Source organism: Macaca nemestrina, chromosome 5, assembly GCF_043159975.1.
Source record: "Macaca nemestrina isolate mMacNem1 chromosome 5, mMacNem.hap1, whole genome shotgun sequence".
NCBI lineage: Eukaryota > Metazoa > Chordata > Mammalia > Primates > Cercopithecidae > Macaca > Macaca nemestrina.
Window position 1 is genome coordinate 135,373,022 of NC_092129.1, and position 135,848 is coordinate 135,508,869.

General features: G+C 41.6%; 1 protein-coding gene across 1 annotated transcript; it reads left to right on the forward strand.

The window, feature by feature from the left end:
* Positions 1-10,319: 10,319 nt before the first annotated feature.
* Positions 10,320-84,126, forward strand: LOC105490913 (TNF receptor superfamily member 21). The gene is made up of 6 exons (XM_011756890.2): positions 10,320-10,840; positions 32,533-33,184; positions 34,686-35,180; positions 61,288-61,553; positions 80,357-80,585; positions 82,705-84,126. Exons 1-6 carry the CDS (start codon positions 10,745-10,747, stop codon positions 82,932-82,934), a joined length of 1,968 nt encoding a protein of 655 aa, XP_011755192.1. The 5' UTR covers positions 10,320-10,744; the 3' UTR covers positions 82,935-84,126.
* Positions 84,127-135,848: the final 51,722 nt, after the last annotated feature.

The following is a 135,848-nucleotide window of genomic DNA, read 5'->3' on the forward strand; positions in this document are numbered from 1 at the left end:
AATGTTTCATATATATGTGGTGATTAGTAGTACTTCAAACTATACTACCCTAAAGCTTTTCCTAGCTCTCATCATAAATGGAGTCAGATTTCTTCATTTGGAGTTAGCAAAAGAGAAAACTACTCCTTTGTTTTGCAAAATGTCTAATTGAAAGGCACGCTTCATGGTATCAAGACAAAGGAAGTCAAGGAACTCTGTATAACAAAGTAAAACTTTCTTTTCTAGTATATAAAGGTTTTCCTATACAAAATAATTTGGAATTTTCTTGGGACACATCCCAGAAAGGTTTGGGGAAGTCCTGGATGCTGGGAAGAAGAAAGATGTAAGGTAGAATTCTATAGAGAGGGCAGGCTGGAGAAACACTGTGAGAATCTTCTGGAGAGAGAAGGTTGTTTCTTCCAGGCTCTCTTTATCAGGCAGATGGTTTTCAGAACAACAGCATCTAATTTAACTTTCTGTCAAGCCTGTGGTCTTATCTACTAGACTGCAGAGCCTCCCTCCGCTGGAAATCCAACTTCTTCTTTAGGCTTTCCCAGGTGGTGTCTCAGTTGAATGAATCCTTACTTCATGTATGCTGGTATTGCACTATTTGCATCTCATAAAATGCTTAATTATTCAATCATTCTATAAATCTGTACGGCATAATCTCTGTGGCAGGCTCTATGCTAGACATTCATTACAGAACATGAAAATATGAAGATATTTATATATATGGCTGTCTTCCCAATATTGTTCCCTGTGCTCAAAGGTATGAGCACACCTCTGTATGGCACGCATTGCATAGAAAGTCCTTAATCAATGTTTGCTGAATTGAATGGAATCAATGATAGAGAACTATTAAAGAGAGAAATATTAAAATGAGTTTTGCTTGATAATGTTAACTGGTAGAGATTCCACACAGAGAAAATGGACTAAACAAAATCACTTAGTAGGAAAATGCAAGGTATTCTCTGGGGACAGTGAGATATTCATGTTTTCTGTAGCTGAGAGTGGTGGATAATGAGTTTGAAGCTATATTGTGAAGAGCCCTGAATGCTACCTTGACAATTTCATACACAGTTTTCAATCAATAGGGAGCTATTGAGGGTTCTTGAACAACTGTGAGAAATAATCAAGTCTGTTACTTAGGAAGATTAATTTAGCCATGGTGTTTAAGTGTCTTAGAGGAGAGGGACTAGTGAGGAGTAGCCCAGGTATAAAGCTAATGAATTTAACTGAGCAACGTTGTTCAAAACTTCAATGAGTTTGTTGCTAGAAAGAAATGGAAAGGCATATAAAGATATAAGAGTCTTTGTTAAAGTACAGGTCTTAGCAGCAGAGTAGAGGTAGGAGGTATGAGAAAGCAAAGAAAACGAGGACTCAGAGACAATTCTGGGAACCAGGCCTATGAGTGGGGAAGAAATGTGTTGTCACTAAAAACAAACAAACCAATGAAAAAACAAAACAAAACAGAAACAGTGATCGCAAAAAGAGCTGTTGGTTTATTTAGAGCTGTGACCTTGTTAACAGGAGAATGGCTTCAGAGATGTTGAGTTTTTTTGTTTTTTTGTTTTTTTTTTTGACGGAGTTTCACTCTTCTTGACAGGCTGGAGTGCAATGGTACAATCTTGGCTCACTGCAACCTCCGCCTCCCAGGTAGGTTCAAGTGATTCTCCTGCCTCAGCCTCCTGAGTAGCTGGGATTACAGGCATGCACCACCATGCCTGGTTAGATTTGTACTTTTTAGTAGAGATGGGGTTTCTCCATGTTGGTCAGGCTGGTCTCGAACTCCCGACCTCAGGTGATCCACCAGCCTCCGCCTCCCAAAGTGCTGGGATTACAGGTGAGAACCACTGCGCCCGGCTGAGATGTTGAGTTTGAGGGCCATTTCCATATTGCAGAAGTGGCATTGAGCAAACTGCTAGAAATGAAAATGGGTCTTGACTGAATGATAGAGCCAGAGGTGAAGAGTTGAGAGTTAAAGGAATAGAAACAGCTGAAACTGTGATAATAAATACATAACCAAGGAGAAGGCATGGAGAGAAAAGAAAGGGCTGAAAAAAGAACATCGGGGGATGTCTATATTTTTAGGGAGAAAGAAAACTGAAACAAATAATAAGGCAGAAACAAAGAGAGAAAATTAGACACCTCAAGGTAATGCTAGAACAGCAAAAGCCAATAGATGGCAATGCATACTCAGGAGGAAGATGGATTCAGCAGCACAAATGCTGAAGGATCTGTGGAGCAGGAGTACCGGGGACATGACAGGGGGTGGGGGGTGGGGACTGTGGTTTGATGAAAGGAAATCTCAAGAGAGATTAAAAAAACCGACTTGGAAGAAAAGAGTTACTTTTCCAAAATGTTGATTCCTAAAAAGAAGAGGAAAGACCAAGGAGTAACTTGAAGAGGTTGCAGGGTAAAGTGTAAGGGATCTTACAGTTTTATTTGTTTACATGCTTGTTTGTTTATTTATTTATTTATTTATTTATGATGGAGTTTTGCTCTGTCACCCAGGCTGGAGTGCAGTGGTGCAATCTTGGCTTACTGCAACCTCTGCCTCCCGGGTTCAAGCGATTCTCCTGCCTCAGCCTCCTGAGTAGCTGGGATACCAGGTGTGTGCCACCGTGCCCAGCTAATTTTTTTGTATTTGTAGTAGAGATGGGGTTTCACCATGTTAGCTGGGATGGTCTCGATCTCCCCTCCTCCTGATACACCTGCCTTGGCCTCCCAAAGTGCTGGGATTACAGGCATGAGCCACCATTCCAGGCCTACTTAGACTTGTAAAGAAGGAAGTGGAGGGAGCTTACATTACAGAATCATGATCATCAAGATTACCTGATGAGAGTGAAAGGGCAAAGGAGGGTGGGCAGAGGAGTTGAGAAAAACAGAAAGAAGTTGGGGCAATCAACATAAGACAAAAGCTTGATTGTGGCTGGATGCAGTGGTTCATGCCTATAATCCCAGCACTTTGGGAGGCTGAGGTGGGTGGATCACTTGAGGTCAGGAGTTGGAGATCGGCCTGGCCAACATGGTGAAACCCTGTTGCCAAGACCAGCTTGGTCAGGGAGACCCTAACCCAGCGGCACTAGAGGAATTAAAGACACACACAGAAATACAGAAGTGTGAAGTGGGAAATCAGGGGTCTCACAGACTTCAGAGCTGAGAGCCCTGAACAAAGATTTGCCCACATATTTATTAATAGCAAGCCAGCCATTAGCATTGTTTCTATAGACATTAAATTAACTAAAAGTATCCCTTACGGGAAATGAAAGGATGGGCTGAATTAAAGGAATAGGTTGGGCTGGTTAACTGCAGCAGGAACACGCCCTTAAAGATGCAGATCACTCATGCTTTTGTTTGTGGCTTAAGAATGCCTTTAAGCGGTTTTCCACCCTGGTAGGCCAGGTGTTCCTTGCCCTCATTCCTATAAACCCACAACCTTCCAGCTTGGGCTGGAAGGCCATTATGAACATACCAGAGTGCTGCAGAGGTTTTGTTTATGGCCAGTTTTGGAGCCAGTTTATGACCGGATTTTGGGGGGCTTGCTCCCAACACCCTGTCTCTACTAAAAATACAAAAATTAGCCAGGTGTGGTGGTGTGCACCTATAATCCCAGTTACTCTGGAGGCTGAAGCAGGAGAATTGCTTGAACCCAGGAGGCAGAGATTGCAGTGAGCTGAGATTGTGCCATTGCACTCCAGCCTGGGTGACACAGCAAGACTCTGTCTAAAAAGAAAAAAAAAAAACACTTGATTTTCACAGAGCAGTGAGGACCAAGTTCAGTTAAATAGCATGGAGTTCTGTTAGTGTAGACAAGATTTCTTTAACAAGCCTGAATGTTCACAGGGTAAGATCTGAGAAAATAAAGGCAGGGCTATGCCAACCGGGATGAACCTTGTAAGATAGGAATGGTAGGCCACAGGGAGAGGACTTGTAGCATGGCTCTGGGGCAAGTGACTTGACAATAGGAGAAGGGATAACTAACAGGGAAAGCAGAGAGGTAGATAGATCAGAAACCATGATGAGAATACATGTCAGGCTCAGCAGGGCTGAAGCACAGAGAAAAGGGCGCAGTGTTTGGTTAGATAGGAAACAGCTTAGAGTGTCAAATGGCAATGTCGTGTCTTCCTTGTTTCTGCACCTTTGCTTATTTTGCTTCATTGGCTCAGAAACCCAACTGATTTCTTCCAATACAAAATTTCCCCATATTCAAGAATAACTATTCTGCCTTGCCTAAGTACTCCAACCCTCAATAATCTTTTTTTTTTTTTTTAATCCTTCTCTATGCGTATAACTTGGGTCACATATCTCGGTACTAAATTATGAGTCTGTACCACATGCTTTCATGTATGTTAATCTCATCAATCTGGTTTTGTTGAAAGCTTCTGGAAGGCAGAGACCTTGCCTGATATTCTGCTTGCAACTCTGCCTCTTAGCACAGCACTCGGCCAAAGCGAGCCCTCAGTAACTACTTGGTGATTGCGCAGATGAAAGGAGATCAGAGAGAGATAACAAAAAGTTTGGAGATGACAATGACTTGATAACTCCTAAACTGGACAAACAGCTCCTGAACAGAAGCTAATTATGTTCCATGATCCCTCTACACTTCAAAGCATCTGCTTGGACCTCCCACTCCCCAAATAATTCCTTCTTCAATCTACTCTTTTCATACTTCAAACAGCCCACAATTCTCATAATCAAGAGAAATATACCACATGATCCAATTAGTATCCTAGCACTTCAGTGACAGAAAAGGATCATAAAAGATCATTTAGTCCACTTTTATCATTTTTCACATGAGGAAGCTTAAAAATCCAAGCAGATACAGTGAAGTACAGTGACTTGTCCAAAATCACACTACTGGTTAATGCCAGAGCCAAGACCAGAAGTGAGATCTCCTGGCTATTACACCTTTTATGACATCACATTGCATCAATATCGAAGTAAGCAATTTTTCTATTTATCATAACCCTAAATTCTAATGTGTCTGAAGAAATTTCTAAGTTTCCAACCCAATGTTTCTTCTTTAATCTGAGTAGTTTATAAAAGACTATACTTTCAAAAAGGGATTTCAGAAAGGAAGGTTAATTTATTGAGTAAATACTAAGGGACAAGTCCTGTGCTGGAAATTTTATAGATTTTGTCTCATTTATTCCTCGTATCTCCACTATGAGATAGTTTTTGACTGCCTTACGAGTGAAGAGATGCAAAAAGATTAAGATACTTGCTGAAATTTACACAGTTAATAAGTAGTATAATGGAGATTTGATCCAATACCTGGTGGCTCCCCAAGCCCACTGCCTTTTGAGTAAACTGTTAAAATTTCTTTTAGCTAGAGCAGGGAAGGGTGAAGAACAAGGTCTATTTTCATACCAACTCTTGCAGTAAGGGACAAATGATTTAGGATTGCGAGAAAAGCTTATGGCAAAATGAAAACATTACACATACAGACTCCAAAGCAGATGGGGAATGGGCAATTCCAGATGAGCTCCCTTTTCCACAGTGCTTTGTATTTTGCAGCTTCTTTCCTAAGAGAAGGGAAATAAATGGCCCCACTGTTCTTGGGAGTGGGATAGAAGTATCTTATCCTCAAGGGACTGGCCAGCTTAGTTTTCAAATTATTCCTTTCTTATCATCCAAGAGAGAAGGAAGCTTCTGGAACTGTGCCTGCTTTGCAATTCTGTCCCCATTTTATCTTATCCAAGAGTGCCATCTTTGTAGCATGTCACCATGGAGACTTGATCAAACGCATGCTCATGCACTTAATCTTGCAATCTGTTGCTCACTGACTGATGTTCCTTCTTAGGCCAAAGAACAGCAGGTTCTTAAATGAATTCTTCTAAAGAACCAGACTGCTGACAAATGTTTAACCCAAGTCTGGTACATAGCACTTTAGTAATACACAATATTAAATCTGTTATTGTTTGGATAGCACAACTCAGGATGTTTGAATTAAGACTTGGAAAAAGAAAAGGCACATCATGTGTGTTAACTCTTATGCTGCTTGTCAAACTTTCCAAGTTTGTTTCATTCAGCAAATATTTATTGAGCTAGGTAACTATCTCAAATCTCGAGTATGGAGATATGAAGATAACTAAGACATGAACTTTGACCCCAAAGAGCTCAAAGTCTGGCTGGGGACACACAGAAATAAAGTAACTATAGTATAATATCACATATACTATAACAGACACACATGGAACTCACGAGAGGAACAGCTAGTTCCAAATGGAGGTAGAATAGGTGAAGAGAGAGCATTAGGAACAGCTTCTCAGGTGAGGTGCCATTTGAGTTTGATCTTAAAGGGTTGATTCATGCGAAGGGAAATGAAAAGAAAAAAACTCCAACAAAGGCTTGGAAGCACAACAGGAAAAACGTAGTTAAGGAACAGAATAATCATATCGGATTAGTGTGTAGAATTTGGGGTAGGGATCCCCAGAGATTGGCAGGCAGTGGGGATGGAAAACTAAACTGGATATAGTAAGTAAAGGCTCTATGTGCCATATTGTAGCAATGTGGAGGGTTGAATCATAAGCAGTGATCAGAATATGGGTAGTTTTATTAGGACTTTGAACTTCAAATTGAGAATAATGAGGACTCTGCTGGATTTTTGGTGAGAGAAGAATATGATCAGTTTTGGATTCTGAAAAGCTCATTTTCCTTAGCATATGAAGAAGAGATTTTTGCAGGACTAAGAGGTCCAGACAACACTAGAGGCAGGGAAAACAATCATGAGGTTTGTGTACTCATCTAGGAAAAAGACCTAGGGCAGAAGGGTATTGTGAAGGGGCAGGGGACACAAGTGGTAGAGATATAATTAAATTAGAATCGATTGAGATAAAATTATCAGGTCTCGGTGACACATGGAATGAGAGGGATAATGGATAATTAAGTCTTAGCCAATGAGAAGGCTTCCCAGAAGGCACATATGACAATTCAGCTTGACCAGAACTTCAGTCACATGGCCATGCATAGCACAATTGGAAGCTGGGAAATGTAGTCTTTTTTTCTGGGGAGTCATGGGATCAGCTGAAAATAGGTATACACTTATCAAGTGGGATAAGGGCAATCTCTGCCACCCGTATCTGTATTATAGCTGCAGTATTTGAATCATCCTTTTATTTTCTCTCCTCTGGAGACGTTGAAGATGAGACTCTTCAAGGGGAGATATTGTATCTGCAGTAGCCAATAGTGCCGGGCACACAGCAGATACATAGATACTTAGTATGCATTGCAATGAAACAATCTTGCCACTGCCTAGATACATATCTTTTTCTTTTCTCTTTTCTTTTCTTTTTTCTTTTCTCTCTCTCTCTCTCTCTCTCTCTCTTTCTTTGACAGAGTTTCACTTTTGTCACCAGGCTGGAGTGCAATGGCACAATCTCGGCTCACTGCAACTTCTGCCTCCTGGGTTCAAGCGATTCTCCTGTCTCAACCTCCTGAGCAACTGGGATTATAGCTGCTTGCGAGGATGCCTGGCTAATTTTTGTATTTTTAGTAGAGATGGGGTTTCACCATGTTGGCCAGGCTGGTCTCGAACTCCTGACCTTCCAAAGTGCTGGGATTACAGGTGTGAGCCACCATATCCAGCCTTGCTTAGACATATTTCAAGTTCTTCCCTTTGAGCTTAAATTCAGCTAATTCATGCACCTTTTCTATACTCACACCTTTTCCCATCAACTTTCTGTCATTCCTTCATAGATCGGCTCAGGATGTTTGTCATGCAGCAGTCACTTCTCAAAATGTGGACAATTGTTATTTTCATTATAAAGAATGAGTACTTAGATTTTTTAAAAATGAAATTTTACTAGAACTTCTGAAAGTGTGCAGGATAAGTTAAAAAAAAAAAAAAAGATAAGATGGTACATCTGGTGATTTCTTCAGTATCCAGATGTATATATCAGGTTTTTAACAACAAAGACAGATAAAATACAAAAAAATGAAAGGTTAGAAGAGCATTAATTGGAATGCACTAAGGAAGAGGAAAGAATTAGCAATGATTTTTGAGGCTGGAAAACTAGGAAAATTGTACAACATTGGCAGAAAGACAGAAAGTCCACAGTTAGGATGGAGGGTGGAGACAGAGTAATTTTTATGGCAAAGATGACATTGGATTAACTCACTTAGGCCTTACTTTAAAATTTAGCTATAATTATGATTTATCAACACATATCTCCTCCTTCCTTGGAACTTGGGAAGGAACTTCCTTATGTATCACTGAATTTTTATCTTTTCCCAGAAAACAGACATGTTGAGTTACCATATTGAAAATGTGGTAGTGAGTTATTCAATGGTTGCAGCATTGTTACTTCAAAATGGAAGGCATTTATACATTTCAATTCAAAATAATAAAATTTCACACTGCATCTAGATTCAAATTATCTATAATCTGTCACTCTATAGAGGGACATGTATTTAAATGTTAGTAGTAAACAGAATTGAGTAAGTTGTTTCATCTCTCAAAATGTATATTAAATTTCAACTTGATGTGATCAATGGAACACCAGGAATTCATGAAGTTTCAAAGTGGTCCAAGCACAAGTAAACCATTTTTTTTTTTTTTTTTTTTTTTTTTTTTTTTTAGTTTTAGGAAGATAAATAGTTGAGAACTTCTTTTACCTGCATAGTAACCCAGACACTAAACTCTAAACTTGCCTAACTTTTTAGAGCAAATCCATCAGATATTACCATGAAAAATGTGAGTTTGGATGCAAGGAGTAAAATGGACTAAATAAAAACGTATTTGAAGCGCCTCCTCCTCTTTAATACCTATGTAACTTCTTAAAAAAAAAAACAGCCTTATAATAGTATTGGCCAGTCATTTGAATTTTTGAAGAAAAAATTGATACTGTTATGCATGAAAACACAGCACCTATCCCTCACTCTTTCAACTTCTGAAAATAGCTAGAGAGTGGCAAGTGCAACCATCATCCTCTCCCCAAAACTCCATATTTAGTGGCAATATTTTCTAAAACTTCTTTGAATTTCACTAGAGGTTATATATTGTAGCTTTTTACCCACTCGAACATTTATAGACAATACTGACACATGTTTGAAATAATAGATTGGAATTAACCCTCATATTAATTTTAGTTTCTTCCAAAGTGTGCATAGAACAAAGAACCAAAGGACAACATGTTAACTAATAAAGTAAATCATTGGTACTTATGACTTAGCAAGTTACCTTCAGAAGCATTGGGTGTTGGATCTTGAAGCTGATAGTTTAAAGAGTGTGATTCTTTTGAAATGGGACCAAAGAAGGCTAAGATAAGCCCAGCACCATAGGGCTCCCAACTTAGGGGTGTTGACTGGATGGCTGAAGAGGTAATATCAATACAGTGTGCCGTGTGCTGTCAGTACCTAGATGATGGTAACATGATACTAGAAATGGTGGCCACAGTCAGGAGACTCGGCCTTCCTGCAGGTGAAACAAAGAAAGGGATAATAGGTGCTCTCTCACATTCAGAAGTGTGTGAGATGCCAGCATCCACGAGAATATTTCATTTCTCCTTCTGAAGCAGAGTGCTACCTCTTCTACCATCCACATCCTGACAAGGCCTTTGGAAATCAACTCAAAATTTTTTAGCATTATTTTTTGGGGAAAGTTTGATTTAAAAAAATCTCAGTGATAATCCGATTCTAAATTCTTGATTTTTAAATTAGGAAAATGCATCTTTGACACATTTCAAGGAGTCTCTCCAAGACCATCTATGGACCCAAAATCACTGACTCTGGGTTTTAAATCCTGTTAGTTTGGATTTCCTTAATTGCATTCATAAGCCCAGAGGTTCTCAAACTTTGCCCCATATTAAAATCACCTTGAAAACTTAAAAAACAAACCAACAACAGCAACAAACCTCAATGCCCAGGCCAGGTCCTGTTCCAATTAAATCAGAGTCTCTAGAGGTGGGGCCCAGGAATAAATATATACGTTTTAAACTCTCCAGGTGATTCCACAGCGCAGCAAAGTTGGGGAAGCAACTCACAGGTCTCCTTTTTTGTCACGCAGTTGATCTAAGTGCTCTGTGGTCTATTCACCACCGCTGTCTGATTTAGTCATCGTGTCCGAAACAATGGAAAGGCGTCTGCAGCTGAAATAATTTAGTTGGAATTATCTTGGAAAAAAGAAGTAAAGTTAGACTAGGGGTGTAATGCTTTCTCAGCGCTTTCCCTGGGCCAACAGGAGAGTGCAATTCCCTCAGCGAACGCCAAGGGGCACCCTCTCCCTCCCCGCTGTACCTGGAACGCCTTCCTCTTTCCAACAGCACAAAGAGCCCGGCCTCCTCCCGGGTGACATCACAAAGGGCCGCTCCCCCGCCCCTTCGGCGCCACCACGTGTGTCCCTGCGCCCGGTGGCCACCGACTCAGTCCTCGCCGGCCAGTCTGGGCAGCGGAGGAGGGTGGTTGGCAGTGGCTGGAAGCTTCGCTATGGGAAGTTGTTTCTTTGATCTCTCGCGCCCAGCCCTCCTCCCTGGTTCTCCGCAGCCGCTGTCGGAGGAGAGCACCCGGAGGCGCGGGCTGCAGTCGCGGCGGCTTCTCCCCGCCTGGGCGGCCGCGCCGCTGGGCAGGTGCTGAGCGCCCCTAGAGCCTCCCTTGCCGCCTCCCTCCTCTGCCCGGCTGCAGCAGTGCACATGGGGTGTTGGAGGTAGATGGGCTCCCGGCCCGGGAGGCGGCGGTGGATGCGGCGCTGGGCAGAAGCAGCCGCCGATTCCAGCTGCCGTGGGGCCGCGCGCCCCGGGCGCCCCTGCGAGTCCCCGGCTCAGCCATGGGGACCTCTGCGAGCAGCAGCACCGCCCTCGCCTCCTGCAGCCGCATCGCCCGCCGAGCCAGAGCCACGATGATCGCGGGCTCCCTTCTGCTGGTGAGCGCTTGCGGGGACCGGGGGTGGCGGCGGCGCCGGAGCAGAAGGAACCGCTCTCCGGGAGCCGGGCGGATCTCCGAGCCGGGGCTTCGGGAGGCGCGGGGCCCGGCCGACTGGGTTACGGGCACTGAGGGGTTTGCAAGGGAAGGCAACACACCGGAGGGCCTCGACTAGGTTATTTAGGGGAATCACAGGGCTCAGCCGGGGCTGGGGAATGAAGACGAATTGTTTTCCTTGCAGTCTGGCTTTGCTGGAGGAGGCGCTAGAGGTGGCCGCCCGGCTTCTGCGCATTTGAGGGCTTTTCCCCCTACTCGGCCTACCTCGAGCTCCCCACGCCCGCAGCCACAGCCCTCCACCCATTGGCCACTGCCCCTCTGCGTGGTGTGGGGCCGGGGCCGCGGTGTGGGGCTCCGAGGGCCGGCCGAGCCCGGCGCTTTGTTACAGCTGCAATGTCATGTCGGGATGCTACGGCAGTGGAAGAGAGTGGTACCGGTGCGCGCCGGACACCGGAGACCTCCGGGTGCTGCCTCGCAGTGCATTCCCGAGCAGAGCGCAAGCAGCCCCCGCCTCCATCCCTTTACCCTCTCTCTTCCCTCTTGGCTTGGGTGGGGTCTCAGGTTCTGCCTGCCGAAATATCACCCTTAGACCCACTCTCCGGCGCCTCCAAAGCGCCGGCTTCCAGCCAGCCAGCGCGCTGGCACTCGAATGGGGGGAGGGGGAAGGAGATGTGTGTAAAGGAAGATGAATTTTCTGCGGTCTTTCCGATCCCTCGTTTACCTGTGGCTAGGCAGGTGACCCTGCAGGGTGGTGCAGCCTTCCTCATCGCCCAAGCTGCATCCACATCTCGGGTCAATCATCTTGACCAAAAACTTACCCTCAACTTCCCCCAAATTCCCTCCCTTTATTTCCAACTACTGGGGTGAAGGGGCAAGTTAGATGGAAGAAAATTTGAGATCAAACCCTTGAGCTTCCCTTGCCTATCTTTTATCCCTGCAGGAAGGATGGAGATTCTTAGCTAAAAACCAAACAAAAACAAAAAACAAGAGCTTGTTTTCATGGCAGCGCTGTGTAAGGGAAAAGCAGGCTTGCTGTCTCCTTCCCCAAAAGGGCTTAACGCCTGGCCAGCCAAGAACTGCTTAGATCTCAGGGCATTGCAGTTGCTATGGCCTGGGAATTCATCCTACAGACACTCTGGTTCCTTGTGTGTGTGTTTTAAGAGGAAGAGAGAGACTAAAGAAAAGTTTGTTACTGTTAGCATTTATAATGAAGCAAGTCACAGTCTCCCTTCAGAAACTCTTTTCTGCCCATTTATTAATGGCATGGCCAAGGTTTATATCTTTGAAACAAGGGTGGTGGATGGTAAGCAGTAGTGGGGGAGTCTCTTGGGACAATGAACCTGAATTGACAGTCTTGGTGTGGAGAGAAACACATCTAGGTCCATGGGAACACTGATCCTAGTTCAGTGGAGTGAGAATTATCATCGGTTCCTTTTTCACGGCTGTACATCCGCTACTATCCACTACTATGTTTCAGGTGCTTCCAACACATCTGATTATTATATGCCTCATAGAGTCCATTCCCAGATTAAATCTTAAGTCATTGTGCAATACTCCATTTATTTTACCTTTTAGCATGAGGTAGGTAATTAAACAAAGATCTTGATGTAATCAAACGGTAGGTTGCTTTAACTGAGAAAGGGTCCAGCTCCTTTTTTTGAATCATCAGGCTAGGCGCCCTGGCTCATGCCTGTAACCCCAGCATTTTGGGAGGCCAAGGTGGGAGGATTGCTTGAGTTCAGGAGTTCGAGATTTGCCTGGGCAACATAGTGAGACCCCATCTCTACAAGAAGTCAGGTGGGTGTGGTAGTGGTGTACCCCTGTATGCCCAGCTTCTCAGGAGGCTGAGGTGGGAGGATGGCTTGAACCCAGGATGTTGAGGCTGCAGTGAGCTGCGATCATGCCATGGCACTCCAGCCTGAGTGACAAAGTGAGACCCTGTCTCAAAAACCAAAATAAAAAATAAGTCATCAAACTCAACCTATCCTAAAAATTGTGCACTAGATTTGCAACTGAAGACCTGACAATTTAAGTTTGGCTGCTTTGAAAAAAATAAAATTTCTAACAGGGATTAGGAGCAGTCTCAAGATGATAACCAATACAGGATTCCTTATTCTTCTGCTAGCTATGCTAAAAAGACTTCAGTTAAATTCATAGAATGGCATGAGGTTGAGCCCTTCATCCTGAAGGGTGACTGGAGGGTGTGCCAGGAATCAGCAGAGACTATGTTATAATCCCCATCCAGGGTGGGGAGGAAATGCCTTTTGTCTTTCACATTCTTACTCTGCATGCCCAAGTCCACAGGACAGGCTTTGTTAATGTGTAAAATGGTGATCTCATGATACTGTTCCAAGGAGTATTTATCCCATTGGGATCATTGGCCATGTGAACATGATGGACACCAGGTACTGGAGCTTGGGTACACGTGGCAGGGTACTCAGAACACTACTGGGGGAGGTGGGCAAGTTAGTGGCATGCCCACATATTGCAGTTAGATTAAAAAAGTAATAATCCAAATAAAGTGTTCTGTTTATTATGTCTTCTAACGCTCTTCTTTCAAATATCTCCCTTTTTGTGTGACAATATTTATTGTCGTCATTTTTGTGTTGCGACTTTTTGTTTGTCATGACTGGCTAACCGCATGAAAGATAGCTTACTATAAGCTTATAAAAATACAAATATATATGCACACAATATGACATAATATATAAAGCACACATATATAGCAATTGTATATGTATAGAGAGAGCAATTGCTACATGCCAGGTGCTTTGTATATGATATCTCACTTATTCATAGCATCTTTGTGAAGCAGGTGATATTATCTCTATTTTATAGTTGAGAAAATGGAAGCTCCCGAAATTTCATTGGTTTGTCCCAGGCCACACAGCTTGCACGTGATATTGCTGGGGCCAGAACTCAGGACTGCCCGGCTCTTCAGCTCATGTCCTCTTTTAGCCCTGTGCTACACTGCGTGTTTCACAAGTCCAAATTGCTTGGTAATAAAATGTAACAACAGAGAAGTTGTTGTTGGGGAACAGTTAAGATGGCGGTTTGGTTCATTACAGAACGTGAATGAGAATTACAGGAATGCTTTTGGAAGGAAGTATTCTTGCTGCTTGCACTTCTACTTCTGATGAGTGTCTGCATGATAATAGGAAGTAAAACATACACTGAAAGACAAGAGCTGGGTTCAAAAGTCTGGGGCTCAGGTGGACAAAGCATTCTTGTTGCTCAACACCCAGTAAGTCTAATGTGCATGGATGTGCTTTGTGTTCAGAATCTAAGATTACCTTCCACCATCTTGACTTTACCAATTGTACTTTCCTGCGTGAGACACTCACCCTTGCTATATCATATCTCTGTAAGGCAGAGACAAGACCTTTAGGTTTGTTCCACTGATAAGGAATGCTCTAAAATGGCTTGCCCAGCATGACAATACATAGTCTGAGACGCCTCTTGCCCTCAGGGAGCTCACTTTAACTGCGTAGATAGGATGTTGAGGGAATGCTCTAGAATGGCTTGCCCAGCATGACAATACATAGTCTGAGACGCCTCTTGCCCTCAGGGAGCTCACTTTAACTGCGTAGATAGGATGTTCGCAGTGAGGCAGTCAGAAGAGAAGGGAGCCATAACTGGTAAGGGTATCAGGTGTGAAGCTTTAGAAAACACTCTTTTGCAAGCATTATGAATTCCAGATAGAGGGCTATTTGCTGTTATAGCCTGTCCAGCTGTGCGTTTGCCTACCAAGTGCCAAGTAATAGTGTTTTTCTGTTACTGAAACTAGACATGTAGCTTAGTGCTACTTCCTGATCTTTATTTATCAAAGTACATTACCTGGCACATTGGCAATTCACTTTGGCTGTTTGGCCAGGCGTGGAGTGGTCTGGTGGGGGCTGAAGTTTTGAATCACGTCAAGACTTGGTGGCAAATTCAAGCAGAACTTTAAATTAGAGCTGATATTATATCCAAAAGATGTTCTCCCTCCTATATATCTTAGCTCTACAATCCTAGAATGAGAAAGCTGGAAGGGAGCATAAAAATACTGATTTAACACCCTATATTTTTTGGTTGAGAGAAAAAAAAATACTCTATTGGGAAAGTGACTCATTTTTCATGTTTACAAATGAACCCGCATGGAGCACCCTTTCTAAGCGAGGCACTATCCTGGGCAGTGGGAACCCAGGGATGAACTGGGGTTTGGATCTTGCCATGAAGGTACAATATATATGGTATATAAAATGAACATGGCCATCACCAGTGTTGGTTGGGTTTTACTCGCTCATATGGAATCAGTGGATGAAGGTACTATACTTACCGTAATACACAAAATATGATTGATGTTAAAATCTTTAAAATACCTGAAGTAACTTTGGCTGTTGGTCTGAGAATCAGAGAAAAAAAAAAAAAAAAAAAAACACTTTCAAATCTGAGAGTGACATACATTAGCCTCGGTAGAGAAAGCAACTTCTAATCAGAGGAATGGGGAGTGCAAAACCTGTCCTGGAATGCAGGAGTCCTGACCGACCCCATGGGTTATCATCATATTCAAAATGTGTATAATGGAGTTGAGCTCTCTCATCTGAACTGTTTCCGAAGACATGTGTTTGAATCTTCTTCAAGTCTAGTCCAAAACAAGCAAACCTCTAGTGTAAATAAACTACACAAGTAAATCAAATCAGCAATAAAAAAAGTTCCCTGTAAATGGGATTTAAGGACTACCTTAAGGTGGGAAGGAAAAAAAAGGGAGACTTGAAAAGGCATATATCCACCTAATGCCTGTTTGACATGTTTTAGTGTGGCTAAATGTTGACAAAGTCTATCAAGCAGGATATGGTAAGCACAGTTAATGCTCTATTTTCTGGGGCAGTTTGCAGACAGTCCTTTTCTTCAGGTATGCTCTCATCGGGTCGGAACAAATAGGTGTGAGCTTCTGGGCTGGCACTGGCAGATGGTCTTTGTTCTTTCTGCATTATAGACCAGAATGTGGAGACATCACACTTTAGCTTTTCAGGCAACTATATCCACGAAGATGAGAGGTGAAGCCTCTTTGGAGGCTGCATAGACAGTTTACAAATTTTGTGCTCAGCTGGTCCTTCATAAAGCATGTAAACTCTAATTGCCTTAAATAAACATCTATTTTTTTTTTTTTTTTGGTTTGGTTTTTGGTGACACAAAATGGTCAGGTGCATTATCAGACCATTACTATTCAGGGGCTGGTATGAATTGAGTGACTTTTCCTCATGCTTATTTTCCAGTAAGCAATAATATTCTGTTGGCTTTCTTTCCCCAAGCAGGCCTGGCAAATTCCGGTGATACCAGGTCATCAGCAACTTCTTGGCAAACTCAGGTGCTTCTCTTCTGTGACAGGAAGAGCCCAGGTTATCTCCGAGCTTTGGACTTGTGTCCAGTGATCACTTGGAGCTGACTCAGTGTGGACCATTAGACAAAGATATGTCTGTTTGACAGAATGACAATAGGAGCCATAATAGGAATCAATTTGGTCCCCAAAGTTGGATCCTCATTTAGCATTAGCAGAAGGCTGGGTTTTGTGGCTGTAGCAGCAACAGCTGCTGAGCTTTGATTATTTAGGATAGGGGCGAGATCATGAATAAATACTGGCCTTGCCCCAGTGTTTGTGTTTGTCAAATACCAAAAAATAAAATAGGAATCCTAAATTGGCTTGCACGCTGCCACCTGGCTTTCTTACCACCTTCATTTTTAGCCTGAATCCAAGAGGGGAGGAGCTTGGGCAGAGGTTATAACCTGGGAGGAACCTGGCAGATATCAGTGAGTACAGGCAGGACTGAGGACTATCCAGAGGTGGGGTTCACTGATATTTAGGCTGCTGACTCAAAGCAATAGTGAGCAATAGTGATCTCAGTGAGATCAGTGGGCAATAGCAATCTCAGTGTTCTTGAGAGGTGTTAAAAGCCACCAGAAGATTTATCCTGGCTTCGAGATGACAGATGTGTGTGGTGGTGGGAAAGTTGCGCTCAGAGAGATCTCAGGCAGGTGTGGGGCTGAGCAGGGTGTGGGTGGGGATCAGGACGTTGCCCTGTGGCTTCATATTTAAAAATTATACCTAAGACTTTGTGCTAAACAAAAATAAAAACAAGAAAAGTAAGGGGGGGCACTTAGTAAGCTAAGTCATAGCAAGGCTCATTATCTAATCTTTGTATACTTTTCTATTTGTTCTGCTGCTCTCAGTACTGCTGTGTGGCTCTGTTGCTTGGCTCCTTTGCAAATCTATCCGTTTTGGGAAAAGGAGCATGAGCTTAATGGATTTAGGAGAGAGGAGAGGAGTGAGTCCATGAGTCCTGGAATCAAATGAGAGCAGCTGTGGATTCAATAGGGCTTCAGCTCTGAGAGCCCAGAGGGGGAGGAATAAGCAAGTGGGTGTTAATATTAATCATTGATATTGCTATCACTTATTTATTGAGTACTTATCTTTGACATTGTGTTGAATACTTTCTACAAATGATCTCAATACATCTGACAAGTCTATGAGGTAGCAGCATTAGCCCCATTTTATAGATAAGTGAATGGAGTTTGAAAAATCTTATGGTCCTGCAGTTGGCAACTGCTGGAGACAGGATTTAAATCTAGGTCAATGTACACTGCTTTTTCTGAAAGTTGTTGGCAGGAGAGAGAGGTCACCTTAATTTACCAGGATTTTGTTTTCTGTAAAGAGAATGACTTTACCCTAGAGTTGAACATTCTCTTTCCAGAAATTCAATGAGCAATTCTGCTCCGTGATGGTACTTGGAAGTTTAACTAAAACTGCTGGTCATAAAGTGAGAGCAACGATTGAAAGGGGAGGGTATGCAGTCATTGGTAAGCTTTTTCCAGCATTTTCCTATGGTGTGACTCTGACGGGCAATGGTGCCATGGCTAAGATGGAAAGACACTCCTGTAAATTGAAATGTTATAAATAGGGAATGAATGCTTTACTTTCCTGCTACTTGGGTCATTTTGAAAAATATTTGTTTAGTGAGTAACAGTGTGACATGGGTTCTGCTTAGCAATGTAGTTTTATCTCACTTATCCTGAGAACTTGAGGACCTTTTAGGGTTTTCTTTGCTGCCAGCCTAGTTATTTGTATAGGATAAGTGCACGGGCTTGTACCATCTGTTATTAGTATTTCCTTTTTTCACTTTTCATTTCAGGTCTCTTGGAAACCGGTTTAACTCCATGGTTTGAGGGGTGTCAGAGGTCATGTGTTTGTGTGTGGCTTATCATACTGACTGGTAGCACTCGCTTAAGTAAGCTTTTAAACATCGCTTTGTAGGTTGTAGAGACTGTGTAAACTAGGAAAAGGCAAAGGGTGGGAGGAAATCATTTAATCATTTGTCCTGGAAAACAGGTTGGAATTCTGGTCTCCCAAATAACCTTTGGGACAAGACCATTGTTTGATTTCATCCTATATACGGCCAGGTCAGCTTACCCAGGATGAGGAGAGGTGGGAGTGTTGGGAAGGAAGAAAGAGATTCCAAGGCAAATGGCAACAGGTCCCCAGAATAATTTAGCTGGATATTTTTGTTAATCCGTTTTGTGATGCTATAAAGGAATACACAAGACTGGGTCATTTATAAAGAAAAGAGGTTTATTTCACTCGTGGTTCTGCAGGCTGTACAAGAAGCATGGAGTTAGCATCTGGTTGGCTTCTGGTAAGACCTCAGGAAGCTTTTAGTCATGGCAGAAGGGAAGGGCGGCTGGTGTGTCACATGGTGAAAGAGGGAGCAGGAGAGAGGGAAGGAAGTACAGGCTCTTTAAACAACCAGGTCTGGTAGGAATTAAGAGGACTCAGTTATCACCAATGGGACAATGCTAAGCCATTCATGACAGATCCACCTCATGACCCAAACATCTGCCGTAAGACTCCCTCCAACATTGGGGATCACATGTCAACATGAGATTTGGAGAGGACGTACATCCTAACTATATCATGATTCAATCTTTGCTGTTCCTTTATGTGTAGAAGTCCATGACTCCACTCTCCTCTTGGGTTTAAACCTTGCTGACCTGGTCAAGGAAAAATAACAAAATAGACAAGGTTCGTGTGTGTTTCCTCATTTGAAAAGCTCAGGGCTAGTACTGTTTTTCAGCTTCTCAAAGACAATATGCTCTTCATCTTTGTGTTTCTGGCTCAATGTCCTGACACATAGCAGTTAAGCAATAAATGATTAATGAATTTCAGAAGGATTTTGATTTAAACTAACTGTTCATTCATTCTAGACAAGTTAGAGGTTAGTTGGAGCTAGAGTTACATCTCAGTCCTTTGAACAACAACTGAAGAATAGTTGACTTATTAAGAAAGAACAATTTAAACTTATGTAAGCTGGCAGACTAGAAGAACCTACTGGGTGTAGAATTCTCTTTATGTGTCATTTCAATTCAATTCCCTTTGTTTACAGTATTTATGTATAGTTAAAACTAATGTGTATGTACCTGCTTGTGTTCTACTTTTCTTAGTGTAGATATTTTCTGTTATCTTAGAGAGAGATATTTATATTTTATCCATTTAATAAAATTTATGGGGCATCTATTAAATGTCAGGCATTGCTAGACTTTGGGTATATGATAGTGAAAGGCTATTCATGGGCTTTCTTCTTGGATGCCATAAAAGCGGTGATGCTTAATAAGAACCAGCCATTTAAAGAACAGAAGGAAGAATATGCCAGGAGGAAGGATGGTATGTGGGGTGGCCCAGAGGGAGGAAAGAGCCTACATGTTCAGAGAATAGAAAGAAGATTTACGGTGGTTGGTGCTCAGTGAATGGGGACAATGGATCGAGCTTGAAAAGGCAGGCAGAGGCAAAATCATACAAGATCCTTTAAGGGATCAGGACATCACTCAGTGCAGTGGGAAGCAGGGTAATAATATGACTTGAATGCAATTAAAAAAAAAAAACTCACTGGCAACTCTGTGGAGAATTAATTAGAGAAGGGGAGCATAGAAGCTGGAGGCCAGTTAGCACCTTTTACAGTAATTCAGGGCAGAGATGATGGTGCTGGGGCAGTGACAATGAAGATGGGGATTACTAGATAGAAATTTTGGAGAGATTTGCTGATGGCGAGATAGGAAGGAGCAGGTGATATTGAAACAAAGCAGTGATCAAGGCTGATTCCTAGGTTCCCACATTGAGCAGTCTATGGTGGTCTGATTACTTTGAAAGGGAAGGCTTGGGGAGCAGTGGGTGAAACTGAGAGGCCTTAAGTTTGGATGCATATTGAATAAGTTTGAGGTGCCTGTGATTCACTCTTTTCAAGCCTTTATGGCTGCCACTTTTTAATAGCTCTATCCCCTCCAGTTGGCACTGTGTTGAGCCATTCTACGGTTGTTGGATGCTTGGCTTGCTGTCTCTTTGGTCTTCCATTGCAAGCAGCACTAATGAAGTTGTCTCTGTATAAACCAATGGCTCTTTTTCCTTTTTGGTTTTTCCCCAAAGTGCGTTCCTCAAAGTGGAATTGCTGGGTCAAAGGAAATGAATGAACAGTTTTATGGCTTTTGCTGCACATTGCCAGACTGTAGTCCAGAAGAACTGAATTAATTTAGAATGCCACCAGCCACCTATAAATGTGCTTTCTAGCCCACAAGACTGCCAGTATTGGAGTTTATAACTATAATTTATTTATGCTGCTTTAATTATAGATATGTGAGGGTCCTTGGTTGTGCAAATTTGAATTTCAATAGCTCCTAGGGATATCAGACATTTATCCATAGGATGATCACCTTTGTAATTATGTACTCATGTAGCCCTCTGTCGTAACTGTTGAGTAGGAGTTATGTTAGCCACATTTGCATGAATTCTTTATATACATTTTTAGTTTTATAAGCTTTTATTAGCAGTGTATGTCTTTTTTACATTCTACTTTTAATATTATTATATTTAATAACATAAAAGTTGAGATTTATGTTTTTATTTTTGAGACAGAGTCTTATTCTGTCCCCCAGGCTGGAGTGCAGGTGGCACGATCTCGGCTCACTGCAACCTCTTCCTCCCGGGTTCAAGCGATTTTCCTGCCTCAGCCTCCTGAGTAGCTGAGATTACAGCGTGCACCGCCCTGCCTGACTAATTTTTGTATTTTTGGTAGAGGCGGTGTTTCAGCATGTTGACCATGTTGGCTGGTCTCAAACTCCTGACCTCAAGTGATCCTCCTGCCTCAGCCTCCCAAAGTGCTGGGATTACAGGTGTGAGCCACCGCTGAGATTTCTCACCAGCTGAGATTTATATTTTTAAACCTTTTTCTTTGTTTGTGTCTGAAAATATTTTGTGTCTGAGAATATTTTCATTTTGTTGGTGCTGTTCATTTTAACAGAAATTGATCTCTTTGCAGGTGCAATGAACTATTCTGATAACTTTGAATTTTCTATGTGATGTTTTAAACGTTGGGTTTGTTGACTTTTCGGACTTTAGTGTCATATTTGTGGTAAGAACTACATTAGTATGTTCTGCAAGACAGTAATACTCATTGTATGAGGAAAGGGTTTTGTGGTCAAATATGTTTAGGGAGTGCTAGGTTCAACTAAGTCACCATTTCTGGCAGCTCTCCTGCAGGGCCTGCTGGAGCCGTCAATAGGTTAATATTAATTGTGCCTTTCTGAGAGAAGGCTCTAATCAGGAGCACCTTCTAAAGTTTTAGGCCAGGGGCTGGTAAACTTTGTCTGTGAAGGACCAGATACTATATATGTGCAGCTTTATGGGCCATGTGATTTCTGCTCTAACTACTTAATTCTGTGTTTGAATGCTGAGAGCAGCCCTAGGCAATACCTAAGAGATTGGGTGTGGCTGTGTTCCAATATAGCTTTATTTGTGGACACTACAATTTGATTGTCATATCATTGTTATATGTCACAAAATATGATTATTTGTTTGATTTTTAAAGAAACTATTTAAAATGTAAAAACCAATCTTAGCTTGTGAGCAGAAACAGGCAGGTACTGGAGCTTACTCACTCTTTTAAAATGTTTATTTATTTATTTTAATTTGGGACAGGGTCTTGCTCTGTCACCCAGGCTGGAGTTTAGTGGTGTGATCACAGCTCACTGTAGCCTCAACCTCCTGGGCTCAAGTGATCTTCCTACCTCACTCAGCTTCCTGAGTAGCTGGGACACCACCATACCTGGCTTTTTTTTTTTTTTTTTTTTAAATTTTTTGTAGTGATGGGGTCTCCCTGTGTTGCCAGACTGGTCTCAAGCTCCTGGGTTAAAGCGATCCTCTCCCCTTGCCCTCCCATGCTTACTCTTTTTAAAGACTGTAGAATCATTAATATATCATGGGACTAGGTCAGGGAAACTCACTGTGGGACATGCTTACTTAAATTCTGCTCCAGTTATCTAAAGTACTTATTAACAGTAAATCCTTTCTGCTCTCTTGTGTTTTCTCATTTGCTGTATACCAAGTTTTTATTGTAAATGTTTTGAAAATGCTAGTGGACCCATGTTTCTCTTTTAACTCTTTGCTGTGCAGTCCGTATTTTTTGTTTCGTTATTTGCTCTTAGTCCGGGATGGTTTGTTTCAGGATTATAGCTTTTAAAAATCTGAAGTCTTTGATACACTTCTCAGGAATTGAATACTCGCATTTTAATTGGGGTGTTTTAAAAGATTGTCTTGGCCAGGTGCAGTGGCTTACATCTGTGATCCAGCACTTTGGGAGACCGAGGCAGGAAGATCACTTGAGGTCAGGAGTTCAAGACCAGCCTGGTCAATATGGTGAAGTTCCACCTCTACTAAAAATGCAAACATTAGCTGGGCATGATGGCACACACCTGTAATCCCAGCTACTGGGGAGGCTGAGGCAGGAGAATTGCGTGAACCCAGGAGGGAGACGTTGCAGTGAGCCCAGATCGTGCCATTGCTATCCAGCCTGAGTGACAGAGCGAGACTCCGTCTCAAAAAACTCAAAAAAAAAAAAGAAAAAAAAAGAAAAGTAAAAAGAGAAAGGATTTTCCATCACTGGTTAGAAAATTTGAAAAATAAAAGTAAAAAACTAAAAGATTGTTAAAATATAGTACATCGTTAAGTTGGCGGGATGGATAATTAAAATAACATTTATGGAATGCTTACTATGTGTCAGACACGTTTTGCCTGCTTTATCTGTATTAACAATTAATTCTCAAGACAGTCTTTGAAGAGTAGGTATTGCTAATTAACTCCTTTACACTAATGAGGAAGCAGAGACACAGAAGTGAGTCATTTGCCAAGGCCACCCAGTATTAAGGATAAAAAAAATCCAACGTGTTTTTCTACTCGCACACAAGGCTCAACACAACACCTTTGACACCAAATTCTCCAGCAGACACCAACTGAGTGCCCTCTAATTCAATTGAGTTCTGACCTGTCTACCTGGAGGTAGGGTCGGATCCCACAGTTTAAAGACACAGTCCCGGGGGACTGCCCCCAACATCTGATGTCAAGCACCAGCCGCAGATTATTTTGCCTGTGCTTTGGCCTGACCAGCTGTAAATCAAGGTTCCCACAAACCCTTCCTCAGGTTTGATTAATTTGCTAGAGCGGCTCACAGAACTCAGGGAAACACTTTACTTACTCAGCCTCCTGAGTAGCTGGGATCACAGGCGTGTACTTCCACGCCCAACTCCAGTTTCTTAATAAAGGATATAATAAAGGATACAAATGAACAGCCAGATGGAGGAAATGCATAGGGCAAGGTGTGTGGGAAGGGGCATGGAGCTTCCATGCCCTCTCTGGGTGTGCCATCCTCCGGGAATCTCCAGGTGTTCAGCTGTCCAGAAGCTCTCCAAACCCCAGTCCTTTTGGGCTTTTACGGAGACTTCATTACTTAGACATGACTGATTATATCACTAGCCTTTGGTGATCAGCTCAACCTTCAGTCCTTCTCCCCTTCCCTGAGGTTGGAGGTGGGGTTGAAAGTCCCAACCCTTCAATCATACCTTGGTCTTTCTTAGGACCAGCCCCTATCCTGAAGCTACTTAGCAGCCCCCAGCCACCAATCATCTCATTAGCATACAAAAGACACTATTATGACTGGAGATTTTAAGGTTTTAGGAGTTGTGCACCAGAAACCAGGGACAGAGACCAAATATATATTTATTAGATCACACTATCACACCTAGCTAGTACCTGGTAGATCTGGGCTGCTCAGCACGCTATAGGCTAAAATATTAATAGGTTTTGTTTATGTGTGCTTTTATACTGGAGTTGCTGCACTGGCTGGAGTCATTGGTTTTGCCTTGGTTTATAGGCTTTTCTTTAAATCCTTAGTGAGCACAGAGTAACATTCCTTCTGCATCTTTCCTCCTGTCTTGCATGGAATGCCAATTCATTTACTACTTAGTGACTAAATAAATGGGTAGCCTACTCTTGGCTTCTTAACGTATGCAGAAGTCTTAGAAATAGTTATTTCTAAGGACACGGAAGGAGATGAGGTTCTGTGGCCCCAGGACTGAGTGCTGCTGAGTGTACACTCTCCTGCATTGCAGGTTCCAGGGAAAACAGCCCCTGGGTTAAGTCTCACATGGCTTTTCCTTTTTCCAGTGTCCCCTGAGCTTGCCTCCTTCCAGTACTGCAGTCAGCACATTCTAGCCTTGGCATCCTCTATATTCGCCAGTTTTAAAAATGGTCTCTGCTTTTGTCTTAGCAACAGAAGACTTTTTTTTTTAAATCAGAGAGGATAGTAGCAAATGCGAGAGTTGACCAAATGTATATAACATAACTGGGAACAGTTCTGTCTGTGATTTGTGGAAGCTCTGTCCTTGAAGCCTTCCTCTTTGAGCGTTCCTTTTCCCCCACTTCAAATCTACAGAATTCTAAGCAGCCAGTGTCTTGATATGACACATTTAATGTGATGCTCAAAATAAAATGATCAGAAATTCTGAAAGGTCTAGCTCTGCCTGGCTTTTGCCTTTTGATCATCTGTTATCATGTTTTAGATTCACCATCTCAGGAATAACTTGGTTGCATTATCATCTCTACAGTAACAGGTTTCCTCTCCAAATATTAGTTTTATGCAGCATTAAAAAAATTCTACAACAAACTCATAGGCAGTGTCTCTGCCTGCCCTTTATGAATAGAAAAAAAGTGTATCGCTGCCTTGACTTTGCTCATTTTCCACTAAAAATTATTAGAGTTTGATAGGGAACAAGAATGACAAAAATATATTGTAACCATCAGCTGTGAGGAATCTTTTGTTTGTTTGAAGGATGAGGTCATGGAGTAAGAATTGTTAAATAAATAGGCATCAACATTCTGACATGTCTTTGCAGATCTGGGTGCTTCCTGTCCTTAGTCAGGCACATCTCTGTGTCCTAGAATAGAAGTGACAACAGGAGAGGTGTGATGTGGCTCACCAGGGTGAATGCTGAGACCCAGGGAGTCTTTAGAGTTGGTTATTTAGAGCTACCTCCTCCCTCTTTTGAAATTTGTGTTGTTCTGGGTTTACCTTTTAATCAGTCATTCAGTAGGCATTTTATAGTGCTCATAAATCCTGTATAGTTTGGAATGGCACACTGATATTTACCTCATGTATCCATTGTTGGTGAAATAAATGTCTTGGATAAATGAAATTTTCCAAATAACTAAAGTTTAAACTAGGACAGAGCATAGATAACTTCCAGAGGATAATCTTATTATGCTGCTTATAATTCTAATCACCAAGTTAGTATCATCTTTTTTGAAGAAATAAGAGGGGAGGCTGGGTCCAGTGGCTCATGCCTGTAATTCCAGCACTTTCGGGGACTGAGGTGGCAGGAATGCTTGAGGCCAGGAGTTTGAGATCAGCCTGAGCAACATAGTGAGACCCCTTGGCCCCCCTCAAAAAAAAAAAGAAAGAAACGAGGAGGGAATGTTTTAACTCTTTGATACATTTGCTTGTCACCTTAAGTACCCTGCAGAGTGTAATTCTTGTAAGCCATTTGTCATTCTGTTAAAACAGAGTGATGTCCTCAGGGTCTTTGGAGATGAAATGAAGTATCTGCCCTTGTACTGAAGGGTATAAGGCCAGACTGCTTTATCTCTTGAGTTATTGTGGCTACATCGTGGAGGCTTTGGGTTTTCTCCTGCTTGCTTTTAAACCTGCGCTCAGCTGGGCATGTTGGCTCACACCTGTAATCCCAGCCCTTCGGGAGGCCGAGGCAGGCGGATCACGAGGTCAGGAGATGGAGACCATCCTAGCCAACATGGGGAAACCCCGTCTCTACTAAAATAAAAAAAATTAGCTGGGCGTGGTGGCAGGCGCCTATAGTCCCAGCTACTCGGGGGTCTGAGGCAGGGGAATAGCTTGAACCCAGGAGGCAGAGGTTGCAGACAGCCTGGCGACAGAGCAAGACTCTGTCTCAAAAAAAAAAAAAAAAAAAAAAAAAACCTGCACTCATCTGTAGCAACTTCCTCTACCACCACTTCTAATATGCTGGTTCTAATTATGTATGGTCTGTAAGTCCATTCATTCATTTATTCAACTAACACTTGTCAGACGTTACCATGAGTCGGGTCCTTGAGGGCATGGATAGCACCAGTAAATGAAATAGACCTGATCCTTGTCCACATGGAGCTTGTGATCCATAGGGGAAGACATGCTAAACTGAAAAATGGGTAAGTACAAAATTGTGGTGGCCATACTGGGGGAAAAAATGGGAATGAGGGGATCTTGTGAAACTTGTTTTTATTAGTGGAGAGGTGGTCAGGGATGGCATTCCAGAGAAAGCCCTATCTTTGTTAAAGACTTTGCCTTTCATCCTGAGTCATGTGGGAAGTGATTGAGAGTTTTAAGCAGGGGATGAAAGGATGAGATTTGGTGTGTGAGTTGGAGTGGGTGTCAAGAAAGGAAGCCAAGATCTCAGTACTCATTGCTAAACTCTCAGAGGTCTGACGATTTCTGTGAGTGAGCTTCTGCTCTCTGTATTTTTTGACATTTCTTTTGACTGCCCTGTGCAGGCGTTGACAGACTTTCTCTATAAAGGGCTGGATAGTATATTATCCAGCATATAGTATATATAGTGTATTCTGTAAAGGGCTGGCTAATATTTTAAGTTTGCAGGACATAAGGTATCTTTTGGAACTATCCAACTCTGCCACTGTAGCATGAAAGCAGCCACAGTCAATACCCACATAAATGGCTGAATTCCAATAAACGTGTTTATAGGAACAATTGGCACGTGGGATTTAGTTTGCTGACCCCTGGCTTGGAGAATGCTTTGCTTCTTATTCCCATGATCTTCATTATTGAGGTAGTTGTGCAAGGGAGGAAATGCAATCTATGTGGTCGTTCCTGGCCTTGAGCTGCTTGTAATCATTATGGGAAGATAAGTATATACACTTAAGTGGCCATCAGCAAACATCACAAGACAATATATAATTAGGCACCAATAAGATGAACAGAAACAGGAAATGTGATGAAGAGTTCACTCATCTGCTTGGAATCTGGGTGTCTAGGAATAATTTTAAAGGCTTTACGGGGAAGGTGGAACTTGACAGAAATAATTGTAAACACTTAGAGGGTTAGAGGTGAATACAACCTAGTCCGACTTGCAGATTTTAGTGATGCAGTGTTAGAAGATGAACAAAAGCAAATCACAGAACACTATGTATCCACAGTCCCCTTGAATGTGTAAGGCAAAACAAAACAAAAATCAATGGGAACAGCCAATTTAAGGTATGCATGCATGTACGTATGTATTATGTGTAAATGCTCAGAAAAGGGTCTGGAAAGATGTGCACCAAAATTAACAGAGTCTCTCTGGAAATGAGTGCATTTGAGCAGAGACTTAAATGTTTTACTTTTTAGTTCCTAATTATTAGAATTATTACATGAATGTTTATTTTCATCATAAAAATATTAATTAATACAGGGCAATATTAAAACAATTAAAAGTGCCAGATTGATTAAGAGGCTGAGAGAGTGGTACGGAGAGTGCGATTGGGCTGTCTCCAAAATGTGTCTCAGAACCAGAGATTAGAGCCCTTAGTTCAGGGTGTGTCCACAACTTGGATGGGCATCAGAATCACTTGGAAAGCTTAAAAAGAAAATGAACCAAAGCTAAAACCAAATAAATTCCTGGCCCCATTGCAGACCCACAGTGATCTCAGATGATGGGGCTGGGATGTGATTTTTTTTTAAAAAGCTTTCCAGGTAATTTTGATGCTGCCTTTGAGACCCGAAGCTTTGGTGAGCCTCCGATCTAGTTTATCCAACTCTGTACAAATGAAGGAATTAAGGATCTTGACCAGGTAGGACTCAGCCTCAGATCTTTTGGCTCCCACTCTCTTGCACTTTTCAATGACTGCGTCCCCTAATTCAGGTGTTTTCCTAGCATTAGCTTTGGGTGGCATCTCAACTTGTTGTCATATTATATGGAAAACATTCTTAAATGCCACTTTTGAATGGGGTCCACCTCATCCCCATTTCCCATTGCTTCACTCCCAGATCATCATTGGGAATAATTTCTACAGTGTTTTAATTTTCTTAGAAATCAGAGGGTTGCCACCAGGCTAGTGGGAAAAGCCCTAGTTTTAGATCATAAGTTGACTAAAAGGCCTTAGGAAAATGGCTTTTCTCAGGTGCCATCTGAGTCTCTATAAAGAGAAAGCGATATTGCCAAGTCTTCCTCTCAGCAGGGTTTCACTCAGGCAAAAGAGCCCATGGAGCGGTCCCTCCAGCTTTGCAGCACAGATTGGGTTAACTGTTTACTTCAGAATTGGAAGAGGCCTTCGAGGTCCCTCTAGTTCAGTGATTTTCAGTTGTTTCAGGAATAAACCCCTTGCAAATAAATTCTTACTTGGAAAGCCACATTAGCAAATTGATAAAGTGGAGATGCTTGGTTTAGGCAGAGATGGGGGGCTTGGAGCTTACCTCCCCTGCTCCCTGGTCTAAGGGGCATCCTGAGAGCTGTATTCTGTCCAGTGCTCACTTAAGTCCTGTTTGAAAACCACTGATTTCTTCCTCTTTCCCCTTCCATAGGTAATCATTCACCAACTTCAGCTAACCTGAGCCCTCAAATCTGTCACCTTCTCTCCATTTCCACATCCACCACCCTAGTCCGAGTCACCACCACCTTCCATGTTGGTTTTCACCCTCTAACTGAGTTTTCTCGTCTACTCTCCCATATACCCCTTTCACCCTCTGCTCTGAAGCAGATAGCTTTTTTATTCACAGGTGCAATTATATGCCTCCTCCCCCCACCTATCATGTAAACATTTAATGACTTCTCATTGCATTTTGAATTAAGATCAGCACGTGGAGGCTCTTCAGATGTAACTGTGGCCCCTCTGTTCCATCTTGAGATAAAGCCACAAGATTTTTAGTTCCTGTACTGAGCTTCCTTCTGCTTCACACTTTTGCTTTGGTGCTCCCTCTGTCTAACCCCCTTTCACTGCTTCTGACCTGGAGTTAATTTCTGCCTCTCCATCCTTAAGAGCTATATCAAAATGTTTCTTTAACTTCCCTGAGCTATGAAGCCCCTGTTAAATTCCCTATCATAGGATTCTATATTTCTCTTTCTCAGCAGTGATCTCAATTCTAATTGAGTAATTACTTTTTCTTGAGGTCAGGAGTTGAGAATTGAGTATATTCTTTTTCTATTCATCCCAGCCTAGAATGTGAACTTCATAAGGGCTGGAATAGAGTTCTCAAGGTTCTATCCTCAGCCCATGGCATGGTGTCTTACACACACCTATTAGATCGTCAGTAAGCATTTGTCCAATGAATTCATAGTGTCTAGTTTTTGCCATATCTCATTTCTAGCGTTCAGCCCGCACATGACTGTGGAAGGATCATTGTTTGTGGGCTCTGCTTGTGGGAACTGGAATTGTCTCTTGTTGTGTGAGGTAATTTAAAGGTTCTTTTTTAGAGACACATTGTCTAAAGTGGGTTACCCAGTATGATACAGTTTAAACAGGGCCAAGTTTTGCTTTAATTAGAAACTTGATCTATTATTCCAAATGAACAAAGAGCTCTAAAATCCACATAAAGTCTGAGAAAGAGTGTGGAGGCTGTGGCGTTTGGAGGTGGGTTTTATGTATAGCTGGGAAAACCTCTTTGGTGACTCAGTAATCAGGTTTCCTTACTTTAGATTTAGAAGTGCATATCTGGGGGGAAATATAGAAAGCTGTAGGAAGCCTACCCCAACTCCATACCCAAATCCACACATGCTTGCTATTCATGACCTCCTGTGCTCGTTCTGCAGAGCCACCCTGGTGAGTGTGTGTGGGTGTGTCTGACCGCCCATCCTCCCACACAGGTAGGGAGGCTGACTTAGATCGCACAGCACAGCAGACTGATATTCATCGTGGACCACCACTCCCTGCCCAGATCTTGGGTTCAGTTCTCTTCTTTCATTAACTGAAGAGTAATAAGCTGCCATTTGGGTTACTAATACAGCTTTCAAACTTTCAGAACACCGCAGCTATCTAAAACTACTTTTGGATGTAGACAACGCCAGGAAGTACAGAGCAGAGCCACTTTTGCAACCTCTTGGGTTGGGTCTTTAGTGGGGAGATAGGGTCTAATCCCGTCGTTGGTATTCTTTTCTTCTTCTTCTTCTTTTTTTTTTTTTTGAGATGGAGTCTGAGTCTGTCGCCCAGGGTGGAGTAATGTGTCGGAGTCTGGGCTCACTGCAACCTCTGCCTCCTAGACTCAAGCAATTATCCCTCCTCAGCCTCCTGAGTAGCTGGGATTACAGGAATGCGCCACCATATCTGGCTAATGTTTGCATTTTTAGTAGACACAGGGTTTTACCATGTTGATCAGGCTGGTCTCGAACTCCTGTCCTCAAATGATCTGCCCACCTTGGCCTCCCAAAGTGCTGGGATTACAGGCGTGAGCCACTGTGCCCAGCTGGTATTCTTGACAAATGTAACTTGGGCTCCGCAGGATGGTTCCTTTTATCCAGTGCATCTGCTGTGCTCGGAAAAAGGTGGCTGGGGCTTATTTTGCAAATAGAAGGAACAAGAAAACAAAAGGTAAAGTCAGAAGGGAAAAGGGAAGACATTACAGATTTTATCATCAAGCAGGAGATTTTTTCCAGGCTCTAAGATGAGGTTAAGCTTCTTCACAAGAGAATCAACAACTGTCCTTTTTTTTGGCGGGGGGGAGGGTCTCGACAGAAAAAATGAATATACCGTCATAAGCTGAAAATTAGTTTTCAATATTGTCATTTAACTAGATGGGCAGCTCTGGGATAGGGGAAGGGACTTCAGGGAAATACTTTTGATTCAAATAGTTAAATTTTGGGGTGGGAGAGAATTGAACCTTGAATTAAGTGTCAAGGTGCTAAAAAGACAGAAACTGATCACTATGAAAAAATTTTTTGATATATTCTCTTAGTCACTGCTATAGCAGCCAATTTAGAGGGAATTTGCCCTGCTGGGTAGCTGGTAGTTTGAGGCAGCCATTATTGCCCTGACACATAAACTTTGTGCGTTTCATAAAGGATAGTGAAAACTGTTGGAACTTCTCAATATTGATTAATGCAGAAAACCTTTCTCTTAATATTCTTATTCTCCCCCACTGTCTTTTCAGAAGGACCTCAGGATTTAGTCCCACAAATATAATTTCCTTTCCCCTAAGCACCTGTTGACTCCCTCTTGCTGGGTCTAGCTTTGTGCTTCCTCTCCTGGGTGGCTGCAGGCCCATGCTTTCGTAGCTATGGTCTTCAAAGGCTGAACAAACAGGGTGTGAATGTGAATCTAAAAGCATCAACTCTGTTGATTAAAGCACATTACAAAAATGCCAAAGGCCCGCCTCTGTTTTGACAAATAAATAAAAGTTTAGCTTCACATATGCAAACTGTATGAAAAAATCATGCCGTGACTGTCAGGTAATGCCAAGCAGGCAATCTGGTGCTGTGGAAGTGGCAGCTTGAATGCATGCCTTCCTGGTTCTCAGCTGCCCTGTCCTCCCACCATGAAATGGCAGCTTAACATTGGGGTTGGGGAGAGGAAGAGAACTATTTAGCAAGTTATTTTCCTATTGCATTTGGATTTTGTCTAGTATATAACTTTTTTTTTTTTTTTTTTTTTTTTGAGACAGAGTTTCTTGTCACCCAGGCTGGAGTGCAATGGCGAGATCTCGGCTCATTGCAACCTCCGCCTCCCAGGTTCAAGCGATTCTCATGCCTCAGCCTCCCGAGTAGCTGGGATTACAGGCATGTGCCACCATGCCTGGTTAATTTCGTACTTTTAGTAGAGACGGGGTTTCACCATGTCAGCCAGGCTGGTCTCGAACTCGTGACCTCAGGTGATCCGCGTGCCTTGGCCTTCCAAAATGCTGGGATTGTGAGCCACTGCACCCAGCCGTATATAACATTTTAAATCTCAGCTATGAAGTGTTTTCACATCCATATTCTCAAGTGATTTTTATAATCAATTTGAGATACATTGTCAGTTTCATTTTACAAATGGAAAAAAAGGAAGCTGAGGCAAAGGTCAGGCAATGAAACCAAAGCATCACAGCCAGTAGATCAAGCTGTAGGATGGGATCCACGTCTTCGTTTCTGTAGTTCTACTGTGTTGCAGCACGCTGTCAAGAGGATGCAGTCCTGGTCGGATCTTTAACAGGAATGATGATGGTGGTGCTGGAATTGTTGACCCTTTTTCTCCCCTGCTCCTATGTAACATCTTCTTGGTTTTTGTTCCTTTCCCTCCCCTTCTGTTTCTTTCAGCTTGGATTGCTTAGCACCACCACAGCTCAGCCAGAACAGAAGGCCTCGAATCTCATTGGCACATACCGCCATGTTGACCGTGCCACCGGCCAGGTGCTAACCTGTGACAAGTGTCCAGCAGGAACCTATGTCTCTGAGCATTGTACCAACACAAGCCTGCGCGTCTGCAGCAGTTGCCCTGTGGGGACCTTTACCAGGCATGAGAATGGCATAGAGAAATGCCATGACTGTAGTCAGCCATGCCCATGGCCAATGATTGAGAAATTACCTTGTGCTGCCTTGACTGACCGAGAATGCACTTGCCCACCTGGCATGTTCCAGTCTAACGCAACCTGTGCCCCCCATACGGTGTGTCCTGTGGGTTGGGGTGTGCGGAAGAAAGGGACAGAGACTGAGGATGTGCGGTGTAAGCAGTGTGCTCGGGGTACCTTCTCAGATGTGCCTTCTAGTGTGATGAAATGCAAAGCATACACAGACTGTCTGAGTCAGAACCTGGTGGTGATCAAGCCGGGGACCAAGGAGGCAGACAACGTCTGTGGCACACTTCCGTCCTTCTCCAGCTCCACTTCACCTTCCCCTGGCACAGCCATCTTTTCACGCCCAGAGCACATGGATTCCCATGAAGTCCCTTCCTCCACTTATGTTCCCAAAGGTAACTTAACCTCATGAATTATTTATTTGAGGAAGGCTTTGAGCCCAGTGGCGGTACCAAGAGTGGGCTTATACCAAAGATGTTTTCTCCACTTTGTTATTCCAAAGTCACCCCTTGGAGAAGAGGCCTTCAAATGGTGGCTAATTAAATCTGGCTTCTTTGGACTTAGTAGAAACATGTAGACTCAGAAGTTTTCTATTAGGGGAGATCAAATATCTAAAAACTAGGTCACATTAAGCTATAAAATATGGACCAAGAGAAACAAGGACAGCGTGTGACCTTATGTAAGTCACTTAACCTCTTCAGGCCTCGGTTTCAAACTTGTCAAACAAATGAATGATTTAGATGTTTCAGGTTCCTTCCAGATTAAAAGTTTTCCAACATGGAGTCAGTCCCAGGCAGACACAGGCAGGAGCAGAGAAAGAGGGAGAAAGGGAGAAAATACCATTCCATCTGGGAGCGAGGGACGAATTTTGAATCCAGGTGGGGCAAAGAATGGGTAGGAAAGTTAGAAGCATCAGGAAATAGGCAAATTTGTATCAGATTGAAGGTAACTAGCACTCATGTCTGGAAAATAATAACTTTAGTTTTTCCCAATGATTTTAACTTTACTCCTTGTATCAATTATTCAAGTTTTCCATCAGAACCTCCAGCAGAATATAAAATTTATGCTTTATTTTCAAATCCTTTTTGATTGAATGTAATTTTCATGAGATGATGACCCACTTGAGTTGTTCCTCCTAGTGTCCTCTCATGCATGATTACATTTAGCCTTCATGATAACCCTGTGGAGAGAGCCATCTTACAAATGCCAATTGAAATGAAGAAACAGCCTCCAAGAGTTCAGATGGCCACTCCAGCTTTTCTTAGGCTAAGTCCTGTCTCTTGGGACTCAAGATTCCCATCTCTCATACTTCTTAATGAAGATTACTTGTGGAGACTTCTCTGAGAGAAGTCCGCTGAGCTGCCAGCCCAAATTTTGTTTAATCTCTTGTTAACAGATGCTCTTAATCACTGACCTGTCCCACCAAGTCTTTCACTAGTCAAATTTGCATTTGATTTCTTTTCTTTATCTTAGTCATAGTCTCAGTTTTACCACTGCATCATAAAATAGTCAAAAGGTGGGAGAAGGAGGATGGACAAAAGAATTAAATTTGAACTGGTTCTCTGAAAACTGAAAATAAGAATTGATTAGATCTCTGCACATGTTTGTGCCTGCTCAGTATATGAAGTACAGGAGAAGCTGCTGTCAAGCTCAGCTGTCAGATCCTTAAGGATGCCCTTGGTTTTGGTGTAAGAAAGTGAGTTTAGTGGTTCAGTTCCATTTTTGCCTTCCACATAGGGTCTTTATGAAAATGTGCAACATAATTTATTCTTAAGCCCCAAAGGTCATCTCATCTTTGATTATCTGGCCTAGCTTGGAGATGACCTGGGAAAGGAGGGAATGTATAGATCCCCAAATATGGAAAAGCTCTTCCCCCCTCCTTACTCTTTTTTCTAGGCATGAACTCAACAGAATCCAACTCTTCTGCCTCTGTTAGACCAAAGGTACTGAGTAGCATCCAGGAAGGGACAGTCCCTGACAACACAAGCTCAGCAAGGGGGAAGGAAGACGTGAACAAGACCCTCCCAAACCTTCAGGTAGTCAACCACCAGCAAGGCCCCCACCACAGACACATCCTGAAGCTGCTGCCGTCCATGGAGGCCACTGGGGGCGAGAAGTCCAGCACGCCCATCAAGGGCCCCAAGAGGGGACATCCTAGACAGAACCTACACAAGCATTTTGACATCAATGAGCATTTGCCCTGGATGATTGTGCTTTTCCTGCTGCTGGTGCTTGTGGTGATTGTGGTGTGCAGTATCCGGAAAAGCTCGAGGACTCTGAAAAAGGGGCCCCGGCAGGATCCCAGTGCCATTGTGGAAAAGGCAGGGCTGAAGAAATCCATGACTCCAACCCAGAACCGGGAGAAATGGATCTACTACTGCAATGGCCATGGTGAGCCTTCTCTCTTTTCTCCTTGCTCACAGATCTCTCTGCTGCTTTTTCCCTGGTCCCTGTTTTCTGAAGGAATGGGAATGCATAGTTTGTGGAATCTCTTTCGTAGACCAAACACTACTTGATCCAGTCGTGTTATAGAAAAAGAGATTGACTGTCTTTTTAGAAGTAATACATTCAGAGAGAGTAATCTCTCTTCCTCCTTTTCCCCTGGTGCCTTTAAAACAGAAGAATGTTGCAGAATCAGAGACCTGGGTGACCCCTAGGAACTTTGTTTGACCTTGTCATTTAACAAATGAGGAATTTGGCAACATTGATCCAAACAAGAGGCTAGTTGTTTTTGAGGACAGATAGGACGAGACTCCTGACTGTTGGAGCACTTGCTTTTTCTATACGATTAGGCTGTGAAGCAAGTAAAGGGGACAAAACCCAACTTGTCATAAGTTTGCCTTCTTCTTGCTTTTAGATTCCTAACAATTTCCTCACATATATATTTTCCCCACTTAACTTTTTAGGATCCCATGTCTGTCAGGAGGGTAGGATGGTCTTTTGGATTGTAGACCCCAGAAGCCTAATAGGTTGGTCATCATCTGAGGCTCAATGTTACTTTCCTGGTAGTCAGCATGTGTTGCATATGGGCTGGAATATTTTGGCCTTTCCTCTTTTGAGGGCAAAAAAAAATAGCTTACAGAACTTGTCTCAGAGCTCAGTTTGATCTGAAGACTGCAGTTTTCAGACTGTGCAGTAACTTCCCTTTCTTTAAATCCTAAATGAAACTTCAGTCCAGTTTTGATAACCCCATTCAGGTGTGTCCTCTCCCTTCAAAGAGAAAGGGGTGTATCTACTTTTCTAAACAGCAGTTTGGCTTTTTGTAGTCTTACAAATATTGATACCATTTGGCATGGCAATTCCATTCTTGTGACTCTATCATAAAGGTATAATCAGAAATATTGAAACAAAGTTATAAGCACAAAGATCTTAAACTTTTAAACTAACATCATGTCTCACAGAAATTGAAAACAACAGAAGGACAGTTTTAGGGAAATAACTAAGTAAATTATGGTGTATTCATAGAATGGAATATTATGTTGACATTCAAGATTTTATGAAGTTTTTGATTTTAGCCAGGAAAGTGTTTATACTAGGTTAAAGGAAAAAAACAAACACCAAACCACATACTTTATAGAATATAATCCCAACTCTCATAAAACTTGAGAATAAGACTGAATGGAAATATGCTAAAGTGACATTTCTTTTTCCCCAGTGTGGTGGGATTTATGCATGGTTTTCTTTTTTCTTTATTAGTTTTCTGTACTTTCCCCAAGTTGTCTGTACTAAGTACATGCTACTTCTATAATGAAAAATTTAGGAAAAGTTAAAGTCTTGCAACTCATTTTGCTTCCCCTTGTTGATTTGTGTAAATTAAGTTTGTCCAACCCCTGACCCAGGACAGCTTTAAGTTTTAGCTTTGAATGTGGCCTGACACAGATTCATAAACTTCCTGAAAACATTATGAGGGTTTTTTTGTTTGTTTGTTTTGTTTTTTGACAGAATTTAGCTCTTGTTGCCCAGGCTGGAGTGCAATGGCACGATCTCGGCTCACTGCAACCTCCGCCTCCCAGGTTCAAGCAATTCTTCTGTCTCAGCCTCCCGAGTAGCTGGGATGACAGGCATGTGCTACCATGCCCAGCTAATTTTGTATTTTTAGTAGAGATGGGGTTTCTGTGTGTTGGTCAGGCTGGTCTCGAATTCCCAACCTCAGGTGATCTGCCTGCCTCGGCCTCCCAAAGTGCTGGGATTACAGGCATGAGCCACCTCCCCCAGCATTTTTTTTTAAAGCTTATCAGTTATTGTTGGTGTATTTTATGTGGCCCAAGACTATTCTTCTTCCAGTGTGGCTCAGGGAAGCCAAAAGATTGGACACCTATGATGTAAATGGTCAAAAGTCAAGTGAAAGTCGGACAGAAGCAAACATCCTAGTTGGGTCTTAGCAGTCTAATCCTGCATTAACTTGAATAAGACAACTATTTACTGGAAGCCTGTCTGGGGAAAGCTTCAATTGCCCCCTTCTTTTTAATTAAAAAAAAAAATCTTATTTGTACATATTTCCAAACTTTTGAAAAGTTGCAACAACAGTACAAAGAATACCTATATACCTGTGCCAACGTTTACCTATTATTAACATGTTGCTCTTTTGCTTTATCGTTTGCTCTCTCTACATAAAAAATACACCTATAGGGCCAGGTGCGGTGGCTCATGCCTGTAATCCCAGCACTTTGGGAGGCTGAGGCACACAGATCACCTGAGGTCAGGAGTTTGCGACTAGCCTGGCCAGCATGCCGAAACTCCGTATCTACTAAAAATACAATGATTAGCCAGGTGTGGTGGCACATGCCTATAGTACCAGCTCTTCAGGAGGCTGGGGCAGAAGAATTACTTAAACCTTGGAGGCAGAGGTTGCAGTGAGCCAAGATCATGCCATACACTCCAGCTGGGCCACAGAGTGAGACTTCATCTCAAAAAAAAAATAAATAAATAAAACACACACACACACATAGATTTTATATTATAAAATATGCATTATAGAATAGCTTATTATACATTATATAACATGTAATATATAATACATAATTATGTACATATATACACATACATACATGGAAAAAATATTTTTTCTTAATTATTTTATGGCCTTTTATCCCCTGATACTTTAGCATGTATTTCCTGACAATAAGACTATTCTCTGCAGAAAACATACTACAGTTTTCAACCTTAATAAATTTAGCAGGGTTACAATCCTTTGCCTTTCATTTGCCAATATTGTATGTTGACGCAATAAGGCCCTTGGTAGATAATATACTTTTTTTTCTCTAGCGTAGGATCCAGTCTAGGATCAGAATTGCATTAAACTGCCCTGTAAGTGGCTAGTCAGGATATTTGTTCTGTTGCAGATTTACCCAATTAGTAGAAAACAATGTGAACATCCTGGTAGATAATTAAATATCTGGAACTGTCCTCTCATTATTCACTTTATTACAAAAGCAACTCCATTCCTTTAGTAGTTGCTTTTATAGATTAGATTATGATCAGCTACATTTTAAAACTCTCTTTTGCAGTCTGGTTTTTAAAATTCTTGAGAACACAGCAAGTGGTAGAGTAAAAACTGGTCCAGCAGCAGAAAGCAATTTAATATAATGATCTTAGATGTTCTTATGACCATAGTAACCTTATAAACTACTATGCCTGTGTCCTTAAAACAATATCCTACTTTGTAAAAATAATGGAAGTGCCAAATCAAACAAAGCCCGATCCTACCCTTCTGTGAAAGCAGTACCTCAGCAATGTGCTTTTCAAACTAAATTACAGTAGTTTCATTGAGGCATAACTGTCTCTTCCAATAGTTTAGGCTTGTTCCTCAGATTTTTGCATTGGGATATTTATATTTAAGATGCTTTTCTAAGGAAAGTCTTTTCTTTCCAAATTGCTAGTCTCAAACATGCAACCGGGTAAAATCCTATTACAAAGAGAGGTTCTGTTTAGTAAAGCCATTGCAGGTGCTCAGAGTGGCTTCTAGAAATAGGGCTTTGTTGGTCTGATTGCACTGAGTTCTGGCCAGCAGATAATCCTGTATAATAAGATCTTTTCCTGGTCCTTGTCTATTTCACACTGAATTGTTCATGAGGATAAGGTGGGAAGGAAATGGCTTAGCCTTGGGTTGTTTTCTATCAGGTCTTACTTATCCCTGCCTACCCTCAGTAGAACAAGTCATGCTCCTGGATGCCATATAGATCCTCCGAACTCTGAAGCTAGGCCATTGGTTTCCGTCTTTCTTGCGAACAGAAACCTCTTTTATTATTCAGCTCTACTCATCCATCTTCATCTACCATGGACTTACAGTTTTTAAAGGTGAAAAACTTTAAAAGCTACAATCGTACTTTCATGGAGTCCTAGTATTGGAAACATAAGATGAGGCCTTACATGGCTAGGAGATGGAAGAATGAGGGTGCTGTGGTATTTTGTACGCTTTCTTCCTTTCTGAAGTCAGAGCAATTTTATGTTTGGTAGATGTTGGTATGTGTTTGGGGACTGGACTGTGGTTTCATGTAGTATATCTACTTCAGCAACAGGAATTGGAAGTACTTCAGAATGTTTATATACAAAATTATAGTTAAGAGGTTGAAGTGTCAGCAAGATAAGAATATTGTTGGCCGGGCGCGGTGGCTCAAGCCTGTAATCCCAGCACTTTGGGAGGCCGAGGCGGGTGGATCACGAGGTCAGGAGATCGAGACCATCCTGGCTAACATGGTGAAACCCTGTCTCTACTAAAAATACAAAAAACTAGCCGGGCGCGGTGGCGGGCGCCTGTAGTCCCAGCTACTCGGAGGCTGAGGCGGGAGAATGGCGTGAACCCGGGAGGCGGAGCTTGCAGTGAGCCGAGATCGCGCCACTGCACTCCAGCCTGGGTGACAGAGTAAGACTCCGTCTCAAAAAAAAAAAAAAAAAAAAAAAAAAGAATATTGTTAATACTCAATTTGTCATGCTTTTATCATTTTTAAAAGATGTATTTCTTTATGTTGTATAACCTCAACATAATGGGGTAAGTGGCGGGGGAGTGTCCAAAAAGTTCAATTTAATTAAAAATTAAGGATATATGTGGATTCACATTAACCACTAGGTTACATGGAAAACATTTTTTATTTGATCTGTTTTGTCACAAAAGAACAAAAGTAAAGATAGTAGAACTTAATCCCTATACAATTGGCCATACATGGCACTAAGAAAAGTCACCAATGAGCTGAAAACACTTTGTTCATTTCCTTATAGCTATGGAGGCTACAAAAGTGTATTCCAGTCCCAACTGAAAAACAGTGTAGCTGAGAACAGAACCCAATTGCTGTTCGCTCATTGCTGTTTTTAATTTGTGCCGTTACTATTTCCCTTTTCCTTCTTTCTTCCTCTCCTTCCTCCCTTCCCTCCCCATTCTTCCTCCCTCTTTAACCATTTGAAAAAAGTAGGAAGTCTTGTTCTCAGCAACGAGTTGGCCTAGAAATTTAGAGGGGAAGTTTGACAAGCAGGTGAGGAGTAAGAATTGCCCTGAAAGTACTTATGGACAAAGAAGCTCTGCAAAGTGACTAAAGGAACAAAACATCGGCAGTTTCTGGCTTGGATCATATTTCCTTTTTCCTTCAGACTGTGAAGAAAAGTGAGGGGAAAAAGGTGGGAGACAAAGGAATCGGATATAGTTTAAACCTGCTCAGTTTCTGATTAGCACATTCTTCAGTGCTCTGCCTTGAGGAGACACTGCAGTAAGCATTTGTTAGAGACAGTGATCCCTCTCCACGTAGTTACATGAGGCACATGCTGTAGATAGGCAGCATCTCCTTTAAATCAGCTGCAACAGGGATTATGAAATCAGTCGGGGCAGGCACTGTTTCTCAAGCAGATTGTTTTGTACCCACTACAGCAAAAGGGCAAAGGTCTTATCCTGTAGAACTGGATTCTAAGATGCAATTTCTTCATTCCTTTAGCTCTCGCCATCTGTCACTGTTTAACTCTTTGTGGCTATGTGGTTTGTCTCCCCACATAGCTTCTAAGTTCTTAGAGAGAAGACATTGGGTCTTACTGTGTGTTTCCCTATGCCTGGAATAGGGCTCGAGGAGGGGTGGTCCAGAGCTAAGCTGGCACATATGGTAACCACTAGCGTCATGAGCTATTTAATTTAAAACTAAAATTAACTAAAGTTAAAAATTCAGCTCCTCAGTTGCACCAGCCACATCTTAAGTACTCAGTAGCCAGACATAGCTTGTGGTTACCATATTGGATAGGACAGATAGAGAACACTGCCATCATCATATAAAGTTCTCTTGGATAGCACTGGTGTACAGCACCCATAAATTAACTAATCTACATATACTTTTTAAGACCGTATTGTTTTAAAGACATTGCATTGGTTTTTTTCTTGTTGACATACTGATGTTGGTGTTAGGGATTTAAACATAGAGACCTTCAGGTGGGTTCTTTATACTAAATTGCCATAGATGATAAGAATTATTTTTCAGAGCTAAAGGAGACTTCTATAACAGCACTGCTTTAATATACGCAAAAACTGACTAGGAAAAGATTGCTGACATCCCTTATCTGATTTGCTTATTTCAAAGTGAAACACATCAGCCAATGAACACTGGAGAGCAGGGTGATGCCAGGAGAGAGAACCCTGCTAATTCAAAGGCCAAGGCAGCTTTGTAAATGCTTGGGTGCTTATGTTTAACTAGTGTGGAAATGGATTGACCTTCAGTGACTTTAGACTTGGATGTAAATATATGCTGTCCAAAACAATATTTTCCCTAAGCTATCTATACCACGGGTCAGCAAGTTACGAAGTATTTTAAGAGAATCTAGGAGATTTTTAGGATTACAGGTTGCAACTACTCCACTCTGTTTGAAAGTCAGTAGTATGAAGTGGCCAGAGACACCATGTAAATGATGGGTGTGGCTGTGTTCCAGCAAAGCTTTATTTGCAAGAACAGGTGGTTTGTCCTGCAGGCTGTCGTGTACCAGCATCTGGTCTACACCATAGACTGGTCATCTTTTAGCAGCTTCTTTTTCACCTTCTGCTGGCTTGCACAGCTTGGATAAACAGTCTGATTCTTGGAGACTTTCTCGAATTTCAACAGTTCGAGCTCAGTTTTTCCTCTAGCAGTAACTGTTTCTAAGTCTGCTGAAGGGTTAAGTAACAAAGGAGAACCATCAGCTATGAGTGGGAGCAAGGAAAAGGTGGCAGCTGTCCTTGTATTTTCCTTTAAAAATTGTTCTATGCTTCCTCCATCTCCTAACAGATGTCAGTTTTCACCGGGAGAGCTCCATCTTATGTATGGGTCCACCTCACAGGTGTACATGCCATGTACCTGCTACAATTCATCTCTTTGCCAAACTGGAGCCATAGAGAAGAGAGGAGGGGGTCTGGGAAAGCTGAGGTTCAGATCTATTCTGCTACTAAAAGACTGGATGATCTCAGGCAAGGCACTTCCTCTCTTTTCATCTCGTCTTTCTTTGCAAAATCAGGAGACTTGAACCCATCACAGAAGGGCCACCAGATTTTGATCAGTGTGACAGTTTATTTGTGCCTTACCTGAGTGTGCCTACTGTCTTGCTGGTTTCTATCAGGAAAAACATTGGCCTGAGGGGTCCTGCAATGTGCTGTAGGGTGGAGAACACTGCGCTGCTAGTCAGAGGGAAGAGACCACGCTCAATGCCAACCTGAAGCCACAGAAGGATTGTGTGCTCACTGCAACATGAAAGCACTTTCCCCCAGGTTTATGAGAGTGTGAGGGCAGGTTAGTGAAAATTTCTATTTAAATTAGGTCACAAGGTCCTCCTTTGGAGGAGAAGAGGTGCTCTGATTTTTATAATTTTCAGCTTTTCTGCTCTCGTTTCTCCCCATCTTTGTGGTTTTATCTACCTTTTGCCTTTGATGTTGGTGACCAACAGATGGGGTTTTGGTGCAAATGACCTTTTGTTGGTATTCATTTCTGTTTGTTAGTTTTCCTTCTAACAGTCAGGTCCCTCAGCTGCAGGTCTGTTGGAGTTTGCTGGAGGTTCCCTCCAGACCCTGTTTGCCTGGGTATCACCAGCGGAAGTTGCAGAACAGCAAATATTGCAGAACAGCAAATATTGCTGCCTGATCCTTCCTCTGGAAGCTTTATCCTAGGGGGCAGCTGCCTTTATGAGGTGTCTGTTGGCCCCTACTGGGAGGTGACTCCCAGTTAGGCTACATGGGGGTCAGGGACCCTCTTGAGAAGGCAGTCTGTCCCTTCTCAGAGCTCATATGCCATGCTAGGAGAACCACTTCTCTCTTCAGAGCTGTCAGACAGGGACGTTTAAGTCTGTAGAAGTTGTCTGTGGCCTTTTGTTCAGCTATGCCCTGCCCACAGAGGTGGAGTCTAGAGGAAGCAGGCTTTTTGAGCTGTGGTGGGGTCTGCCCAGTTCAAGCTTACTGGCTGCTTTGTTTACCTACTCAAGCCTCAGCAATGGCAGATGTCCCTCCCCCAGCCAGGCTGCCACCTCGCAGTTCGATCTTAGATTGCTGCAGTAGCAGTGAGCAAAGCTCTGTGGGTGTGGCACCCGCTGAGCCAGGCACGGGAGAGAATCTCGTCTGCCGGTTGCTAAGACCTTGGGAAAAGTGCAGTATTTGGGCAGAAGTGTCCTGTTTTTCCCGGTTGTCTGTCAGGGCCTTCTATTGGTTAGGAAAGGGAAATCCCCTGACCCCTTGTGCTTCCCAGGCGAGGCAACGCCCCGCCCTGCTTCAGCTTGCCCTCCATGGGCTGCACCCACTGTCCAACCAGTCCCTGTGAGATGAACCAGGTACCTCAGTTGGAAATGTAGAGATCACCCATCTTCTGCATCGATCACGCTGGGAACCGCAGACCAGAGCTGTTCCTATTCGGCCATCTTGATCCTACTTCCGAATGTGAGATATTTTTGTAGTAATTGAAATTGAGCAGTTATTATAGAACTAGTAATGTCTTGAGTCTTTCATTCCCTTCAAGTGTGTAACCAAAAATTATAATATTCTAGCATGCAGCCTGATTGTAAAGGAATGGAAAAGTCCTATCCAAAGGTTTCATCCATCTCTGAATATTTATGATGAGGGACACTTTGGTTTCATATGAGCCAAGGAGCCCCAGCCATAAACAGAACTCCTGAGAACAACCTTGCATTGGTCACAAGGTGGGTCACGAGGTATTTACATACCTAGTAAATGCTTTACTTGCTTTGGAAAAGTTGCTCAATTCTTGTATGGGCTGGTAAGAGGTCAATAGGTCATATCCACCTGTAGAGAGTAGCCAGCTTCTGGGATACACATGTCCTGGAAGTAAAACCCTCCCAGTCTCTTAAGTATTAATAAATAGGTGCAGGTTTTGGCTATACTGGAAATCCTTCTTAACTTTAGTATTTCTGATCATGGCTTATTAGTGTGAACATGACTCTCCCCAGTAAAAACTTCCTTAAATTACATGTTTACCACAGATCAGTGAATCCTTGTAATTTGTTGGGACTACGTGCTTAAATTTTACAAGATAACATAAAAGTGATTCTTGCAAATGGAGAAAACTGTCACTCATATATGGGTGGAGGCCGGGGTTATAGAAATAATTTATTTCACTTCTAGAAAGGCAATGTCCACGTCTGGTTTCACATGCAGGTTACAGGCTAAGTGCTCTGCTGGGAAGAAGGTGGCTTTCCAGGGGCCCAGGTAGACCTCTTGTCCACAGGGTATATTTTTAGCTATGACAACCAAATTTCTTCCTGGAAAAATGAGAGATATTAAATTAGAGAGGAATTATTCGCTGTCTTAGATGATATTTCTCCCTCTTTGTTCTGCTTTTTGGTGTATTATCTCTTGGTTGAGAGTTATTGTTATCTATAGGTTGCATTATTTGCCTAAATAGAAGCTAAATGTCTGCCCAATTCTGAATTAGTTGGAATTTGGCTAAAGCAGGGAAATACATTATATGAAGTAAACATGTATCCTACTCTGAAATGATGGAGGGAAGTTTGGGATAAGTTTGTAACCAGGTTCACTCTTAAGGGATCTCAGGGGAAAGGAAAAACTAGAAAATAATCTTTAAAAAGACTTGTTATTCGACTGCTTAACTTGTGATGTTTTTATTTAATTATATATATTTGAACACCATGTTCAAGGCACTGTTCCAGGACTAGGGCTTACTAGGCTTTAGTAACATAGTGCTTGTTTTCATTTTATTTTTTGGAAAATTTACAAGTTGGAGAGCAATGAAGATCATGGGGAATGTGTGTGTGTGTGTGTGTGTGTGTGTGTCTGTGTGTGTGTTTGTATGTAAGTCAGGGTTAGAAGAGATTCACTTAGTCCATTCCTCTCATTATACTGAGGATGAAGCTGAGGCACAGGAAGGAAGGGTGACTTGCCCGAAGTCACATGGCCAGTAGGGTTAGAGGGAAGCCAAGGCCTGGCTCTCTAATTCCCGAGACAGTGCTCTTTATATTTGACATGTTGCTTTCCTGGTCAAAGGACTGCAGGGTTCTTCTGCTCAGTGCAGAGGACATTCTGGTTTGTAAACAATTACTCAAGTTTCTTGAATGAGAAAACACACAGGCGATGCAAAAACCTAGAAGATAAATGAGGATACTGGAGACTGAGGTTAGGGAAGCAAAGGAATGAAGGAACATAGCCCTTTGGCCCTTATCAGGGGCATAGGGTAGATGAGGAGGCAGGGATGGAAGGCGTGTCTCAGAGCTTGACCTGCTATCTCCCCCTGGATAACCTGGGTGACACTGGTAATGGTCCCCAGATGATAATCAAGCCAGAAGGGGAAGTGGTATGTGTCTACCTTTGATGAGCATCTTTTACCTGGATGATTTCAGGCTGCGGGAGGTGAAAGAACTGGTGGCTGTGAGATAAATTAGGTGATCTTGGCTCCAGGTGAAAGCAACTTAAAGGAATTCTTAAACTCTTTCAACATGCATGAAACCTTCCCACCTTTCTCTTGAAGAGACAAAGGTATTCTTCATGTCTCCTTTCCTTGAACCCTCTTAGAGACTTGAGCACCTTTCTGGCTGCTTTTGACATTCTCTGACTTTAACTCAGTTTTACTTGAAAATATTCTCGTCCAGGGTAAATCTATAAGAAAGTTCCTCTAGGAGAGCCTTATTATTGGTGAGGGAAGGGAGAGAATAATACTTCCTGTTTGCTGAATGCTTATGATGTGCCAGGCACTGTTCTGTGGGATTTATATATATTTTCTTGTTGAATTCTCAGAATAATCTTATGATGTCAGGATCATGCCAATTTTACACGAGGAGCAGTGGCATAGGAAGATAAAGTAAGTTGACTAAGGCCACACCACGAGTCAGTGGTGAGCCGGGACTGGCTCTCAGGCATATGGTTTTGGATCCGGAGCTGGGAACTAGTGCATACACTGCATCTCACTCTTACCCTTCCATCCTTTGGTGAAGGAGGAGTGGAGGTGTGGACAGACGCTTGAAACCTAGACCATCACAAATACACTGTTGCAACATATTTCTCCTCAATTTCTACTTGTTTCCCTTTCTAGGACCCCATGATGAGGAGTGGGGGTTGATGGAGAGACATATTCAAGAGATTTATATTCAAAGAAGCAACCAAGATTCAGAAAGATGGGGTTGATAATTGTTTACTTCACCCTGGGAGGCAGCATAGTGCAGTGAAAGGTGAGGGCTCATGCGTCAGATATACTTGGGTTTTGAATATCAGTCCTGTCTATGCCATGGTACCAAGCCTGTGTCTCACCTGTAATGTGGGCGTGACTCCTATCTCATGGGATGTCTATGCAGATTGATTGATATAATATGTAACATTGATAAAATTGCCAGGTTGGTTGCCCCTTTTTCTTCCCCACAAGGTCAGGGAGATGAGCCATACTGAAGCATTCATGGAGAGCTGAGGTCAGGCGGAGGGACATTATATCTGATTTTCAACCCAAGTAGAAATCTGTCTAGGGTCAAAATTTATAATGAGTCACATAGGCCAGAAGTGGTTGCAGAGGCAACAACTGCACTAGGAACTTTGACTATAAAATGCCTTAAAGATTGACCAGTACAAGAAGAGTGGAAAAGAAAATCAGAGTGTGAGGCCAAGTATGGTGACTCATGCCTATAATCCCAGCACTTTAGGAGGCTGGGGCCTGATCACTTGAGGTCAGGAGTTCGAGAACAGCCTGGCCAACGTGGTGAAACCCCATCTCTACTAAAAAATACAAAAATTAGCTGGGCGTGATGGTGTGTGCCTCTAGTCTCAGCTACTCAGGAGGCTGAGGCAGGAGAACCACTGGAACTTGGGAGGCAGAGGTTACAGTGAGCCGAGATCTCACTACTGCACTCCAGCCTGGGTGACAGAATGAGACTTCATCTCAACAAAAAAAAGAAAAAAAAGAAAAAAGAAAATCAGACTGTGGCATGGGTAGTCTGACTAACAATATTAGAGGCTGGAAGGAAGGAAATTTACTCACACGGGTCTGCTTTTGCAGGATGGGTGGCACCTGCTAAGTTGATGGGTGCAGCCTTGGGAGGCGAAAGAAGGGAATATTCTGTGTACCAGTGAAAAAGCAAACCTGCTCATTGGGAGATGTGTGGAGTGGGGCAGCATTGGCTCGGGAGGGAAGCTGTGCAGAGAGAAGGACCCCGTGGGCCTGATTTTGCTCACCTTAATGATAAAGGTCTTGGATTCAAATATTTGTAATGTCTCTTTTCATCTTAAAATCCTTCTCTTCGGAGATGCAAAAACTGAAACTTGCAGTTGGAAACAACCTACAACCAACCCCTTCTGTATTTTAGGATTGAAATTCAAATACTAAGTTAAAGTACAGACCAGCTGGCTTGGTGGTCGAACCTCTTATTAGCATAACTTTGATGTCTCAATTTGAATGTAAAGACTGTTCTTTGGGGAAATAACGCTGCTTAACAACCAAGACATAATTTGCTTAGCGTACTTATTTATATATTGAATTAAGTTATATTTTAGGACTTGAGTTTCTGGTGATAACATTTCTTATTTCTTCCATTCTATCCCTTATCCACAGTGTACTACTCAAGCAAAGCAAATCATAACATCCCTCTTTCCCTAGCAAACCAGCAAAAATGGTTTACTCAATAACAGCCCAGTTCAGAGTTCTAAGTTCCTATGAATCCCAACCACAGGCTTAGAAAAAAATGTTTCCTTCCTTCCCCAAGTGTGATTCCTCTTTTAGGATTGGTCAGATGTGGGAGAATTTGTCTTTATTGGGGGTTGTGAACAAAACCCATCTCCCAGACTCAAAACCCTGCAGACTTCTCCCTCTTTCTAGGGTAAGTAGTAAGGGCCAGTCCAATAGTGGGAGTACATTTGCAACGCAGTGCAGTTGTAGGAGTGGAATTGCATATTTCTTATACAAAGATTTCCTAGAGGTTTCAGTGGTTAGGTGACAGAAGTTGATCAACTGTAAACTGTGCTGTGGATATATTTGAACAATATTAATAAACTCTTCAATCAAGTATCAGGAATAGCTTAAGAAAACTTTCATCTGAATCATTAAAACCATCATATGCAGTGTTTGGAAATGAACAAATCAAGTGTGTTAGAGATGATATGTTAGCACTTTGCCACTTTGGTTTTGCTTAAAATGAAGTTATGGGGTGTTTGTTACTACCAGCATAGGCAAGATCAGGAGGTGATTTGGAATGCAAAGATGACATAAAATGTGATTACTGTGATATACATTTTTAACCTTCATAGGAAAGGCTCCTTCTGCTACATTGTTTTCACATTCTACTTTTCTTTAACAAAGATTGATATGCTTCCTGAGTGCCATGTCCTGTTCTAAGTTTTTATAAATATCAACTCCATTTTCATAACCCTATAAGGAAGGCCACTACTATTCCTATTTTACAGATGGGGAAACTGAGGTTTGAAGAGTAACTTCCCCAAGGTCACATAGCTAGGAAGTAGCAGTGCCAGGTTTTAAAGTCAGGCACTGATCTGACGCTAGACACTGTCCCTTAATGATCAGAATCTGGATTTTCCCATAAATTACTTGGTGCTAGAAAGGTCTAACCTTTTGTGGTTGATTTAAAAAACAAAACAAAACAAAAAAACCCAAAACTGCTCAATCAAGAAAAAAATTATTTACCTTAGCAAAGCCCAGCTTGTTCTGAAATAAAACGCCTACAAAATTGTCATCAGCAGTAAATTTTCCTCTGTAGAAATCACTCAGATTTCCTACTTGTTCATAAATTACTGGAAATAGAAAAATTCTAAAGCCAGACACCCAATGGCTGAAGGCTCTACAAGGCTGTTTTAAGAAATAGAGGCTGTTTCAAGTCAGAGGTAATGGAGTCTTTCTAATCTGAACTCACTTCTGTTGAACTTGATGTTTTTCTCAGCACCAGACAGCAGTGGCAACAGCAGCAGCAGTTGCTGCAACCAAAGCAGCTTTCCCTCCTTTGCCAGGTAGACTTTTTGACTAAAAATTCCAGACAGTCATCCTGTCTGTCAGCCCGAATTTCCTATGGGAAGTAGGCTTGAAGTGTAAACAGCAGGAAGCCAGGCTGAAAGGAGCAGGTTATTCCCTTTAAGAGGCTGCTGTGTCCTAGTGTTCCAGCTCCGGGCTGATGGCCGCAGTCATTTTCCAGCGGCGGGGTTGGACTGTTCTCACCCCCACCCCCATCCCACTGCCTTTTCCACCTCTGAGTCCAGGAACGCCATTTCCAGTAGACAGCACCATTCTCTTTAACCTCTTAGGGTGTTTGAGGATTATAAAGCACACAAAACTGTTGGCAGGAAAAAAGCCTCTCATGGTTGTAGCCTAAAAAGCATTATCTTATGCACAAGGTGGCCAGAGGCATGGCCTTTGACTTTGGAAGTCGGAGACTGTTATTCTCCTCAGACCCGCCCTCTAGTGACTTTGTTCTCTAGCCTTTAGGGTGAAGCTATTAATTAATTTATTTATTATTTTTTGAGACAGAGTCTTGCTCTGTTGGCCAGGCTGGAGTGCAGTGGCGTGATCTCGGCTCACTGCAACCTCTGCCTCCCAGGTTCAAGTGATTCTTCTGCCTCAGCCTCCTGAGTATCTGGGACCACCATGCCCAGCTAATTTTTGTATTTTTAGTAGAGACAGGGTTTTGCCATGTTAGCCAGACTGGTCTCAAACTCCTGATCTCTTGGTCTCCCAAAGTGCTGGGATTACAGGTGTGAACCACTGTGCCCGACCTAAGGTATTTATTTTTAAAATGTATATGTCACTCTCTGTTTTAACTAACAGCTTTTAAATTTAAGCTGTTTCGGATATTGAAAAGCAAATCAGCATTTCCCCCACATAGGACTCAAATACAAATAGAAAAAATACATCTAAAAATGTATGTCCTTGAGTCAACCTGGTCAGGTATTACATAAGCAGATTTTGCAGAAGAGGAGGAATTTCTGGAATTCTGCTGATGTTCTTCACGAGTAATTGATGGCTAACATTGCAATGTATGTATAGAATTTGACATATTAGGCTTATTGATGATGTGTCAAATTTTAACGAATAGGTGAATTCAAATGTATAAGTAAAAAAAACCTCTTACTATATTTCACCAAATCTGAGACACAGTTAACTGTGAGACATACCACTCTTTTATACACCACTAAGGGGAAAAAGGAAACACTACAAACAAACTATGAAAAGGCATTGATTAAAATATACATTCAGGGCCGGGCGCGGTGGCTCAAGCCTGTAATCCCAGCACTTTGGGAGGCCGAGACGGGTGGATCATGAGGTCAGGAGATCGAGACCATCCTGGCTAACATGGTGAAACCCCGTCTCTACTAAAAAAAAAATACAAAAAAACTAGCCGGGCGATGTGGCGGACGCCTGTAGTCCCAGCTACTCGGGAGGCTGAGGCAGGAGAATGGCGTGAACCCGGGAGGCGAAGCTTGCAGTGAGCTGAGATCCGGCCACTGCACTCCAGCCTGGGCGACAGAGTGAGACTCCGTCTCAAAAAAAAAAAAAAAAAAAAAAAAATATATATATATATATATATATATATATATACACACACATTCAGGTGTCTTAGAATTAGTAAATATGGTGATCTTTCAGCTGCAGTCTCACCTTTTTTCCATAGAGTCTGACAACATGATTCTAACGCCACTTTTCAGTTCTCAGTTTTCCTCTGCTTGGCCTATTGGGCAGCAGTTGACACTCTTACCTCCCTTTTCCTTGAAACACCTTCTTCCCTTTGCCTCCAAAACACCACGTTGTCCTGGTTTTCCTCCTCCATCTTGGGCTGTTTCTTCTCTGTCTCCATGGCGGGTTCCTCCTCATTTTCCTGACCTCTAAACAGTGGAGAGCTTCAGAACTCAGTGCTTGCACCTCTTTTCAATGTACACACTCTCTCCCTTGGTGACCCACAACTTTAAATACCATCTATCTGCTGGTAATTCCCAAGTGCGTATTCCAGCCTGGATCTTTCACCTGAACTCACTATAGAAATATGCTCCTGCCTGCTTGACAGACCCGGATGTTTAACAGGCACCTCCTGCTTAAGATGTCTAACACCAAATTCCAAACCATACCTCCACATCAATTGCCCATCACAGAAAGTGGTCCCCTGCCTTCCACTTGCTCAGGCCGAAACCTTAGCATCCTTGATTCCTTTATTACATTCTTGCCCCATATTTGACTCATTAGCCAATCCTGTCTGTCAGCTCTACCTTCAAAATACATGCAGAAGTCCACCATCTCCCATCACCTCCACGGACACCACTTTGGCCTAGACCATTATTACCTCTGCTGGATTACTGCTGTGGCCTCTAACTGGTTGCTCCATTTTTATCTGTGCCCCCTTCAGTGTATTCTTGACCTAACACCTGGAATGATATCATTTAAATGTAAAGTCAGACTGTGTCATTTCTCTCCCCAAGGTCTCCAGTGGCTTTCTGTTGAATGCAGAGTAGCAACTTAAAGGCCAGATGTGATTTGCACTCTCCCAACTCCAATTTTTTCTCTCTCTGTGACTCCTACTGGTCCCTCTGCCTGGCCCACTTGCTCCAGCCATGCCAGCCTTCCTGCTCCATCTTGTCCATGCCAATACCCTTCCTGCCATTGCACCTGCTGCTCCCTTTGCCCAGAACCCTCTTTCTGCAGATAATCTGCACAGCTTTCTCCATTAAGGGCTTGATGCTACCTCTGTGAGGCTTCTCTTAGATGTGGCAACCCCATCACCTTCTACCCTATCCTCTTTCCCTGCTTTGCTTTTCTCCTTAGCTCTCCTCCCTATCTAACACCACTTATGTTTTATTACTTCCCCACAATGGAACGTAGCCTTCACAAAGAAAGGGATTTTGTTTCACTTGGCATTTGTTCACTGCCATGAAAAGTGCCTGTACCTAGAAAAGTGTCTGGCACAAAGTAGATGCTCAATAAATTTTTGTTGAATGAATAAGTTAACAGCTTCAGGTATTTGGGATAGCTTCAAAAACAGACTGAGATAAAGAGGAAGGAGGGATGTTTTTGTTTTGTTTTTTGCCCAGTGGAATGAAATAAAAGATTATTCGTTTTCCTCGCAGTATCAGTGATATTTCTTCCATTTGGAAAATTGTCTACTGTTTTGATAGTCTATCATGGGAAAACATGTTGTCCATTTACTTCAAGAGATCTTTGCACACTGTTTTTTGTTTTTTCATTTTCTTTTTCTTTCTTAATAGTCCCCAGGGTTCATCTGAGCTTACGGTTATTGTCTATTAAACCTTCAACCAGATAGTGATAAATTCTGCTTCAGAAATAATTTTTTTGCAGCTAAAGTAAAATCTAAACAGATCTTCTAACTTTTACACCTCAATTAGGAAAGGACTATTTTTAACCTGGGGCATACATAGTTCCCAGCACTAATAAAGCAGTTTCCTCTGTAGTGGACGTACTGGAAGTTACTGCTGTTGGTACACAAATTTTTAACCACGCTATGGTATACTGGTTACTATGAATCACAGGTACATGTGGGTATGTTGCTTTTAGGAACACTTACTCTGTTATTAGGCCGGAGAGACCGCAGCTTGGACAGCTGATCCCAGCAGAAGGATTCTGCTGCAGTGGGAGAATCTGGGAGAACTTCCCCGCTTGTGAGCTTTGACCACTAAAGTGGACGCAGTGGATTACTCTCAATGGGAAGAGGCCACTGGCAGAGGGAGAGGCCCTTGTACAAGAACGGGGTTCCTGGGAGCCCAGGTTTCACCCATTGGTGAGCACAGAACACCATAGAACCGTTGTTCTTTCGTCTCATTATTGTAGAGGCTGGAGATCTGGCAGGGCCACAAGGCTAGGGTGTGTGTGGGCCTGGGGCCACTCAGGTTCTCAGTGGCTTAGGTTACAGAAGCTGAGGAGATGACAGATGGTGAGGAGACTCAGTTAAGAGGATAGAGATGACAAAAAAAAAAAAAAAAAAAAAAAGGCTCTCATCCATTCATCCAAAGATATTTGTGGTATTCCTCTGATAAGTTCTGGGGATACTGCTAGTCAAAGCAGTGTGGACTTGGGCTTGGCCTCAAAGGCACCTTTGAGGACGTGACCATTGTATGTGGAACATCGATTCCAGTAATGTTAAAGCCAGGCTTTTATTCCAATTTCTGACTTTGACATATGTTGCTTTATATATTTGCTGTATGTGCTGTGGCCATCTTTGTCCCTGTATCTGCAGCTTGTAAGGTTATGGACACAGTGCTTGCCTACTAGGAGCATGTCTTTTGAGGAGGTTTGGGGGGGTGTTAGAAGGGAGGTTGTCTTGAGTTCATGTCTCCCATCTTCCATGTGTACATCTCAGGAGACTGCTGTGTGTGTGTTGAGAAACTGGCACAGGGATAACTGTGGAGTCATCTGTCCTGGGAGGAGGTTGTGTATTAATTGCCTCCCTGGGAATTTTCTCATTATTTATCCCTTTACAACTCTCTTTCTAGAAGAATAATGAGAACTGACATTACGTGTAACAAAATGTATTGGGGGTGCTTGAATCTTTTTATAGGATGAGTTTGATACCATCAAAAAGTTTATAAACCTATCTCTTAGATGCACCCATTCTGCATGAAGCGTGGTTGTGCAGCATGAAACTGAGTGCTATGTTGTGTAGTTCCGGGTAGCCTTTGCTTCCTCCGACTTTGTCTTCACTGTCTTTTATACTTCTTCCAAGGAAGGCTTTGATATGGTTTCTCAGTGATGACATTCATTTCAGATATTTATCTCCACGAGGAAAACAGCCTTCATATTTTCTCTTTTTTTTTTTTTTTTTGAGACGGAGTCTCACTCTGTCACCCAGGCTGGAGTGCAGTGGCCAGATCTCAGCTCACTGCAAGCTCCGCCTCCCGGGTTCCCGCCATTCTCCTGCCTCAGCCTCCCGAGTAGCTGGGACCACAGGCGCCGCCACCTCGCCCGGCTAATTTTTTGTGTGTGTGTTTTTAGTAGAGACGGGGTTTCGCCGTGTTAGCCAGGGTGGTCTCGATCTCCTGACCTCGTGATCCACCCGTCTTGGCCTCCCAAAGTGCTGGGATTACAGGCTTGAGCCACCGCGCCCGGCCCATATTTTCTCTAGTTACAAAGGTCAATATGGGTTTTTATTAAAAGAGAAGGAACCCCTTTTTGCATCCCGAAGCTGATATTCAGCTTTTAAAAAATGAGCTTCAAATTAGGATTGTCCCCCAGATAATATGTAATTCAAGATTTTCTACTGCACTGGAAATTGCCATTTCTTCCATAATAACCAGTTTATCAGCTCATACCTCAGTTCTTGAGCTCTCTGGCTGGGGATCAGGTCAGTACCAGCTCGCTTGGAAGAAGCCATTGAGTATGGCTGTGATGGCCTGCATGTGGCAGACGTGGTGGCAGCGGCATTTTTCCTTCCACATTTCCCCTCCTGTGGATGACTTCAGCGATCTCCTAACATGTACGTGTGAGGTTCCAAGAAACACAGGAAGCCGGGAGTCTGGTGCTTGGCTCCATTGTTTAGCACCAGTAATCCCGATGCTAAAACCTGTGTTTGTATAGAACTCTTCCCATCTTTTAGGTTCATTGACCCGATGACACTTGTCCAGGCAAAAATGGAGGGGCAGGGGAAGGAGAGCTGAACTGTACTGACGTGCCACCCTAGGAGTCTTTAATGCTTGATCGCATAAATCTCCTTAACCACTCTACCAGATAAGAGGTGGTGTTTCTATTTCACTTAAGTGAAAAGTGAAATCTGAGAGGTTGCCATTTGCCCAGGGTCACACAACTAACAAGTCACAAAGCTGGAGTCTGAAACCATGTCTTGCAACTACTACCGATGATCTTCCCACTACCTGATCCTTCCCATCCTCGTACTTTTCTCCAGGGGCCAGGGCCACCTTCTCAGACAGTTCCTGACTAGTAGAGCCTCGGATGTATAGGGCTTGACTCCTTTGATGACCTCCCCAGAAACTTCATCCATTCTCCAGAACTCCAGGATCTGGCACCAAGGGAAAAGGCAATGTTGGCAGGGCACGGTGGCTCACATCCGTAATCCCAGCATTTTGGGAAGCCTAGGCAGGTGGATCACTTGGGGCCAGGAGATCGAGACCAGTCTGGCCAACATGATGAAACCCTGTCTCTAGTAAAAATACAAAAATTAGCTGGGCATGGTGGTGCACACCTGTAGTTCTAGCTACTCGGGAGCCTGAGGCCGGAGAATCTCTTGAACCCAGGAGGTGGAGGTTGCAGTGAGCCAAGATTGCACCACTGCACTGCAGTCCAGCCTGGGTGACTGAGTGAGACTCTGTCTCACACACAGAAAAAGAGGCAACGTGATGTTCTATGCCCCTGTCTATCAGCCCTCCAGTGGGTTGAGGGTTGTGCTACTTTTCAACGTAAGGAAAAAGACACTTGGCACCACATCCAGTTAAACAATTTAGATCAATTCAACACAGCCACTGTCACCAATTTTGATGAAAACTCTGGGAACTCCAATGGGACAGATGACTGGGCATCCGGCCAAGCAGAGAGGTGGTCTCCATGTCACTGTCATTTCACATTGAGGTTAATAATTGGAGTGGGAACTTTCATTGTCTTCTGAGTGTGGTTTCTTTTCTTTGAATGAAATGCTTTTCTAAATCTTTATGCTATTTGACAGTCCTACCCAAGGTCTCTTTAAATTGCTGTCATTCCAGGGGCTGGAGAACTACAGCCCGTGGGCCATATCCAGCCTACTTTTTTTGTAAATGGAGTTTTATTAGAACACAGCCACATTCATCTGTGGTGTTGGTGGCTGCTTTCATGCTCCAACAGAGATGGGGAGTCATGACAGAGACTGTATGGTTTTCAAAGCCTCAAATATTTACTGCTGTCCTTACAGGAAAAGTTTGCTGACTTCTCTCTTTCTCTCTCTTTTTCTCTTTCTTTTAGGGTATCATAGATTTAAAGAAAGGAAATAAAGGGTGCGGTGGCTCATGCCTGTTGTCCCAGCACTTTGGGAGGCTGAGGTGGGCAGATCACTTGAGGTCAGGAGTTTGAGACCAGCCTGGCCAACATGGCGAAACCCCGTCTCTACTAAAAATACAAAAATTATCCGGGCATGGTGGTGCGCACCTGTAGTCCCAGGTACTAGGGAGGCTGAGGTGGGAGTTGAACCCAGGAGGCAGAGGCTGCAGTGAGCCGAGATCACAAGAAAAGAAATAAAGTCCCTGGGGAAACTGTTCCAGTGTCTATTAGGTGGTGCGAAAATTACTGTGGTCTTTGCCATTTTGGTGACCAAAAAAAAAAAAAACACAATTACTTTTTTTTGAGACAGAGTTTTACTCTGTTGCTTAAGCTGGAGTGCAGTGGTACAATCCTGGCTCATTACAACCTCTGTCTCTCAGGTTCAAGCGATTCTCCTGCCTCAGCCTCCTGAGTAGCTGGGATTACAGGTGTGCACCACTATATCTGGCTAATTTTTTGTATTTTTAGTAGAGACAGGGTTTCACTATGTTGGCCAGGCTGGTCACGAACTCCTGAATCAAGGATCCACTCACCTTATCCTCCCAAAGAATTACAGGCATAAGCCACCCGCCCAGCCTGCAATTGCTTTTGCACCAACATATACTTGGTCAATAATAACAGACCAGGAGGCAGCACACACACTGTGGCCAGCCTTGAGTGCATTCATTCTAGGCTGGATGGCCATTCCTGAGGAGAGTAATTCCAGCAAATAATAATGTTCCTCCACTACATCATATTCCCTATTAACCACTACTGAGACACCACTAACTGGGTGGGTGACCCGGACTAGTCACCAACCCCTCTGCATGCGATTTCCTTGCCAACAAAATTGAACACTTAATCGTGTGTATTTATAAAGTATATATAAACACATCTTATATATGTGTATGTTATATATGTGTATGTTATATAGACAGTTTAAAAAGGAATAGTAAAATAAATCTCAAATACAAGTAATAACATGAAAAGAAAACCCATTTCTCCACTGTCCAGCCTAGGAAACAGAACTTTATGAATACCTTTGAAATCCCTTCTGTACTCCTTCCCCTCCCCAAAGAGGTAACTGTCTCAATTTGGCAAATCATCCTCCTGTTTTTCTGTGTAGTTGATCGTTTTCTTTTGCCTAACACTTTTTCCTAAACAAAGAAGGCATTCAAAGCCCCAATCTGGTCTCCTCACTGGGGTTTTGCGATAATGTGCTAGACTAAAAGGTTGGTATCCCCTGAGGAAGTCATTGATTTATCTTTGATTTATCAACTCCATGGAGGGAGAGGACAGCAGTAAAGAACATTGGCGACCCCAATCAGTTCATGGAGTTGACCTCACGTTTTCATAGTAGAGAATCTAGTTGAGAGAGAGAACAAGATGAAACCTGATTTGTAGACCTTAAATTTAGCTTCCAGTCCATTTTAGTTTATGGGAAATCTCATTGTATCTATTCTTTGTGGGTTTTTTTTTTCTTTCTTTATTTTGTGCCTTAAAAAAAGGATAAATACAGTACTGGGTTTTGGAAGAAGGAGTGGTTGTTAAACCTTTTAAACTCTGTAATTACTTCGTAAAGGCCGTGTATTTGCATCTGAAATGTATTGAGCCTTAAGTTTAGTGCTCTGTATGTGGAGCTTTCATAATGATGGGAGCACTTCCAAAAATAAATTAACTCTATAGAAAATGTTAATCAGCTTATCCCCAGTGACCCTAGTGAGTTTCTCCATTGTACACATGAGGAAATGGACATGACAGTTAGAGGTTTGCCCAAAGCCACTGTCATTGGCATTATGAGGATTTAAGCAATGGTCCTACTTACCAGAAAACGCGGTCATGTTTTCATGTAAGACACTGTGGGCCTTAGTCAAATTGATCTAAATTAAGATTCAGGGACTAACAAGACTTGGTGTTTGGAAGAGTCTACCACATCAACCACAAAGAGCTGGCTTATTCCTTAAAGCTACCTGCAGGGTTTTAAATCGGATATGGGTTTTCTGAGGAGTCTATTTGCTTGAAATCAAAAACTCTGTATCTGACTAAGCATTGCTCAGAAAACTGAAAAGCAATTGGTTCAAGTAACGTCACACTGCCAGGGAAAACTGTGAGAAGTACAGTAATGACTCAATTTGTGGCGTCCTTTTTTTATTTTTTGTGGCAATCTACATTTTTTTTTTTTTTTTTTTTTTTTTTAGATAGAGTCTCCCTCTTTTGCCCAGACTGGAGTGCAATTGTGTAATCTTGGCTCTGCAACCTCCATCTCTGGGGCTCAAGCAATCCTCCCACCTCAGTCTCCCAAGTAGCTGGGACTGTAGGCCTATGCCACCACACCCGGCTAATTTTTATATTTTTTGTAGAAATGGATTTTCACCATGTTGCCCATGATGGTCTCGAACTCCTGGACTCAAGTGATCCACTTGCCTCAACCTCCCAAAGTGCTGCATTAGAGGTGTGAGCCACCCTACCCAGCCAGCATTCTACTTTTATAGTTGACAAGAAAACAGCCTTCTACTAGGAACTTATTTTTGAAAACCATTTTCAGTGGATTGGTTCAGGATGTGTATACAGCCTTCCACATCATCTGCCTCAGTAGGATTGCTCGGCAGAGTAAGAATGCATGTTGAGGAGCCACAGTGTCCTTCGTTTTTACAGACACTTTTATAATTATTATTGTTTTTATTGGCAATAATTGACAGCTCATTTTATAAATATTTTTCTGAACAACTGATGGATGCAAAAAAATTTTTTTTTCTAGGAAACCTTTGACTGAGCAATCAGAACAGTAAGCCCCTCTTTATTCTTCTTTTTTCCTTTCTCTTCTAAGCCTCACTTGGGAATGTGACCCTATTTTTTTATTGATTAGTAAATATTTTTAAGATATTGTTAACTAGAACAGCTATGTTATCAGGGCAAGTGAGCATGGCCTCATTCAAAGACATGATATTGGCCAGGTGCGGTGGCTCACACCTGTAATCCCAGCATTTTGGGAGGCCAAGGCAGGCGGATCACCTGAGGTCAGGAGTTCGAGACCAGCCTGGCCAACACAATGAAACCTCATCTCTACTAAAAATACAAAAACTAGCTAGGTGTGGTGGCAGGTATCTGTAATCCCAGCTACTTGGGAGGGTGATGCAGGAGAATCCCTTGAACTCAGGAGGCCTAGGTTGCAATGAGCCGAGATTGTGCCATTGCACTCCAGCCTAGGTGACAAGAGCAAAACTTCATCTAAAAAAAAAAAAACAAAGATATGACATTGATTCAGAGGACTTACTCACCCATTGTAGTAAAATACCAGAACCCTTACTATAAGGGTGATATATGCACCCCACATGTAAATCCTGGCAAAGCCGATGGTAATTGCAGAGAGAAGATACCGTAAAGAGAGACACCAAACTGAGCTACTCAGGGAGAGCCTCGCCTCACGAAGGGTTGGTGCCAGGTGCTTATCCTGAGTTTTTGGATCTTGAGATTTGATTTTTGCAATTCACCAGTTTCATCATCACCATTTCATCTGTTCATCAGATCTGGGGACCACAAATGCACACTCACTGGGTTTTCAAGTGACTGCTGAGCCAGAATAACAATATATTGAATCACTGGGGACAGCTGTCTGTCAGAATAACCAATCATGGTCATTTATAAGCCAAGGCATTTCCTTCCTCTTGGAAGGTGCCATCAATATTGTCACATTTCATAGTGGTTACACATACAGGATTTCAATTGCAAACCTGGTGAGTTGGGTTCAATAACCAACTCAACTACCTTTGTGATATTGGGCCAGTAGCCTAACTTTTCTAAGTGTATTTTTTTTTCTTACCTGTGTAATTGAAATATTAATGCCTTATAAAGATGTTCAGTGAGCTAATGCCTTAACATAATACCTGGAAGATAACAGCTATTGTTATTACACTGTCCTTTTGGCTGCTGTCTTCATTATAACTATGCAAGTCAAGTTGGAAGACTGAATAATGAATTAGAAAATTGCTTGTTGAACATGACTTTGAGCACAAGTTAGGTGTTCTTCAGGAATGCTTCCATTGGCCTGGAACAGCTGAGCACACTGTCAGTTGATATAAAGGACACCATTCCCAGAACTTGAACACCTTTTACCTAGACAGTGCTGGGTAAAGTCCTTTGCAGTTTTAATTTGCAGCTTCCCTTTTTCTAAATGCCATGAAGTCACCATGTTTTTTAGATGGGAGCCTCTAATTTACTTGGTTACTGTTGTATTTAGTACAGTAGTTAAGTTTTCGATTATGCACTATTCTGAGTAATGTGGTCACATCTCACGGTCCTGTACCATCCTGCTCTGTACTGCTGGGGAAGGGAATCATCCCTTTGTCCCGCATATCCATGATGGAGACCTCACCTGCCTGTGAGTCACTTAGTAGCCGTCTAGGTTATCAGATTGACTGTCTCGGTACTGGTACCACAGTGCCTGTGTTCAAGTCACCCTTATTTTACTTAATAATGGCCCAAAACTCGAGAGGAATGATGCTGACAATTTGGATATGCCAGCGGCCATAAAGTGCTTCCTTTAAGTGAAAATGTGAAAGTTCCCTACTTAATAAGAAAAGAACTTAAAGTATAATAATAATAATAATAAAAGGGAAAAAAAAGCCAATTGTATGCTGAGGTTGCTAAGATCTACAAGAAGAAGGAATCTTCTATCCACGACATTGTGAAGAAGGAAAAAGAAATTCATGCATAGTGTGTAAAGGGCTGTGTACCATCCATGGCTTCAGGCATCCACTGGGGATCTTGGAACTTATCCACCCCTCTCCTTCAACAAGGGTGGATTACTACAGTAACAGAGAAATCACTGTGAATACCTTATTTGGGTTTGGCTTTCAAAACATCGTTTTGGGTCTGATTTATTATAATTCCGTGATCGCTCCTTCTTCTGGTTCCGCACTCAGGAAGTGAAATTTGTATGAGGGTACCAGCTAGTCCACAAGATGAGCTGCTTGTGCCAAGTGCTTAAGGGAGGCAATGCATTCCTTTGACACAGGGCGATAGGAAAGCGTGCCTCTTCTAGTCATTCATTAAAACAGAGCTGCCTTAGATAAGCAGCTTTCCTTACAAGCCCTCATTTGTTTTTTATTTTTTCTCTGGTGTAGGTATCGACATCCTGAAGCTTGTAGCAGCCCAAGTGGGAAGCCAGTGGAAAGATATCTATCAGTTTCTCTGCAATGCCAGTGAGAGGGAAGTTGCTGCTTTCTCCAACGGGTACACAGCCGACCACGAGCGGGCCTACGCAGCTCTGCAGCACTGGACCATCCGGGGACCCGAGGCCAGCCTCGCCCAGCTAATTAGCGCCCTGCGCCAGCACCGGAGAAACGATGTTGTGGAGAAGATTCGTGGGCTGATGGAAGACACCACCCAGGTAATGGAGCCCTGGTTGTGTGTCTTTACCACTGACCTATTGCCCCTATGCTTCAAATTTTATCAGTTGTATGGGAACAAAGAAAAATAACATATTCGGTGGATAGGCGCGCACACACGCACCCTAACTTCTAGGATGGGGGTTCTCAGTGGCCGTCCATTAGAATCATCTAGAAAACTTTAAAAAAAATACTGATGCTCAGACCCTACCTGCAGACCAGTCACATCAGAATCTCCAGGAGGCAGAGTATGAATCAGTATTTTTAAAAGCTCTCTGTTACCCCATTTACCATATCATTTTGCGTGGCACACTTTGAACAAAACCAAGAAAATACGCTTTTTACTACACCCGCCTCTCCTCCAGAGGGTGTTTTTGTGAAGTGGCTTATGAAAGCAGCATTCTCGCATCCTGAGGATGCAGGTGGTGCTAGCAGCAGTTGATGACAGAACTGATTCTCCTCCTTGGGTTGTTCGTGGAGCACATCAGATGGGAACTGAAGGGACCCAGGAGTGTGATTTCTTTATAGCCAATGAACCCTGGCTTTGGAGCCAGACAACACTGGATTTAACTCCTGGCTCTGGTACATATTAGCTTAGGTGACGAAGGGTAAGTTACTTCAACTTTCCTTGCCTCTGTTATTCACGTTTTCAAGCCTGCTATATAAGATTAAGATGAGAAATAAAGCATATAAAATGCCTGACTCATTGCAAGTGTTCTACAAATGGTAGTTAGGACCATGATGTAACTCATTTTACTTAACCTTTCTTTAATTGTATGTACTTCCCTGAAAGGCCATGAATAAAGTACAGATTTGGATATTGAATCATATTTTCCACAGACTTCGATTCAGGTTTCAGAACATATTCCCAAAGTAAAGAAAGTGCTGCCACTAAGACTTGATAAAACCCACTTAAGATTTAAAGGGCCAGGCCGGGCGCGGTGGCTCAAGCCTGTAATCCCAGCACTTTGGGAGGCCGAGACGGGCGGATCACGAGGTCAGGAGATCGAGACCATCCTGGCTAACACGGTGAACACTGTTTCTACTAAAAAATACAAAAAACTTGCCAGGCGAGGTGGCGGGTGCCTGTAGTCCCAGCTATTCGGGAGGCTGTGGCAGGAGAATGGCGTGAACCCGGGAGGCGGAGCTTGCAGTGAGCCAAGATCCGGCCACTGCACTCCAGCCTGGGCGACAGAGCAAGACTCCGTCTCAAAAAAAAAAAAAAAAGATTTAAAGGGCCGGTCTGTGTTATTATTCCGGTGGTCCAAACTTGTTACCTAAAAGAGCTAGGTAGAGATTTTTTATGACATCAATTTACTGTCATTCTATATCACATTTTGTGTATCAAAGGATTCCATTTTATATACTTTATACTTATGCTTAAGTATACTTTATGTACTTAAGAAGTCCAAATTCTTTTATCTTTTTATACTGATAGCGCAGTACTTCTTGACAATTGATGTAACCATTTATCAGGTGAATCTTTTATCCAAGTAACTGGATGATAATAATTTATAGGTGCTAACTGACTTTGAAGGTGGTCTTTTAAAGCTCCTGGCATATTTTTAACTTCTTTGAAATGTGGAATTTCAGAAAAAAATACTTATTAATAGACCCAAGTGATAAACATTCAAAGGCATACACCAGTGTCTTATGACTTTCTAAGAAATAATTTAGGTGTGAAATATTATTCAAAACTAAAACTAGGCTTTATGTAGCTGGATTTGGGGAAAAGTGAGGGAGATGTTAACCCTCCAAAATTAGGTAAAATGGCTGCAGTTTGAATATAGGGAGTTTAGAGGCAAAGCATTGCCATGCATTCTTAGAGACTGGGTTTAAGGAGAGAGCTGGAAGACAAGCCTAAGGCTCAAAGAAGGATTTAGATACGTGAGAATAAGTCACCTAATGTTCTTCATGATGCCTAAAAGAAAGATAACATGGCCAGGCGCGGTAGCTCACGCGTGTAATCCCAGCACTTTGGGAGGCCGAGGTGGGCGGATCACGAGGTCAGAAGATCGAGACCATCCTGGCTAACATGATCAAACTCTGTCTCTACTGAAAATACAAAAAATCAGCCGGGTGCGGTGGCGGGCACCTGTAGTCCCAGCTACTCGGGAGGCTGAGGCAGGAGAATGGCGTGAACCCGGGAGGCGGAGCTTGCAGTGAGCCGAGGTCGCACCACTGCACTCCAGCCTGGGCGACAGAGCGAGATTCCGTCTCAAAAAAAAAAAAAAAGAAAGATAACATACAACTGATGCAAGGTTAGGATTTGGTTAACCCAAACCTATGGTGGGCCCATGGAAAAATAAAAAGGGGAGAGTGCGTGTCAAAAAGAATAAAATCATTAGGTCAACAAATAAGAGAACAAAGCACCTTCTTCCTAAGTGCCAAATTCTTGTACACTTTAATCCTTTCCTTCCCCTTATCTCTTCTATAATACCAAAAGATTCTAATAGTAGCTATTTTTTGTTATTTATTTTTTGAGAACAGTAATGTCAAAGCACTCTACAGCTTTCTCTTTGGTTCTGCTATACCCTGTGAGTTATGATGGAGGCTCAGAAGGCAATATTAAGTTTTTTATTTCACGTTGTAATAATATACATCAATGTCTAGCAGCATTTTGGATCCAGCTCTAACTCTAATTTTAATAGCCAATGAACATGGATTTCTGGCTGCCAGTTCTTATTACAGGTTGAGTATCCTTTATCTGATATGCTTGAGACTGGAAGTGTTTTAGATTTTGGATTTTTTCAGACTTTGGAATATTTGCATATACATAATGAGATAGCTTGGAGATGGGACCCGAGTCTAAACATGAAATTTATTTATGTTTCACATATACCTTATATACATAGACTGAAGGTAAGTTTATACAAAATTAGAAAAAGTGTGTGCATGAAGCAAAGTTTGTGTTAAGTACTCGTGTGTGGAATTTTCCACTTGTGGCATTATGCTGGCGCTCAAAAAGTTTTGGATTTTGAATTTTGGGATTAGGGATGCTCAAGTGGTAATTGCACAGTATGTTACTCTCTGTCCATAGTTTATTTCTGAAGTTTGTCCTGGCTAACAAGAGAATCAGAAGGCAGGGGGCTTAATTGAGACTTCTTATTCTCATCCTGTGATGGGCTTGTACTCCCTCTGCATGGTGGTACTGCTGGGGATTTGGGGCTTTGCCCCAGGAGTTAATGGACTCTTTATGGGTAAATATGACCATTTTTTTTAATGGTCAATGTTTTTTCTCTTCATAAGCCTGAAGGTGCCTATGTTATGTTCCACTCAAAGGATTAACCCTGGTGTGGCTTTTAGTTGCCTCTGTCAAGAACAGCCAGTTCATTATTAACCATGGTGGCCTATTCGCCATTTTTAAATTACACCCATTCAGAGTCTGACTCTTTCTTTATCTGAGGTATGAGCTGTATTTTTCAGCACCCTCTTCTTTCAAGTTCAACATCTAAACCGAACCCAGCCTTCCAGAATCAAAGCTATTCTTCCCTTCTGGGACATGAGCATTTGGAAGAAGCAGCAAAGCAGTGGGATGATAGTTGGAAGTTATTGCAATTTTGCCAAAGCTATTAAAAAACAAAACACTGCCCTAATACAGCATTCCAATTTATATGTTATCTCTTTTTCCATCCTTTTACTTTGATTTTTTCTGTCTTTATTTAAAGAGTGTCTCTTGTAAGAAGCATATATTTCAGATTTTTTCCTTGAATCTAGTCTGATAGCTTTTGACAATTAGAGAATTTCAGTGTGTTTACATTTTTATGTAATTATATAATTGCTTTTTAAATGTAATTTAAAAAATGTAATTACTGAAATATTTAGGTTTAAATCTACCATATCTTTGTTTTCAATGTGTCCTGTCCTCTTTGTTTCCTCTCTCTCTCTCCATCTTTTCTTACTTTCTCTTGAAATAATCAAGTATTTTTTTCTTATTCCATTTTTCCTCATCTGTTAGCTTGTTAATTTCACATTTTTTACTTCACTTTTAATGAATACCCAAGGGATTACAACACACGTACTTAAATTATGACATATAGGTAATAAATGTACTTCTTACAATTTTACAGATACTACAACAACCTTAGAAGGCTTGAATCCTATTTATCCTCCTCTTACACTTTGCTTTTGTTTTCATGAATTTTCAGGTTACACTTTCAATACTGTTATGGTTTTACACAGTCAGGAGTCACACGGATTTATTGATCTTTTCTGTTCTTAATACCTTCCTCCTGGAGCTTCAACTTCTACCTAAGATAATTTTTCTTTTGCCTAAAGAATACTTCTCTGTATAGGTTTCCAGCAGTAAACTCTGTTTTTCTTGATCTGAAAAGTGCCCTCTAAATAAATAAATAAATTGCATTATTTCACCTTAGTTTTTTGAAGGATAGCTGGAAATAAAATTCTAGCTTGCCAGTTATTTTCCTTTAGTCGTTTAATGCCTGGGTTTAAGTTTCCCCTGCTAACCAGTAAAGGAGAGGATGTGATTTTATTTTTAAATCTATATTACATAACAAATTTTGTGCACAATATTATAACAGGCACTTTGGGCAATGCGAAGATGAGTAAGACAAAGTCACTGCCATCAAGGAAGCTTACACTTGGATGGAAGGAAGAAATTGACACATACTCACATACTTAGATAATCTAAAGGAGTAAATCCAAGAGGTCAGGAGGAGGAATGTGCTGGATCGCCATCTAACCAGCCAGTAAGGCTCTGATCAGAACATCAGTATGGAGACGTGTGCCGAGTTAAATCCCTGTCCTGGCAACATAGTCACTTTGGGGACCTGAGTAAATTAGTTGGCCTCTCTGCCTCAGTTTCTTCATGAAGAAATAGGAACAACATGAGAGCCTGTCCTATGGGTGACTCTGAGAATGAGGTGATTGGGACCCACTGTAAGCCCTTGTCAGATGTTGACTATTAATATTGCAATTATTTCCAGGCTCTGGAGGCAAAAGAGATGGAAGAATGTTCCTAACTAGTGAAAACTCATACACATAATGGGTCTTTTAGATGCTGAATACTGAGGGTCACTTAGTGTTGGGTGGGGATGTCCACCCAGTTCCAGGACTGCTGAAAGCAGATGGCCGAGCAGGAAGGCTGCTATCTGGGTTCAGTGCCCCAGAGCTGGAAATCCCAGCTAACTGTAGGTATGTGTTGCTTACTGCCTAAGCACATGTTCCTAGGCTGGCTGGGATGTTTTCTCTAGCAAGGCAGATAATGGTCTGCTTCCTCAATAGCGGGCAGAAAAAGAGAAACAAAATTGAGCAAGTGAATTTCTGGTTTTCCTTATGATTTGGTTTTCCATGTTTTTGTTTTTGTTTTTGTTTTTTTCGCTCCCTTCTTTTATTTTACAGCCTTTGTATGTGCAGAGAGACTTAACCAGTACACTCTTTCCCTGCGCCTTGGACAGGGTGGGAGGAAGGGAGTCTGTTTCTTCTCCATAGGAAACCCTGGGCAAACAATTTCTCTAACTCTGAGATGTTTCCTTTTAAAATGGGAATTACAGGACCTGCCCTTCACACTTGGAGTGGTTATCAAAATTAATTTTAATAATCAAATTACTGTGGGCCGTACTAGAGTGAGATATTAAAGTGATGCTTAGCAGCTAGGTTCAGAAGTATTATATCTGTGGTTAGAGTTTCAGCCTCCCTTCATTGCTTCATGAGAGAAAGGGGCAGAAAAGGAAATTTTATAGATACTTTAAAAATGATGATATTAAAAACAACCGCAACAATTTAAAATAGTATAAATTGTTCCTTTAGCTGTCTGCTTTGATCAGAGATTCACAAATATAAAGGACTGATGTTAAGCAGGCAGTGGAGTGGAGAATCCATGCTCTACTTCTTATCTCTCCTTCCATAAGATTCAGTAGATGAAAACTACACTATAATTTAACAGCCAGTGGACCCACCGCCAGTGTTTTGTGGTGGTGGTTGTTGATTTCTATATAATAGAATGATTCTTTGTTAGGGTATTTTAGTCCTTTCCAGAACCACATAGGAGACCTATGTCTCAGGAACAGAGCATTTGTGCACTTAGGCACTCTCTCTCTCTCTACTATAGTAGACTCTGTGTTGGAGCCTGGATGGCTTTGCTCTGTATAATCAACTCGGAGAATCCCAACAGCTAGAGAAGTACTGGCCCTTCTATTTTGGTGAGAACAGCACTCCTGCCTCTGCTGCAGAGGGAACTACAGTTACTGATTTTTTGCTTACCAGCTGCAGGATGCAGCTGTCCTTATCTACGGGTCTGACTGAGACCAGCTATTTTCAGAAATTTAATACAGTGAGGCTGAGTTGAAGCAACTACCAGCTGTACATTAACTGTTGACTTTTTGGCTGTTCAAATTAGTCTTTGTCATTAATTTTCCTATTTGTCATCTCTTAGAAAACAGGGATTCTTGTCCTAAGACCTGAGGACCTAAGGTAACAGCTAAACTTGCATATTATCTAGCAGCTGCCCTCTGCCGTGTTACTACAGCATGGAGGGTTATTTAAGGTCAAGTTACTTAATTCGTAGGGTGTGACTGCGGGCTCTAGGGAACTTCTGGGGTGGTGGTGAGAAGAGGACGTTATAAAGGGATTGCTGACTGACACACTTAGAACCAGGAACATTTAGTTATGGTTGTGTTTAAAGTTGTCATTGTGCATAAAGGAGCAATGTTTATAAATAGCCTTTAGATTTTTAATGACATTTCAGGCTGTTCTATTTATTATCATAGTCCAAGGTTTCATTCAGTTAGTCGACAACTTTTGTCAGACGCCAGCTGTGTGCCTGGTACTGGGTAAAGAAGAGAAGTGGTCAGTGCCTTTCAATAACTCACTTGTGGCAATGGAGATGCATGTGCAAATAATTATCATTGAAGTGTGCATGAGGAATTATAAGCATCAGAGTGAAAGAGTACTCAACCGGCCAAAAAAATACATAGAAAGCTAGAGCAGACATATATTTGTCCATTTGAAAGTCACTTTAAAAAATCAGACTAGTTTTTTTTCAAGACTGTATTTTGGTCTTCTTTCCTGAAGCGTTCACATTTGGTTTCCTCCTAGGAAGCCCCACCTGCTTTTTCATATTAAGGGCTTCTCAAATCTTTGACTCTGCAAAGAACGTCTGTTTTACTTATATTCTTGTTTTGCTCAGTAGCAAGCTTTTTAGAAACCCTTAACAGTTCTGTAATATTTAAGGCATAGAAGTAAGGTTTTAATATCCCATTTCACGTCACGTGCTAGAGATCGCACTTTGAATCTCCAGGAACTACTAGAAGGAACTGATACATTCAAGAATTTGACTTTGTCCCTCTGAATGGGGTTTGAATTTTGCTTTTGCCACTCACTATGTGACCTTGGGCAAGTCCTATAAAGTCTCCAAGCCTCAGTTTCTTTGTAAGTGTCTTGGAAAGATCTCGCTGAGAACTAGAGGTGAGTGTAAATGCCCAGTCCTGCACTTGACATAGAGTAGGGGGCTCAGTACATCTTAGCAACTGTTTTCTGTGTTGGGATTTGAATTCTACATTGCCCTTTTTTTGACTTAACAGCAAATGCATCCTGTTTTCAATAAGTGCCCATTAAGTTGAAAGTGGACCAGCATTTGCTAAGTATCTGTTTCGTCCCAAACACTGTCTGGGTGCTCCATAACTGGTTTATTTAGCAAGCTTCATGGTCCTGAGAAGTATAGGTGGGTATGTTCTAATTAAGATAGTGAAATGGTTTGCGTCTGTGTCCCTGCCCAAACCTCATGTTGAATTGTAATTTCCCAGTGTTGGAGGTTGGGCCTGGTGGGAGGTGACTGGATCATGGGGGCAGATTTCCCGCTTTGGCGCTGTTCTTGCAATAGAGTTCTCACGAGATCTGATTGTATAAAAGCGAGTGGCACCTCCCCCTGTCACCACTGCTCCGACCAGGTAAGACATGCCTGCTTCCCCTTTGCCTCCTGCCATGATTATAAGTTTCCTGAGGCATCCCCAATCATGCTTCCTGTACAGCCTGCAGAACCGTGAGCTTATGAAACCTCATTTCTTTATAAATTATCCAATTTCAGGTATTTCTTTATAGCAGTATGAAAACTGACTAATACAGATATATTACTATATTTCATTGAATCCCATGTCAATTGTAAGATGTACCATTGTCATTATGTATTACTGAGAAAGAAATAAAATACTGCTAATTATAATTGTGAGAGACATCCCCATTTCAGAGATGTTAAAATGTGAAAAAAAATACGCATCATAGAATTTAAAAAATGTAGTAGTTGAGCTTGCTGTATGCAGATCGTAAGGAGAAAAGTCTAGGAAACAGATTCTTGGGGTCTTTATATTAATGTACACTCCCTCCCCAACACACACACACACACACACACACACACACACACACGCATTCTTATTAGTATTGCTTTTAAGGTTGAGATAATTTAACACAGACAATTTATTTGATAGATTATCAGAGCACCTATTATGTAGTGAGCCCTGTACCAGGCACTGAGATACTAAATGAAACAAAACAAAATACAAAACAGAATCATCCCTTAGGATACTGACAGTTTTATAGGAGGGATAGATATGTGAGCCAGACTTGAGAATATATTCTGTGAAGCTGCTATACAGAGGGATTGAAGTGGGCTTTAATTTTTTTCTGAGACAGAGGACCTCACCATTCAGAAGAGCCTGGGTCTATTAGTGGATGACATTTCCCACCCCTTTACTGTCTTTCTTAAACAGTGCATTGTGAGGAAATCAGAATCAATACTGTGAAAAGAAACTTATTTTCTCCATCAGTTACCAGTGCAGGAGAGCATATTTTCATTTTTTCTTTTTAAAGCCAAAGCACCAATTTGGATAAAGTTGAATAGCTTCCAGCTTTGGCCTAGCTTCTCCGCTCTGTGTTTGTGAAAGTGTCCCTTATCCCGTTATAACCCAAGTGTCAATAACAGGTACACTTGCTGATGAGGAATTGCACATGGTCAGCAGTAGGTTTTATTTTGTATCAGTTAATTTCGAGGTTTTCATCATTTATTTGTCACCATTTCCTTGGGAGAAACTAATGTCATTCCTGATTGTTTAATAAACAGTTGCCACAGAGGAAACTTTGATTGATCTACAGTTGGACTTTCAGAGGACAGACTGAAATTAAATGCCCAACAACTAAAATAACTTATCACCAAAAAAGTATTAGAAAAAAAAAAACTTGGGGGAAATGTTTTGTTTTTATAATCACAACAGTAGAGAATAACATAAAACACAGAAGCCGTACAAGAACAATGCAACTACTTAACAATAAATACACAAGCCAGAAAACACTATATGCAAATCAAAAGACAAAATAATCACAGGTAGAAATTGTTTGAAACATTGGGTTAAGTTTCTTGAAAAATAAGGAGTTTTTACAAATTAAGAAAACCATGTGCAGTCTTGTGAACAAGACAGTTCACAGAGAAGGAAAACTGAAGACTTTTTAAACATGCAGATTTTTAACCTCTCAGGCTGGCACAGAGACCTATGATTCCACATCTAGGAAGATATCTTACACAGGTTCACATGCATTCCGAATGATGCAAGTACACGTGTATTCATTGTAGTGTCATGTGTAATAGCAAAAGAATGAGGAGATCTACAAATGCCCTTCACTAGAGGACTGGTTACGTAAGTTATTGAACATCCATACAGTGGAACAGCATGCACTTGTCAGAAGAAGTGAGTCAGCTCTTCATGTGCTAACCTCAAGAAGGGTTAAGCGAGAAAAGGCAAGGTGAAGAGTAATATGTAGGATAGGGCACAGTGGCTCACACCTGTAATCCCAGCACTTTGGGAGGCCAAGGTGGGTGGATCACTTGAAGTCAGGAGTTCGAGAACAGCCTGGCCAACATGGTGAAACCCCATCTCTACTAAAAATACAAAAATTATCTGGGTCTGGTGGCGCGTGCCTGTAATCCCAGCTACTCAGGAGGCTGAGGCACGAAAATCAATTGAATACGGGATGTGGAGGCTGCAGTGAGCTGAGATTGCACCACTGCACTCCAGCCTGGGAGACACACAAAAACAAAACAAAACAAAAAACAGTATGTACATTGTGCCACCATATTGCAAATATATATACACACACAGTATATACATAGATGTTAAAAACTGTTTTAAAAAATAAGGGGGGTGGAGAATATATGTATTTATTTGTTGGTATAAGTATAGACTGTCTCTGGACGAGTATATTGTGACTTGGTAACAGTAGTTACCACCATGGAGGGAAACTGAGTTGCCGAGACTTGGAAGTCAGAGGTTAAAGTCAAAGGTAACTTAGACTTGTAGACCATATGCATTGTAATTCTAATGGCATGAATCTAATTAATGGACTTAGTATGCAATGCTAATTTAATCAGATTTGTTGAGTTCAAAAAGCCTGAATCATAAAGATGAACTTAAGCCTTCTTACTTCAAGGTCTTGAGTTTCCTTTGAAATTTCTTTCCATCCTCCACAGTGTCTTATGGCAAGCTTTAAAAAGGTTTGTGAAACTTTTTCTCATGGATAGGATTATCGAAAGGCTTTTTTGTGGGAAAGATTTTCCAATAGAAGTTTAGGGAAACGTAAGGAATTTCCAACAGAGCATGATCTCCTCATGTTCTGATGTTGCTGAGCTCTCAGAAGGCTTGGCAACATATTCTAACGTGAGTGGGCTCCAGCTCTGAATCAAGAGAACCCACTTATTCACTGTCCTCACTTCCTCTTTTTGAGAAAGCTAGTCAGTGAGTCAGCTCAGGGCTGCAGCACCATTACCGTTGATGTCAGCAGCCTGGACAGCTTGCAGACACCCACGCCGGCAGCGGGGCGGTTGGAGGGGGGCCCTCCCCGCTTTTCCCTTCCTCTGGAGCCAGCTGGTTCTTACCAGCTTTGGCAGCTTTGTGCAGCACTATTCGTTGTGACTTTTCTCCTGTACATACAGGAAAGGCACAGCTCTCTTGCTTAGGGCAAGGATTGGCTATTGACACTTTGACTTAAATGGGGGTGGATTTATAGATGTCGGAGCTCAATTTTGAAATTAACTCTTAGAATGAGAATTCTAAGACAAGGTAGATACAGACAATTATAGCCAACTACCTCGATTTGAGTTTGGGGTATTTAAGCAAGAAACCCACCGTGACCAGCTAACCTAGGCTAACTTCATATGCCTTAAGTAAGGTTGCAGTTGAAACAAAACCTTTTCATTATTTTGTGCTTGAACAGATCTAGGGTGAGTGGGAGTTTTTAAAACTAATTCCCCAGTGGTTTTGGCATTTTTTTGGCTAGGTTAATCCTAGATTCCCTTGATGGTGGGTGAGTTTGTTCTGCAGGCTCTGCATTGGCTCCCAGCTTAAGGTTCACTCACCTATGCATCTCTGTGGCCTGGCTTAAGGGCTCCCAAGGAAGCTGAGCAGAACATCTTGGTGTTGTACTCCTGTTCCTTCTTCCATCCCATGACATCCAGTGATCCCAGGGAGCTCTAGACAGCAGATGGCCCTCGCTGTCCACTTGGCAATGGACAATTTAGATTTAAGTGTTGGTGCTGTTCCCTACTTCTGCAGTGGAAGCACCTCCTTGCTTCATGCACTAAAGTCTGCGCTGCACAGGAGAAGAAGAAAGAAGGAAAGAAAACAAGAGGTTTTAACTCAACGATCAGAAGCTCAGGAAAAGTTTGGGGAATTTTTGTCTTAAAGTTACTTAACTCTTGGCCCTTCTCTTTAATTTTTTAAAATAACGTTTTAAGAGAAGCCTTACAAAGCAAAGAAAATTTGGAAGCACATTACCACAAATAATAAATCTACCATCTAGATTCAATAATTATTCACATTTTGGCATATTTGCTTTATCTATGTATGTATACGTTTCCAGTCCATATTCCCGTTTCGAAGACTTTCCCTAAATTTCTTATAACTGATAATCCTTCTTTCAAGCGTTTAGAAATCAGCATTTTTCCATTTGCCTCTTAAGATTTTTGTTTGCAAAATATTTGAGTATATTTGGGTTCTACTTGTGAAGACCCCTTACTCGGGATTGAATTGAACAAGAATTCACACTCAGAAGAATAATTTTAAAAATCATTGTCTCTCATCATTTGAAAGTTTTTCTTTTTAGGGTGATGTATTTGTTTTTATTTTTTAAGGGAGAAACCATTATATACAAGTATTCTACAGTGTCGGAACTTAGGAATTGAATAGATTCAGATAAATTGTTTCGTGATCAGGCTGGTAACCCTCATTATATGAACCCTCGTTTATATCTGAAATCCTGGAACCACATAGATTTGAATAAGAAAGCATTTCTTATTATCTGAATTCCTTTTCTCTAAAGACCCCATAGATTCAGATATCAAGAAATACTTTTCTGGCAAAGGAAATATGCCTTTTTTTCCTCCCAGAGCCCAATCTTATATGCCTATATAGGCCTATAGAAGGTCTTGAAATCTAATTTGATTTTGATTGTGTGGACAGCTGGGAAAGCAGGGGAAATGGGCTTGAGATAATATCATAATTCTTAAATAGTTGTAATTTTATATTTATTTGTGACTAGAATTCCTTTGAGATAAACTTTTAGTAGAAATTGAATTTTTTTTTTTTTTTTTTTAAACCAGCCACTGGTCTGTTGGGATCTGAAATATTTTCAATAGAAAACAAAGTTATTGACTACAGTTGAGGTATCTGGTACTTACAGAATTTTTCATATTTATCTCAGGGCAATCATCCAGCTGGAGTGTAAATCTGCCATTGAGTCCCAGGTACTTACAGATCTCACCTCTACCCCCTTCACTCTGGCAGAGGGGCTCAGGCAATGCCTTGTGGTCATGTGATTGCTTGTGATCAGATTACAGGTTTTGTCAATTCTCTCTAAATGCTGTGGGGTCCAGACAGGGAAGTGACTTGTCAGCAAAGAGGGTAACCTTGAAACTGGACAGACCTGGTCTTGAATCCTGTTTCTATGGCTCGGGGCAAGTTATTACCTCTTAGAGCCTCAGTTTCCTCATCTATAAAATGGGGCTGATACAACTTCCTTAGCAGCAAACGAATCACAGATACTTTCTGCTGAGTCACCTAGCACAGTACCGGCAATGGCTTATTTCTTCGGGTCTGTTTTTGTTACCTCATGTGGAACAGCAATAAGTTTCAGTTAGATTTAGCAAAGGGCTTTTAAAAACCATTATTAAAGTGATAGAGATTTTCACAAATGTAACATAGAACTCTTCCTTCTTTCTAAGTGCTGAATGAGGTCTGGAGGGAAAAGTAAATCAAAACAGCGACTTTACTGTAAGGAGCTTTCTGCTGGGGACTATCAGGCATATCTGGTTATATTAGGGAAAGGGGGCCTGGTGTTATTGAACTGGGTAGTGTCAGGAGCCAAGGGGTTCAATTGAACCATGTTAGCAGGCTGGCAAAGAGCATCCATGCCAGGTAATTAGTACTTCATTTCAGGGGGTTACTGTTGCATCAAAGTCATTAATTAGTTTTATGAAAACAGATTGTGCAACCACAGGGAGATAGTAATTGGGTAGTAATTGAAAATAACTTTGTGGTAAACTTTAGTTGAGTAGGTAGTTCAGTTGGGGGTAACTTGGAAGGGGAAAGAGAATTGGAGTGGGGGATTAGGGCATGAGGAGAATGAAGTAGCAACAGTAAAACCAGCAATAACTAAGACATAATTTGAATGGAAGGAACACAAAAGTGACCTGGTCTAACCTGTTTAGGTTAGAAATGAGACCACAGGTCTGATGAGGGAAGTGGTTTTCCTAGCACCACACAGTTAGTAGTGTTACGTCGTCTCTCTTTTCTTGCAATGCTTTTTCCAGGATTGTCATGACTTCGATTTTTAGGAGCTGACTATGGGGAACATGAAGTGCATGCCACACAGGTGGCAGCTGAGGCTGGAGTTCTCGCCCATTCCTGCTCTCAGAGTCTACTCAGGAATGCTGCCAGATCTTGCTGCCTCGAAATCTTATTTCATTTCTCTACCACCCTTGTCATGAATAAAACTTGGAAGGATTTTCCTTTACCATCCATGGCTCTGCCATCCCCAGGGCCTAGGGGAATACTGCAACCCTCACCAGTGTGTCATCTCAGGAAAGGCCAGTCAACAGGGAAGTGATTTTTCAGTTTGTTATTAGAAGTGGAGAATTATTTTTGAGCTAAAGTTTCCATTTCTTTTTCTTTTTTCTTTTCTTTTCTTTTTTTTTTTTTGAGATGGAGTCTTGCTCTGTCGCCCAGGCTGGAGTGCAGTGGCACGATCTTGCCTCACTGCAACCTCTGCCTCTCGGGTTCAAGTGATCCTCCTGCCTCAGCCTCCTGAGTAGCTAGGATTACAGGCATGTGCCACCACACTCGGCTAATTTTTGTAGTTTTAGTAGAGACAGGGTTTCGCTATGTTGGCCAGGCTGGTCTTGGACTCCTGACCTACAGTGATCTGCCCATTCAGCCTCCCAAAGTGTTGGGATTACAGGTGTAAGCCACTGCACCCAGCCTCAGTTTCCAATTTTGATTTGGTTGAGCACCTAGAGTGGGTCCTTCAGTTTTTTAGAAGTCTGGTTGGTGTGGGAATGTAGGGTTGGCAAGGTCACAGCTGGAAATGGGGAAGGGCAATGATGACAGTCATGGCTCACTGTGGTACAATCCAGATGTAAGTTAAATCATTATTCTCATAAACACTGCTACCAAACTCAGTAGCCCAGAGATGTTCAGATTCCCAGATTTCCAGCAGTAGTCTGTTTACCTAATCCGTTTGGATGGTTCCTTGTACTCAGTGGTAGAGATGCTTGGAAAGGAAAATTGTTAGTTCAGCAGCAGAGCTTTAGGTGTGACTCAGCCTTGAGTAAGTTGAACCATTTATCTTTCTTCCCTTATCAGTTTGGACTAATAAGTATCTGGAAGGACTAAGTGTGTTTGCATGGAAACTAATCAGAAGGACATTTGGGACTTGTTTGGCCAAAAGAAATGCCACGTTCTTGAAGTTCACAAAATAGAATTGTTCCCTTTTGGGCTGCTTTGGGAGCACTCCATGCCCCCTACCATTCTGGTCTTTTTACTGTCCCCACCTCATTTCTCATGTGAGTCTTCCAAGTTAGGATTACGTCATGGCAGTAAGCAAAAAGAACTATAGTTTTCAAGTTTCTCCAAAGGAGCTTCAAAAAAGTGACAGATACATTGCCTTTACAGGACACATTTTCTTAATATCTGCCTCATTGAAATAAGTTGGGGCATGGTATGAATGCCAAGTCCATGAACATTTCACAGAAGTATAGAGAGGAGCTCAGCCACATTGATAATCTTCCTGCTACCCTGTTTCTTGGCTACCCATATAAATAAGAGCTGCTGCGGTCACAACATTTTCAAGGTAGCCGAAGGAAAATATACTTATCGGTGGTGGCTGCTTTTAAAAACAACATTTATTGATTTTCTAGCTGTAAAAGTTAATATATCTTTTTTTCTTTTTTCTTTTCTTTCTTTCTTTCTTTTTTTTTTTTTTTGAGACAGAGTCTCCCCCTGTCACCCAGGCTGGAATGCAGTGGCACGATCTTGGCTCACTGCAACCTCCACCTCCCGAGTTCAAGTGATTCTCCTGCCTCAGACTCCCAAGTAGTTGGGATTACAGGCGCACACCACCACACCTGGCTCATTTTTGTATTTTTAGTAGAGACAAGGTTTCACCATGTTGCCCAGGCTGGTCTTGAACTCCTGACCTCAAGTGATCCACCCATCTCGGCCTCCCAAAGTGCTGGGATTACAGGCGTGAGTCACCGTGCCCAGCCTAATATATCTTTATAGAGAATTTGGAAAGCTCAAAGAACCTTAGGATATAAATTATTTTATTTTATGAGTATCTTGGTAAGTTTATGCTCAAAGTTTTTATAAGAGGATCCTCTTCTCTGGAAATACGGCTTTCTTGTTTAGAGTATTTGTCTTCTCTTTAATACCTAAATCTTATTGTAGGTGTTCTTCATTGGCTCTAAACTCAGAATACTGAACCGTGAACTTTCAGAATTAATAAAACAAGCAATTAATTTATTCCACATATTCTGATGACTCAGTGCTCTGATTAGAAAGCAGAAGTAACACAATGCTTAGTACAGTAGCAGTACTGCAAACCAGCTTTGATGGATATTGTATATATTATGGTAAAGCGAGGAAAGAAATTTCTGTGAACATTATTTTTTCTTTTGAGAAAAAATGAAAACAACTTTAGATGAAGTCAGAATGCAACCAGCTACTGTTGCACAAATTAAGAGATACTTATACTTAGTAACTGAGTAGATTTTCTAGAAAGATGATTTTTAAATGGTCTCTGACTTTAGCAACGCTTGTGAGCTCTGTTGTGATGCTAGTATCATTTGTAGGGGCATTTTCATATTCACCTGATTCATTGCTAATTACAGGAGAGCATCAGTTCAGCATTCTGTCTTTCCAATTATGTTGGAAATCGTGCGCTTAATTTTTGCTATAGGACCTTTTGGCAAAATTGGGGGGAAAATTAAACATTTAAAGTTTTCAAATGAATTTAGGAAATAGGTGGGTGGACTTTTTGGTTTGTTGGCATGTGATTTGTGGGTGGGAATTTCCTTTTTAAGCAAGAACAGTGTACTATGTTGACTGACCATGTCTTCCAATGTATTGTCCCCGAGAACCAGAATGTAGACAAATGTTCTTTGTGTAACTGAATGAATTTAAAAAGTGTGTTGGAGGTCAGGAGATTGAGACCATCCTGGCTAACACAGTGAAACCCCGTCTCTACTAAAAATACAAAAAATTTAGCCAGGCGTGGTGGCAGTCACCTATAGTCCCAGCTACTGGGGATGCTGAGGCAGGAGAATGGCGTGAACCCAGGAGGCAGAGCTTGCAGTGAGCTGAGATCGCGCCACTGCACTCCAGCCTGGGGATGAGAGCGAGACTCTGTCTCAAAACAAACAAAAAACAAAACAAAACATAAATGAAGTGTGTTGGCATAAATGGCCATGTGCATTTTCAAGGAGGAGGGGCATGTGCCAGGGTCAATGGAATTAAAATTTTACAAGCGTATACATAACATTTGTCTGTAGATCAGAAAGGGACTGCTAGGTATGCATGTTTCCCAAGTCTGAAACTTGCACTGGAAGCAGCAGCAGGGCGAGGGTGGTGGTTCAGAGGAAAAACGCTGTTGGAACATTAGACATGTGCAGTCAGTCATCAGTTGTCTTTCACAATCTGAAATCAGTTGCAAGAATTTCTCAGGCCTTAAAATTTGTAAAAGAAGCAGTTGTGTTTGGTTTGTGCTTTATATAACTATTCCTTGTAATACTCTGAAATATCAATATCTTCGTCGAAGAGCTTGAAAACATTTTACTTGAAGTGTGTGAGTGAAGGGCTGAGGATTCTGAGTGGTGATTAACAGCTTGGGGAGAGTGCCCATCATTCCCTGAACCCTGCTCTGGGTGATCGGGCCAACTGGCTCCCAGGATTTTTAATCCATGTCCGAAGAGCCAATAAAAAGATAAAGTCAATTACTAGGAGAGGCCACAAGTGCCTGCCAGAGTTCTGATGTATTTTTTCAAATGAAAGGGCCAAAGAGAGATGTCAAGCAGGCCTGAGTTGCTTGCTTTCTCCCAGTAGCTGTGTGCTCTCTTTGGGCCCCAGTCACTTCACTGGTAAAATGAGGTCACATCACCTATCACTCCCCACTATCTCCACTGCACGCCCCCAGTACAAGTCATAGTCATACTGTATGTAGCCACTGTAGGAGCGTCCTAACTGCTCTCCCTACTTTGATTCTTGCCTCCCTAAAATCCATTCTCTACCCACCAGCCAGAGTGGTGGTGAAGCTCACCATCTTTATCTGAAACCATCTTGTATGTTTGGTATTGTCTCTCTGACCTCCCCACTCCAGAATGCAATCTTCACAGTCTCTGTTCTGTCCTTTCGGTCATTACTCTCTCCTCCCAGCCACCGACGCCTCTCATTTTCTCCTGTTCTCATTCTTAATTTTAGCAGTTTTTTTCCTGAGCATTTGAAATGGGAGTCAGAAAACCTGGGGTCTAGTTTTAGTTCTGTGACTTCCCTGTAAAGGAAGTCACTTCACTTCTCCAGGCCCCAGTTTCATTCCCTGTGAAGCTGAGTGTAAGAGTCAGCGAGCACTGCGGTAACAAAGGATCGCAGACTGAGGGCTTAAACCACAGAAATTGATCTTCTCACAATTCTGGAACCTTAGAAAGCTGTCTTCTGAGGTCTCTCTCTTGGCTTGTAGATGGCTGACTTCTCACCACGTCTTCACTGTGTCTTCCCTCTGTGTGCGTTTGTGTCCTCATCTCTTCTTTTTATTAAAGGCACCAGTTATATTGGAGTGTAGCCAACCCTAATGACCTCATTTTACCATAATTACCTCTTTAAAGGCCCTCTCTCCCAATAGTCACATTCTGAGGTACTGGGGGTCAGGGCTTCAACATGGAGGGGCATAATTCATTCAGCTCATAATAGTAAATTATATCTAAGACTCCTTTCGGCTCTACAAAATTATATTTTAAATTGGGGATCTTTCTCCTTACACCCATGTTCCCTTCTAATCCCCTGAGATAATAGCTTGGTTCATATGCCTCCCAGTTTTTAGTACTCATGCATATCCTCACTGTAGTTTTGAAGGGTTTAAAAGTCTGTGTGTATGTCTAGTAATCATATAAATAAGTTATGGTCAACTGAAATGGGAGGATGAATATATAAAATATTAAATGGGAAAAAAATAGCCTCTGAGGAGGGATTTTAATTTTACTGTTTTTTTGTTTTTGTTTTTGTCTATATATAATAAAAAAAAATGTTCCCTCCTACAGCTGGAAACTGACAAACTGGCTCTCCCGATGAGCCCCAGCCCGCTTAGCCCGAGCCCCATCCCCAGCCCCAACGCGAAACTTGAGAATTCCGCTCTCCTGACGGTGGAGCCTTCCCCCCAGGACAAGAACAAGGGCTTCTTCGTGGATGAGTCGGAGCCCCTTCTCCGCTGTGACTCTACATCCAGCGGCTCCTCGGCGCTAAGCAGGAACGGTTCCTTTATTACCAAAGGTACAGGCATCTCAGCAGACCTCACACACGCACTTTAAACCCCCCGAAGAGCCCCTGGGATTTGTCCCTCCCCTTCCACAGTCCAGTTGTAGTTGAGAGGTGAGTCATCTGAATTACCTGCCCAGGAAGACCAGTCCAAAACTTCAAGATACGCTGGCCGGAGAAAAACCTCGCCATTGGCTGGCGAAGACACGCCTCCGAAATCTTTACAGCTCACACTGCCTGGTGGAGAGCTATGGGCCACCCTTTGGCCTCATGATGCTATCAAATGAGTGTTTCGGGGAAGGCCTGATAAAATGTAGTCTGGCAAGATTTTTGAAAATTATTTACCAAGCTTGCTGTGTCCAAAGATTTAAAGTTGAACTTATCTGAAGAGTCAGAAGTACAGGTTTTAGGCCGTGCGCAGCAGCTCATGCCTGTAATCCCAGCACTTTGGAAGGCCGAGGTGGGCCAATCACTTGAGACCGGGAGTTCGAGACCAGCCTAGGCAACAAAGCAAGATGTGGTCTCTACAAAAAATTAAAAATTAACCTGTTGTCCCAGCAGCTCCAGAGGCTAAGGCAGGAGGATCCCTTGAGCCCAGGAGTTTGTGCCACTCTGTTACCTGGTAACAGAGCAAGACCCTGTCTCAAAAACAAACAAAAAACCCCTAAACCAAAAAAACCCATTTCGTTGAAATTTAACTTGACTACTGAGTTTTGTGGTGCCACCTTAAATTTTGTACCAGGGGCGAGTGCCTCATTTGCCTCTTTATAAGTCCAGGCTCTGGCTGGCACCATATCCAGATGGTAGGCACAATGTCCAAGCTTGAGCATCATTGATAAAGTGGTTCTAGCCGGGTGCGGTGGCTCACGCCTGTAATCCCAGCACTTCGGGAAGCTGAGGTTGGCGGATCGCTTGAGGCCAGAAGCTAGAGATCAGCCTGGCCAACATGGTGAAACCCCATCTCTACTAAAAAAAAGAAAAATTAGCCCGCTGCAGTTCCAGCTACTCGGAGGCTGAGGCAAAAGAATCACTTGAACCCGAGAGGCAGAGGTTGCAGTGAGCTGAGATCGTGCCACTGCACTCCAGACCGGGTGACAAGAGCAAAACTTTGTCTCAAAAAAAAAAAAAAAGAAAGAAAACTACAGGTTTTAGTGACTTAAAAATACCCCAAAATTCACTTTGTTAAACTACATTGCAAATACCAATATTTTAAACATTATGGATTGGTAGTTTTGGCAAAGAATTTGCAACTTTTAATTTTTAGTATCGGTTAGGGAATTAGCATACACTATGACAGTTTTTAAAGAAATTTTCTAGTTTTGGGTAATTCCAGTTATATTTTAGTGAAAGGGTTATATTTGATATTTTATGTATTTATAAAATGTTTTATTTACATATTTATAATTTATATACTTTATATATTTATATTAATCTCTTTTACATTTACATAAAATATTTATATTTTAGTTTATATTTATGTTATATATTATATTTTACAAAAGGTGCTTTTTGATAGTAATAAAAGTTATAGTTCCTCATCCCAATGTAAGGTATGACCTGAGAAGAAATAATATTTTCTTATTTATGTGCTTTTACTCTCTCAGCAGTTTAGTTCTAAAGTATCACAATGTAATCGGAAAGTCAGATAAGTAGACTACTTTGTCTTAGAATTTTTGATCATTTGGAAAAGGCGTGGGCCTATGTATATCATAGTTTAGTAAACACATTACAGCTAGGGAAAGTAGTAAAAGTTTTTTAGTTTTGTGTTTTTGTTTCTTTGGTTTCTTTAAGTATCTCACCATTCACCTTCTGAATTCCAAAATAATTTAGAAGTTAGTTAAGTCTAAGCAAATGTCACATTAACGATACCTCAGCAAGCTATTCAAGCAAGACTTTGGCTGCTCTCTATCAGGCAAATCTTGTTTGCTATCTTACACGTGCAATGCCAGTAAAAACTCTTGTGTTGTTTCGAATGTGCCAGAGGGTCACTCACTCTCTCACTGTAATGGAGGAAGGATAATAATAGGCTGGGGAGGAAATAGATGTATCTCTCTCCAGGACCCCCTCTCCTTCCCCCAGGCCTTGCCAGTACAGTCACCTTACAGCTGTCTTTGCTTCCCTCTCTTCTCTGCAGAAAAGAAGGACACAGTGTTGCGGCAGGTACGCCTGGACCCCTGTGACTTGCAGCCTATCTTTGATGACATGCTCCATATTCTAAATCCTGAGGAGCTGCGGGTGATTGAAGAGATTCCCCAGGCTGAGGACAAACTGGACCGGCTATTCGAAATTATTGGAGTCAAGAGCCAGGAAGCCAGCCAGACCCTCCTGGACTCTGTTTATAGCCATCTTCCTGACCTGCTGTAGAACATAGGGTTACTGCATTCTGGAAATTACTGAATTTAGTGGCAGGGTGGTTTTTTTTATTTTCTTCTGTTTCTGATTTTTGTTGTTTGGGGTGTGTGTGTGTGTGTTTAACAGAGTATATGGCCAGTGCTTGAGTTCTTTCTTTCTCTCTCTTTTTTTAAATAACTCTTCTGGGAAGTTGGTTTATAAGCCTTTGCAAGGTGTAACTGTTGTGAAATACCCACCACTAAAGTTTTTTAAGTTCCATATTTTCTCCATTTTGCCTTCTTACGTATTTTCAAGATTGTTCTGTGCACTTTAAATTTACTTAACTTACCATAAATGCAGTGTGACTTTTCCCACACACTGGATTGTGAGGCTCTTAACTTCTTAAAAGTATAATGGCATCTTGTGAATCCTATAAGCAGTCTTTAAGTCTCTTAACATTCACACCTACTTTTTAAAAACAAATATTATTACTATTTTTATTATTATTTGTCCTTTATAAATTTTCTTAAAGATTAAGAAAATTTAAGACCCCATTTGAGTTACTGTAATGCAATTCAACTTTGAGTTATCGTTTAAATACGTCTTGTATAGTTCATATTCATGGCTGAAACTTGACCACACTGTTGCTGATTGTATGGTTTTCACCTGGACACTGTGTAGAATGCTTGATTACTTGTACTCTTCTTATGCTAATATGCTCTGGGCTGGAGAAATGATATCCTCAAGCCATCAGGATTTGCTATTTAAGTGGCTTGACAACTGGGCCACCAAAGAACTTGAACTTCACCTTTTAAGAATTGAGCTGTTCTGGAACACATTGCTGCACTTTGGAAAGTCAAAATCCAGTGCCAGTGGCACCCTTTCCATAGAGAGTTTGCCCAGCTTTGCTTTAACATATGTCTTGTTTTTTATATACATATAGTCAATAGGTCCAATCTGCTCTCAAGGCCTTGGTCTTGGTGGGATTCCTTCACCAATTACTTTAATTAAAAATGGCTGCAGCTATAAGAACCCTTGTCTGATATATTTGCAACTATGCTCCCATTTACAAATGTACCTTCTAATGCTCAGTTGCCAGATTCCAATGCAGAGGTGGCGTGGACTCCCTTTTTGTGGGCGGGGTTCATGGGTAGTGGTGAAGGACCGATATCAGAAAAATGCCTTCAAGTGTACTAATTTATTAATAAACATTAGGTGTTTGTTACTTAAGTAGTCCGACTGTATTTAATCGTTAAATCTCTTGCTTTGTACATTTCCTCTAGTTGTGTGTTGATTAGTCTTTTGCAAAAGTATGTGTGTTCTAAAAACCTCAGCCATTCTAATCTGTAAATCGTGGAAATTTGCAAAGGTTTGTGTTTGGAAAGGTACCTGGAGTTTCGTAGGGAGAGACTTCAGTGAAAACTACCAAGCATTTCCTAGTCTTTTGGGTTAAATCTGAGAATTCAGTTTTTGAGACTGTCCTTATTATAGGAAATGGGTAGATACCTCATTGTTCCTGAATAAGTTCAGAGGACTCTCATGGTCTTGAGGCAGGGTGAGATCTCACGTTGGTATTCATTGCGTGTCTCCCTTTTCTTGGGGACCATGGCTCTACAGAATTCCAACAACCAGAACCTCAGCAATTTTAAGTTCCTCTTCCCATGAGAAACTGGAAGTGGATGCCTTGCTTGAACATTTGGACACCCACGTCAACGACATTAAAGGGTTTTTCTGGTTTCATCCGCTTCCACATGGTTGGTTTCTAGAGAACTATCCTGGTATTTAATGACACTGGTTCTTACACTGGCTTTCCCCTTCTTTTGTCGACAAAAGACAGAAACTCTGTAAGGAAGGAAAGCAAACTAGAATCGGTCACAGATGGTAGTGGAGGAGACAAGAGTTTGCATTTCAGAGGATTTCAGAACTGCCACTAATTTCACGTGGGGGTAGAAAGCACAAAGAATGAACAAATTGTTATTACGGTTAAGTTTGTGGATTATTTGTACCTTGTATCTTGCGATGCTTTCATTAATAACTCACATTTACACAGGTTTATACTTTACAAAGTAATTTTTATATTACTTTATTGAATCTTCACAACTATAGGATAGGTACTATTATTGTGTCCATTTCATAGATTAAAAAACCGGCTTATAAAGGCCAAATAACTTGTCTAAGACCTATAGCAAAGTTGTAGAGATCAGACTTGAATCCATGTCTTCTGACTATCTGTATCCAAGACTGACTGTTCCGTGTATGTAGGGCCAGTGACCAGAAATTCCTTATTGGCTGAAATAGTGGGCAGAGATCACAGTGATGAAATTTATTTGGGTTATAAGTAAAGCCCTATATGCAAGTTCAGTCGGTACTTGTGAAAGTATTGGAATGAGGTGACATCAGTTGATGACCCATAGGGAAGGAACATAGGACATGTGGTTAAATGAAAGCTTAATATTGAACTAACATGACACATATCTTTTCTAAAACGAATGCAACCTCCAGCTGCATTATTAAAAAATAAAAAGTTCTGATCAGAGCCGATGATAGTGTCATTTTTATACTGTGTGGCTCGCTTCAGAGCTTTCCTCTAGCTTTGGGCTGTCTTACTTTGAGGAGTATGGCTGAAGTGAAAGGTTTCCAGTGTGTCAGGGGGATATAGTGGGATACCAAGAAGAGTAAGAAACAGAATCAGGAGCAACTGTCAGCAAATCTAAGCCTGACAATGAAGACCAGGCAGCAGGAGAAAGATGAGCTTCAGTTATTTGAAGGGCTAAGGAAGGGATGATGTAGTTTTCTCCAGAGGGTAATATACTTTCCTCCAGGCTTATGTAGGCTAAGTGCAATTAGACTGAGCTGCTTTTCAAATAAGAGAATGATTCCTGCTCTGGGAAAAAGTTGGGCCTGCATCAGTGGTTCTCAAACTTTCATGTAACTAATCACCTGGGAATAAGCCGTCAGTCAAAAAGGCAGTTTCGGAGAGAATTCGATTCAGGTTTGTGGTGAATTCCAGAATGAGTTTCCCACACTTAGAGAAAGTGCTTTAGATCCTTGCCACTGTGGATGAGGACCGGCAGTATCCATAACACTAGGAAGCATTGTGTTAGGAATGCAGAATTTGAGGCCACTATGTTGTGCTCCCTAAACTTGAATATGCAAATGAAGCACCTAGGTATCTTAAAGGCAGATCGGGTTTTAATTGGTCTGTGGGACTGGGCTGAGGCTGCATTCCTTTTTTTTTTTTTTTTTTAGGTGGAGTCTCACTCTGTCACCCAGGCTGGAGTGCAGTGGCACAATCTCGGCTCACTGCAGCCTCTGCCTCCCAGGTTCAAGCAATTCTGCCTCAGCCTCCCAAGTAGCTGGGACTACAGGTGCCCGCCACCATGCCCGGCTACTTTTTTTTTTGTATTTTTAGTAGAGACAGGGTTTCACTATGTTGGCTAGGCTGGTCTCGAACTCCTGACCTCGTGATTCGCCCACCTCGGCCTCCCGAAGTGCTGGGATTGCAGGCGTGAGCCACTGCAGTTGGCCTGAGGCTGCATTTATAACAAGCTCCTGGGTGATGTGGATGCTCCTGGTCATCAGATAACACTGGGTAGCCTGAAACAGGCCAATTATGCCTCAGTTTCATGCAAAGGGTAGCACTAATATGGGAGATTATACCACTTCCATGTGAGAGAAGTAAACAGATTCTGTTGATCCAAAGAGATTTCCAGAACCAGACAATCTTGGGCAAATTCTACAGTAGTGGGTCTTAATTCTGACTGCACATTGAAATCAGCAGGAGCACTTTGAGAGACCCAATGCCCAGGTCATACACAAAACCAACAATGTCAGAATCACAGGAGATAGGACTCAGGCAGCAGCACTTTTTTTTTCATTTTAAATTTTTTAATTTTTTTTTATGTGGAGGGGGAGCTTTAAAAAAAAGGTTTACTTTAGGTTCAGGAGTCCATGGGCGGATTGTATATATGTGTGTGTGTGTGTGTGTGTGTGGTGTAAACTCTTGTCACAGGAGTTTATTGTATAGATTATTTTGTCACCCAAATAATATACTAAGCCTAGTATCTGTTATTTTTTCTGATCCTCTCCCCCCGCCACTATCCACCCTCAAATAGGCCCCAGTGTCTTGTTCCCCTCTTCATGTACATGTATTCTCATCATTTAACTTCCACTTATAAGTGAGAACATGCAGTATTTGGCTTTCTGTTCCTGCATTAGTTTACAAAGGATGGTGGCCTCCAGCTCCGTCTGTGTTCCTGCAAAGGACATGATCTCATCCTTTTTTATGGTTGTGTAGTATTCCATGGTACCACATTCCATATGTACTACTTTTTCTTTATCTAGTTTACCATACTTGGATATTTAGTTGATTCCATGTCTTTGCTACTGTGAGTAGTGCTGCAATGAACGTATGTATGCATGTGTCTTTATGGTAGAATGGTTTATATTCCTTTGGGTATATACCCAGTAATGGGATTGAGTAGCATTTTTTAAAGCTCTCCAGGGGATCTCAATGTATAGTCAGCTAAGAGAGCTTAGGAAGAGAGCCTTTCTCAAGCCTCACCCAAGATCTGATGAACAAACCTCGCAGGGAGTTAACCTGAAGATCTGTAACTGAAAAGTGATTTTTCTATAGCCTACTTGACTCTGCACGTTTGCTTTAGGACCCATAACCTTACTGTAAGATTTATATGATTATGCTAAGAATTGATACACACCAAGCACTGATGAGGCAACACCTTCAAGCTCAATTGCATTGATGAACCTACCTGCAAGTACAGTAATCAATTCTTCATGGTTTTTAGCAAAATGTATAGGGTATTATTAATCAAGAATATTTGGGAAATGATGTTATTATGATTTAACTTACTGTATTTATATTTGATATGCCAATTTTCAAAGAGATATAGTGAAATATAATGAGTCATGAAACTGCCCTGACTATATTAGAGTCTCAGACTGGGCCATTTGGAGCAGCAATCTACTGTACAATACTGCAGATGCAACAGGTACCTATGCTGGCCTTTGACTGGAGAAAAAGATGTGATCTCTTGTTGAGCAGAATTGAGGTCCTTACATTGGAAGGAGCCTTGGACATCACCTGGAGAACCCTGTGGTTTTCTGGTGGAGGAGCTAGACTCACATCTGCTAGTTAGTGGTGGAGCCTGGTCACCTTAGCCCCTGTCGACACTCTTTTATTATTCCAAGCTATCTCTTTTTACTTCTTTTCTTACTACCTTTCTTGAACGTAAGTAGAAAACAAAATCCACTCATCTGAGTAAGGATTAAGTTTTAAAAAGGCTTTTATTGTACTTGACTTTGAAGTAGCTGTTTACATGAAACACATTTGGATTTTGGAGTCTTGGATTTCCAATATAGATATTCATAGGATAGCTTGCCAGGATTCATAAGAAACATGCCAATGGGTGCCTCTAGGAAGGAAAATGGGCTAGCAAGGAGACAGGAGGCAAAGAAGGACATGTTCTTGTCATGATTTGTTATTTTGAGCGTTTTGAGTAGTACAATATTTGTATATATTATTGAATTCAAAAAGTTGTAAATAAAAACTGTAGAATGTTTCTATGGCTTCCAGGAAATGTGCACTGATGAAGCCCAAGGTAAGAGTCGTATGCACTAGACTTAAAATGCTAGCAATAGCTTTCTGAGGAGCATTTGAGTAAAATCTGCAAAGGGAATCAGCCTCTTGCCCTGCTCTCCAGGAGAAGTGGCCACCTTCCCCACCCCTCTACATCCTCTTCGTGAGAATTTGACATCCTTTTCTTGGGCTTAGATCACAAACACAAAAGTAATACAAAGTTCAAATGGAGAGAATTCGAAGTTTGAAATTTAGAGAGATGGGACAGAGTAGCTAATTTCTGGCCAAAACATCTTTTTATATTTCTTATCACAGAAATTTCTCATAATCAGGCCGGGCGCAGTGGCTCACGCCTGTAATCCCAGCACTTTGGGAGGCTGGGGTGGGCGGATCACCTGAGGTCGGGAGTTTGAGACCAGCCTGACCAACATGGGGAAACCCTGTCTCCACTGAAAATACAAAATTAGCTGGGCCTGGTGGTGCATTCCTGTAATCCCAGCTACTCACGAGGCTGAGGCGGGAGAATTGCTTGAACCCGGGAGGCAGGAGGTTGCGGTGAGCCTAGATCGTGCCATTACACTCTAGCCTGGGCAACAAGAGCGAAACTCCATCTCAAAAAAAAAAAAAGAAAAAAAAAACATATCGCTCATAATCAATGTCTCTGTGAGGAAAAATATCAAAGATTTCTTAAGGATCCTTTAGCAGTTCATCTCTCCAAAGGAGATACTTCTGTTCTGCACTGGCACTGTCTCACGGTCACTCATCTACTGCTTTATCCACAGTAACATGCCAAACAGGAAATCTCATGGGGAAGGGAGAGGCAGAAAGACAGTTCATTTCCAAGAATCCCATGACAATTGTTTCTTACTGCTTCCAGAAACTTAGAACAGCCAATTTCATAGTATGGGCTTTTTGTTGTTGTTGTTGCTGTTTAAATGTAGTACACTCTCCCACAGAAACATTCATTCCATCACTCTACTCATCTATCCATGAAACATTTGAGCAACTACAAGGTACTATGTTAGAAGCTAGAAGTACAAAGAGGAATGTGATACAAGATTGTAACTACCAATGAGAACAAGGCATTAGTTCGCTGCTGTATTCTCAGCATCTAGACCCATGCCCGGAACATGGTAGTTGTTCAGTCACTACAATGTTGAATAAATAAATGAATGCATGATCCTGGCTTCAAGAATTCACAGCTTAGAAAGAGAAATAGACTTATGAACATCATCAAATATATCCGAGTGAAGTGATAGTAATATGAAGAAGATACTAGGAAAGCAAGAAACTAAATATGAATCAAGGAAAAATATTGCAAGATCCCCTACTGTAAACCTTCTTTCTTATTAATTTTAAAGAAAATTGTGTCAAAAACAAAGGGCTGACAGTTGCAGTTCCATGCATTTCAAAGCTTGAGGAAGGAAGATGAAAAGGGGAAGAAAACAAAGGGAAAAATATAGGCATACTGTAGACATGATTTTATAAGCAAGGATTTCGTATCATTTATAAATTGGTTGTTCCACCATTTCCCCGGGCTTGTTGTTTACCATCATTACAAGATAAGATAAGATAAGACATGAGGCCCAGTCATGCTATTCCTTTGTGCATATCACATACTCAGAGGATAGAAAGGATATACGTCCCCTCATGGACAGACTCTTCCTATAAAGTATTGAAAGCACTTGGCATTACTCACTCTTCAATCTTAACCTGAATCCTATGATGTGGGGTCTGTTATTTCCATTCTACTAATGAGGAATCTGAGGCGAAGAGAGACAGTGACTTTCCTAAAGTCACACAGCTAGTAAAGGGTATAGCCAGGAAGGCTTGTGGTAGAGATGAGTGAGCCAGGCATGGTGGTAAATCCTGGAGACAAAATGGCAAATAAAGTGGATCTGATTCCTATTTTCCTAGAGCCTCTCACCTGGACTGAACTGAAATTGAATTTTGGGGTAGAGGGCTTTTTCCTTAGTAAAGGATTTTGTACTTTCAAATAATTTAAGACACACAAGTTTCTTTCTTTCTTTTTTTATATTTATTTATTTATTTATTTATTTATTTAAGATGGAGTTTCGCTCTTTTTGCCCAGGCTGGAGTGCAAAGGTGCCATCTTGACTCACCGCAACCTCTGCCTCCCGGGTTCAAGCGATTCTCCTGCCTCAGCCTCCCTAGTAGTTGGGATTACAGGCATGTGCCACCACGCCCGGCTAATTTTGTATTTTTACTAGAGACGGGGTTTCTCCATTTTGGTCTGGCTGATCTCGAACTCCCGACCTCTGCCTGATCTCGAACTCCCGAACACGCCCAGCCAAGACACACAAGTTTCAAAAATACCACAGTGAGTTTCTGTTTTCTTCACCTAGTTTTGTATTTTAATAGTTTCTCTATTCTTCACACAGCTTTCTCTAAGAATAATATCTTGTGTAGCCATAGATACTATCAAAATCAGAAAATTGACATTGATACACTATTACTAACTACAGAACACAGTTCATGTTAGCTTTTAACCTGCACTTTTTTGGGGGTGGATATGAAATGTTATCACATGTATTGATTCACTTGGGAACCACCATCATAACCAGAATATAGAACTGTTTCTTCACACAAAGAAACTTCCTTCTGCTAACTTTATACTCATACCTCACTTTCCACTGTAAACCCTGGCAACCGTGTCCATCACTATAGGTTTGTGGTTTAGGGAATGTTAAATAAATGGAATCATACAGGATATAGCCTTCTGAGATTGACCTTATATCACTCAGCATAATCCCCTTGAGATCTGACCACAATTGTTTTGCATATCAGTACTCCTTATTCATGATTTTGAAATTCTTCACCTGGATGGGGCTGGAGACAACTTGATGTTTTCCCCAGAATGAAGAGTCCCAATTTGTATATCAGTGTTAAGAAGAAAACAAAACAAATACGGTGAGATTTTTGTGGACTTAAAACAAACAAACAAACAAGCAAACAAAAACTTAACTTTTATTTTAAGTTCAGGGGTACATGTGCAGGTTTGTTATATAGGTAAACTTGTGTCATAGGGGTATGTTGTACAGATTATTTTGTCACCCAGGTATTAAGCCTATTACCCATTACTTATTTTTCCTGATTCTCTCCCTCCTTCCACCCTTCAACCTCCAATCAGCCCCAATGTGTGTTGTTCTCCTCAATGCATCCATGTGTTCTTATCATTTAGCTCCACTTACAAGTGAGATCATGTGGTATTTAGTTTTCTGTTCCTGAATTCATTTGCTAAGGATAATGGCATCCAGCTCCATCTATGTTCCTGAAAAGGAGATTATCTTGTTCTTTTTTTGTGGCTGAATAGTATTCCATGGTGTACATGTACCACATTTTCTTTTTGTTGTTGTTGTTTTCTATTGAGATGGAGTCTCGCTCTGTTGCCCAGGCTGGAGTACAGTGGCATGATCTCGGCTTACTGCAACCTCCACCTCCCAGGTTCAAGTGATTCTGCTGTCTCAGCCTCCCCCAAGTAGCTGAAATTACAGGTGTGTGCCACCATGCCTGGCTAATTTTTGTATTTTTAGTAGAGATGGAGTTTCACCATTTTGCCCGGGGGCTGGACTTAAACTCCTGATCTCAAGTGATCTGCCACTTTGGTCTCCCAAAGTGCCGGGATTACAGGCATGAGCTACTGTGCCTGGCCTTTATCATAGAATGATTTGTATTCCTTGGTGTATATACTCAAGTTATAGTGTTACTGGGTCGAATTGTATTTCCGCTTTTAGGTCTTTTAGGAATCACCACACCAATTTCTACAATGGTTGAACTAATTTACTCCAGCCAACAATGTATAAGCATTCCTTTTTCTCCACAACCTCACCAGCATCTGTTATTTTTAACTTTTTAGTAATAGCCATTCTGACTGGTGTGAGATGGTATTTCATTGTGGTTTTGATTAGCATTTCTCTAATGATTGGTTATGTTGTTAAACTTTTGTTCATATGATTGTTGGCTACATGTATGTCTTTTTTTGAAAACGGTCTGTTCATATCCTTTGCCCACTTCATAATGGGGTTGTTTTTCTCTTGTAAATTTACAAAAACAAAAGCATAGATCAATGGAACAGAAGAGAGAACTGAGAAATAAGGCCACATACCTATGACCATCTGATCTTGGACAAAGCTGACAAAAACAAGCAATGGCAAAAAGACTCCCTATCCAGTAGATGGTGCTGGGATAACTGACTAGCCGTATGCAGCATATTGAAGCTAGACCCCTTCCCCACACCATATACAAAAATCAACTCAACATGATTAAACACTTAAATGTGAAACCCAAAACTATAAAAACCCTAGAAGACAACCCAGGCAATACGATTTTGGACATAAGAACAGGCAAAGATTGCATGGTAAAGACAAAAAAGGTAATTGCAAGAAAAGCAAAAATTGACAAATGGGATCTAATTAAACTAAAGAGCATCCATACAGCAAAAGAAACTATCAACAGAGTAAAGAGACAACCTACAGAATGGGGGAAAATGTTTGCAAACTATGAATTTGACAAAGTCTACTTTCCAGCGTCCGTAAAGAACTTGAACAAATTCCACAGACTATTTTAAAAAGTGTGTCATTAATATAAAAACTATTTAGATTAGCAGTATGTAATTGTATGTAATCATTATCACCTGTAAAGAAAAAGAAAAATAGAAGGTAAATGTTCTTACAGAGAGAGCAGAGCTTTAAGATTCATTTTCATTTTAAGTCTATTTTATTTTGCCAGTGTATTAACATTTAGAGGTCTGTTACACTAACATTAATTATTAATTTTTTCATTTCCATAATGGTTAAGAGCTTTTTAAAGCACTCATGTCTGTAAAAAATATTTTAAAGTTTCTTTTGTTGTAGCAGGAAAAAAACAGAAAAATTAAGTTTGTTCTTTTTAATTGCTGAGTAGCATTCCATGGTATAGATGTACCATAGTTTGCTTGACCATTCAAACTTTGAAGGACATTTGGACTGTTTCCAGTTTCTGGCTATTATAAATAAAGCTATGAACATTCATATACAGGTTTTTGTGCAGACCTAAGTTTTCATTTCTTTAGGGTAAATACATCAGAGTAGGATTGTTGGGGAATATGGTAAATGTATGTTTAACTTTATAATAGACTGTCAAGCTGTTTTCGCAGTAGTGGTACTATTGATACGGCTCTGATCAGCGGAGGAACACCAGGGGTCTTGTCTCCAGTCTAATTGGAAAAAACAACACAGACACACGCGGAGTGGTTTTAAGGAGCGTAGAGTTTAATAGGCAAGAAAGAAGGGGGAAGAAAGAAAGAAGACTGCTGCCCTGTAAAGAGACAGAGGGAGGGGGGCTCCAAAGCTGAGAGAGGCAACTTAAGTGCCACGGATACCGGTCAGTTTTATGAGTAGGCTGGAGGAGGCGGTGCCTGATTTGCATAGGGCTCAGGGGATTGGTTTGACCAGGTATGTCATTCACTTAGCCAGTGAAAAATCTGGCACTCCCACTCTAGCCTTTTAATATGCAAATTGAGGGCTTGAGGTTCTACACACGTGGGGATATGTGGGGTTGGGCATGTTGCCAGGAACATGTGGGGCAAGGGCAAGAAGGCCGAGGCAATTGCCATGTTTGGGTGGACCCAGTTTCTAATAGCCTGTATTTGCATATCAAAGGTTGCTGGCCTGGCTCTAAGAGCTGCTTTAAAAACGAAAACTTCCCAAGGATCCTTTTTCCTCTCTATCTGGCTAAAATAATTTCTGAATAACTACTACAACACTATCTTGTAATATAATCCCATATTGATGTATAAGAGATTCACTTGCGCTGTATCCATGCTAGTCCTTGGTATTGTCAATATTCTTTATTATAGTCATTCAACTAAGTGTCTAGTGATACAAACTTAAATTTATAAAGTTATGGGCTGGGTGCAGTGTCTCACACCTGTAATCCCAGCACTTTGGGAGGCCGAAGCTGGAGGATTGCTCGAGTCTAGGAGTTCAAGACCAGCCAGCGCAAGATGGCGAAATCCTGTCTTAACTAAAAATACAAAAAATTAACCAGGCATGGTGGCGCACGCCTGTAGTCCCAGCTACTTGGGGGGCAGAGGTTCAAGGATCCCTGAACGTGGGAGGTCAAGGCTGCAGTGAGCTGAGATTGCGCCCCTGTGTTACAGCCTGGGCAACTGGAGTGAGCCCTTGCCTCAAAAAATAAAAAATAAAAAAGTTACGAAGACATGCAACTAAGTAAGAATTTAAAATTGAAAAGTGCTATCTCAGTCGGGTGTGGTGGCTCACATCTGTAATCCCAGCGCTTTGAGAAGCTGAGGCAGGCGGATCACCTGAGGTCAGCAGTTTGAGATCAAACTGGCCAACATGGTAAAACCTCATCTCTACTGAAAATACAAAAATTAACTGGGCGTGGTGGTGGATTGAGGCACGAGAATCGCTTGAACCTGGGAGGCAGAGGTTGCGGTGAGGCGAGATTCTGCCACTGCACTCCAGCCTAGGCGACAGAGCCAGACTCTGTCTCAAAAAAAAAAAAAAAAAAAAAAAAAAGAAAAAAAAAAAAAAAGAAAAGGAAAATGCTCTGATGCTTACTTCTATTTACTTACTACAATTTCATTCTTATTTATTTTCTTAAAAAAAATCACTTTATGTGTGTTAAGAACACTTAACATGAATCTACCCCCTTAAAATTTCAAGTTTACAATATAGTATTGTTGACCATAGGCACAACGTTGTAGTGTAGGTCTCTAGAACTTATTCATCTTGCTTAACTGAAACTTTAGACCTGTTGGTTATTAATTCCCCATTTCCCCTTAGAAACACTATTCCAGTCTTTGCCTTTATGAATTTGACTGTTTTAGAGTCCTCATATAAATGGAATCATGCAGTATTTGTCTTTCTGTGACTATTTCACTTATCATAATGTCCTCAGGGTTTGTCCAGGTTGTCACACATTACAGAATTTTCTTTTAAGGCTGAATAATATTCCATTGTCTATATATGCATTTTATTTATCTATTCATGTATTGATGGACATTTAGGTTGTTTCTATATCCTGGCTATTGTGTGAATAGTGCTGTAATAAATATGGGAGCACTAACATCTCTTCAAGATCCCGATTTCAATTCTTTTGGATAAAGACCCAGACGTGGGGTTGTTGGATCACACAATAGTTCTATTTTTAATTTTTGAGGAACCTCCATACTGTTTTCTATAGGGTTTGCATCATTTTGCATTCCTATCAATAGTGTGAAAGTGTTCCAATTTCTCCACATCCTCCTCAACAATTACCTTAAAATTTTCCATAACAGTCATCTTGACAGATGCAAAGTGATATTTCATTGTGGTTTTGATTTGCATTTTTCTAATGATTAATGACATTGAACATGTTTTCATATAGCTGTGGACCATTTGTACGTCTTCTTTAGAGAAATGTCTCTTCAAGTCTTTAGCCCATTTTTAAATTGGGATATTAGTATTTTTTGCTATTGAGTAGTAGGGGTTCCTTATATATTTTGAAAATATATAGTTGGAAAAACTCCTTGTTGGATAAATGGTTTGCAAATATTTTTTTCCAATCTATAATTTGCCCTTTCACAATGTTGATGGTTTTCATTGTTCTGCAGAAGCTTTTTAGTTTGATGTAGTCCTACTTGTCTATTTTTGCTTTTGTTGCCTGTGCTTCTTGTGTCATATCTATGCAGTGATTGCCAAGAACAATGACAAGGGGATTTATCCCTATATTTTCTTTTTTTTCTTCAACTTTTATTTTAAGTTCCGTGGTACATGTGCAAGATGTTCAGGTTTGTTACATAGGTAAACGTGTGCTGTGGTGGTTTACCGCACAGATTAATCCATCACTTAGGTGTTAAGCCCAGTATCCATTAGCTAGTCTTCCTGATGCCTTCCCTCCCTCCCCGGCCAATAGGCCCCAGTGTGTGTTGTTCCCCCAATGTGTCCATGTGGTCTCATCCATCAGCTCCCACTTGTCAGTGAGAACATGTGGTGTTTGGTTTTCTGTTCCTATGTTAGTTTGCTGAAGATAATGACTTCCAGTTCCATCCGTGATGATCGCCATCAGATCATGCAAAGGATATGATCTTGTTCCTTTTTATGGTTGCATAGCATTCATGGTGTATATGTACCATATTTTCTTTATTCAGTTTATCATCGATTGGCATTTGGGTTGATTTCATGTTTTTACTATTGTGAATAGTGCTGCAATGAATATGTGTGCATGTGTCTTTATAGTAGAATAATTTATATTCTTTTGGGTGTATACTCAGTAATGGTATTACTGGGTCAAATGGAATTGCTACCTTTAGGTTTTTGAGAAGTCACCACACCAGTTTCCACAATAATTCAACTGATTTACACTCTCACCAACAATGTGTAACCATTCCTTTTTCACCAGCATCTGTTATTTTTTGACTTTTTAATAAAAGCCATTCAGACTGGTGTGAAATGATATCTCATTGTGGTTTTGATTAGCATTTCTCTAATGGTTGGTTATGTTGTTGAACTTTTGTTCATATGATTGTTTGATGCATGCATGTCTTCTTCTGAGAAATGTCTGTTCATGTCCTTTGCCCACTTTTTAATGGAGTTGTTTGTCTTGTTCTTGTAAATTTGTTTAAGTTCCTTGTAGCCTCTGGATATTAGACCTTCGTCAGATGTATAGACTGCAGAAATTTTCTCCCATTCTGTAGGTTGTCAGTTCACTCTGATGATAGTTTCTTTTTGTTGTGCAGAAGCTCTTTAGTTTAATTAGATTCCATTTGTCAATGTTTGCTTTTGTTGCAATCGCTTTTGACATTTTCCTCATGACATCTTTGCTTTTGCCTATGTCCTGCACAGTGTTGCCTAAGTTTTCTTCTAGCATTTTTATAGTCTTTGGTTTTACATTTACATCTTTACTCTGTCTTAATTTTTGTATAAGCTGTAAGGAAAGGATCCAGTTTCAATTTTCTGCATATGGCTAGCCAGTTATCCCAGCACTATTTATTAAATAGAGATTCCTTTCTGCATTGCTTGTTTTTGTCAGGTTTGTTGAAGATCAGATGGTTGTAGATGTGTGGTGTTATTTCTGAGGCCTCTGTTCTGTTCCATTGGTCTATATATCTGTTTTGGTACCAGTACCATGCTGTTTTGGTTACTGTAGCCTTGTAGTATAGTTTGAAGTCAGGGAGCATGATGCCTCCAGCTTTGTTCTTTTTGCTTAGGATTGTCTTGGCAATGTGGGCTCTTTTTCGGTTCCATATGAACTTTAAAGTAGTTTTTTCCAATTCTGTGAAGAAAGTCATTGGTAGCTTGATGGGGATGGCATTGAATCTATAAATTACCTTGGGCAGTATGGCCATTTTCACAGTATTGATTCTTCCTATCCATGAGCATGGAATGTTTTTTCATTTGTTTGTGTCCTCTCTGATTTCCTTGAGAAATGATTTGTAGTTCTCCTTAAAGAGGTCCTTCATTTCCCTTTTTAGCTGTATTCTTAGGTGTTTTGTTCTGTTTGTAGAAATTGCAAATGGGAATTCATTCATGATTTGGCTCTCTTCTTGCCTGTTGCTGATGTATCTGAATGCTAGCGATTTTTGCACATTGATTTTTCTATCCTCAGACTTTGTTGAAGTTGCTTATCAGCTTAGGAAGTTTTGGGGCTGAGATGATGGAGTTTTCTAGATAAAGGATTATGTCATCTGCAAACAGAGATAATTTGACTTTCTCTCTTCCTATTTGAATACTCTTTATTTCTTTCTCTTGCCTTATTGCCCTGGCCAGAACTTCCAATACTATGTTGAATAGGAGTGGTGAGAGAGGGCATCCTTATCTTGTGCCAGTTTTCAAGGAGAATGCTTCCAGCTTTTGCCCATTCAGTTTATTGGCTGTGGGTTTGTATATATGGCTCTTACTATTTTGAGGTGTGTTCCTTCAGTACCTAGTTTATTAAGTGATTTTAGCACGAAGCGATGTTGAGCTTTATCAAAGGCCTTTTCTGCATCTATTGAGGTAATCATATGGTTTTTGTCTTTAGTTCTGTTTATGTTATGAATTATGTTTACTGATATGCATATGTTGAACCAAACTTGCATCCTGGGGATGAAGCCAACTTGACCATGGTGGATAGAAGTTTTGGTGTGCTGCTGGATTTGGTTTGTCAGTGCTTTATTGAGGATTTTTGTATCAATGTTCATCAGGAATATTAGCCTGAAATTTTTTTATTTGCTGTATCTCTGCCAGGTTTTGGTGTCAGGATAATGCTGGCTAAATAAAATGAGTTAGGGAGGAGTCCTTCCTTTTCAGTTATTTGAAATAGTTTCTGTAGAAATGGTACCAGCTCCTCTCTGTACCTCTGATAGAATTCATCTATAAATCCGTCTGTTCCTCATCTGTTTTTTTGGTTGGTAGGCTATTTATTACTGCCTCAATTTCAGAACTCATTATTGGTCTGTTCAGGGATTCAGTTTCTTCCTGTTTCAGTCTTGGGAGGGTGTATGTGTCCAGGAATTTATCTATTTCTCTAGATTTCTCTTGCCTAGTTTATGTGCGTAGAAGTGTTTATAGTATTCTCCGATGGTTTGTATTCTGTGGGGTCAGCAGTGATATCCCCTTTATCATTTTTTATTGTGTCCATCTGATTCTTCTTTCTTTTATTCTTTATTAGTGTAGCTAGTGGTCTATCTATTTTGTTAATTTTTTTTTTCAAAAAACCAATTCCTGGATTTGTTGATTTTTTGAAGGGTTTTTTTTTGTCTCTGTCTCCTTCAGTTCAGCTCTGGTTTTAGTTGTTTCTTGTCTTCTGCTAGCTTTGGGGTTTATTTGCTCTTGGTTTTCTAGTTCTTCTAGTTGTGAAGTTAGGTTGTCAGTTTGAGCTCTTTCTAGCTTTTTGATGTGGGGCATTTAGTGCTATAAATTTCCCTTTTAATACTTCTTTAGCTGCATCTCAGAGATTCTTGTACATTGTCTCTTTGTTCCTATTAGTTTCAAAGAACTTCTTGATTTCTGCCATGATTTCATTATTTACCCAAGAGTCATTCAGGAGCAGGTTGTTCAATTTCCATGTAGTTGTGTGATTTTCAGTGAATTTCCAGTTTGAATTCTAATTTGATTGTGCTGTGGTCTGAGAGACTGTTTGTTATGATCTCAGTTCTTTTGCATTTGCTGAGGAGTGTTCTACTTCCAAATATATGATCAGTTTTAGAGTCAGTACCATGTGGCAATGGGAAGAATGTATGTATATTCTGTTGATTTTGGGTGGAGAGTTCTGTAGTTATATGTCGGGTCCCCTTGATCCAGAGCTGAGTTCAGGTCCTGAATATCTTCATTAATTTTCTGTCTCAATGATTTGTCTAATATCATCAGTGGGGTGTTGAAGTTTCCCACAATTATTGTATGGAAGTCTAAGTCTCTTTGTAGGCCTCTAAGAACTTGCTTTATGAATCTGGGTGCTCCTGTATTGGGTGCATATATATTTAGGATAGTTAGCTCTTCTTGGTGAATCGAACCCTTTACCATTTTGTAATTCCTTATTTGTCTTTGTTGATCTTTGTTGGTTTAAAGTCTATATTGTCAGAAACTAGGATTGCAACTCCTGCTTTTTTCTGTTTTCCATTTACTTGGTAAATTTTCCTCCGTTCCTTTATTTTGAGCCTATGTGTGTCTTTGCATATGAGATGGGTTTCTTGAATACAGCGTACTGATGGGTCTTGACTCTTTATCCAGCTTGTCATTCTGTGTCTTTTAATTGCAGCATTTAGCCCACTTACATTTAAGGTTAATATTGTTATGTGTTAATTTGATCCTGTCATCATGATGCTGGCGGGTTATTTTGCAGACCTGTTTATGTAGTTGCTTCATGGTGTCACTAGTCTGTGTACTTCAGTGTTTTTTTAGTGGCTGTTAACAGTTTTTCCTCTCCATATTTAGTGCTTCCTTCAGGAGCTCTTGCAAGGCAGGCCTGGTGGTGATGAATTCTTCAACATTTGCTTGTCTGAAAAGGATCTTATTTCTCCTTTGCTTTTGAAGCTTAATTTGGATGGAAATGAAATTCTGGGTTGGACACTCTTTTCTTTAAGAGTGTTGAATATTGTCCCCCAATCTCTTCTGGCTTGTACGGTTTCTGCTCAAAGACCCATTTTTAGTCTGATGGGCTTCCCTTTGTGGGTGGCCTGGCCTTTCTTTCGGGTTACCCTTATCTTTTCTTTCATTTCAATTTTGGATAATCTGATGATTATGTGTATTGGGGTTGAACTTCTCATGGAGTATGTTACTGGGTTTCTCTGGATTTCCTAAATTTGAAAGTTAGCCTGTCTTGCTAAGTTGAGAAAGTTCTCCTGGATGATACTCTTTTATTTTATTTTATTTTGTTTTATTTTTATTCCAAGTCTTACTCTGTTGTCCAGGCTGGAGTGCAGTGGTGCAATCTTGACTCACTACAATCTCCACCTCTAGAGTTCAAATGATTCTCCTGCCTCAGCCTCCTGAGTAGCTGGGATTACAGGCACATGCCACCTCACCCAGCTAATTTTTGTGTTTTCAGTAGAGATGGGGCCAGACTGGTCTTGAACTCTTGGCCTCAAGTGATCCATCCGCCTCAGCCTCCTAAAGTGCTGGAATTACAGGTGTAAGCCACTGCACCTGGCCTCTGGATGATATCTTAAAGTACGTTTTCCAACTTGGTTCTGTTCTCTCCCTCTCTTTCAGGTACCCCAACCAGTAGTAGGTTCAGTCTTTTCTCAGATGTTTGTTTCTTCCTTTTCGTTCTTTTTTCTCTATCTTGTCTGCCTGTCATATTTCAGAAAGATAGTCTTCAGTCTCTGAGATGCTTTTCTCTGCTTGGTCTATTTGGCTATTGATACTTGTGTGTCTGCATTGTGAAGTTCTTATGTGTGTTTTTAGCTTCATCAAGCCATTTATATTCTTCTGTAAACTGGCTATTATTCTGATTATCAGCTCCTGTAATGTTTTATCATGATTCTTAGGTTAGAATATGCTCCTTTAGCTCAGCGAAGTTAGTTATTACCCATTTTTGGAAGCCTATTTCTGTCAGTTCAGCCATCTCAGCCTCAGCCTAGTTCTGTGCCCTTGCTGGAGAGGTGTTGTGATCATTTGAAGGAGAAGAGGCACTCTGGCTTTTTGAGTTTTCAGCATTTTTGTATTAATTCTCATCTTTGTGGGTTTATCGACCTTCAGTCTTTGAGGTTGCTTATTTTTGAATGGGGTTTTTGTGGGGTCATTTTCATTGATGTTGTTCTTGTTGTTTCTTTCTATTTTGTTTTTCTTTTAACAGTCAGGTCCCTCTTCTGTAGAGCTGCTGTGGTTTGCTGGGAGTCCACTCCAGATCCTAATTGTCTCAGTCCTTTCCACACCTGGAGGTATCACCAGTGAAGGCTGCAAAACAGCAAAGATGGCAGCCTGCTCCTTCCTCTGGAAGCTTTATCCCAGGGGGATTCATCTAATGGGGGCCCAAACGCTCCAGTAGGAGGTGTCTGGAGACCCCTGTTGGGAGGTTTCACCCAGTCAGGAGGAATAAAATCAGGGACCAGCTGAAAGAAGCAGTCTGGCTGCCGCTTGGCAGAGCAGGTGCACTGTGCTGGAGGGGAACCCCTCTCATCCAGACTGCCCATACTCTCCAGAGCCAGCAGGCAAGAAAGGTTAAGTCCACTGAACAACAGAGACCATGGCCGCCCCTCCCCCCCAGGGACTTTGTCCCAGGGAGATCACGGTTTTGTCAGTAAAATCCTGGCCAGAGTTGCTGAAATTCACACAGGGAGGCCCCTCCCAGTGAGGAGGGATGGATTGGGATCCCACATAAAGAAGCCGTCTGGCTGTGAACTGCCACAGCAACTGTGCTGCACTGTGGGGAATTCCTCATGGTTTGGACTGCCCAAACTCTCTAAAGTCAGCAGGCCAGGACCCCCAACTCGAGCTGCAGAGATGGCAGCTGCCCCTCACCCCTCTGGAACTCAGTTGTCTCAGGTATTCTCCAGCCTGCTGCCGCTGGCTGGCTGGAATTCCAAGCCGGTGGGTATTAACTTGTGAGGTGCCATGGGAGTGAGGTCCACAGAATGATGCCACTTGGCTCCCTGGCTTCAGCCCCCTTCCTAGGGGAATGCACAGACCGATCTCTTGCCTCACCAGAATTCCTGGGGCCAGAGTATGCAAAAATTCCTGGGTTTCTGTGCATGCCTGAGAAGCTGCCAAGAGCCTGCACAACTCTGGGCATCAGACTCAAGGCCCTAGGGGTGCGGGACAAGTTCACAAGGAGATCTTCTGATCCAAGGGTTGCAAAGATCTGTGGGAAAAGTGTGGTTTCCCGGGCAGGGTGGCACAATCACTCACTACCTCCCTTGGCTGGTGGTGGGGACTTCCCTGGCTTCGTGCCACTCCTGGGTGGGCTGTCGCCCCATCCTGCTTTTCCTGGCTCTCCGTGGGTCACATTGATTGCCTAGTCAGTCCCAATGCAAGAACGTGGATACCTCCGTTGAAGGTGCAAAATTCACTTGTCATTTTCATTCTTTTCTGTGAGAGTTACAGCTGCTTCTAAATGGCCATCTTGGCCTGTCCTCCACTCCTAGATCCCTATATTTTCTTCTAGGAGTTTTACAGTTTAAGGTGTTATGATTAAGTCTTTAATCTATTTTGAGTTGATTTTTGTGTGCGGTGTAAAATAAGGATCCAATTTCATTCTCATATTCAGAGATGTCTTGACCAACATGCTCTGTTTAGGTTCTGACAGAGGGAAATTTCCCTGTTCGAGTGGATCCAGGTCAGTGTCAAAAGCTGGAGCTGAAATCACTCAGGATTTCTCACAAAGTGTTCTGGAAAAGTTTTGGCGAGATGTGTAGAGTGTTCTACAGGAAAAACTTCAGTAGGCCAGTACATTTGAAAAAAGCTGCGTACTCTGACCCCCTTCACCTTCCTTGAATATTATTATGCTCATTAGTAGCATATTAATAGACTCAAAAAGTCCTGCCATGAAGTCACCTGCTTAACATTATTTAACACATCATTTCCCAAATTCACATGATTATGAAATACATACTTCCTAACTAATACATAGTTTACAATTATCAGTTGTGTGTGTTTTTTTTTTTTTTTTTAACCAAGGCCTGTTGTCTCATGGAATAGTTATTTTCTTCAGAATAGAATCCAGTTGACACTGAGCTACATCATGACACTGAAATAAAGCTGGATTTGGGGTCAGAAGTCCTGGGCCCACAGCAGCTATTGGTTAAAGCCAGGAAGGTCAGAGTATATTCAAGCCAAATATCAGAGTAAGGTAATACTCCAGCAGCTAAGGAGACTCTGAGAGTTTCAAGGAAGCAAGAGGCATCAGACAGACACTGTAACCACAGTCAGGTCAAGCTCCAGGTCAGGGACCAGTGACTGGACATATAAGAAAGAAAACTGACACCAGAGAAAAGCAATTAGAAAGTGATGATGTGATGCTGATAACTGAGGCAAGGCTTTGGCAGAGCTAGAGATTTCACCTTCACTTTCTCCTTGGGCAGAAACCAAGTCCAGGGTCATAAGTGAGGCTTCAGGCCTGGCAGGGGCTGGAGCTGACTGGGGAATTGTAGGATCATAAGCCCAGCTTATCCATAGAGTCAACGCAGTCTGAAGGTCCACATGCGAGCCTGGCTGGAGGACATGTGGGGCAGGTTCCAGAGGGCACATGCTAGTGTCAGGGATCTAGGACTTGATTCCTAGTCCCAGGGGTCTAGGGCTTGTAGGTTGCAAGGATCATTTCCAAGATCTCACAGTATAACATTCAGACGTAACTCCAGGCAGGAATAGGGTGAGACGCCAGCTAAAGCTCAGACAGCAGAATGTTAGTATCAAAAAAGCTAGTAGCATATGTTGGGTAACTAGTGCCTGAAATCTGGAAATAGGAGGTAGAAACCCTCATAGTGGCAGTCTGAAGGTAGGAGATTAAAGACAGAGATTCTAGGCTCTCAGTGCCCTCCAAACAGCTCTTCCTCTCTGTCTAAAATCACATCTATACCTAGAGTTGGGGCGCAATTGAGTTTACAAAATAAGGGTGAGAGTTAGGTGAAATGTGAGAGTTGGGTCAAGCAAGACAGTATAATCAAAGCCTAGAAAAACATGAGTTGAAAATGAGAGAAATGGGTGAATAATCCCCTGACTTAAATGAGAGAACAAATTGGCGGAAATGATGTCACGTCTGGATGCAGAAAAACTGGCATTGTACTGGAACAAGGTTCTTGGTGGATCCTGAACCTAAATCTCATAACGTGTGAAACTAGATCCCAGGATGATCGAATGCTTCCCTCCACCATTCAAACTGATCATTAAATCATCTTCCAGAAGTTTTGTTAAGTTTTACTTTAGAAAAACAAATGATCTACTAAGTAGCTCCAGACATCTGCGACTCAAGGACTAGAGTATTATGTAAATGGAATGTACATTAGAGGTCATTTAATCACATTTCTCACTCCAGAGCTCTCTAGTGCATACTGCACTGCAATTGAAATTTATGACCCCCGGAACTTAAAAACATTACCCATCCAGCCCTTGAGCTTTGAAACCAGTCAAGTGCAACAAATCAAGTGCAACAAATCAAGTGCAAAGTTTAGAATTTTTAACTGCTGAGCAAATGCGGGCAGTGACAATAGCCAGAACACATCATTCAGTGGCAATGATTATCTACACAACTCCAATTCAGCAGCCATTTGACAACACTAAATTTCATTTTGAGTTCTACAGATCTAGCTCAAAGTCTCAGCTACATGGTTAAACAAACAGCTCTTGTGCCATGAACTGAACATTTCTAAGTAAGTTTCCACAGGTGCACTGCAGATACAGTCAACCTAATAAAAAACCAACCACCACAATAAAAATCATTATTTGCATTCTCACCCTCCCATCTTATAATTGTTTTGCCTCTATTTCGTTATACGAAGTAAAACAAATCTGTAAAAAAAAACGTAAGGTCTAGTCTAATTTCTGTTTTGAAAACATTTTCTGGGAAAAGAAATGTTTGCAAACTAAATAAATATGCATGCCATGGATTTCCCCAGCTGACATGCAAGTTCTTAATCAAGGAGAAATCTTTGGGGGAGGAAACAGTCTTTAGTTAATTATCAAAAAGATAAATTAGTCTTGGGAGAATATGTTCTCATAGAAGATGATGTCAAAGTTGAAAAGTGCTTTGGTAAATTCAGGTGCTTGGGGAGTGCATCATAGTTATGTATCTTTATCGTAGCAGAATTCCCCCTCTCTCCCTAGCTCGACTCAAACCATCTCCCCATGACTGCAATCAATATTGTTATCGAAGCTCTCAACTATGCTTAATTCTACATTTTCCACCGTCCTTGTTTTCTACCCCCTCACCACTCAAATGTATTGGTCCAGTCACATGGTGCATTTTTCAGTTCTCCAAATGGACCCCAAATTCCTTCACAGATCCTTGCTGGAACTGCTGCTTCTGCCTTGAATGCCGTTACTCCATGTTCAACTGCTTGCTACCTCTTTTTTTTTTTTTTTAATTGGCTAATTCATTCTTATTCTGCAAGACTTTCCTGCCACCTCTTAGTCCCAACAAGTCATCTAGATGTTCCCATCTCATTTTTACTTTGTCTACTGTATGCCAGGAGCTGTGCCCAGTAAATATGAGATTAATGAAAGGAAGTTATTAGGAAGTTAGGGGATTGGTAAGAAAGGAAGGAAGGACATTAAGAAGGAAAGATGAGAGGAAGGCAAGTCAGATGTTATGTGGCACACAAGAACATACAACATTAAATCCAGTAAGAAGATAATGTGGATGCTGTTAACCAGGTGTTTCCAATTCAACTGGAGTTGATGAGGCAAACCCAAGTGAGATCCTTAAAGTTACAAATTACAGGGCAACATATACAACAACAATGGTAACGAATACACTGCATAAATATAAAGTGGTGAAGCAATTAAAATGGAGAATTAGTCACTTTCTGTCCATCCTGGGAACAGGGTGTCTTGCATTCCTTTTTCCTAGGTCTCATCCCTTGTTTTAGGAAAAGTAAAATTTATGTAAAATGTATGTTTCCCTTCTCTCTTTCCTTTCTCTCTGAAATATCCTCATCAGGAAATGGTACAGTGTCTTGGATATGCTTTAAAATAATTTGAGTTTGGGTGAGGGGTGAATGGAACAAAGTTTAAAAGCTTCCTAAGCTTTTTCCGTTAGAAAATCTGCAAGCCTAGCTGTAAGTTGATTATTGCTGAATCTGAGTTACAGGTACACTGGGATTTGTTAAACTCTTCTACTTCTGTGTATGTTTGAAATTATTCATCCTTATAAAAAACACAAAATAAATCCTTAAAAGGACAATGAGTTCTGCTTCAGTGGAGGCCAAGGAAGAGTAATTGAATGTTTATACATGGCTTCAACAAAATGTAATGCACACATGTAATGTATCAGATATTTAACAAGACCTAAGATATTTATGATGATAAATGCAACTCTCCCTATGCTCCTGCTTCCCTCGCCTGAAACCTGGTTATCCTGGACCCTGAGTCAGGTCAGGGATGATTTATTTGGGGGGCAATGGCCCTATAGCCGAGAAGTGGGAATAGCTTTCTCCTCTCATTGGATGCCACTGAGGGCCTCTTATATATTAAATATCCACCAAATATGAAGACACTTACCACTGGAGTACTCTATCTCCTTTCTTGTTTTCAGGCAAGTAATATTGGGATAATCAGAGTATATGTCTCTTAGGATTGTTGGAGGATTAAAGGAGCTAGAACACAAAATTACTTACAGTTTAGGTCAGCATAAGTTTTACTATCAGTGATAGTGTCAGCACTGGCATTAGTAACATAATTGGGGTTGGTATGGGTATTGGAGTGCTATAACAACATTTGGAGAAGGGAGAGATGGGTGTGCATTGGTAAAGAAGAAGGATTCGTGGAAGAAGTGAGCCACACTTTGCTGAATAGGTAACTTATTTTTAGCCAGAGGGAGAAAACAGGACTATCTGAGTAGAAGAGTGGGGGAAGACACCACAGAGTCAGGAGGGAGCACAGAGTGCAGGGGACAGTAAAGTGGAAGGTGTGGAGGTGAGGGAGGAATGTAGGATGGAGAGTGAGGCTGGGCTGGATTGTGGAGGCCTGGAACGGAGCAGCAAAGTTTAGACTTGAAGCAGGAGGCAGGATGAAACCAGGGGAGTGATCTGATGACGGAGGGGTGAGATGAAAGCATACTTCGGGAGGGTGAGGCTGGCATGAGGCACAGGATATCTTGGCCTTAGGCAGGTTCAGACAAAAAGTTGACAAGAAGTCCCTAAGGAACTGCCATATTCTGAGGTTTGGCCCTGCTTTGGACTCCAAGTTGCAGCTTTGGTGGCCTCCTTGGGAAGGCTGGAGTTTTCCGATGGACCTCACAGTCTGTTTTTGGGTCTCATCTTACCATCAGCTTTTCCTCTAGGCTATGCTGTCACCTAACATTTATAGGTGATGTAAGCCAAAGGATTCTGCAGGCAGGGATTTTCAAAAGCACCTCCCAGAACGCGCCTCGTCTGGCTTTCCTCCCCTGCAGACAGGAGAAAACGCGTTGCTCAATTCGGCCAGAGGCCTCTGTAGTCATATGTCCATGGCTGACCTTGGCTTCTCTTTGGCTCACCTCGTGTGCCCCTCTCCACTGAGGCATCCCTCTTCCCCACCTCTTCATACATTGCACTTATTTAAACCTTCTCTACCCACCTCTGATTCCCCTGTGGAGTCTCTGAGGAGAAGTTTTACTGCCAGGCCCAGTAGCAAGGTTTGGAAAGACAACATGTACTGCCAAGCCCAGGATGGCCAGTTAATGAGAAGCTGAGTCTCACTGCTCCTGTATTTTTGCATTGGCAGTGTTTTATAGTACCAAGGAAGGCTCCCCGTGGGCATGTGTGCCCCACCCCAAGGTAGTGCCTGAGTGGCTGTTCTTGCTCAGCTGTAGCCTGCTTGGTCCATGCTCTGCACCAGCTGCAGGCTCCACTGCTCCATTTGTGCAGTGGGTGACTTGGGATTCTTGCTCTCTAAGTCCTTTCCAGCTCTAGCCTTTCAGAATTCCCCCTAGGACCTTCTCAGTCTCAGTGTGCTGGCCTGGGTGGAATCTTAACTCTAACCAGGGCTGTGGCTGCTCAGAGAGGTGCATGAAATCAATGGCCATGGAGGAGTCATTCTGCAGACAACACACACACACACACACACACACACACACACACACACACACCCCCCTGTACTTCCTGTGGCTCTGACTCCGATCTCTCTCTCTCACCAGAGAGGGGGATTTTGACTTACATTTTGCCCAAGAAGCTTCAGGGTACATATGACCTGTATCCTTTCCACCTCTTGCACCTTGTTAAGGTCCTGAGCTGAGACAAAACAAAGGGAAAATCTACATGGTTAACACACTCATGTCATCTCAAAGTCACAGCACGTCCTGGTCCTTGTGCTCTTTCCATTTCCTTGAATTGCCAGAGCTTCTCCGCCGCTTTCCTCTCTTACACCTGCAGTGGAAACCCAGGGTGCTCAAGGCCCTGCCATGGCCCATGATGCTGTCTCAGAGACTGCAGGTCAAACTTTCAGCTTAAAAGAAGATTTCAGTTTGGTTAGGGGAGACAGGTAACTGTCCCCACAGAGAATTTATGTGGTAAGTTCCTAGTGAGGGGAGAGACTGTCAATGCCTCACGAGTTTTCAGGAGCTGAGGAGCTTCCTGGTTTGAAGACTTCCAGAGGGCATGCCTGCTGGGGTAGAGATGCAAAGGCTTGGAAGGATTCTGGTTAGAATGGTGGACACTGGAGACTTCCCAAGGGAACCTGAACCAATATGCACCTGAGAAAGAGCAGGTCCATGACAAGCCTGAACTTTCCTGTTGGAGGAAGCATTTCATGGGCAGTTGGAGATAACGTTGGACAGAGAGAAGGGGGTCATCCGTGAAGGACATTGGGGATAAGGTGAACAGTCAGTGCCTGGAAAGGTGGACGCAGGATGCATATGTAGCTGCTGTGGCACTTAGGAGAAGTTCAGTCAAGTGTTGTAACTAGATTATGAGTAAACCGTACTAAGGAGTCCTGAAACAGCTGTGATGAAATGAGCTTTGATAAAAGATCAGTTTATTTTTTTCAGGCAATATCTTTCTTTAGAGTTGAAGTTTACCTTCCTTTATCACCATTCTACTCTCTACAGTTGCTTAAAGTGACGTTTCATGGACTTTGGACACAGGTTCCCTGTGGGCAGAACAAGCTGCTCACAGTTTCAGGGGTGTGTGTGTGTGTGTGTGTGTGTGTGTGTGAGATAGAGAGAGAGAGAGGGAGGGAGAGAGAGAGAAGACATCAAGGAGGCAGAAGAGAAAGGATAGTGTAGTTTCTTACCATTGGTGCTCATTGAAAGTGTTTAATCGATGCTGTGGATTGAACTGAAGGAGAGAGCAGAATTAAAGGGCTGTAGCAGAGCCACCATGCACTCTCTTGTTTTGGGGCCTCTTTCACCAACCAAATCCATCCCTTCTAGCTACCTCTGTAACAACAGAATGCTGGCAAAATGAGGGCAAATTGCTTGACAATTAGTTTCTTTAGGGTGTTTCTGCTCTTTCTTGCCCTTAGGTCCTGTAGCTTTTCCTAGTCTTTGGATTCATTAACTTTGCTCTACAATACCAAGGCCATTGACAGTACCCATCCTCCTGGGTCAGCCACCGTACAAAAGCAGGGATCCTCCTCAGTAGGAGCTGTTTTGTGTTAAGTTGTCACCACTACTAAGAAGGTCATACAATGGTCTCCTGAGTTTGGGCCCACACTACCATTGTTGGCGATGAGCAGAAGGTGACATATGCCACCTGTCCCAAGGTGTTGAGCTTTTACTCCTATTAAATAAGCAACCAATTAATTGGATAAGTACTAATTGAATGTCCTTTATGCCAATAAATATTTGAAGAAAGCCTCCCTTCCTTTGATACCCCAGGAATTTTAACTCTGACTTGAGCTTTGACTTGGCCTTGCTCTGGAATCATTTGTTTTTTTCTTAACTATTTTTGTTTCTTCCTCTGAAAACCGAAGAAATATCTCCAACCTCTAAGTGCTCATGGGGCAAGTGGAGAACTTGGTTAATTAAAAATCAATACAAGAAACTCTTTCCCTGCTTCAGTTCTCCAATACTTTTTGGACTATATGGATATTTTCCCCCTTATTTTAAATGTACAGGTCATGCCTAGAGAAAAGAATAGAGAGTAATATAGCAATTGCCTGGGTACCCATTATTCAGTTTTATTAAATATCATTATTTAGCCATAGTTGCTTCAGAATTTTGCTTTAAAAAAATGGACCTTTGTATTTTAATCCCAATTATATTATGTGAGCTGGGGATAAGTCGTTTATCTCTTTCTGCTTGATATTTAACATGCAGTGAAGGGTGGGACTTTATTGAAGGGAAAGTGACAAAAATTCCAGATTCTACTACAGAAGAATTGTGAAATATGCTTGGTAGAAATTCCAAAACACTTAAAAACTGGAGCTTATAAGTTGTACTGGTCAAACAGAATGAAAGTGGATCTTAATTTTGTCAACTACAAAAATTTTTAAATTCAACTACAAAAATGTTTTTCTGTGAAAATGTTCAACAACAAAAAATGTTTTAAGGTTTTGAAAATCCACCCACAACATAATAATTTATCCATCATTGTAGCTACTGTTGTTGCCTCCTTTAAATCAGCCTTTCTCAAATGATCATTGGGCGCTTAGGATTTAAGAATATGACTTCTTCCTTTGGTTGTAGTCCCTAGAAACCCAAAAGTTCAATGTTACTTTTTCTAGTTTGGCTTGGTTTAACAATTGCCTGGCATTCTTTGAAACGAGAGCAATGTGTGAATAGATAACTCAGCTTCATTAATGAGTTGCTACATGAGGACTCAACTTAAAAGTTGAGTTGTTTCACTTGGATCACCGAGTTGATTTGCAGAGTATTCATTCACATATATTGAATTAACCAATCTGATAATGACTTACAGAATTCAGAATATGGAAAGCATGTGAATCATAGTGGAGATACTTAGAAAAGTTAAAAATGACTAGCAAATCCTAAGGTTTTTCATTTCCATTATAGATACAATTAACAATCATTGTCTCTAAGGACAAAGATCATGTAATGTGCTTAAATCAATGCAAGACCAAGAATAGTCAGTTAAATTCAATTTGATTGACAACAGTGCCCAATGCACTTAGTTGAGAAATATGAGATGTTTAAAAATGACTAATATGTAGCTAGTTCATTGTCATCAAGTTGTATAGTCAGGCAGACAGGTGTGTACAACTAAAAAGATTAAAAGGTAGCAAGAAGAAAGTACTATAACAGGCACACAAAGGAGATGTCATGTGATCAGTCAGATGGGAATAGTTTGCTAATTCAGCAAAGATTTATGTGGTAAGTACGGAACACTACATTCTAACCACCAGGAATGCAGGCAAGTTTAGGATGTGATGGTATTTTATTTGGTCTCAAAGAATGGCTAGGATTTCAGTAGAAAAAGAAATTGAGTGTGAAGGGTATAGGCAAGATAGTGAAAGAAGCAAGAAAGGAGGAAAATGGTCCAGAATGAACAAATAACATAAAGATATGGTGTTTTAAAAAGATACCTGCACTCGCTTGTTTATCACAGCACTATTCAGAATAGCAAAGACATGGAATCAACCCAGGTCCTCATCAGTGGTGGATTAGATAAAGAAAATATGGTGGATTGGAGAAAGAAAACTCCAACACCGTGGAGTATTACACACTCATAAAAAAAGAATGAAATCATGTCTCTTGCAGCAACATGGATGCAGCTGGGGGCCATTATCCTAAGTGAATTAATTCAGAAAACCAAATGCCACCTCTTCTCACTTATAAGTGGAAGCTAAACATTGGGTACACACAGACACAAAGATGGGAACAAGAGACAATGGGGACTACTAGAGTGGGGAAGGAGGGAGTGGAGTAAGATTTGAAAAACTACCCATTGAGTATTATGTTCATTATTTGGTGACAAGATCAGCGGAAGCCTAAACCTTAGCATTATGCAATCTATCTATAACAAACCTGCACATGGACCCCCTGAATCTGAAAAAATAATGACATGTTTTAAATTTGCGTGATTTGTCTACAGTTCCAGTCTCCAGTGCCTCACAGTCCATTTGTTTCTCTCAACACTGACCTAACTTTTGTTCACATCACTGACTCAAAGGGCTTTTGGTGCAGTCATTAGTGATTTCTCCGTGGCTGAATCCAATGGACGCTCTTTGCTCTCATCTTATTTAACGTCTTGGCAACATTGACACTGTGGTCCACTCTTGCCTTCTCATACAGTCTCATCCCCTGGCTTCTGCAACACCTTGCTTTTCCTTCTTTTTCTCTGATCTCTATTCTCAGTTCCCTTTTCTCTTTAAATCCCTTCTTGCCTCAAGTCTTCATGCATATATTTTCCTGTCTTAATAGCCCAGTCCTTGACACACTATACCTGTATAATTCTTTTTTAACCCTCATGGATCAGCTCAATTATTATTTCCCTCAGGATGCCTTTCCTACCTCCTACTCCCCAAACCTTGCTCCTAACCATTTAGGAGCCTTTTATTAAGTGTTCATAGTACCTACCTATCTTCCCAGATTAGTACTTGCCATACTTTACTTCCATTGCTTGTAACACCTAAATCTAAACACAGATATCAGGTTTGAGTCTTAGGAAGATGACTCCAAGAAGAGCATGAAGGATGAATTGGAGGGCCATGAAAACTGGAGTGCAGAAAATGATAGGAGGAAATTTTATTTATTTGATCATAACCAGAGGGCTAGAGATGCAGATGGAGAAGAAGGCAGAAAGAAATCCATTTAAAAGGTGCCATTATAAGGTTTGATGACCCATCAGATGGAAGAGAGGTCTTGGGGCATACAAGGGAGGGAGCAATTAATACCCAGTGTTCTGTTGTGAACACATGGATTGATTTTTGTGCCACTAGCTAAATTAGGAAAAATATGGGCTTTGGAGTCAGATGGGCCTGAAGACCAATCTCATTTTTGTTGAATTAGCCATTAATTCTTAGCTAAGTTATGTGACCAGGCTGAGGTTTGATATTGTTCCCCTGTAAAATAGGATTGATAAAATCAACCTTGCAGGGTTGTGAGGATTGAAATGAGGTCAGGTAAGAAAAATGCCTTGCACAGGACATGACACACACATAGTAGGCACTCAGTGAATTAAGATGATGATGGTTTGAGGTCTGAAGGTGCTAAATTCCAGATCCCTACAGAACATCCCTGTGGACAAATGAGCTACCCAAAGAGCCAAAAAGCATCTTAGACCGTGTCTCTTATAGCACTTATCAAGAGCTAGATTTTCAACACCGAAGCCCTCAAGACATTATCTTAATTTACTGTCTTACACCTTAGAATCTGGGACTATTGTTTTGTTAAAACTCCAAGGCTTACATGGATTCATTGGCAAGTGAGATGCCATTTAGATTTGAACAAGTGGAGATTGGTGAAAGGTCAGGAGCAGTAGTGAAGGGCTAGTACCTAAAGAGTGTGATTCAATAAATAGAAGACATGTTCCTACCTGTAGATAGGACTCAAGGTGATAGATTAACCTTTCAGCAGCTGTTTTCTCCTTAGCCAAGACTTAACAGAGCAGCAAGATCTTGGCACACATTTAAAATCTCACCCCAGAAAGTTTCAAGGAAGACTCTCTTTAGTTCTGGTGGATAAAGGAAAAGCAGGCAGAATGCTTCATCTCAATGAATCGGATCGTTGCTATTCTTCTCCTGATGTGTAGAAAGTTTCCAAGCTCAGAGTGAGCCCTGTTGGTTGAAGAAACTTCAAAACTAACTTCAAAAGCAGTCCATCATGGCCTTTCAGCAAGGTGATATTTGCTGAACTGAATTTGGATAACTTTAAGGGCTCTGTTTCCAGTTCACACTCAGGGGCAGGTCCTTGATTTTAAACAGAGTTGAAACTCTTCTGCAACCTGTACACTGCCTAGTTAATCAGATAACATGTTCTGAGATAGAATCAAAAGGGAGGTTTCCAAGGGAATTTCAAAGTTACAGCATAAATAGCTGAGGAGACTGTAGCTGATCTAAATTTTCTTTGATTCCTGGCTCTAATGTGGCCTTTTGGATAAACACCAGTTACTTCTCTGATTTATTTCTGAACTACAAAGATGGTCTTCATCACCTGAGTTCTAAAAAAGAGAACGTGAATGTGATGTATGCTCTTTATAGCATTGAGGAGCTAGATTTCAACATACAATGAATTGAACCATTTTCTTTTTGTTTGAATATCAACAACATAAACTGTAAAGCCAAATCAATACTAATCAACAATACTTAATTATGACTAGACTCAAATAGTGACCCAGCTGACCATTATTAGACATTTATAACGAACTGTCATTTCATACATGTCATCACATTTAATTATATTAATTTTCACAACAAATTAGTGAATGAGGTATTACTAGTCTCATTCGAAAAACGAAGAAACGGAGTTTCAAGGTCACTTAGCTAATATCTTACTCTAACTGTAACCACCAGAATTTTTTGTTTAAATAATGCTGTTTTTAGTATAGTAAAACTCAGGTAGTCGTGAATCAAATGCAGAAAAATTTACAAATAATATATTTTAAAACTTATAAATTAAGGCTAATGAGATAGACTATAAACTACTTGAGGTCACAAGCTATGTCTTTGCTTTTTAGCCCCGGTGCTTAATATGAAGAGAGATGTAATAAATGTTTGTGGAACAACATGCATGAATAATAATAATTTTGGGGGCCTTGGATACATGTGTAACCTTGCATGAAATAATATAATTCCAGAACTGGAAGAGATTTTAGAAGCATCTACATGAGTGGTTCCCAAACTTTAGCATGTAGCATCAGAATCCTCTAAAGGGTTTGTTAAAACACAGATTGCTAGGCCCCAGCCTGAGTTCACAACCCTGATTCCACAAATTATTAGATGGGCGAAGTTGAATAAAACACTTGTCTCGGTCTCATTTTTCTTATAAATAAAATGGAGATGCTAATAATGTCACAATCTTACAGATTTTTTTTTGTAAGGATTCAATGGCCTGAGAAACTCAGTTCAATCATCCTGAGAGTTCCTGGTTCAGAAAGTCTGAAACGGTCTTGGAAATCTGCATTTTTAGTAAGTTTCCATGTGAAGCTGATGCTGCTGGTTCAGGGACCACAGTTTAAAAATCACTGACCTGCAACAACTATAACTAACATTTATTGAGGGCTTATGATATGCCAGGCACTATGCTAAAGTACATTACCTGCATTAAGTCATTCAATCATTACAATAAGTCTGTAAAATGGTGATATCATTAGCATCTCCATTTTATTTGTAAGAAGAATGATACATACAGAAGTGTTTTTTCCAACTTTGCCCATCTAATAACTGGCGGAACCAGGATTGTGAACTCAGAAAGTCTGATGCTAGATCCAGCACTTTTACATTATGCTATAGCATTCCAAGGAGTGAACTGCTTCTTGTGTCAACCCTGAGATGGAAATGAAGGCTCAGAAGAAGTGATTGCCCAAAGTCAGGCCATGAATTGGAAGAAGAGTATGTGAACAAGGACACAAGCTTTCGAATTCAGCATCTTTAAAGCTGCTGCCTTCTCTTGGCATAGAGTACTAGTAGGAGTGGGGCGGGGGGGCTCTAATCCTTCTTCTGATTTGAATCCAATCAGTTTGAGTGTCACAGATGTCCTTATGATGAGCTGACATCCTAATAGTTTCCTCTATTTACATATTATTTCATCTGAGGAAGGGAGGTGATGATAACCTGAGAGACAGAATAGAAAGTGCCATGAGTTATGAGGCTGGAAGCTCAGTCCCAGAAAAGAAAGGGGTCAGAGTGCTGAGTGGCTAAAGAGTGGGTGGAAGGAAATGTGTCCATGTGTCTTGGTAAGCCCTTAGTTATGTCTCAGCCAACACATAGAAAATCTAGCTCTGGGCTGGGTGCAGTAGCTCACGCCTGTAGTCCCAGCACTTTGGGAGGCTGAGGCAGGTTGATCACTTGAGGTCAGGAGTTTGAGACCAGCCTGGCCAACATGGTGAAACTCTGTCTCTACTAAAAATATAAAAATTAACTGGGCATGGCGGTGCACACCTGTAGTCTCAGCTACTCAGGAGGCTGAGGCAAGAGAATCACTTGAACCCAGGAGGCAGATGTTGCAGGGAGCCGAGATCACGCCACTACACTGCAGCCTGGGTGACAGGGCAAGATTCTGTCTCAAAAAAAAAGAAAAAAAAAAAAGAAGGAAAATCTAGTTCTGAGAGACTTTAGGTAATTGTATTCCCAACTCTGAGGTCTCTCAGAGACTCTGGGAAGAAAAGTGGAGGATGTGTCATCAGCAGAAGCATGGACCTGGGAGGGCCCATAAAGTCACAAGTTCAGTCTCCCAGATACCAGCTATCCACTATATCCTTTGCCCCAGAATGTGCCCCTGCCCTGGGCCAGGTGTTGGACAAATATTTACAGACACAGCACACTGCAGTGGGAAAAGCATGGGCCTCAAGCCAACTCTCTCCTCGCCACTGACAGCTAAATGAATTTAACCAGAGCCATCATCTTACAGAGCTGACTTCCTTGTCTATAAAAGGGGGTATGGTAAGCAGAATAATGACCCTTTTCCCCCTTTAAAATGTTCACATTTTAATTCCTGGAACCTGTAACCATGTTGCCTTAAACAGCAAAAAGGGATTTGCAGATGTGATTTAGGATCTTGAGAGAGGAGTGTATCCTGGATTATACAGGTAGATCCAATGGAATCTCAAGAGTCTTTTTCAGGGAACAGAAGAGTCAGAGTCAGAGAAGGAGATGTGACCATGGAAACAGAAGTCAGAATGATGCTGTTGCTGGCTTTGAGGATGAAAAGTTGATGGAAACATGAGTTTAAGAATGCAGTGGCCTCTGTAACCCAGAAAAGGCAAGGAACTGATTCCTCCCGAGAGCCTCCAGAAGGAGTACAGCCCTGCCAGTACCTTGGTTTTAGCCCCTTGAGACCCATTTCAGACTTACTCCCAGAACTCTAAGATGGTATATGTTTGTGTCCATTTAAGCCACTAAATATGTGGCAATTTGTTACAGTAGCAATAGGAAACTAATACATGAGGCAAATAACAAAGTCTTTGTCTACCTCTTAGGGCTGCTGAGAGAGTCAAATGAAATCCTTTATGTGGTGATACTTTAAAAACTGGAACCCACTATCCAAATGTAAAGCACTATCATTATTGGCATTACAGTGACTACCTGAGAGAGGAAACAGTGACAGATAAGCACAGTGGTACACTGGTAGATGTTTAATAACCAGCTCTTGGGAGCGGGATGGGTTGGGGGGACTCTGATTTGTAACATTTGCTTATTTCCAGAGAGTAAATACTTCCACCATGGCCCATTTCAAGCTACAGCAGGAAGTCACTGAAGCAGGAGGTGGTAAAAGATAGACACAATCAACTCTCACTGCTGCAAGGCAGCTCCAACACACCAGGGCATAAGCACAAATGCAGCCTCACCACCAAGCAAACAAGCATGGCACATTTGCTTTCTGGTGGTCTTTCACTGTAATCCTCAACAGGAAGGCTAGAACCTTACTGTGAGTCCAGATATACTATCAGAGAACAACCCTGTCTCAGAATCTGCACTGGGTTCCCGATTTTAATTTTCTGAATGGCATCGTATGGTTATTGTCTTCCTTTAATAAGGATGTGTCAAGAGGAAATGGAACCCTTCTCTAGCCTCAAGAAGAATTTGAATTTGGTTGAAGAAGAAACCTTTTAAATTCAGGACTGTCCCTACCAAGTTCCTATAAAGAAAATGATTTTTTGGGCCTGGGAGATAAGCTCTTTTGAAATATGGCTCCTTGCTTAACTTGGCAGAGAGTTTCATCCAACAAATACAAATTGTACACCTCCTATGTCCGAGTGCTGGGCTCATGAAAATATGTAACAACAACAATCAGATGTGGTCCCTGTCCTCAGGGAGCTCACAGTATAGTCCCATGTTTCTTAGACCCCCGTTCCTCGTGTCTCACACTCAGGTCTTCTGCAAGATCGTGTACTGCCTATACTTATAGTTAATTCATATTTTTAAGTTAAAATCTTTAAACTACCAGAATTGGATTTGGCTGGATATAAAAGAAACCCTACTTCAGTAGCTTAACCAAAGTGGGAGGTGTTTTTTGTGTAATGAAGAGACTATGGTTGGGAAGCAGCCTCCTTCTTCCTTCCAGCTCTGCCACCCTTAGCATCTTAATGGTCAAAGATGGCTGTACCTCATCCAACCATTTCACCTTATTTTCATGATGAAGACAGAGGACAGAGAAGAATCAAAGAGAAAAAGGCACTTGCCCATGGTGGGATCCGTTTTATCAGGAAAACAATAGTTTTCCCCAAATCTCCATCCAGTAGACTTTTGCTTATATCTCATTGGCCAGAACTGGATCACAGAGTCACCACAGCTACAACGTAGTCTAGGGACATGAATATTTTAAACTTGGAACATTGCTTCCTGAACCAAACTGGGGTTCTGTAAATGAAGTAAGAAGCTGTTAGCAACTAGTAATAGCTGTCACAATCTCTCTCTACTTAGTCTCACTTGAGAAACATCTGTAAACCCATGTAATTACTGGGCCACTTCATTTTTTTTTTTTTTTTTTTTGAGACAGGGTCTCACTCTGTTGCCCAGGCTGAAGTTCAGTGGCATCATCATGGCTCACTACAGCCTCCACCTCCTGAGCTCAAACAATTCCTTCACCTCAGCCTCCCAAGTAACTGGTACTACAGGCATGTACCACCATGCCTGGCTAATTTTTAAAAATTTTTAGTAGAGACAAGGTCTCACTATGTTGCCCAGGCTGCTCTCAAACCCCTGAGCTCAAGTAGTCCTCCCACCTCAGCCTCCCAAAGTGCTGGGATTATAGGCATGAGCCACTGCACCCAGTCATATGTTTTCTAATACATGCTAAAATACAAAACGAAATTGAAATGTAAAATTCATGGCTATGGAGAATTTTGTAAACTCTGACTGTCACTGCCAGTGATTTTCTGGATTACTTTATGGTGGTGTAGAATTTGCTGAAATCTCTTCTTTGGCAAAGGGCTAACTCAGGCTCCAGACAAAAGATGGTCTCCAAGAGCATGTGGCAAAAAGTGACTCTTAACTGCTGTTAGGGAGCAGGCATTTAAAGAAATTTTTAGAATCAAGGTATTTACAATAGGTATTTCTTTACAATAAAATACACACTAAGTGCACAATTTGATGGGTTTTAACTTATGTATCTCATCTGAAACTAACGCCCCAATCAAGATATAGACCATATATACCTTTTTCTTTTCTTTTTTTTTTTTTTTTGAGACCAAGTCTCGCTCTATCGCCCAGGTTGGAGCACAGTATTGCAATCTCAGCCCACTGGAACCTCCGCCTCCCGGGTTCAAGCGATTCTCCTGCTTCAGCTTCCCGCATAGCTGGGATTACAGGTACATGCCACCACACCCAGCTAATTTTTATATTTTTAGTAGAGATGGGGTTTCACCATGTTGCCCAGGCTGGTCTCAAACTCCTGGGCTCAAGCGATCCACCCGCCTTGGTCTCCCAAAGTGCTGGAATTATAGGCGTGAGCGACCACGCCCAATCAAGATACAGAGCATTTCTATCACTCTAGAAAATTACTTTGTGTACCTTCCCATTCCCAGTCAACCTCCCCTCCACTCTGGGGTAACAATTATTCTAATTTCTATCTCCATAAATTAGTTTTGCCAAACTGGTATCTTCGGTCTGCATTCAGCATGATCGAGATAAAAAAAAAAAATTAAGTGAATTTAACATCAGAATTACAGAAAAAATTTGCCACTTTTCAAAGGTATGTAGCTCTTGGCCCGAACAGACACTGGGTACTAAATACTTTTGAAAATTTGGCATACCTTTGCAAATAGCAGCTGCTTTTGGTTATGGCTCTTTTCCTGGCTGGGAAAGGTTTCAGTCAACGTATTGCCTGTGAGGAGCTGATTTTCCTAAAGGACTCTCCCACCCCCAATGCACATCATTCACACAGCTCTTCAATATTGAGATCTTGGGTGTGGTTATTAATTGATTAATTCTTTGTCTCTCTCCAGAGCTTCAGCTGGATGAGTAACTGGGTGAACGCCTATGTGGTAAGGTGCTCTTCAGGATGAGAAACTATGTGAAAGTGTAGCCCCAAGAAAGCAGGTGCTCTCAAATGAGTCATTGGTGACAAGCAGACAACACATGTTTGTCCACTTTACCTGCCCCAACACCTCCCGCCCTTACTCCAAAGTCTCCTCACACTCCACCCTCCAGAGGTGAAACAACTGGATGAAAGGACACATTTTTGCAACCCAGATAAGGTTAGAATGACTATCCTCTCTGGCCAACTACTCATCAGGAAAGCATTTTTAAGGATCAGCACAACTATGAGGAAGTTTGTTAAAGGGTTTTCCTTTTTTTTCTCTGACTTACAAGGGAGATGCACTGTGCATTTTTTTTTCTTTTTCTTTTTTCTTTCTTTCTTTTTTTTTTTTTTTTTTTTTGGTAAAAACAAGTATAAGGTAGACATTGTACCTTGGATACAGACATCTAGCTGAAGCCAAATGCATCTTTGGCCAATAAAATGCCATGGGCCTTCTTGGTTCTATTACACCAAGTTACACTGTGGGACATCCTCACAGATGTGGGCCCAGGGGTGGTGGGGGCAGCATCTGGCTGACTGACCTGCTTTGGGGCTCTGGTTGTTCTCTTCATTCTCACTCCCAAAGGCTGCTGGAGTCTCTCTGTTAGGTATGATCTGGACATGGAATTATCTTGAAAGGTTATGTGTTCCCTCATACTGAGTTATTTTTAATTAAGCCTACAGGCTTCAGCCTGGCATTCTAGTCCCTGCACAATCTGTTTCCAACCAACCGCTATTGCTGGTGTTTACCTTGTGAAGACCTCATTCTTCTCTAACTCATGAGATGAAATAGTTATGGACTCTGGACTCAGAAAAAGTCATGTTCTAAACCACCTCAATTCATTACTGAGTTATAACTTTGCTTTTCCCCACCTCCACACCCTTGCTCACACTGTTTCCTTGACCTGGAAGGTCATCTCTGCTCTTTCACATACAAACAAACCCTATTCACCTTTTAAGGTCAAGCTTAAATACTACCTTGTAGCCCTTCCTAACTACACAACTAGGCACAATCTTCTTTTCTTCTGAGTTAGTTTGGCATCCCATCTGTTTGCCATTTCTCATACCTTGATTTTGTTTCCAGAGCTCTCACTTCCGTGTTTCTACTTTAAATCTCTGTCATAAAACCAATTACATGATAAAATACGGATAAAATACAGGTAAACAGATAAAATACAGAACACCCAGTCAAATTTCAACTTCAGGTCAAACAAATAAATTTGTTTAAGTATGTCCCAAATATCACATAGGAAATACTTAAACAAATTTGTCTCTTATGTGAAATTGAAATTTAACTGAACACCCTGTGTTTTGTATCTGGCAACCCTTCACACATGGCTCTTTTTAATAAATAGGTGCACATTTATCTGGCTCCTTTGCGGTACTGCACATTATGTGACAGTAGGAACCTTGTCTGATTCATCTTGCTGCCCTGATGTTTCTTCCCCAAAGCAGTTGCTGGGCAAATCCTTGTTAATTAGTAAAGGGATTTTCACACCAGTAGGTATGGGCACACAGCACAGTTCTAAGAGCCTCAGTGTTGGAATTAGATGGACCTGGATGCGTCATATTCCTACCACAAGACTAAGTGTGTGAGTCTTAGCAAGTTAACTACCTTTCAAAGCATTCTCATTTGTAAAATGGGAAGAAGAGTGTGCTTATTCCATATAGTTCTCTCTATGCATATGAAGGGCTTAGCATAATGTCTGGCATACAGAAAGTGCTTAATAGCTGTTAGGTATTACTGTTGGAAATTATGAAATACATTCAGACCAGAGCAGCAGCTACTCTGCCACAGGCAGTACGAATTACATAAATGACCTAACTAGACAGAGTTTGGAGCATAAAAATTCAAGACGGATCCCAGACCTCCTTTGGAGAGAGTCCTTAACTTGTTTGATTTTTCTTCCTGTTCCCCAAACCAACAGTCCTCATCTCAGGCTAATGTTTGTGTCTGGCTTTCTAAGATGTCAGTTCTTTGTCTTTGGGTCTAAACCTACCTTCCGCAGCATCCTGAGATACTGTTGTAGCTCTTCATTCCGCCCTTCCTGACAGTATTTTACCTTCCTATTCTCCCTTTCCTCTGGTCCTGGGTGCTTAGTTTCCCAACTAGAAATTAATTGCTGCTTCCTTTGAACAGCATTGCCTTTGTGTGTGTGTGTGTAAATATATGTGTATACATGTGTATGTAACAGGGGAAGAAATAAGTCATTTTGGTGTCTCCTAATAATCCAGGCAGAGTTGGTTGGTGTGTGACCATTGCAAAATCATTCAAATCTGATATGTATTTGTTGCTATTAGGACATGTGTAAAGAATAGCCTCAGTGACTTTAATGGCACCTCTCTGCCATATCAGGCACTCTGTTAAAGGCTGCATTTACATTGTCCTATTTACTACTCACAAAAGTCCTATAAGATTAACGTTCTCATCCCAATTTTCTGAAAGAGAAAACAGAAATAGACATTAGTAACTTGCTTTAAGACCACAAGGCTGGTAACTTCTACTGAAACTCACACTTCTCTGATTCCAACCCCCAGGCTCTTTCTTCAAAGCCAATGCTTTTTCACCCTGGCTACACGTTAGAATCAATCCAAGAAGCTTACCTAAACTACTGATATCTGGACCCTATCCCCAGAGATTCTGATTTAAATATTTTTAAAAATAATCATTGTAATAATCTTTGGAATGATACTAATCTTCCCTCATCCCTTCTAAGACATAAGACAAACACAATCTAATTTGATTCCCCATTGTTCTCTCTTATGGAACTGGGCCCTAAATCTCTGTATTTAAGGAATATTTGTCTCAATTGCTGTAGATGGATCCTAGGTATATACATGCTCTGTGTAATTGTAAGTGTGGATACAACTTATCAGGAGTACCAATGTAAAAGCAATAGAACATCCTGCTATTTGGCTATGTGAAAAGAGTTCTTAAAAAACAAAAAACAAAAAAACAGCACTTTGGTGACTTTTTCCCCCCAAGATTATTGTCTTCTTTGGGAACCTTTTGCTTACGTTACCCAATTTTTTGAGATGTGCTTCTTCTTTGTTGATCTTTACCTCTTGGGCTATTTCGTCTTTCTCCAGGTCAGCAGGGTTACAGGCTAAGTCTGTACAATTTGTTTTCTGTGCTCAATTGAATTTGTCTTCTTTTTTGCTTCCATTTCAGTCTAAGGATTTTGCTGACTGCATCTGTTTCTGTTTTCTTTAGCCTTGCAAAATCTTGCCAACAAAGAAAACTACCATGTGCCGTTAATGGTCTTCATTTTCAATTGATCTGTGTTTTAATCCCATTGGCATGCTTATTAGAACTGTTGCCTTTGACCAATTTTATTTTTGGGCATCTAGTTTTTTTCATTTTGCAATACATTATCAGGGATTAATGAAATCTACCACTCATGATTTCCATGAAAATTCATTTACTAAACAAAATTTATGTGTTCATTTGTTTAACGTATCTCCTCTACTAACCTGTAAGCCCTTCTAGGCATCAAGTTTTGATTACCACTGTGTTTCAGATGCCTGGAACTGTGGTAGGAATTTAGTAAGTGCTCAGTAAATACTGGTGAAATGTTGATATTGAGTGGGGCTGGGGAATCAGACTTGCCCAGTTCTGAGTTTCTGCTGTACCACTTGTGAGCTGCGTGATGTTGGGCAAGTTGTTTGACTTCTCTGAACCTTCATCTCCACATTTCTAAAATAATAATAATAACAACATATACCTCATGATTGTTGTGAAGATTGAATACATGCTTATAAAGAAATCAGTTCAGTGCCTTAGCACACAGAAGATCCTTATAAGTGCTAGTGAAAATGATGTTTCCTAGAAGTATTGATTTTCACAGTAATATTGTAGGTAACTAGAAATGTATTCCACATTCCATTTGCCTTGTTTTCTATGTATTTCCATCTTGTCATGGGTTTTTCTATATGAAGAAAAAGGCTAACAAGTAAGTCCAATTCATGCTCAGGCATGAAAGACTTCAGGAGTTATTCCACGGATAATATTTGTATCTTAAAAGAGGATCCAAAGTAAGACCCATTAGTTTACTCAAGATCTGTGCATTTCATTGTATGTAAATAAAACCTTAAAAAAAAAGGAGTCATGAACAAATATTAAGCTTTAGTTAATGATATACATGCTGCAGAATTTGGGGGTGAAGTGTAGTGATGTCTGCAATGTACTCTGACATGCATAAAAATATGATGTATTGATGAAGGGATAGATGCTTAGTTTTGTAATAAATAAATGCAGCAAAAATGCCCATTGTAGAACCTGCAGTTAGAGGTGTCCACTGCACACATAGTTCAACATTTCTCTGCGTTTGAAAAATTGTGTAATAAAATGCCAAGAGGAGAAATAGGTGATCCTAGAGAAAGGCAACACCTACACCCAAGGAGGTTCATTCATTGGAGATTTCAGGCTTGTGGTACTTGTTGATGTCTATATTTTAGGAAGACTTCCCTGATTCTCTTTTAATTACAGCCCATAAGAAACCTCCAACATTTCTTAAAGAACTTTAAACGGAATTACCATCTGACCCAGCAATCCATTACTGAATATATATCCAAAAGAAAACAAATCGTTCTATCAAAAAGACACATGCCCTCGCGTGTTCCTCACAGCACTATTCACGGTAGCCAAGCCATGGAATCAATCTGGATGCCCATCAATGGTGGACTGGATAAAAAAACGTGGTGCTTATATGCCATGGAATGTTGTAGCCATAAAAAAAGCATGATTCAACCAGAGAATAAATTTAAAATATCCAAGATTTAAAAAAGAAAAGAAAAAGAATGGAATCATATCTTTTGTAGCAACATGGACACAGCTGCGGGTCATTAGTCTAAGTGAATTAATGCAAGAACAGAAAACCAAATACTGCATATTCTCACTTATAACTAGGAGTTAAACATCAGGTACTCAAACATTGGGAACATAAAGATGGCAGCAATAGGGACTACTAGAGTAGGGAAGGAGGGGGGCAAGCATTGAAAACTAACTGTTGGGTACTACATTCAGTACCTGGGTGATAGGATTATTTGTACTCAAACTTCAGCATCATGCAATATACCCAGACAACAAACCTGCACATGTGCCCACTGAATCTAAAATAAATGTTGAAAAAACAAAAAAGAAACCTCCAGCATCGTCTCTACATACTGCTGACATGGATGAAGAAAAACAACATCTGAAGTGGAAAAATAACAGTGAAAATGATGAAGACTGGAAGACAGAAGCAAACTATCTCCAGGCACTTGAAGAATAATTAACTTATTAGAGTCTTGGACATTCAGGGATGCAGAGGGAACACGAGACCCTGATCTCCGGTTTTTATACCTTGTATCAAACCATTATTTACTATGTGGTTGAAACTATTATGAACAACTGACCATTTGGTCAAAAGTGAATGTATGACAGAATGAACAGGAGTCAGGGAGACAGTAATGTTTTGGGAAATACGTTTATGATGCTAACTGGGGTTTTTGTAGTGGTAGTATTTTTCTTGTTGTGGGAAGACATAATAAAAGATTTGATAATTTTGAGAATATGTGTCATCTTCTCACAAGTCGGAATAGTATAGAAATGTGGTTATGGGTTAAAGATAGATTTTAAGTTTACATATATGTAAATGATCAAGAGCATACCATGGTAATCTAAGTAACTATAAGTATCTTCTCTTCATTATAAGAAGTTGCTGACAGGGTACAGGAAAACTTTAGAAAGAAGATGAAAAAGAAGGCCTATGCTATTGTATTTCTTAACAAAAGGGCCATGTTACCATTTGAGTGGCAGTTATGGGGCCTGTTTGTTTGACTTTTCATTGTACAAATGGAAACACCCTGTAGGGTTTTTTTTTTTTTTTTTTAAGGTAAATGTATTAAATATCAACACTGAAAACTGGTTTAACCAGGAAACAATGTGCATTAAACACACAACATGACAGAATGAACAGGAGTTGGGAAGATAGCAACGTGGCAACTTGTAGGAACTTTGTCCACGGAAACAATATCTAATCAAGGTTATATAGTCAGGTTCAATCAATCACATAGAGAAGCATTAGCACCGACTTCTTCACCATGTGATTGAGGAATGGAACCAGCTTCCTGCCTGGGCTTCTTTGACAATTCCTTGATGCTCCCATGGCTCCTAACAGCAGAGTCCAGGGACTGGTTTTAGGGCAGGGTGCAGGTGACAAAACTGTGTCACTCTAGGCCATGAAGTGCATAATAGAAAGGCCCTGGGCACTTCACAACCTAGCGTGTGTTATGTGAGTACCCTTTTGGTGAATGAATTACAAAAATGTGTCCCTTCTTTCTAGCTGACACAAGATTTGGGGAGGGGAATGGTGTCTGGACTTCAGCCATCGATGCCCTGCCTCAGCTGGGTCCCTTTGTTGAGTGCACATACTTTATAACAAAACATGGGGAGAGTTTCTCATCTACCCTACTCTAGGTTCATCCCCTTTTCACCAATGAGATGGTTAAGTATTAGAAGGTGTGGTGGTTAATATTGAGTATCAACTTGATTGGATTGAAGGAAGCAACATATTGTTCCTAGGGTGTTGCTGAAGGAGATTAACATTTGAGTCAGTGAGCTGGGAAAGGCAGACCCACCGTCAATCTGAGTGGGCACCATCTAATCAGCACATCTAATCTAGCTGCCAGGGCAGCTAGAATAAAGCAGGCAGAAGAAAGTGAAATGAGTAGACTCTCCAAGTCTTCCGGCCTTCATCTTTCTTCCTTGCTGGATGCTTCCTGCCCTCACACATTAGACTCCAAGTTCTTCAGCTTGTGAATTCTTGGACCTACACCAGTGATTTGCCAAGGACTCTTAAGCCTTCAGCCACGGAGTGAAGGCTACACTGTTGGCTTCCTTACTTTTGAGGTTTTGGGACTTGGACTGGCTCCTCAGCTTGCAGATGGCCTATTGTGGGACTTCATCCTGTGATCGTGTGAGTCAATAATCCTTAATAAACTCCCCTGCATATATACATCTATCCTGTTGGTTCTGTCCTTTGAGGAAATCCTGACTAATACAGATTTTGGTACCGGGAATGATTGTAGAGGAACTGAATTTTTAAAATGGATTTCTTTAGTTGGTTTTGGGGCTTCTGGGGTTGCTCAATATGCTTAATATTATATGATTAGACCCCAAAATGCTAAGAACTCTACTTCTAATAGTATGGAGAACATTGATAGTCCTTGGCATAAACTGTTCACAGAGTTATGCAAAATAAATACATTTGATATTCCAGATTCACTGCTCATGAGAGGCAAGGAGTTTAGTGACTCTATACATAATACCTTTGACCATAAGTGGAGAACCAAGGAATATAATGAAGTTGGTTGCTGCTCTTAAGTTTGCTGGACAAGGTGACAAAAGAAAGGGATGAGCTCAGGGATTCTAACTCCGGGCTTCAGAAGCAGATACTGAGCTCCAAGTTTTCTAAGGGTGCTCTGAGTGAGTCTTATCTCCTGTAGACAAAGGGCTGAAATTGTGGAAAATCAGACACGAGCTCTTATCATGTGAGTGGCTGACCAGCAACAATGGTCACATGAATGGCTGACCAGCAACGATAGCCTTGCCAGGTGTCTATTGTTAAAGTGAAGGTATTGATTGGAAAAGAATGAGATCCTGCAACTTGAAATGGGGACATGTGGGAGGACCCTGATGAAGCTGGAGAGACACTGAGCTTGTAAACTCTGATGAGCCCTTTTTGCCAGAGGAAACAGCCTCTCTACCCCCAGTGGTGGCAACATCCTCTCCCCTACCCAGGCAGCCTTTCCACCTTTTCTGAGGAGATTAACCATGCACTGCCTGAGACATCAGTGGATGGCCTCCCTCGAGGCAGTTGCCATGCAAGACAATGTTGATTCACCTCATGACTCACCCCTAACAACCTTGTTTGCTTCTAGACCTATAACTACACTCAAGTCCCAGGAGGCCCCTAGATGTGAGGTTCAAAGTGTGACCCACAAGGAGGTGCCTTACACTCCAAAAGAACTGCTTGAGTTTTCTAATTTATATAAGCAGAAATTTGGAGAATAATTATGGGAATGGATATTAAGGGTGTGGGATAATGGTGGAAGGAATGTAAAGTTTAATCAGGCTGAATTTGTTGATATGGGCCCACTAAGCGGGATCCTGCTTTTAATGTTGCAGTTCAGGGAGTTAAAGAAGGTTCTAATAGTTTATTTGCTTGGTTAGCTGACATATGGATTAAAAGTTGCCCCACTGTGAGTGAGCTGGAAATGCCTGATCTCCCATGGTTTAATGTAGAGGAAGGGATCCAAAGGCTTAGGGAGATTGGAATGCTAGAGTGGATTAATCACTTTAGACCTACTCATCCCAGCTGGGAGGGTCAGAATATATACCCTTCATCAATACTTTGCAAAATAGATTTGTGAGGGGAACACCTGCATCCTTGAAGAGCTCTGTGATTGTTCTTTTCTGTATGCCAGATCTGACAGTGGGAACTGCAATCACTCAATTAGAAAATTTAAATGCAATGGAAATGATTGGACCCAAGGTGGCAGGGACTAAGTGGCACCACTCAACTGTCAAAGACAGGGTGAGCATAGTTACTGTAATGGACAGTGGAGGCAAAGCAGCAATCAGCATACTCTGACTTGTGTAGAGCTCTGGCATTGGCTAGTTGATCATAGTGTTCCTAGAAGTGAAATTGATAGGAAGCCTACTGCATTTTTACTTAATGTATAAGTAAAAATTGTATAAGTGGAAACCTCCCAGATTGAGTGGACAAAAGACTAATTTGAACTGTAAAAGTAGAGAGTCACAGCCCCTCAATCAATTTCCAGACTCAAACAAGTTTACAGACCCAGAACCCCTTGAATGAAGGGGAGTCTGGGTCCCCTTAAGGAAGGACTCCGCTACACTACTGACAATTTATGCTGTTAATCTTTCTCCCATCCTTCCCCAAGGAGGCCTCTGGCCTTTTGCCAGGGTAACTGCATTGGGGAAAGCGGAATGATCATACCTTTCCGCGACTATTGGACACTGGCTAGAGCCAACGTTGATTCCAGGGGACCCAAAACATCACTGTAGTCCTCCAGTTAAAGTAAGGGCTTATGAAGGTCAGGTAATTAATGGATTTTTAGCTCAGGTCTGACTTACAGTGGGTCCAGTGTGTCCCTGGAGTCATCCTGTGGTCATTTCCCCAGTGCCAGAATGCATAATTGGCATAGATGTACTTGGCAGCTGGCAGAATCACCACACTGGCTCCCTGACTGGTAGGGTGAGGGTTACTATGGTAGGAAAGGCCAAATGGAAACCATTAGAGCTGCCTCTATCTAGAAAAATAGTAAATCAAAAACAATGTTGCATCCCTGGCAGGATTACAGGGATTGCAGGGGTGGTGATTTTCACCACATCCCAGTTCAACTCTCCTATTTGACCTGTGCAGATGGATCTTGGAAAATGAGAGTGGATTATCATAAGCTTAACAAAATGATGATTCCAATTACAGCTGCTGTACCAGATGTGGTTTTATTACTTGAAAAAATTAACACATCTCCTGGTACCTGGTATGCAGCCATTGATTTGGCAAATGCCTTTCTCTGCATTCTGTTCATAAGGCCCACCAGAAGCAATTTGCCTTCAGCTGGCAAGGCCAGCAATATACCCTCACTCTCCTACATTAGGGGTATATCACCTCCCCAGTTTTGTGTCATAATCTTATTCAGAGAAATCTTGATTGCTTTTCCTTTCCACAAGATATCACACTGGTCCATTACATTGATGACATTATGCTGATTGGATTCAGTGACCAAGAAGTAGCAAACACATTGGACTTATTGGTGAGATGTTTGTGTGCCAAGGGATGGGAAATAAATTGGACTAAAATTCAGGGACCTTATAGTTTAATAAAATTTCTAGGGGTCCAGTGATGTGGGGCCTCTCAAGATATCCCTTCTAAGGTGAAGAATAAGTTGCTGCATTTGGCCCTTCCTACAACCAAGAAAGAGGCACAATGCATTGTGGGCCTATTCGGATTTTGGAAGCAACATATTCCTCATTTGGGGGTGTTACTCCAGCCCATTTATTGAATGACCTGAAAGGCTACCAGTTTTGAGTTGTGTCCAGAAGAGTAGAAAGCTCTGCAACAGGTCCAGGCTGCTGTGCAAGCTGCTCTGCCACTCAGGCCATATGACCCAGCAGATCCAATGGTGCTTTAGGTGTCAGTAGCAGATAGGGATGCTGTTTGGAGCCTTTGGTAGGTCCCCATAGGTGAATCACAGCAGAGGACTCTAGGGTTTTGGAGCAAGACCCTGCCATCTTCTGCAGATGACTACTCTCCTTTTGGCTTGTTACTGGGCCTTGGTGGAAACCAAACGTTTGACTATGGGTCATCAAGTCACTATGCAACCCGAACTGCCTATAATGAACTGGGTGCTTTCTGACCCATCTAGCCATAAAGTGTGGCATGCACAGCAGCATTCCATCATCAAATGGAAGTGATATATATGTGATCGGGTTCGAGCAGATCCTGAAGGTACAAGTAAGTTACATGAGGAAGTGGCTCAAATGCTTAGTTCACCACTTCTGCCACCCTGCCTATCCTCCCTCAGCCTGCACCGATGGCCTCATGAGGAGTTCTCTATGATCAGTTGACAGAGGAAGAGAAGACGACGGCCTGGTTTACAAATGGTTCTGCACAATATGGAAGCACCACCCAAAAGTGGACAACCGCAGCACTACAGCCCCTTTCTAGGACATCCTTGAAGGACAGTGGTGAAGGGAAATCTTCCCAAGTGGGCAGAACTTCGAGAAGTGCATCTGGTTGTGCACTTTGCATGAAAGGAGAAATGGCCAGATATGCAATGATATACTGATGCATGGGCTGTAGCCAATAGTTTGACTGGATGGTCAGGGACTTGAAAGCATCATGATTGGAAAATTGGTGATAATGAAATTTGGGGAAAAGGCATGTGCGTGGACCTCTCTGAGTGGTCAAACATTGTGAAGATATTCGTATCTCATGTGAATGCTCACTGAAGGGTGACTTCAACAGAGGAACATTTATATAATCAAGTGGATAGGATGACTAGTGCTATAGATACCACTCAGCCTCTTTCCCCAGCTGCCCCTGTCATTGCCCATGAACAAAGTGGCCATGGTGGCAAGGACAGAGTTTACACGTGGGCTCAGCAATGTGGACTTCCACTCACCAAGGCTGACCTGGCTCCAGCCACTGCTGAGTGCCCAATTTGTCAGCAGCAGAGAGAGAATTGTGCCCTTGATATGGCACCATTCCCCGGGGTGATCAGCCAGCTACTTGGTGGCAGGTTGATTATGTTGGACCTCTTCCATCATGGAAAGGGCAGCAATTTGTCCTCACTAGAATAGACACTTGCTCTGGATATGGGTTTGCCTATCCTACATGCAATGCTTCTGCCAAGACTACCGTCCGTGACCTCACAGCATGCCTTATTCACTATGGTATTCCTCACAGCATTGCCTCTGACCAGGGCTCTCACTTTACAGCTAAAGAAGTGGAGCAGTGGGCTCATGCTCATGGAATTCACTGGTCTTAACATGTTCCCTATTATCCTGAAGCAACTGGGTTGACAGAGTGGTGAAATGGCCTTTTGAAGTCACAATTACAATGCCAAGTAGGTGACAACACTTTGCAAGGCTGGGGCAAAGTTCTCCAGAAGACTATGTATGCTCTGAATCAGCATCCAATATATGGTATGTTTCCACCATAGCCAGGATTCACAGGTCCAGGAATCAAGGGGGAAAAGTGGAAGCAGCACCACTCATCATCACCCCTAGTGATTGCACTGTTGGCTTCCCTACTTTTGAGGTTTTGGTACTTGGACGGGCTTCCTTGCTCCTCAGTTTGCAGATCCCCTAGTGACCCAGTAGTAAAATTTTTGCTTCGTGTTCCCCTGACGTTACATTCTGCTGGCCTAGAGGTCTTAGTTCCAGAGGGAGGAATGCTGCCACCAGGAGACACAACAGTGATTCCCCCTAACTGGAAGTTAAGATTGCCACCTGGCCACTTTGGGCTGCTCCTATCTCTAAGTCAACAGGCTGAGAAGGGAGTTACAGTGTTGGCTGGAGTGATTCACCCAGACTATCAATACGAAATCAGTCTACTACTCTACATTGAAGATAAGAAAGCATATGCATGGAATACAGGAGATCCATTAGGGCATCTCTTAGCATTACCATGCCCTGTGATTAAGGTCAATGGGAAACTACAACAACCCAATCCAGGCAGGACTACTAATGGCCCAGACCCTTCCGGAATGAGGGTTTGGGTCACTCCACCAGGTGAAAATCCCACTGCGGTGCTTGCTCAAGGCAAAGGGAATACAGAATGAGTAGTAGAAGAAGGTAATCATTAATACCAGCTACAACCATGTGACCAGTTGTAGAAACGAGGACTGTAATTGTCATAAATATTTCCTCTTTATTTTGTTAAGAATATGTTTGTGCATGTATACACTGGCACTAAGAAAATATCTTCACTTCCTTTCTTTTTCCTTTTATCATGTGACATAAGATTTGTTGACTTCAAATCAGAATATAAGTATTATTAACTTTATGTAATAACATTTAGGTTAAGGATTAGTGCGCTTCTGGTTGTAGAAAGGATAACTGTCTTATGTTAGGTATAATTATAACCCTATTATTGTTTTTATTTGACAAGGGGTAGATTTGTGATGGTTAATATTGAGTGTCAACTTGATTGTATTGAAGGATGCAAAATATTGTTCCTAGGTGTGTCTGTGAGGGTGTTGCTAAAGGAGATTAACATTTGAGTCAGTGGACTGGCAGAGGCAGACCTACTCTCAATCTGGGTGAGCACCATCTAATCAGCTGCTAGCATGGACAGAATAAAAGCAGGCAGAAGAAAGTGAAATGAGCAGGCTCACTGAATCTTTTGGCCTTCACCTTTCTTCTGTGCTGGATGGTTCCTTCCCTTGCACATCAGACTCCAAGTTCTTCAGCTTTTGGACTCTTGGGCTTACACCAGTGATTTACCAAGGACTCTCAGGCCTTCGGCCACGGACTGAATATTGCACTATTGGCTTCCTTACTTTTGAGGTTTTGGTGCTTGGACGGACTTCCTTGCTCCTCAGTTTGCAGATGGCCTATTGTGGGACTTTGCCTGTGATCATGTGAGTCAATATTCCTTAATAAACTCCCCTTCACATATACATCAATCCTATTAGTTCTGCCCCTCTAGGGAACCCTGACTAATATAAAAGCCTAAATCATCTTATTTTAGGCTCCAATCTAAGTCGTAATAGGAGGCAAACCACTCCCAAAGTTGACCTTCATCATCACCATTGCATAGAGCAGCTACTATATGCAAAATTGTTTGCCTGGTACTAGGATGTGGGCTACATAGATGTATAGACATTTCTAATCGAACCTTGGAAGAGATAGGACCTGCTCTGTGCTGCCTGAGCATGAGCAGTGAGTGAGCTATGGGACTTCACAAGCAGGAATGAACAATCACTCTTTGCTGGTATAGTTGGAGAAGGTTGTTCTGAGAAGGTGAGGCTTGAGTTGAGTGAAGAATGAGTAGAGTTTAGAAAAACAGAGAGGACCAGAAGGATCACAAAGGGAGAAAATGTATACAAAGGTATAGAAGGAGGCGCCACCTCAGTGACCCTGTTCACTCCGGGGCATCATGGTCCCCATTCGCAACAGGCCCCTCTTAAGTGCAGTCCTCACTCCAGACCCACAACACTCTCCTCAGCAGAATGAACCCATCTCATGTCTCATGTGTCCAGGACTGCTTTCTAAAGAGGGGTAGCCTGTTACAGAAGAGAATGTGAGGTTAAGTATTAATATATTTACCCATTGATATAATAAGTATTCAATTTAATAAGAAACTTCTAGACATATTGTCATAAAACATTTCCAAAATTCTTGGAATTACAGGTAGGGCAGAAACAGTTTATATTTGATATCTATTGCTGTGCAAAAAATTTCCCAAACTTAGCAGCTTTGAAAAACAAATATTTCCCATTTCACATAGTTTCTGAGAGTCAAGAGTTCAGGAGCCACGTAGCTGGGTAGGTCTGGCTCAACGTCACTTATGAGGTTGCAAACAAGATACTGGCCTGAACAGTGCTCTCTGCAGCTTTGGCTGACTGAATAGTCTGCTTCCAAGCTCACTCATGTGGCCTTGGTGAGCGTCAGTCCCTCGAATCCTGGGTCTCTCCATAGGTGAGTGTTCTTGCAACACGATAGTTGGCTTCTCCAAGAGTGAATGATACAGAAATGAGCAAACAGGATGATCAGTGCCATTTATAGCTTAGTCTCTGACCCACTGTCACTTCTGCTGTATTTTATTGGTCACTATGACCTTTCTTGATTCAATGTGGAAAGGAATTATACAAAAAAACCACTGGGGGCCATCTCAAAGACTGGCTACCATTGAGTTTATATTTTGGGGAGACTAGAGCTTTTAAAACATATAGGCTGGGCATGGTGGCTCACACTTGTAATCTCAGCACTTTGGGAGGCTGAGGCAGGTGGATCAGTTGAGGCCAGGAGTTCAAGACCAGCCTGGCCAACATGGCAAAACCCCACCTTTACTGAAAATACAGAAATAGTCAAATGTGGTGGCTCATGCCTGTAATCCCAGCTACTTAGGAGGCTGAGGCACGAGAATTGCTTGAACCTGGGAGGTAGAGATTGCAGTGAGCTGAGATCGTGCCACTGCACTCCAGCCTGGGTGACAGAGTAAGACTCTGTCTCAAACAAACAAACAAACAAAAAAACATATACCAGAGGTGATACAGTGAACTGTATATCCTAAAGACCTATCTTTAAAGTATCAAAAAATGCTGAATAAAATATTTTTAAAAATCTTTAAAAATGCATCACTACCTTTGCAGGAAAGTAAGAGATCAAACAAACAAACAAACAAGGAAGCATGAATCCAGGGAGATAAGTGAGTGCGTGAGCTGAAGACTCCCCCAGAGATGGATATCTACCTGCAAGTGACCCAGAGAGCTGATTTTGACATCTGCATAGCAAACATGAGACAAAGTCTAGGGGAACATGGGAAGTCAGATAAGAGACCCTCTTATAAATCACCTTATATCCCAAAGGGTATCTTGTCAGTGACTATTTACACCAGGAATTTCTTCAACTCCCTTTC

Coding starts and splice junctions, on each gene's coding strand:
- LOC105490913 (XM_011756890.2), top strand. CDS start 10,745: ATGGGGACCTCTGCGAGCAGCAGCACCGCCCTCGCCTCCTGCAGCCGC. Junction 33,185..34,685: donor CTCCACTTATGTTCCCAAAG/GTAACTTAACCT, acceptor TCTTTTTTCTAG/GCATGAACTCAACAGAATCC. Junction 35,181..61,287: donor CTACTACTGCAATGGCCATG/GTGAGCCTTCTC, acceptor TCTCTGGTGTAG/GTATCGACATCCTGAAGCTT.